Source organism: Giraffa tippelskirchi, chromosome 7, assembly GCF_054371585.1.
Source record: "Giraffa tippelskirchi isolate mGirTip1 chromosome 7, T2T-mGirTip1v1.2.pri, whole genome shotgun sequence".
Classification (NCBI taxonomy): Eukaryota; Metazoa; Chordata; class Mammalia; order Artiodactyla; family Giraffidae; genus Giraffa; species Giraffa tippelskirchi.
The window spans coordinates 1,401,932-1,546,110 of NC_137281.1; the positions used below are offsets into that span (position 1 = coordinate 1,401,932).

General features: G+C 47.6%; 3 protein-coding genes, 1 long non-coding RNA gene and 1 pseudogene across 4 annotated transcripts; 3 read left to right on the forward strand and 2 right to left on the reverse strand.

Moving 5' to 3' along the window:
• Positions 1-9,456: 9,456 nt before the first annotated feature.
• Positions 9,457-14,286, forward strand: DUXA (double homeobox A). The gene is made up of 4 exons (XM_081512318.1): positions 9,457-9,606; positions 12,222-12,324; positions 12,901-13,046; positions 14,188-14,286. Exons 1-4 carry the CDS (start codon positions 9,457-9,459, stop codon positions 14,284-14,286), a joined length of 498 nt encoding a protein of 165 aa, XP_081368444.1.
• A 5,150-nt stretch (positions 14,287-19,436) lies between these two features.
• Positions 19,437-37,153, forward strand: ZIM3 (zinc finger imprinted 3). Its single transcript, XM_081512244.1, has 5 exons — positions 19,437-19,900; positions 28,826-28,882; positions 32,437-32,563; positions 33,102-33,203; positions 35,692-37,153. Exons 1-5 carry the CDS (start codon positions 19,721-19,723, stop codon positions 36,954-36,956), a joined length of 1,731 nt encoding a protein of 576 aa, XP_081368370.1. The 5' UTR covers positions 19,437-19,720; the 3' UTR covers positions 36,957-37,153.
• Positions 37,154-44,009: 6,856 nt separating this feature from the next.
• On the reverse strand, positions 44,010-46,046 carry USP29 (ubiquitin specific peptidase 29). The gene is given in 7 exon segments (XM_081506159.1): positions 44,010-44,272; positions 44,275-44,503; positions 44,506-44,649; positions 44,651-45,151; positions 45,153-45,487; positions 45,490-45,741; positions 46,022-46,046. Coding segments are annotated over 7 exon segments (1,749 nt in total).
• A 43-nt stretch (positions 46,047-46,089) lies between these two features.
• LOC145514477 (uncharacterized) lies at positions 46,090-79,205 on the reverse strand. The gene is made up of 3 exons (XR_014060173.1): positions 79,058-79,205; positions 49,878-50,017; positions 46,090-46,643 (listed from the first exon to the last, which is right to left on the reverse strand). It is a non-coding gene; the product is annotated as an uncharacterized LOC145514477 (long non-coding RNA).
• Positions 79,206-94,059: 14,854 nt separating this feature from the next.
• LOC145515939 (U6 spliceosomal RNA) lies at positions 94,060-94,157 on the forward strand (annotated as a pseudogene).
• Positions 94,158-144,179: the final 50,022 nt, after the last annotated feature.

Below are 144,179 nucleotides of genomic sequence, written 5' to 3' on the forward strand. Positions count from 1 at the left end.
GTTGAGCACATCAACAAAATACCTTCACAGCAACACCTAGATTAGTATTGGATCCAATAACTGAGTAGTATAACCCTGTCCAGTTTACATATAAAACAAGCAATCATATCCCACCCCTTCTCAATTTGGCGCTCATACATATTACCTAAGACCATACTTAAATCCCCAAATTTAAATCCACAAAGAAAACAAACTTCTGCCTAATGAGATCAAATCTGGTATTGATTCATTGTTTGATAGGTGATATTACATATGATAGATAGCGTCACTGACTCAATGAACATGAATTTGAGGAAACTCTGGGAGATGGTGGGAGAAGGGGAGCCCAGGTGCTGCAGTCCGTGGGGCCACAAAGAGTCAGACACTACTTAGCGACTGAACAGCATCAACAGCAACATGCATACGATGGATTATATACGACGAACGTAACATGAGCCATATGTGTCTATTGACTTAATGTTAAATTCCCTGATATTGGAAATTTCCCTCTGGCTGTGGGAGATAATGTTTTCCCCATCAAAAAAATGCAAACAAATATTTAAGAAGAAAGAGACAGTAAGTGTAATGTTCTCGAATGGTTTAGGCAAATATAAATTGATGGATAATGGGAAGAAAGGAGAAGGAGAATGCTACAGCAAATGTGACAGAATGTTTGTGGATAAATCTATGTTAACGCTCTATGGAGTTTCTCTGTGCTATTCTTACAAATGTCCTGGACTTCACTGATAGTTCAATGGTTAAGAATCTGCCTGCCAACTCGGGGACATGGGTTCGACCCCTTGTCCGGGAAGATCCTACACGCTGTGGGTCAACTAAGCCCGTGCCCCACAACTACTGAGCCTGTGCGTCTGGAGCCTGTGCTCCGTAAGAAGAGAAGCCCACGTACTGCAATGCAGGCTAGACCCCGCTCACCACAACAGGAGAAAACCACACACGGGAACGAAGACCCAGGGTGGTCACAAATAAAATTAAAAAAAGTTTTTTAATTTCCTGTAATTTTTAAATCATTACACACACAAATATATCTATATAGACATAGATGTAGATGTATGTATGTATATAACCAATGTGGGCCTCAAAATCCTTGCCTCTTGGTGTCCTAGCCTTTGTACGACCTCTCTCCTCAATTTGGAGTTTCATCTGTAACTTGCTTCTAGACATACAGAATACACCAAAGGTGGTGGGATATATGTGATTATGTGTACAGGGTTACACCTATCTTTCTGGATTCTCTCTCTCCTTTGCAGGCTTGATGAAGCAAGTGACCGTGTTGGCAGGCTCACAAGATAAGAAACCGCAGGCAGTTTGTAGAAGCTGAGGGTGACTTTCGCCAACAGACAACAAGAAGCTAAAGCCTTCAGTCCTACAACCACAAGAAAATAAATCCTAGCCATAACCCGAATGAGTTTTGAAGTGTCTTATTTCTCAATCCAGTCTCCATTGAGACTTTGGTGCTCACTGACCACTTGAGCCTCGTCTTGTAAGACCTTGAAGCAGACAACTCAGCTAAGCCGTGACCCAACTCCTGATCCACTACAAGTGTGAAATAATTGGTGTGCATTGTTTTAAGCCACACATGTATGAAAACATTTACACAGCAACAGAAAAGTGATACACAATGGAAGTAATATACAACATAAGAGAATGCCTTCTCTACAAAAAATCTGACTGCACTGGCCCCATCGTCTCAAAGTCCTCATAGTCTTTTACTGCTTTCTGCTTTATTCCACCTCAGTTTCCTGCTCCGTGCAATGGCTGGATTCACACTTGCTTTAAATCCTATGCCAAGGGGACTGCCAATGCAGGGGAAGCAGGTTCCGTCACTGCTGGGGGATTGAGGAGCCCATATACCGCAGGGCAGCTAAGACCTCACGCCGCAGCTAGAGGAGCCCACAAGGCAACAAAGAGCCCGCACGGCCTAAAAAACAGGAAAGAAAGAAAAAAATTCAGACACTTCTTAGATCACACGAACCTGCAATTCATTCTAGCCAGTTTCTTTCACATTTAAAAAATATTTCATTTTAAGCATTGACCTTCTAAGTCAATTAAATAGAGCTCTTCTCTAAATTTAATTTTGATAACCTTATCTAGAGGTAGAGACATTTATCAAAGGTATAATGTGTACACAGACATATAAACAGGCAAAACTAGAGATCTCATGGCTTTGACACTTGGGTGTGAATCAGGTATTACAATGTAAACTTACTAGTTTATAAAGAACAGTTGGAATAAGTTAAATCTGCTTGCTCAGATGACTAAAGCTTTCTTATTTGTGGGAAAGACTTTAAAAATTTGTATTTATCCTTGACAAACCCTTAAAGAGGCTTAACAAGGCGATGGGGGCTTCATTGATGGATCAGTTCAGCTCCGTTCAGTTCAGTCGCTCAGTCGTGTCCGACTCTCTGCGACCCCATGAATTGCAGCACGCCAGGCCTCTCTGTCCATCACCAACTCCCGGAGTCTACCCAAACCCATGTTCATCGAGTCGGTGATGCCATCCAACCATCTCATCCTCTGTCGTCCCCTTCTCCTCCCGCCCCCAGTCCTACCCAGCATTAGGGTCTTTTCCAATGAGTCAACACTTCGCATGAGGTGGCCAAAGTATTGGAGCTTCAGCTTCAACATCAGACCTTCCAATGAACACCCAGGATTGATCTCTTTTAGGATGGATTGATTGGATCTCCTTGCAGTCCAAGAAACTCTCAAGAGTCTTCTCCAACACCACAGTTCAAAAGCATCAATTCTGCGGTGCTCAGCTTTCTTCACCGTCCAACTCTCACATCCATACATGACCACTGGAAAAACCATAGCCTTGACTAGACGGACTTTTGTTGGCAAAGTAATGTCTCTGCTTTTAAACATGCTATCTAGGTTGGCCATAACCTTCCTTCCAAGTAGTAAGCGTCTTTTAATTTCATGGCTGCAGTCACCATCAGCAGTGATTCTGGAACCCAAAAAAGTAAAGTCTGACACTGTTTCCACTGTTTCCCCATCTATTTCCCATGGAGTGATGGGACCAGATGCCATGATCTTAGTTTTCTGAATGTTGAGCTTTAAGCCAACTTTTTCACTCTCCTCCTTCACCTTCATCAAGAGGCTCTTTAGTTCTTCTTCACTTTCTGCCATAAGGGTGGTGTCATCTGCATATCTGAGGTTATTGATATTTCTCCCGGCAATCTTGATTCCAGCTTGTGTTTCTTCCAGCCCAGCGTTTCTCATGATGTACTCTGCATATAAGTTAAATAAGCAGGGTGACAATATACAGCCTTGATGTACTCCTTTTCCTATTTGGAACCAGTCTGTTGTTCCATGTCCAGTTCTGACTGTTGCTTCCTGACCTGCATACAGGTTTCTCAATAGCAAGGAGAGATAAGAAAGCCTTCCTCAGCGATCAGTGCAAACAAATAGAGGAAAACAACAGATTGGGAAAGACTAGAGACCTCTTCAAGAAAATTAGAGATACCAAGGGAACATTTCACGCAAAGATAGGCTCGATAAAGGACAGAAATGGTATGGACCTAACAGAAGCAGAAGATATTAAGAAGAGGTGGCAAGAATACACAGAAGAACTGTACAAAAAAGATCTTCACGACACAGATAATCACGATGGTGTGATCACTCACCTAGAGCCAGACATCTTGGAATGTGAAGTCAAGTGGGCCTTAGAAAGCATCACTACGAACAAAGCTAGTGGAGGTGATGGAATTCCAGTTGAGCTATTTCAAATCCTCAAAGGTGATGCTGTGAAAGTGCTGCACTTGATATGCCAGCAAATTTGGAAAACTCAGCAGTGGCCACAGGACTGGAAGAGGTCAGTCTTCGTTCCAATCCCAAAGAAAGGCAATGCCAAAGAATGCTCAAACTACCGCACAATTGCACTCATCTCACATGCTAGTAAAGTAATGCTCAAAATTCTCCAAGCCAGGCTTCAGCAATACGTGAACCGTGAACCTCCAGATGTTCAAGCTGGTTTTAGAAAAGGCAGAGGAACCAGAGATCAAATTGCCAATATCCGCTGGATCATTGAAAAAGCAAGAGAGTTCCAGAAAAACATCTATCTCTGCTTTATTGACTATGCCAAAGCCTTTGACTGTGTGGATCACAATAAACTGTGGAAAACTGGTGGATCAGTGGTAAAGAATTCATCTGCCAATGCAGGAGACACAGGTTTGATCCCTGATCTGGGAAGATCCCACATGCTGCAGAGCTACTAAGCCCATGAGCCCAACTCCTGAGCCTGTGCTCTAGAGTCCACATGCCTCTCCACATGCTACTGAAGCCTGCATGCCTAGAGCCTGAGCTCTGTAAGAAGAGAAGCCTGAACACCCAGAGAGCAGCCCTGACTCATGGCACCTAGAGAAAAGCCCTCCCAGCAAGACCCGGTGCAGGCAAAAATAAAGAAATCAATAAAATTAGTGTTTTTTTAAAAAATGAGGCAATGAATTAGATTTTGGGCTAGGGAGACTTTCCAGCAAGTCTTCCCAGTCTCTCAATTTAGGGTAACCCAGGTACCTCTTCTTGAAACTAAGTTTCAAGGATAATCTACTCCTCCAGAGAGGAGTTTAGCACCACCCAACATAACTTAGGTTCATCAGCCAATAAGGGGAGATCTGAGAACCAGGAAAGAAGTCCTGGCTATTGTAAACAGTGCTGCTATGATCATTGGGGTGCATGTAATTTTTGAATTATGACTTTCTCTGCATATATGCCCAGGAATGGGATTGCTGGGTCATAAGGTAACTTAATCTCATGGTGACTGCAGCCATGAAATTAAAAGACTCTTGCACCTTGGAAGCCAGGCTATGACAAACCTAGACAGGATATTCAAAAGCAAAGACATCTCTTTGCTGACACAGGTCTGTATAGTCAAACAGTTTTTCCAGTAGTCACGCATGAATGTGAGAGGTAGACCATAAAGAAGGCTGAGCGCGGAAGAGAGCGCGGAAGAATTGATGCTTTCGAACTGTGTTGCTGGAGGAGACTCTTGGGAATCCCTTGGACTGAAAGGAGATCAAACCAGTCAATCCTGAAGGAAATCAACTGAATATTCATTGGAAGTACTGATGATAAAGCTGAAGTTCCAATATCGTGGCCACTCATTGGAAAAGACCTGAGGCTGGAAAGACGGAGAGCAGGAGGAGAAGGGGGGCGACAAAGGATGAGACGGCTGCATGGCATCACTGACTCAGTGGATACGAGTTTGAGCAAACTCCAGGAGATGGTGATGGACAGGGAAGCCTGGTGTGCTGCAGTCCATGGGGTTGCAAAGAGTCAGACACAACTCAGTGACCGTGCAACAGCAATGGTAACTCTGTCTTTAGTTTTCTTAAGTAACCTCCACACTGTTTTCCACAGTGGCTGTGCCAATGCACAGTCCCACCGACAGTGTAGGAGGGCTCCCAAAGGCGCTACTTTTAGCACTGGCCCTCCTCAGGGCCGTCACTGACACTTTGACTCCTCCTGAATCACACAAGCATATATGAGTAATAAAAACTTCTCTATTTTGCACTACTGTGGATGACAACTATAAAAAATTAAAAGAACTTGTCAGCTTCCCTCAGAACTGGCCAATGACCTTGAGAAGAAATTGCAAAGGAGAGCTCCTTTTATTCACAGCACATGTGCCCTCAGATGCATAACTCCTGACAGTACTGGATAGGATCCTGTTTTTATTTACAGGTTTTTTTTTGGCCACACCCAGTGGCATGTGGGATCTTAATTCCCTGATCAGGGCTGGAACCCATGCCCCCTGCAGTACAAGGTGAAGTCTTAACCACTTGACCTCCAGGGAATTCCTTATCTACAATTTTTACATTTTGAAAACATGGACTTTTTGCAATTACTTTTCATTTTTTAAGTACTGCATCCAAATATCATTTGTCTTGATCACAGAATTTTTAGCATCCCCCCCTTAAATATTGCTCCCTAGAAATGAGAACCTCATTTGCCTCACCCTAATCCTGCTGCTTGACTTCGCTAGTGGCTCAGAGGGTAAAGTGTCTGCCTACAATGTGGAGAGAGACCTGGGTTCGATCCCTGGGTCAGGAAGATCCCCTGGAGAAGGAAATAGCAACCCACTCCGGTACTCCTGCCTGCTACAGTCCATGGGGTCGCAAAGAGTCGGATACGACTTAGTGACTTCATTCCGCTTCAATCCTGCTGCTAGTTACAAATCAAATAAGAAAAGGCCACCACTTCAAAAGATAAGCGAAGAATATGAAAAAGCAGTTTCAAAAGAATAATATTGGGGGGAAAAAGATATGTAAGTGCAATACTACTCAAAAATGCACTTGTTCAGAAGTAGATATAAATCATTCAATCTCAGGGGACTTCCGTGGTGGTCCAGTGGTTAAAATTCCTTGCTTCAAATGCAGGGGACATGGGTCTGACTCCCAGTCAGGCAACTAAGATCCCACATGCCAAGGGGCACGGCCAAAAAATAAAAATAAGTAAATAAACAATTCATTCAAAGGAAGAAAAGATCCTATCTAGTCCTTGCTGGATTAGATGGGTTTATACTTAAGTAAGTGGGCGGGGCTAAACAGACTGCTCATATAAAAGCCAACACAGCCAGAGCTGTTTACCTGCCTTCCGCTGGAACCAGCTCTCTTGCAGATGGCTCAAGACCTTCCTTCAGGCAGTAAGTTCCTCACACTGCAGACTGTTGTGCTCGGTTCCTTGGTTAGTGTGTGTGGGGGGAGGGGAACTGGACTGAAAACATTCTGGGCTTGTTAGAAGGTATGCGAGTCCCATTTTTCCAGCGTTTAAATAACTGCGCTAGGTAAGAGAAAATTGATCCCTCATGTAATACGAAAACATGCTGTTTTCTCTGCATCTGAGCAGTGGGAATTTCAAAAAGATAGAGGCACGCAAGAACCAGACAATACAGGAGGAGGGTGAAAATAGAACTGAACGATACGAAGGGTTTCGAGAAGGGAGATGGAAGGGAAAAATTGATGGGAAGAAGGAAAAGCAATGACGTGCTGTGCTGCGCTAAGCTGCTCAGTTGTGTCCGACTTTGCGACCACTTGGACTGTAGCCCGCCAGGCTCCTCTGTCCATGGGATTCTCCAGGCAAGAATACTAGAGTGGGTTGCCATTTCCTTCTCCAGGGGATCTTCCTTACCCAGGGAAGGAACCCACATCTCTTATTGGCAACCGGGTTCTTTACCATTAGTGCCACCTGGGAAACCCAAAGAAACGATGGGGGTCATCAAAAAGTCCTGAGACCAGTAAGTTTTTGGAATTGAAGTAGCTTTCAGATTTCTCTCTCCAGACTGAACTTGTCTCCTGAACTTCAGTGCTGTGCATCTAACTGCCTACTCACCTGTAATAGGTATCTCAAACTCAACATGTCCCAAACAGAACTCCATATGTTCAGACCCAAATTCTTCCTCCTCCTGTTCTCCTTGCTCACCAAACATCAATTGTTTGTGCCCCAAACCTAAGCATCCTTGATCTTGTCTTTCTCTCATAGGGCTTCCCTGGTGGCTCAGATGGTAAGGAATCTGCCGGCAATTCAGGAGACCTGGGTTTGATCCCTGGGTAGGGAAGATCCCCTGGAGGAGGGAATGGCAACCCACTCCAGTGTTCTTGCCTGGGGAATTCATAAGCTACATCTAACCAGGCTGAGGATTCTGTTGGCTTTAATAAAACACTTAAAGATAAACCATCATCGCTGGATTATGGCAAGAATTGATCTCTCTGCTCCCATCCTGGCCCTGATTCAGTCTATTCTCAACTCTGTAGCCTGTGTGATCTTGTCAAACTGTCTGATCAGCTCTTCTCACTATCGGCCAGCCAAGATCGCTCAGTTGAGTCCCACTTTGTGACCCCGTGACTGTAGCCTGCCAGCCTCCTCTGTCCATGGGATTTCCCAGGCAAGAGTACTGGAGTGGGTTGCCACTCCTTTTTCCATCGGATCTTCCTGACCCAGGGATTGCACCTGAATCCACCTGGGAAGCCCCACCATACTAAGAGTCAAAGGCACGTGGTCTGAAGAGGTCCCATATAATCTGCCCACTTGGAGGTCTGAGACCTTAGCTGCTTCTGCTTCGTTTTCTCTTCTCCAGCCTTCCTGCTCTACCCATCTTATTTCTATGTCATTTTTTCCTCATTACTTTGGTTTTATGTGTAAAATTCCATTATGGGACTATACCAGGTTTTACTTATCCATTTGCCTAGCAATGGGTGTTCACTTACTTCAGCTATTACTACAAACAGCATTTTGAAAAATGTCATGGAGATGTAGGCAAGAAATGGATTTGGGGTTAAAATTACTTACTGTTGCTGTTTAGTCACTCAGTCATGTCTGACACTTTGCAACCCCATGGACTGTAGCCCACCAGGCTCCTCTGTCTGTGGAATTTTTCAGGCAAGAAATACTGGTGAGGGTTGCCATTTCCCTCTCCAGGGAATCTTCTCGACTCTGAGATTGAGCCCTTCTCTCTTGCGTCTCCTGCACTGGCAGGCAGGTTCTTTACCACTAGTGCCACCTGGGAGACCAGTGTGGAGCTTCCTTAAAAAACTAAAAATAGAATACCATATGACCCAGCATGTGTTTTTTCTGTGAGGTGTCAACCAAAGCAACTCAGAATCTCAAAGTCTCCTCTTTGTATGAGTGCAACTCCAAGCAAAACTCTAGCATTCACAGTAACTTTTCTTCTCATCTTATTTAGTTTATCAAGCCTAATTCATTCATGTTCCAAAATGAATACCCAGGGTTTCCAGATTTGGCAATTTTAAGGAGTTGAATCACATCTAAAATCATGCAACATGGCCTGTATTCCCTATTTCAAGATTCTACTGAATGTATGGATTGTATTCTCTCCATAGTGTTTTAAAAAATATTTGTAGAGGATTTCCCCGGTGGTCCAGGAGGTAAGAATCAGTGCTTCCATTGCAGGGGTGCTGGTTCAAGCACTGGTCGGGGAACTAAGATCCTGGATTATGCAGTGAGGCCAAAAAAAAAAAATTGGAAACTGACCCTATTTACTGAGGGCAATGAACTTCATAATGAGTCAGTTTGTACCTAGGAATTCTAACCGGAAAACCTGAAAGGAGCTCAACAATACCTGTTAACAGGTGCTCTTTATGAGTTCAAATGTCCATCATTGTCATGACATCCCCTGCATCTTCCTGACTCATATTGTTCTTGATCCATAGGGTCGGGACACATCAGTTTTTCATGTTTTTTTTTTCTTTTTTCTTTTTTTTTTAAACGGAAGACATTGTGTCCCTGGTCATGGCCTTCAGGTCAACTAAGGAAGCTTCAAGAATCACCACCCTTGTGTGCTTAAGGGCTTTATAATCGAGGATTCTTTCCATCTGGGTTCTGGTGGATTCAAAATGAAAAGAGGAAACGAGAGACAAGCTCCACGCTGAAGCGTGAATACATACAATGGCCGATTGAATGCTTCTCTCCTCCAATTTATTGGTCTCTCTCTCCCCAGAGACCATGGCGACACACTGCAGGCGCAGCCGTACCTCGTTCACAGAGCAGCAGTTGAAGATCCTCGCCCAGGCGTTCAGCCAAAACCCTTACCCCGGCTACGCTGCCAAACAGAGACTCGCTGTGGAAGTCAACATCGAAGAGTCTAGGATCCAGGTACGTTCCAAGTTCCAGATCTCCAGGACGAGAAGCAGGAACTCGGGGTGGGAATGGGGGGGTGGACTTGTGGCCCAGTAGCTAAGACCCCGAGCTAGATGTAGCGAGACATAGCTACAGGTGTTTGCGTCGACTTAAAAAACAGTCACAACCTAAAAGTTGAGAGTTAGCTTTTTACTCAGTGGAAATTTTTAGGACTTCAAGCCTGGGAGGCAGGTCTCAAGTAACCCTGAGAGAACTGCTCCAAGGAGGCGATGGGGGAAGAGGGAGGAGCCGGGTTATATGTGTGCTCAGTCACCTCCGACTCTGTGAGAACACTGGCGTGAGTTGCCATTTCCTTCTCCAGGGGATCTTCCCAACCCAGGGATTGAACCCACAGCTCTTGTGTCTCCTGCATGGGCCAGCGGATTCGTTACCAGTAGCACCACCTAGGAAGCCCCCTGTTATAAAGCAGTCGCAACAAAGGGCGAGTAGTCTGAACATCCAAAGGATTTTTGTAATTTACAGAAAACCAGATATCCCAAGTGAAGGAATTTAGTGCTTTTCTGTGTATGAGAAGGCGCAAGAGTCTGGGCTCACTGAAATCACTCCTTTCATATGCACCTCAGCTGTGTGACCAGTATCCTGTCTTTTGTCATATCCTGAGCTCCCTCGGGGCTCGTCCCAAGGAGTGGCTGCAATCTGATGGCTGTTACATTCCAGGTATTTGTCTCCTTTCTGAGTGCCCTGGAGGGCAGGAATCGCTGATGAATGTGACATCCTTGTTTACTGTTATGGCAGGAGATACTCCATTTGCATAATTTTTTGAGAATGCACACTTCAAAATTCCAGGAGGGTGAAAATCTTTTCCCCCCTCCCCAAATTTTAGTAATTGGGAAAGTTATTAACTGAAATTGGTACAATGTTTCTGGAGGACAATCTGTCAGTATGCATTAAACCTGAATGTTCATGACATTTGACAGCATATCATTTTAAGGATTTTTTTTTTTTTTTGCCAAGGAGATAACTTAGGATGTTTGTAATAATGTAGCTGCGAGAATATTCATAGCATTGTGTGCTGCTTTTTCTTTTTTAATTGTTTTGGCCGTGCTGCCGGGCATGCGGGAGCTTGGTTCCTCAACCAGGGATCGGACCTGGGCCCCCTGCAGTGGAAGATCCGCTTCTTCACCGCTGGGTCAACAGGAAGTCGTAGCATTTTGTGCTTCTAATAGAGAGCTGTTGGAGAGAAACCTCTACTCAAGAATAAGAGGAGGGACTTCCCTGGTGATCCAGTGGGTAGGAATCCACGTTCCCAATGCAGGGGCCCTGGGTTTGATCCCCGGTCAGGGAACTAGATTCCACGTGCCACAACTAAAACCTGACACAGTCAAGTAAATAAAAAATAAAATATAAAAAAGGAAAGAGGGTTGGGAACCATTCACTGAGCACGTGTCATGTGCCCGTGTGATACGGGCGTTGAGTGGAGTGCTTTGCTTGACCCTCGGAATGAACTCCCAAGAATGTCACTCAAAACCTCCCTTCACAAATGTGGACACTTGAGAGTGAAGGCGCTTCCAGGAGCAGGAAAGAAATGTGCAGATACACCTTCAGAAAAGAGGCATGGTGTGGTGGCTGGAAGACACACTTATTCCAGGGTGTAAAGGCCAAGGAGGTCATCATATGTGATGTGGTCACAGATATTGGCAAGTGTCTGATGACACGGTAAGATGCCAGAGGAATGATGGATGATGTGATGGTTGACCTTGTCCTTTCAGTGAATTCCAGGAGACCAGGGAATGGCAGCCTGGTGTATGTGTGCTCAGTTGTGTCCCACTGTTTGCAACCCCATGGGCTGTAGCCCTCCAGGCTCCTCTCTCTATGGGATTTCTCAGGCAAGAATACTGGAGTGGGTTGCCATTCCCTTCTCTAGGGGATCTTCCCAACCTATGGACTGAACCCATGTCTCCTGGACTGGCAGGTAGATTCTTTACCCCTGTACCACCTGGGAAGCCCGGGTGTGCAGTTGCAGATTCAGGCTTGACAGAGATCTTACAAGCAGAATAATTACAGCATCCATTTATTAACTTAAAAAGAGTATTACAGGGGACTTCCCTGGTGGTGCAGTGGTTAAGACATTGCCTTCCAATGAACGAGGCGCAGGTTTAACCCCTCATTGGGGAGCTAGGGTCCCACATGCCTCATGGCCAAAAAACCAAAAGGTAAACAACATATGCAATATTGTAACAAGTTCAATAAAGACTTTAAAAATGGTCCATATAAAAAATCTTTTAAAAAAAGAGATTATTATAGCAAATTGTGTTGGGACCAGATCATGAAGATGCTGAATGCCAATCCTTGATCTAAGGCTTAGTTGAATGTGACCAGGATCAGTGATAATCCTGAGTTTAGGGTTCAGAAGAATCACTGCCCACCCCACTTTTGGGAGACATGTCATGGCACATGGGATTTTAGTTCCCCGACCAGGGATTGAACTCATGCCACCTGCAGTGGAAGCGGACGCTCCTAACCACTGGACTGCCAGGGCAGTCCCAGAATCACTCCTTTGGAGAAGAGCAGCAGCGAGGCCAAGACGACATGAACATGTTTCATTCTCTCGTTTTCTTTTCCTCTCTTAGATATGGTTTCAGAATCGAAGAGCGAGGCATGGATTCCTGAAGAGACCCAAGGAGAACACAGACCCAAGCAAAGACCACGCCTCCCCCAAAGAGAAGATTCAGGGTAAACAGCCTGCTGCAGCCCTGCTCCCCACCAGAGCCTCCTGGGACGCAAGTGCCCCTTGAGAGTTGTGCCACCTAAAAAACCATCTCTTCCTTTCTGTCTTTGTAAGAGGAGAGTAGGAGAGGAATGTTTCCTCCTTCAGGGTTTCCTGGTCAAGGCATCCCAGGAGCAAAGGGTTCTGCGAGGCCCCTGGAAAGTCTCCCTACAAGGTGTAGATATTCTGAGTCTTAGCTTATATGCACTGGAGTCTAGCAATTCAGCCAAATACTACTGCTTCTCACAAGAGATGTGGGTTGGATCCCTGGGTCGGGATGATCCCCTGGAGGAGGAAATGGCAACCCACTCCAGTATTCCTGCCTGGGAAATCCCACAGACAGAAGAGCCTGGCGGGCTACAGTCCATGCAGATTAGGACATGACTGAGCACACACTCTTCTAGAACCTTCCACCTTGAATCGCCTTCTCAAGCAGTGGCAACAGATTCCAAGTTAGGTGGTGAGACATGTTTGGGTTCCTCATCTGAAGATGTAAGCTGATGCCAAATGTTTTTCTACCTTCAATCCTACCCCTGCTCCAGATGTAAGAGACAGACGGTGTCGTACCAGCTACACTTCCTCTCAGCTGCAAACTCTCAAGAATGCGTTCACAGAAAACCCTTATCCTGGGATTGACTCCAGAGAGCAACTTGCTGAAGAAATTGGGGTTCCAGAGTCAAGAGTCCAGGTAAGCGAGAAGGGATTTGATATTGGTAGGTGTGTACATAATGAGACATTTCTGAATGATTTCTCCCCCAGGGACTTATTCTCATAGATATCATAAGCAGGACAGATGGAGACTTCCCGGGTGGTTCAGTGGCTGAGACTCCATACTCCCAATACCTGGGGTGCGGTTCAATCCTGGTCAGGGAACTAGTTCCCACATGCCACAGGCAAGAATTTGCATGCTGCAGCTATAAAGATCTCAACCAAGTGCTACAACTAAGATATGGTGCAGCCAAATAAATAAATATTAAGAAAAACAAACAAATAGCATAATATGTTGTAAATGAAAAAAAGATGAGCAGAACAGATGAAAAATGGGATTTCTGGCTTGACTAGTTCTTCCCCAATGGCTCAATAGGTAAAGAATCTGCCTGCAATGCAGGAGACACAGGAGACTCATGTTCGATCCCTGGGTGGGGAAGATACCCCGGAGGAGGAAATGGCAACCCACTCCAGTATTCTTGCCTGGATAATCCCATGGACAAAGGAGCCTAGTTGGCTACAGTCCGTGAGGGTCCCGAAGAGTTGGACATGACTGAGCACGCATGTACCCATGGGATAACAATGTTTTCCTAGAAGACGTTACCCTATCCTGGGTCACAGAGTTAAAACAGGCATTTTTGAGAGGAAGGAGAGAAGTGGGAAGAGAATTCCAGGCAGAGGGAAAAGTTGAGATACAGGATGGCCCTTTAGGGAAAGACTAATACCTAAAATGAGGGAATTGTGGGGACTTTCAGTATATGAAACCTATCAGCAGATCATAAAGGAATTTCACAAGACTCAGAATTTTGAGGGACATCCCTGGTGGTCCAGTAGTTAGGACTCCATGCTTCCACTGCAGGGGCACGGGTTTGATCCCTGGTTGGGGAACTAAGATCCCTGTAAGCCACAGACACAACAACAACAACAACAAAATTTAGAATTTTGAACTTTATCTTGAGATGTGATAGACTTTCCCAGATGTCTTATGGAATGTCAGTGGTTTGAGAATTAGACCTAAAAGAAACCATCTCTTCCTCTCCTTTGGCTTATAAGATGAGCAATGGTGAGACTTGGATGACGTCAATTTTTTTTCATTAAATCTCTTTGTTTTACCTATTTAGATTTGGTTCCAAAACCGAAGATCTAGACTCCATATCCAGAGAAAAAGAGGCCTTGAAGAAGCTTCAGACCAAAGACAGAACCAGGGACAGGATCTCTGACATGGGAGAGTTCAAGGTACTAGCCTGTTGTTCCCAATGTGGCTCACAGTCAGAGTCTCGCCAGTTGTTCCGCACTGTGGAGTCAACTCCAGCTTCCTCTGGGGCAGTGCATGATGTTTCCACTCCGTGGGGTCGGGGGTGGTCACAGTCCCCAAGGCTCTTCCCAAGGCTGTGGTCCTCCCGAGGAATTCCACTGCCCACTTCTCAAGCTCTGAACTGGAACCCAGAAACCCTGTTAGTATGTGAGCTTTGTTCACTAATATTTTCCCTGTTCCTGGCACATGGTAAACAATCAGCTTTCGTGGAAGGTGTGACTGAGTTACTGGCAGAATGAATCCTCAGGTGTGTTCTGCCGGGGGCTGGCTAATGCACAGCTTTCCCAAGGGATAGGAGGTTCCATATTTGACTGGAAAGTTGGAAAGAGTTGACCTCCATTTTTGTATGCATAAACTGGTTTCTTTAATTTTTCTTTTCCCTTTCTGCTGTAGGTATACAGAATGGCACTTCAAAGTGACTGTTTTGTTTCTCTGGAGGCAGAACAAGGTGAACAGGGAGACAGATTCGGTATATTTGATGTCATGTCATCAGCCTGGACTCCACATTAATTATCTTCCTGGGAACATACACCCCTAAACATACCTTCAGCTTCAGTTTCTGGAGATGGTAAAGAGGACTTCAGGAGGCAGAGACAGATGGTACAAAAAACCATGCAGCCCTAGTGACCAAATGCAGATTCAGAGTTCAACAGATCTTGAGGACAATGAAATAATTATAAATAATATCATTTTTTGATCATCAGAATATGACTGATTCAAGCAAAAATCATCAAAATGTGTGGTATCATGATTTTAATCAAACTAGTAAACCCCTAAAAGGATGGGGTTCAGAGCAAACATGTGGAGGACGGGAGAGTGATGCACGGAGGAGGACATGGAAGCTCCGAGCCCTTTGTCACGTACCTCACCAACGCTCTGTAGCCATCTGGCTGTTGACTTACATCCTTTAATATCCATTGTAATAAATCTGCAATCTAGTGACTTTCCTGAGTTCTGTGAGCCACTGTAGCAAATGAATCAAACCCAAGGAGAGGGGTTCGTGGGAATCTCTGATTTATAGCCTATTGGTCAGAAGTACAGGTAACCATGTGAACTTGAGATTGGTTGGAGGCATTTATAGTCAAAGAATAGATTTAATCAGAGAAATGAGAAAAATGCAGAAACAAAGGAAAACAGTCAAACAAGATGAAATTTTGTTTGGGAAGGTCATGTACACACTGCTGTATTTAAAATGGATAAAAACAAGGCAAAGAATGGATACACGTATATGTAGGGCTGAGTCCCTTCCCTGTTCACCTGAAACTGCCACCACATTGTTAATCGGCTGTACCCCAATACAAAATAAAAGGTTTGAATTTTGAAAAAGAAAAGATGAAATACTTCAGCCATTAAAGTCAAGGATCTCTAGTTCCTTCACAAGGGCTATCTTGGCCTTCGCAGGAGGCACTAGTGGTAAAGAAACTGCCTGTGAATGCAAGAGTCTTAAGAGACTAGGGTTTGATCCCTGGGGGAGGGCATGGCAACCCACTCCTGTATTCTTGCCTGGAGAATCCCTTGGTCAGAGGAGCCTGGCGGGTTATAGTTCATGAGTCCAACATGACTGAAGCAACTTAGCACGCCAGGGCTATAGGTCATTTTCTGAGCCATGATTACATCATGACCAGACTATAGGCACAACATAAGCTGCTCCATCTTACGCAATTCTGAGAGTTCATCTCAAGGACATAGGAACAAATTGACCCTGGAACTGAAGATTAACTGTACTGGAAACAAACAAAATGACACTGGTCAGACCACCCACGAACAACTTCAAGATGACTGTCAGAGATGACTGTACTCCTCTGCACGTAGCCACCCCTCTCCACCTGTGTATTCTTGAAATTCCCCTTTAAAATCTCTTGCCCTCTTATCATTAACGGGGATTTGGTTCTTTGGAACTTGTGTCCAGCTTCTCCCCAGGATTGTCAGCTTTCCCAATAAAGCTATCTTTGCTTTTACCTAACATGTGTCTCCCAGTAATGGATTCTTGAGCAATAAGCAGCTGAACCTGAGTTTGGTCTTCGGACTGAGACCCTAACCCATGGAATACGCCTCTCCAAGTTGATGGTCAGAATTGGGTTGAATCGTAGGATACCTGCTGGTGTCCCCAGCACTGGTTGGTTGGAATTGGGTCCAGAACCCAAATGTATGTCCAATATAGTAGCCACACTGCTGCTGCTAAGTCGCTTCAGTCGTGTCCGACTCTGTGCGACCCCATAGACGGCAGCCCACCAGGCTCTGCCGTCCCTGGGATTCTCCAGGCAAGAATACTGGAGTGGGTTGCCATTTCCTTCTCCAGTGCATGGAAGGGTAAAGTGAAAGTGAAGTCGCTCAGTCGTGTCCGACTCTTAGCGACCCCATGGGTCTGCAGCCTACCAGGCTCCTCTGTCCATGGGACTTTCCAGGCAAGAGTACTGGAGTGGGATGCCATTGCCTTCTCCGAGTAGCCACACATACATACACAAAAAACAATATAGTAGTCACACACAAAACACCCCAAAACAATATAGAAGCCTCCACAACACACACCAAGAAAAACCCCAAACAATCTAGTAGCCACAAGTCACAGTGGACCACTGGGTTCCAGAAACGACGAGTGTGACAGGACGTGAGTAACTATTTCATTCAACAGCACATGAACAGGGGATTCCCTGGTGGTCCAGTGGTTGAGTGAAGTGCTTTCGCTGCAGGGAGCACAGGGTTTGATCCCTGGTCAGGGAACAAGATCCTGCACACCATGAAGTGTGAACAAAAAAAAGTAACATTGTCTTTGTGATTTAATAAGTGTGCACTTCAAACACTGATACCTACTTATGTGATGGCATTAATAGGCTTGAAAGTATAATTTAAATTTATATCTTAATCACAACAGAACCGAAACTATAAGGATATATTTCAACAGAATATACATACATGGCGCAAAAGAAAAATCTTAAAACTACTGTACTAAAGCACTTAACACGGGTCACCCCTGCTGGCTCAGGGGTGAAGACTCCATCTGCCAATGCAGGAGACATGGGTTCGATCCCGGGTCCAGAAGGATCCTACATGCCAAGGTGCAACTAAGCTCGTAAGCCACAGCTATTGAGACTGTGCTCGGCAGTCCAGGAGCTGCATCTACTGAGCCTGCGTGCTGCAATCACCGAAGCCAGCACGCCCTAGAGCCCATGCTCTGCAACAAGAGAAGCCACCACAATGAGAAGCCCGCACACTGCAACAAAGAGTGGCCCCTGCTTGCCTCAACTAAAGAAAGCCCGTGTGCAGCAATGAAGACCCAGCATAACCAAAAATTTAAAAAATATTTTAAGCACTTAATATGAATATTAATAAGTCCTCAGGTAAGAAAGAAACAAAATATTCATGTACCAGAAGAAAGACTGTCTGATCTGATGTTTGGGAGAAAGTTAACTCTAAGTAAGGGGTGGCCAAAGAGGCAGCCCCTTATAGGAATTTGAGATCTAACAGAAAGGGAAAGCGTTGAGCTGTTCAAGGATTTATAATCTGCTTTAGTTCCAGAAAAACATCTACTTCTGCTTTATTGACTATGCCAAAGCCTTTGACTGTGTGCATCACAAAACCTGTGGAAAATTCTGAAAGAGATGGGAATACCAGGCCACCTGACCTGCCTCCTGAGAAATCTGTATGCAGGTCAGGAAGCTACAGAACTGGACATGAAACAACAGACTGGTTCGAAATTGGGAAAGGAGTCCGTCAAGGCTGTATATTGTTACCCTGCTTATTTAACTTCTATGCAGAGTACATCATGAGAAACGCTGGACTGGATGAAGCACAAGCTGGAATTAAGATTGCTGGGAGAAATATCAATAACCTCAGATATGCAGATGACACCACCCGTATGGCAGAAAGCAAAGAGGAACAAAAGAGCCTCTTGATGAAAGTGACAGAGGAAAGTGAAAAAGTTGGCTTAAAACTCAACATTCAGAAAACTAAGATCATGGCATCTGGTCCCATCACTTCATGGGAAATAGATGGGGAAACAGTGGAAACAGTGACAGACTTTATTTTTTGGGGCTCCAAAATCACTGCAGATGGTGACTGCAGCCATGAAACTAAAAGATGCTTGCTCCTTGGAAGAAAAGTTATGACCAACCTAGACAATATAGTAAAAAGCAGAGACATTACTTTGTCAACAAAGGTCCGTCTAGTCAAAGCTATGGTTTTTCCAGTGGTCATGTATGGATGTGAGAGTTGGACTATAAAGAAAGCTGAGCACCGAAGAACTGATGCTTTTGAACTGTGGTGTTGGAGAAGACTCTTGAGAGTCCCTTGAACTACAAGGAGATCCACCCAGTCCATCCTAAAGGAGATCAGTCCTGAACATTCACTGGAAGGACTGATGGTGAGGCTGAAACTCCAATACTCTGGCCACCTGATGTGAAGAACTGACTCATTCGAAAAGACCCTGATGCTGGGAGAGATTGAGGGCAGGAAGAGAAGGGGACGACAGAGGGTGAGATGGTTGGATGGCATCACCGACTCAATGGACATGAGTTTGAGCAAGCTCGGGGAGTTGGCGATGGTCAGGGAGGCCTGGCGTGCTGCGAATGAACTGAACTGAACTGAACTTATGCTTAAAAGGGCATCCATTTGGGGAATAAAGAGGGCAAGTAAGAGTTAAGAGGCCAGTGGAAGAGAAGCTGCACCTGTGAGTTAGAACGTAACATCAGTCAGGGTTAAGCTGAATGTGAAATGTCCTGTCCACCCAGTTTGCTGGTTGTTGTTGAGTGGCTCAGTGGTGTCCGACTCTTTGTGACCTCATGGTTTGCTGCGAAACCCCTGAATCTGTCTGAGGAATGGCAACTCTCAAGGTAAAGATATTAATAATAATGAACACACACAATTAACTTTGTGCTGGGCATCCTTCTGAGTTCTTATGTACATGTATTACATCGTGTAATGCTCACAGCCTCTCCACCCTCATCATGTTGTTACTGATGAGGTAACTGAGGTCTGGAGTAAGGAAGTCTTTTGCTGATGGAACAATGGCTGTGACAAGCGGAGCTGGAGTGTGCCTTGTTTAACCACTAACTCCCCAGTCTCTCCCAGCCATGGGGACATTGTCAGAGGACACGGCTTCAGTTCAGAGGAGGGTCAGTGTTGGAGGAATATCAATTTGAGAGCCATAAGCTTCCACTGATGCTTTTGAACTGTGGTGCTGGAGAAGACTCTTGAGAGTCCCTTGGAATACAAGGAGATCAAACCAGTCAATCCTAAAGGAAATCAACCCTGAATATTCATTAGAAGGACTGATGCTGAAACTGAAGTTCCAATACTTTGGCCACCTGATGTGAAGTGCCAACTCACTGGAAAAGACCCTGATGCTGGGAAAGACTGAAGACAGGAGGAGAAGGGGGCGGCAGAGGATGACTCCTCCAGGAGTCAGGGCACCTGTCATTTGTCCTTGCTCCCTGTGTTGCAGTGAGAGTCCCAGAAAAACCTTGCCTGAATTTCTTATCTTGCCTCTGATCGGTTTCTGTTCAAGAAATCTGAGGATCTGGGTTAGTAACTAAACAAGCTTTCTTTGGGAAAGGGATTAAATATATATATATCACCATTATATTCAGCTTATAGGTCATCAAAAATTAAGTTGTCAAAAAATAATAAAACAGTATTTGTAACAGTGACATGACATGCGTGCGCTCAGCCCTCTCTGACTCTTTGCAACCTCAGGGACTGTAGCCCGCCAGGCTCCTTCGTCCATGGGACTTCCCAGGCAAGAAACACTGGAGTGAGTTGCCGTTTCCTTCTCCAAAAAAATCTTTAAAAAATTTTTTTACATTTTTGTATTGGTAAAGCCAGTTAATAGTATTGTGATAATTTCAGGTGAAGAGCGGGGGGACTCAGCCCTACATACACATGTATCCGTTCTCCCCCAGACTCCCCTCCCATCCAGGCTGCCACGTAACCCTGAGCAGAGTCCCCTGCGCTCACAGCAGGTCCTTGCTGGTTCTCATTTTGAATACAGCCGTGTGTGCATGTCCGTCCCAAGCTCCCTATCTTAGCTCCCCTCTTTCCCCACCTAACCCGCAACCATAAGTTCATTCTCTAAGCCTGTGAGTCAAAACCATCTTAAGAAACCCTCTCCATTAACACTAACAATAAATCTGAGTCCTAACACTTTTGAAGGATAATAAAGCAACTTTCTCATAGAAATTCTGGCCTTTGCCACTGTTAGAAAAAAAAAAAAGAGTGATGTAAAACATTTCTCTCCTTTTTTCCCTGAATTTTGGGCTTCGCTGATGGTTCAGATGGTAAAGAAGCTGCCTGCAATTCAGGGGACCCGGGTTTGGTCCCTGGGTTGGGAAGATTCCCTGGAGAAGGGAATGGCAACCCACTCCAGTATTCTTGCCTGGAGGACTACACAGAGGGCCCTGGCAGCCACCACCCACGGGTTGCAAAGAGTTGGACACAACGGAGCCACTATCACTTTTGGCCTTGCCAGGCAGATGGCAGGATCTTAGTTCCCCAACCAGGGTTGAACTAGCCCCCACAGTGAAATCACTGAGTCTGAATCACTGGGCCACCAGGAATTTCCCCCAAGTCCCTTTCATTTTACTACCCTCCCCCAGCAGGGGCTGACTGGTAGAATCAGGTCATTTTCCCAAAAGACTCTTTTTATAGAAAGGTTTTAGGTTCACAATAGAATTGAGAGGAAGGTACCAAGTTCTCATATGTCCCCTTTCCCCCTACACACACACCCTTCCCCTCTTATCCACATCCCCCAGCAGAGAAGCACATTTGCTATTAATACAATTGCGCTGAAAATCCTTTGTATTTTGCATTTTCATCCCTCCCCTTTCCAGTCAGGTCATTTAAAAAATGGTTTCCCAGGTGGCATTAGTGGTAAAGAGCCTGCCTGCCAATCCAGGAGACGCAGGAGATACGGGTTCGATCCAAGAATCGGGAAGATCTGCTGGAGGAGGGCATGGCAATCCTCTCCCTGGGAGGAGGGAGGAGGGACCCTCTCCCTGGTGGGTAGAGGGTCTTTTGTTTCTTGCCTGGGAAATCCCAATGTCAGAGGAGCCTGGCTGGCTACAGTCCATGGGGCCACACAGAGTTGGACATGACGGAGCACACACGTATTTTAAAAAATATCCATCTTCAGATATGTTTGGGAGGAGACCAAGTCTCTTGCACCCTACCTCATGGAGTCTGCAGTAATCTTTCAGAATTCATTTGGCCCTTTCGTTTTGGAAAGTCGCTGTGTCTAGGCAGGGGGTCATGAAACAAGATGATCAAATGAGACAAATTCAAGACCCAGACGAGGGTGGGACCCACCTGGCACACTGGTCTCATTTTGGCAGTGTCAGGACGGCTGAAGAGCCCTTGCTGTTGGAGCACCCGGGGCTTCCCAGGTGGCTCAGGGGTAAAGAATCCACCTGCCCAGTGCAGGAGAGGCAAGTTCGATCCTGAGTCGGGGAAGATCCCCTGCAGGAGGAAATGACCACCCCGTCCAGTATTTTGGCCTGCAGAATCCCATGGACAGAGGAGCCTGGCGGGTTACACTCACGGGATCCCAAAAGATGAGAACGCACACAGGCACCGGAGCATAGCCCTTAAGGCGGAGGGATTTCTTCCTCTCTGAGCCCAATTCCATATCAGTGTAGTCAGCTGATGAAAGCAATTGAAGTAAACCGTTTTCAGTTTGCTAGCTGTTTGCAACCAGAAACAAATTTATGAAGATAAAAAGGCATTTTTAACTTTTATTTTTACATCGAAGTTTCTGATAGTTTAATCCAAAAATATTCAACTTTTTTTTTTTTAAACATGGAAAACTAATGTTGGGGAGCTCAAAGAATAAACTAAAAAGTAAAATCTTCTTGTTTGATTTATTTCATGCAGCTTTCAGTCGTTTGGATAAAGATTGATGTTTTTCTTTATCTTTTCAATTTAGGATGAAAGATTTCACTTGCATGGGATTTTTAAAATTTCCATTGGAAATACACTGGCCTGTTTTAAAAAAAAGTTTTGTTGTTCAGTCGCTAAGTCATGTTCGACCCCTTTCGACCCCGTGGACTGCAGCCCACCAGCCTTCCCTGTCCTTCACTATCTCCCGGAGCTTGCTCAGACTCAAGTCCACTGAGTCGGTGATGCCATCCAGCCACTTCATCCTCTGTCATCCCCTTCTTCTCCTGCCTTTCACAACCTTTATTCATGAGGTTTTATGGAAATTGTAGCTGAAGATGTCTGATAGGATTAGAATAGGTGGGGCTTGCTGTTTCTGACCAGATAGTCTTTGTTTCCTGACTAGATTAGGATCTAGAGATGAGAGGGGTGGGGCTGATAACGTTTATTTGACGGTTCATTTAGCTTTTAGATACACACATCTTTTCATTTCCAGTCCACCCAAGGAGAAGAAGCAACCACAGGCGCTGGGAATCAACCCAGAGAGTTCATACCAGGCTTCGCTGGAGGTAGGCTGTTCTTTCCCCTTCCTTGAAAGTCAAACGTTTTACATTTGTACGTTGGAGTTCTGAATTTTCGTGTCAGAAAGCGGTGCTCCCAGGACGTCTCCAGTACTTTCAATGGCCTTGAATCCTCAGCACCACGGCCCATGGTTAGGCTCTGACTTCATTGTTTTCTGTGCTCAGCTTGCTTGTCTGTTCTCTAGCAGAGCCCATCTTGGCCCCGTGGTCTTGGCACGGGCTCATTGCAAAAGTGCAGCTGAACTTCTGTTCCTTTTTTTTTCTCAGTTTAGCTCTGTTTTATATGCCAATGTCATACTGTACCCATTACCTTCATCTTGTTGTTTAGTTGCTCAGTCGTGTCCGACTCTTTTGGACCCCATGGACTGTAGCCCACCAGGCTCCTCTGTCCCTGGGACCCTCTAGGCAAGAACACTGGAGTGGGTTGTCATTTCCTCCTCCAGGGGATCCTCCCAACCCAGGGGTCAAACCTGTGTCTCCCGCGTTGGCAGGCAGATTCTTTACCACTCAGCCACCAGCAAAGCCCCCAAGATTGTTTTTGATAATTTTGTTTTTAAATTTCTGGGGAGTAGAGGGTGTTTCGTTTCTTTTTATTTTTTTGGTCTGGCTGCTTGTGGGATCTCAGTGCCCAGACCAGACTGAATCCTCACCCCCTGCATTGGGAGTATGGAGTCTTAGCCCCTGAACTGCCAGGGAGCCCTTGATGTTTTTTTAAGATAATTTTTTTTTTCTTTGGCTAGGGGGCATGCGGGATCTTAGTGCTCCAAAATGAAAGAAAGTGAAGTTGCTGAGTCGTGTCCGACTCTTTGTGACCCCATGGACTGTAGCCCACCATCCAAGGAATTTTCTAGGCAAGAGGACTAGAGTGGATTGCCATTTCCTTCTCCAGGGGATCTTCCCAACCCAGGGATCAAACCCGGGTCTCCCACACTGCAGGCAGACGCTTCACCCTGTGAGCCACCAGGGAAACAGTCCTCCAACCAGGGATTAAGCCTGCACTCCTGCAGCGGAAGCAGAGACTTCTAACCATTGAACCACCAGGGGATTCCCAATGATTTAACTTTTTTAGAGCAGTTTTAGTTTTATAATACAATTGAGAGGAAAGTACAGAAATTTCCCATATGCTTCCTACCTTACCCATGTATAGTCCCTCCCCCATCAACATATATTAACCAACGATTATCAACAAAGTCCGTGGTTTTCCTAAGGGTTCCCTCTTAGGGTTTGAATGCACATGTAACGACATAAAACCATTAACATGGTTTCCACTGCCCTGAAGACCCTTCATTCCCTCCTGCTCTGCCTGCTTATCTCTCCCTTCACCCAACCCCCTGGCAACTAGTCTTTATTTATTTGGCTGAGCCAGGTCTTAGTTGGTGCTGAATCTTTAATTAAGGCACAAGAGAACTCTTAGTTGCAGCATATGAGATCTTAGTTCCCTGATCAGGGATTGAACCCAGGTTCCCAACATTGGGAGTGTGAATCACTGGACCACCAGGGAAGTCCCGAAACTAATCTTTTTACAGACGTCATCATTTCCCTTTTTCCAGAATATCATACAGTTGGAATCATGCAGTATGTAGCTTTTTCAGATTGGTTTCTATTACTTAGTAATATGCATTTAATTTTCTTCCACGTGTCTTTTTATGATGATAGTTTATTTCTTTTTTGCACTGAATAAATGCCATTGTCTGGATATATCAGTTTATTTACTGAAGGACATCTTGGTTGCTTCCAGAGTTTTTCACTTATGAATAAAACTGCTATAAACATCTGGTCCAAATGGCAATGGTGCTGAGGTTGAGAAATCCTTGTTTACACGAATAGGTGACATCTACTCTCTGTATCCCCAAATTATGAATTTGTCTCCTTTTTTGTTTCTGTTTAAAAAATGAATGAATGAGAATGTAGGGTTTTATTTCTTTATATGTTTTGAAATAACATATTCACAGCTACTTTAGAACAGTCTTTCAGCAAAAAAAAAAAATCTTTTTTTAATATCTTGCATGACTTTTGTCCACTATGAAAGAATTTTTAAAAACACATACACTAGGGATCTTATACATTGTTTAGTTTTAAAAAGAGGAACATGTCAGTGTTAATTTTGAAACTGCAAATTGTATAGAAACTATATTCTTAAAAAATATCTTTTTCCTCTTACTTGTTTCTCTAATCCTTATAACCAATATACTATTTCTACTAATTGTCCTTCAAGAGAGCAAAGTTACCTAAAAAGGGAGCAATAATGAAACGCAAGCGTTAGAAAAACTGAAAAAGAGGTCAGAAGGCAATTATTACTTGTGATAAAAAATATCCATTGAGCAGAAATTGAACAAATGACTCCAAAATCTGTGAAAGTAGGAAAATGTTCACTGGTAGCCACTCAGAAAAGATGGATAAACCAGTAACTCTTAAGAAAAAGTGAAGTTACAAAAAAGCCTTTGAACCATACTTTAGAGGTATTAAAATTTTTTAAAAAATAAACCTGGGAGGGAATTCCCTGGTGGCCCAGTGGTTAGGACGCTGCACTTTCACCGCCGTGGACCCAGGTTCAACCCCTCGGCGAGAAATCCCTGTAATGTAACAGTTTCTCTTTAAAATGCAGAGAAAAATGAAAGATGAAACTAAGGCGTCTTCATAAAGAAAAACAAATACTGGACAATATCACTTCTATGTGGAATCTAAAAAACACAACAAACCAGTGAATGAGATGAGAAAGAAGCCGACTCAGATACGGAGAATACACTAGTGATTAACGGTGGGGAGAGGGAAGCAAGGAGGGGCGAGATGAAGAGGGACAAACTATTGGGTATGGAACAGTTATACTATCCTGTACAACACGGAGAATATAGCCAATATTTATAATAACTACAAATGGAGTATAACCTTGACTCATTATATTGTACACGTATGGCTTCCCAGGCGGCACTAGTGCCAATGCAGGAGACGTAAGAGCCTTGGGTTCGATCCCCGGGTGGGGAAGGTCCCCTGGAGGAGGGCACAGCTACCCACTCCCGTGTTCCTGCCTGGAGAATCCCACGGACGGAGGAGCCTGGCGGGCCACAGTCCACGGGGTCGCAGAGTCAGACACGACTGAGTGACGAAGCACACACATATTATATCCCGTAACTTATGTAATACTGTACAACTATACTTCAGGTAAAAAAAAAACGAAAATAAAGGACTTTCCTGGTGGTTCAGTGGTTAGGACTCCATGCTTCCACTGAAAGGGGCACAGGTTGGATCCTGGGTTGGGGAACTAAGATCCCACAAGCCACCTGGGGCAGCAAAAAAAAGAAGAAAGAAAACTAGCTGTTTATTATTTTTAAAATTAATATGTATATTTTATTGAAGCATAGTTGACTTATCATGTCTCAGGTACACTGCTGCTGCTGCTGCTGCTAAGTCGCTTCAGTCGTGTCCAACTCTGTGCGACCCCATAGATGGCAGCCCACCGGGCTCCCCCATCCCTGGGATTCTCCAGGCAAGAATACTGGAGTGGGTTGCCATTTCCTTCTCCAGGGCATGAAAGTGAAAAGTGAAAGTGAAGTCGCTCAGTCGTGTCCGACTCTTAGCGACCCCATGGAATGCAGCCTACCAGGCTCCTCCGTCCATGGGATTCTCCAGGCAAGAGTACTGGAGTGGGGTGCCATTGCCTTCAGCAAGGTGATTCAATTATAAATACACATATATATTATTTTTCAGATTATTTTCCACTATAGGTTATTATAAGATAATGACTATCATTCCCTGTGGTACACAGTAAACCTGTGTTGCTTGCTGTGTATCTATGTTTTTAAAATTAGAAGTCTAGCTTTCTATTCATACTAAGTCAAACAAGTGGAATCAAAATGTCCTAAATGTTTTAGCTAGGCAAATATGCCTAGGTTTTCTAAAATATATATATTATAGTTTACGTACTATTTATATACATATATACGAAAGCCTTTCTACTACACTTGATAAAAGCTTGAGAAAGAACATCAAATAAAAGAAAGGAAGAAAAACTAGCTATTATTAGGAAGAGAAAAGAGAAGATGTCTTCAGAAATTGAAACTGCTAAGTCCAACCAGTCCATTCTAAAGGAAATCAGTCCTGGGTGTTCATTGGAAGGACTGATGTTGAAGCTGAAACTCCAATACTTTGGCCACCTCATGCGAAGAGCTGACTCATTTGAAAAGACCCTGATGCTGGGAAAGATTGGGGGCAGGAGAAGGGGATGACAGAGGATGAGATGGTTGGATGGCATCACCGATTCAATGGACACGAGTTTGAGCAAACTCCGGGAGTTGGTGATGGACAGGGAGGCCTGGCGTGCTGCAGTCCATGGGGTCGCAAAGAGTCAGACACGACTGAGTGACTGAACTGAACTGAACTGAACTGAGGGCAAAGGGCGAGTACTGCTCTCCCCAGGCTTCTCCTGCCTGGGTTCTGCCACCCTGGTGAAGGGACCCTCTTGCAGGTAACATGGCCTGTTTCCTGCCTTGCTTCCCCATGAGAGGGAAGAGTGTGCTTTGGAAGACTTCAGAGCAGTTAAGGAAATAGAGGGACCCTGCCTTCTCTGACGAGGCAGAAAATCCAGAAAGACGGCCTCTCAGGACCTTTTCTTGTTTTGTTCTGAGTCTCAGGCTGGATTCTGAGAAAGGTGGCTGTCCTTCCTGTACCCACTTGGCAAGTTTATGCGCGTGCTTAGCCGCTTACTTGTGTCCTAGTCTTGCGACCCCGGGGACTGTAGCCCTCCAGGCTCCTTTGTCCGTGGGATTCTCCAGGCAAAGATACTGGGGCGGGCTGCCATTTCCTCCTCCAGGGGATCTTCCCCACCCAGGGATTGAACTCAAGTCTCCTGCACTGGCAGGTGGGTTCCTTACCCCTGAGCCGTCTGGCAAGTTTTCGGACCACTACGAATCAGGCTGAACTGACTCGCAGACAACGGTGCCTTTGACAACTCTGACGGGTGAGAGGCATGATAGGCGATTCCTGGAGGGTCTGCAGGCGGCTGACCTGACGACTCCCCTTGGACCCACTAGAGCCTGCACCGTCAGATCCTTAAGAAAACTTTGATTGTAGCACCTGGGCTTGCCTGATGGCTTAGTGGTAAAGAATCCATCCGCCAATGCAGGAGACGTGGGTTCGATCCCTGTGCGGATCCCCCATGCCGAGGAGCAACTAAGCTCCACACCTCCCTCCCTCCAACTAAGCACCACAACTGCTGAGCCTGGGGTCAAGCGCCCGAGAGCTGCAACTACTGAAGTCCTCAAGCCCTAGAGCCCCGGCTCCGCAAGAAGAGAAGCCTCCGCAATGAGAAGCTCGCTCTCAACAACCAGAGAGCAGCTCCTGCTCACTGCAACTAGAGAAAAAGCAACGAAGACCCGGCATAGCCAAAAATACATACATCAATACAATTACTGTTTTTTAATTATTAAAAAAAGAAAGCTTTGATTGCTGTACCCATAAGTTGCTTCCACTCATTTGATGAGAAAAATAAGCCAATAGTGAGATGTCTCGTCTTTGATCCTTTTTTTGCAGTCTCATAGTTATTTGTGCCATACTAAGTCTCCTCTGTTGTATCCGACTCTGCGACCCCATGCCCGCGAGGCACCTTTGTTCAGGGGGTTATTCAGGCAAGAATACTGGAGTGGGTTGCCATTCCCTCCTCCAGGGTATCTTCCTGACCCAGGGATCAAAAATGCATCTCTTGCAAGACCTGCATTGTAGGCAGATTCTTTTCCGCTGAGTGACTGGGAAAGCCCTCATAGCTATTTACTTGAAGGCAAAGGATTACTAGTAGAATCACAGGATCCAGGAGATGTGTAAATTGTGAGATGTCAAGGGAATTCTATGGGTTTATGCCCCCCAGAGGGGTCGGCCCCTGTCCCAACAGGGACCCTCCGGGGACAAGCGAGGGCTTTTCTGAAGGGTCCAGGCAGTATCTGCACTGCAGGACCCAGCAGCTGCGGACATTCTGCTTTTTCATGGCTCCTTTCTGTTCTCCCTCAGCTATTCCTTCCCAAGACTGTCATGGCTCAAAAACAACAGGAAATGAACAATATCCAGGTGAGTTTTTTTTTTTAAATCCAAATCATCATCTCAAACAAGCAAACATGGTCATCTATATTTCCATTCCTCAGAATTAACCTCTGCTAACCTCTTTGGCAGTTTTTCCTTCCCTCCTCCATCCCCTCTCCCTCTCTCCTTCTTTGATAGGCTCCAAAGTTATCTGGGGCCAGCATCCTGTGTTTTCACATCCTGAATTCCCTCAGGTCTCACCAACTTCCCTTAACCGCTGATGACTGTGACATCCTTTGTTACTGATCTGAGAGACAATATCTTATTTCTCACATGTGGAAAGGAGGGGTGCCCTTTCCCCCTAGTAGCTCAGTTGGTAAAGAATCTGCCTGCAATGCAGAAGACCCCGGTTTGATTCCTGGGTTGGGAAGATCCGCTGGAGAATCTATAGACTACCCACTCCAGGTTTCTTGGACTTCCCTGGTGGCTCAGCTGGTAAAGAATCCGCTTGCAATACAGCAGACATGGGTTCGATCCCTGGGTTGGGAAGATGCCCTGGAGAAGGAAAAGGCTACCCACACCAGTATTCTGGCCTGGAGAATTTCATGGACTCTATAGTTCATGGGGTCACAAAGAGTCGGACATGACTGAGCAACTTTCACTTTTTGCCCTTTCCCCAAACCAAGGAAAGCCGCTAAACTGGGGCATGTCACAATCCAATTTCCACGCCCTGTGAAAAACAGATTGGAAGGCATCAGTTTAGAACCAGTGAAAGAGTTAGGATGTTGTTGTTTAGTCACCAAGTCATGTCTGATCTTTGCGACCCCATGGACTATAGCACGCCAGGCTTCTCTGTTCTTCACTGTCTCCTGGAATTTACTCAAACTCATGTCTATGACTCAGTGATGTCATCCAACTGTTTTATCCTCCGTCGTCCCCTTTTCCTCCTAGAGTTAGGATGCTAGTGCCTTGTTCTAAATAAAGGAATGGATTTGAGTCGGTTCTAGTGAGGTGGATGAGCCTCAGTTCAGTTCAATTCAGTTCAGTCGCTCAGTCATGTCCGACTCTTTGCAACCCCATGAATCGCAGCACACCAGGCCTCCCTGTCCATCACCAACTCCCGGAGTCTACCCAAACTCATGTCCATCGAGTCAGTGATGCCATCCAACCATCTCATCCTCTGTCGTCCCCTTCTCCTCCTGCCCTCAATCCTTCCCAGCATCACGGTCTTTTCCAGTGAGTCAGCTCTTCCCATGAGGCGGCCAAAATATTGGAGTTTCAGCTTCAACATCAGTCCTTCCAATGAACACCCAGGACTGATCTCCTTGCAGTCCAAGGGACTCTCAAGAGTCTTCTTCAACACCACAGTTCAAAGCATTGATTCTTCGGTGCTCAGCTTTCTTCACCGTCCAACTCTCACATCCATACATGACTATTGGAAAAACCATAGCCTTGACTAGACGGACCTTGGTTGGCAAAGTAATGTCTCTGCTTTTTAATATGCTATCTAGGTTGGTCATAACTTTCCTTCCAAGGAGTAAGCGTCTTTTAATTTCATGGCTGCAATCACCATCTGCAGTGATTTTGGAGCCCCCAGAAATAAAGTCTGACACTGTTTCCACTGTTTCCCCATCTATTTCCCATGAAGTGATGGGACCAGATGCCATGATCTTAGTTTTATGAATGTTGAGCTTTAAGCCAACTTTTTCACTCTCCTCTTTCACTTTCATCAAGAGGCTCTTTAGTTCCTCTTCACTTTCTGCCATAAGGGTGGTATCATCTGCATATCTGAGGCAATCTTGATTCCAGCTTGTGCTTCTTCCAGCCCAGCGTTTCTCATGATGTACTCTGCATATAAGTTAAATAAGCAGGGTGACAATATACAGCCTTGATGTACTCCTTTTCCTATTTGGAACCAGTCTGTTGTTCCATGTCCAGTTCTAACTGTTGCTTCCTGACCTGCATACAGGTTTCTCAAGAGGCAGGTCAGGTGGTCTGGTATTCCCATCTCTTTCAGAATTTTCCACAGTTTATTGTGATCCACACAGTCAAAGGCTTTGGCATAGCCAATAAAGCAGAAATAGATGTTTTTCTGGAATTCTCTTGCTTTTTCGATGACCGAGTGGATGTTGGCAATTGATCTCTGGTTCCTCTGTCTTTTCTAAAACCAGCTTGAACATCTGGAAGTTCAGGGTTCACGTATTGCTGAAGCCTGTCTTGGAGAATTTTGAGCATTACTTTACTAGCGTGTGAGATGAGTGCAATTGTGCGGTAGTTCGAGCATTCTTTGGCATTGCCTTTCTTTGGGATTGGAATGAAAAATGACCTTTACCAGTTCTGTGGCCACTGCTGAGTTTTCCAAATTTGCTGGCATATTGAGTGCAGCACTTTCACAGCATCATTTTTCAGGATTTCCTAGAGCCTGTTATACAGAGTGAAGTGAGTCAGAAAGAGGAGAACAAATATAAACGCACATACATGGAATCTAGAAAGCTGGTACTGATGAGCCTATTTGCAGAGCAGGAATGGAGATGCAAACACGGAGAAGAGACTTGTGGGCACAGCAGGAGAGGAGGGGGCGGGATGAACTGAGAGGGCAGCATTGAAGTATATTCCCACTTTACCACAGGTAAACAGAGAGCCGGTGGGAATCTGCTCTGTGACCACCTAGAGGGGTGGGATGGGGGGAGGTTCAAGAGGGAGGGTCCACCTATGGCTGAATACCCATGGCTGGTATATGCTGATGTATGGCAGAAACTTACAACGTTGTAAAACAATTGTCCTCCAATTTAAAAAATTAAGAATGGCTAAAAAAAAAAAAGATCATAGGTAGTTCTCTGGTGGCCCAGTGGTTAAGACTCCAAGCTTCTGCTGCAGAGGGCACAGGTTCTATCTCTGTGAACCTGTGAGCTAAGGTTGGTGAATTAAGATCCTATATGCCTTGTGGCACAGCCAAAGAAACTGCAAAGAGCTTAGCATATAATAAATCACAATTATCTTAAAAAAAAAAAAAAGATATTGTGGATCAGTGAACAGTGGGGAAAATGGAGACCACCAAATAGATGTGAGCGAGGTTTAGAAAGTAAAATCGATGGAACTGGATTAGGGTTGGTAGAAAGGTACCGAAAGATGACTGTGTCATGCCTCACCCTGCGGCTACGGCTTGTTGGCAAGATATTTCAGGTACAGTTAATTTTCTCCCAGGCCCAGCAGTCAGAGAGAGGCTTCCCAGGTGGCTCTGTGGTAAAGAATCCATCTGTTAATATAGGAGCCATGGGTTCGATCCCTGGGTTCAGAAGATCCTGTGGAGAAAGAAATGGCAACCCATTCCAGCATTTTTTTTTAGCCTATTTTTTTATTGAGGGATAATTGCTTTACAACACTCCAGCATTCTTGCCTCGGAAACCCTATGCACAGAGGAGCCTAGCAGGCTACAGTCCATGGGGTCGCAAAGAGTTAAAGACAGCTTAGCAACTGAGCGCAGATAACACTCAGCGAATCACATGCACCATTCAATCTGGGCTCAGTGGCAACAGATGCCTGTTTACCGGGCCTCCGGATCTGGGGGCATTTTTCTGCAGGTCAGGAACTTGTTGTTACAGGGAGGTGTGACCTTTGAGGATGTCGCCGTGGACTTCACACAGGAGGAGTGGCAGCGGCTGGGTCCCGAGCAGAGGGACCTGTACAGGGACGTGACCTTGGAGAACTACAGGAACCTGGTCTCCCTGGGTGAGCATGGCTCCTTGGGGAGCGTCACTCCAAACCTGGAGCCTGAACCTCACGGCACTCACCCCGAGTAGCTTACCAGTTTTGGCTGTTAGATGCTATGTGCCTTGGATATGTTCATGCAGGACAGGGATTAGGGCATGTGAGGTGCATGTGGGCGAAATTTAAGGAACCCTCCGTCTCAGGTTGTGTAAGCACGGAGAGGGTGGGGGCCTTTTTCAGTTTTGTGGGTGGGGGCCTCTCCTTCCACCGCAGTTCTGGCCCTGGTTTTTGGGATTACTTCATCCTCCCAAGAAAAAAAAGCATTTAAAAATTGAATTTGGATTGACAGCCCCCGGGGTACTCCTAGCTGAATCTTCCCCATGGTTCTCTCAACCGAAGGTTGACACACAACACCCACACTCACACCAGCACACTCACACATACACATTCCAACACAGATGAACACCCTCAGACACACGGCACTCACACAGACACACACCACGTTCCCACAAACGCTTAGACACTCACCCACTTCGAACTCTGTATCTTCCGTGAACAGGAGGAGAGGACGCCGCCAAACCGGAAGTGATCTTGCGGTTGGAAACCGGTGAGGGGCCGTGGACGGTGGCAACGCAGGTGCTGGGGAGCTGCGGTCCAGCAGGTGCGGAACCAGGAGAGGGAGGGCGAAGGTCACGTGATGGGAGGCATCCCGTTTTTTTGGCCGCACCGCGCCGCTTGTGGGATCTTAGTTCCCTGATCAGGGATGGAACCCGTTCTCCCTGCACAGATTCCTAACCACAGGACGGCCAGGGAATTCCCCCTACCCCGCCCCACCTTTTAGAAAAATCACTAAGTCCTTTAGCCTGAGTGGATCAAAGTCACGTGGAAGCTACTGACTTTTTTTGTAATGAGAGAATCTCCAGGTATTTCTCTCTGCACAGCCATGTTTCTTAATTTTAACCTGAATTTTCCTTTTCGAGTAAACTCTGTTCCTCCTTCTCTGGGCTCTCCTCTGCCCCCTGTGCGACCAGCTGTGAAGCTCCCTGCACTCAAGTGTTTTCTTTAACACGAGGGCAGGGTCACAGGGCAGGGGCAGGGTCGCAGGGCAGGGGCAGGGTCGCAGGGCAGGGGCAGGGTCGCAGGGCAGGGTCACAGGGCAGGGTCAGGGTTACAGGGTAGGGACAGGGTCACAGGACAGGGTCACAGGGCAGGGGCAGGGTCGCAGGGCAGGGGCAGGGTCACAGGGCAGGGTCACAGGGCAGGGTCGCAGGGCAGGGTCGCAGGGCAGGGTCACAGGGCAGGGGCAGGGTCGCAGGGCAGGGTCACAGGGCAGGGGCACAGGGCAGGGGCACAGGGCAGGGGCAGGGGCACAGGGCAGGGTCGCAGGGCAGGGGCAGGGGCACAGGGCAGGGGCGCAGGGCAGGGTCGCAGGCAGGGCTGACATTGGTGCTCAGCACTGAGTGTAACGCTAGTATTCGTCTATAAGCATCATTAAATTTCACAAATTTTCCCAATAATGTGCTTCGTGGCAAAAGAATTGAAAAAGGTCGGATCCAAAATTCTGCTGCTTAACTTATATGAGGAAAGAATCTAGATAAGAATCCGTATATATATACAGATGGACTTCCCTGGTGGTTCAGATGGTAAAGAATCTGCCTGCAATGCCGAGAACCCAGGTTTGATCCCTGGGTTGGGAAGACCTGCTGGAGAAGGAAACGGCTCCCCACTCCAGTGTTCCTGCCTGGAGAATCCCGTGGACAGGAGAGCCTGGCAGGCTGCAGTCCATGGGGTCACAAAGAGTCGGACACAACTGAACAACTAACACTTTTAACTTTCATATGTACAGATTGTATATATGTATATATATATATATACACACACACATATATGTGTATCTACTTTTGTATATATATTCAGATATATTTTGAATATGTTCAGAGTATATTTCAGACATATGCAGAATCTGAAAAAGAATTGCTTTGTTGTACACCTGAAACTAACACAACACTGAAAATCAAGTATACTTCAATTTAAAAAATTAATTAATAAAAGCGAACAACAAAAAGAACAAGATACAAGACTTCCCTGGTGGTGCAGTGGTTGAGACTTTGACTTCCAACACAGGGCACGCAGTTTTATACCTGGTCAGGGAACTAAGATCCCGTGTGTTGTGGGGCGGTGAGGCCCACCTGCCACCACTGGAAAAGCCCACACCCCGCAGCCAAGACCAAATGCAGCTCAAAATGAGAGAACATGATACAATTATATGCACACAGCAATTCATAAGTATTGGATTATCTAAGTTTATTTTAAAGCTTCCTGGTAGTTCATGCTGGCAACGCAGGAGACCTGGGTTTGATTCCTGGGTTGGGAAGATCCCTTGGAGAAGGGCATGGGAACCCACTCCAGTATTCTTGCCTGGAGACTCCCCATGGACAGAGGAGCCTGGCAGGCCACAGTCCATGGGGTCGCAGAGAGTCAGACACGACTGAGCGGCTAAGCACACACACGTTTATTTAGGAAAAAACTAACCAGAATGCACGCACTGCAGGTAACTTTGAGTATAAATCTGTCATGGATCTTAAGCTCTATTTATCTGAAACTAAAGCTGCGGTTGTTGCGCAGCACGTTACCTTCAGTAAGCAGTCAGCAGGTGTTCAGCTGGGGTCAATCGTCATAGTAAGTCCTGTTTTTGATCATCCTTGATCAGTATCACCTGAGGTTATATCCACTCCTTCAGTGTTCCTCCATAAAGTTTCAATTAAGTTAGTTTCCCACAGACTTTACACCTGAAACCCGAATGATCTCTTCAGTAGAGAATTTACAGTATCTCATGTCAATCATGTGACCGAGGAGATTCGCACAGAGCATTTCTTTGTATTCTTTTTTTTTTAATTATATTTATTCATTTATTTTTGGCTGTGCTGGGTCTTCGTAGCTGCACAGGCTTCTCTCTAGTTGCTGCGCTCGGGCTTCTCGTCGAGGTGGCTTCTCTTGTTTCAGCGGTCGTGCACACCCACGGGCTTAGCTGCCCTGTGGCCTGTGGACTCTTCCCGAACCAGGAATCAAACATGAGTTCCCTGCATTGGCTGGAGTATTCTCGTCCACTGTACCACCAGGCAAGTCCATTTCTTTGTATTCTGTTTTAGAAAAAGCCTGGGGCATTGAAGAGCAGAGATGGAGATTCCAGGACACAGAGCAGAGCCTCCAGACTAAAGGTGCGTCTGTCAACCAGGAGACAGTGACTGTGCACAGAGACCCTGACCGTGACAAACCTAAAGAAATCTTCCTGCTGAGCACAGACCGTGTTCCGTCAAGGGTCAGACTCCTTGAAGGCGACTCATGCGGAAAACATTTGAAACACAGTTTAGATACGAAAAACTATGTAAAAAATAATACACATAATATATACAAAAGAAGAATTGGCAATGATCCATCTAAACCTAAAGAAAACCAATTTTTGTGGAATACTCATCGAAAGTCACTCCGTTCAAAATCATACCTTTGGAGTCCCTTAAGGACACAAGCCGTTGAGGAATCCTTCGGATATAATACACGCAGACGGGCGTTCAGCGAGAAGAGTAGGATTGATGAACATCAGACCACTGATGCAGGGCAAAAATCCTATGAATGTGATGAATGTGGGAAAGTCTACAAGCAAAAGCCCAACCTTGTCCAACACCAGAAAACTCATACTGAAGGGAAACCCTTTGCATGTCAAACATGTGGGAAAGGTTTTTCCTGGAAATCCTCCTGCATTAATCATAAGAAAATTCACAATGAAGAAAAAGCCTATGAATGTGATAAATGTGGGAAGTCGTTTAAACAGGGATCAGCCCTCCTTCAACATAAAAAAATTCACACGGGACAAAAACCCTACAGCTGTAATGACTGTGCAAAAGCATTCGTCTACAAGTCAGATCTTGTCAAGCACCAGAGAACACACACAGGAGAGAAGCCTTATAAATGCAACGTATGCGGAAAGGCTTTTGCCCAGAAATCCAATGCCACTGACCATGAGAAAATCCACTCTAAGGAGAGAGCCTACACCTGTGAGCTATGTGGCAATACCTTCATCCAGCAGAAAAATCTCATTCAACACAGAAAAATCCATACTGGAGAAAAATGCTATGAATGTGACAGATGTGGGAAAGCATTCTTCCAGAAGTCAAATCTTCACAGCCATCAGAGAATTCATAGCGGAGAGAAGTCCTACCAATGTCAGGAATGCGGAAAATTCTTTAGCCGGAAGTTAGGCCTCCGCCTGCACAGAAAAATCCATACTGGACAGAAATCTCATGAGTGTTCTGAATGTGGCAAAGTCTTCCTCGACAAGTCGTATCTTATCAAACACCAGAGAAGAATTCACAATACACACCTCCTGCACATTAAAATACGGGAATGCTCCCCTTAGAGGCTAGCCTAGAATAATCCTCCAGGAGTTCTTACTGAATGATTGGTAAGAACACTCTATCGGAGGGCAGCCTGGGGGTGCAGTGTATCCTTTGGAGATTGATTTTGTTTATGTGTTCAGCAAATATTAAGTACCCTTCGTATACCAGGGATTCTTTTAAACATTGACGTTGTAGCAATAAACCAAATTGACAAAAATGCTCATGGAGTTTTGTTCTAGTGAATACAATCTGTGGTATCCATTTTTAAATTTTATTTATTATTATTATTTTTAATACATCTCTTTATTCTTTTTTAAAAAAGATCTTTTTTATAAAAGATGTATTTATTTATTTTTGGCTGTGGCGGGTCTTTGCTGCTGTACTTGGGCTTTCTCTGGTTGCGGTAAGCAGGGGCTACTGATTGCAGTCGCTTCTCTGGTTTTGGAGCTCAGGATCTAGGTGTGCAGGCTCAGTATTGTGGTGCCCAGGCTTAGCCGCCCTGAGGCATGTAGGATCTCCCCAAACCTGGGATCGAACCGATGTCCCTTGCTTTGCAAGGTGGATTCTTAACCACCAGGGAAGCCCTAAAGATTTTTCAGTGTGGACCATTTTTTAAAACATTTATTGAATTTGTTACAATATTGTTTCTATTTTATGTTTTGGTTTTTTTGGCCAATAGGCATGGGGGAATCTTAGCTCCCTGACTGGGGATCGAACCCACACACCCTGCATTGGAAGGTGAAGTCTTTTTTAAATTTAATTTAATTTTTAATTTTATTTATTTTGGCTGCCCTGTGGGGCACATGGGATCTTAGTTCCCCCACCAGGGATCAAACCCACGCCGCCTATATTGGGAGTGCGAAGTCTTAACCACTGGACTTCCAGGGAAGTCCCATCTATTTTTTTGAAATATAAGTACTATCACTAACTGGGAACAATAAACATAAAATGGAACAACATAGTTGCATCACTAAAATGCCCAGGATGGATTATATTAGTGTTAGCATTTATTTATTTGCATTATTATATACTAGTATTTATTTATTTGGGGCTTTTTGTTTGGGAACATGATCGGTTAAGTCAATACATTAGCAACCCAGGAGAAATATACTGAAAGCACCTGGTAAGTCTTCAAAGTTGGGAAAGAAAGAGGGACAAGTAGACGTTTCACACCATGAAAGTCTCTGCCCTCCTCCCCACTTCACTTGGTTTTCCAAGAGAAAGAGGAGATAATTCATCTCTCTTGGTGAGCGGGAGGAAAAACCCCAGAATGGTTGACTCTACCCATTGTGAGCACCGAGTCTCCTGTGTCGACTACAAACTGGTTCTCGGTGAGGGATTTGCCATCTGCTTCTGCAGACACTGGATTCTGTGCTCGAATGGAGGTCAGGGTGGAGAGGGAGGCACTTTGTGTGCCAGAGGAACTCATGGTACCGGTCTTTAGATAGTTAGATATTTTCAGGAACTGATTTCATGATCCCAGTCCTTGCATCTCCTTGTACCTAGGAAATCACTAAATGCCTTCATGGTGACATCATGAGTAGCAGAAAATGTTTTGTAAAGTAAGCGCTTGATTGCGTTGAACTCCCCCTTCAACAAAATCTCACACATTGACCGTCCCCCACTGCCTCTTTGGAGCAGTCTCTCAGAGCTATCTGAGGGGCTGTCTCCCAGGCCATAGTCCTCATTTTGCCTCCAGTAAAATTTAACTCATAGCTTTTACCTTGTACGTCTTTTTTAGTCGATACCTGGAACCAGTCTGTCCATGGGTTGCATGCATTCTTTTAGTCTTTGTTTGAGGCTTGGCTGCGGCATGCGGGATCTAGCTCCCTGCACTGGGAGTGTGGAGTCTTTGCCTCTGAACCACCAGGGAAGTCCGCGTGCATTTCTGCTGCTCACTGCCGTGCAGTATCTCACTCCAAGCCTCGCGTGTGTCTGCTTAGCAAAAGCCAGGGAGCCTGGAAAAGAACACTTTTAGGAACCAGCCCCTGCCACACAGGAAGGTAAGCTAGAAGGGGACTAAAACGGGTATTAGTTAGATTCACTCTCTGCCGTGGACAGTCCACCCATGGAGATGGAGGTCTTCAGAAAGTTGAATTCCACACGACAGAAGAAACATCTTCCTGCTTCAGATAACACAACCGTCCCTCATCTAAATGAGAAGGCACTCACCCTCTCTCCCTTTAAGTCTTCTGAGTCATTCCTTTCCTCCCTAAATGATTCCAGGTTCAGCCACTACCTTATCTTTATAGCTTGTAACCTGGAAAGGAACATTTAAACACTGACAGAACACAGATGTCACAGTAGGGGGAAGAGATAAGAATAAGGTGGAATTTGCATTAGACAATAAATGGAGTGAGAAAATATCATCTAGGGATGGTAATTGGAGTGCTCTTGGGGCAGGAGATCACCCCAGGCTAGGCATTTACAACCGGCCTCCTGCTCACACCTCCTGGGGCCTTCATCAGCAGCCCCCTGTTGACATTTCCTGAAGCAAGATACCAACAGGCTCCAGGACTACAGATTCATGACTGGACTCCTGTCTCTGTTTCGAGATCTACACCTCGGTATAAAAACCAGCAGTGGGAATAGGGTAAATCACCAGACACTGGGCATGTTTATGGCGGGGACAGACTTGGACTAAACACTGTATAAAGATTAAGAGATCACTCACCTCCCATCCTTGGGGCAAGGGAGACAGTGTTGTTTAGTTGCTAAGTTGTATCTGACTCTTTGCAAGCCCATGGGCTGCAGCATACCAGGCTCCCCGTCCCCCCTGAATTTGCTCAAATTCATGTCCATGGAGTCGGTGATGCCATCCAACCACCTCATCCTCTGCCGCCCCTTCTCCTTGGGCCTTCAGTCTTTCCCAGCATCAGAGTGTTTTCTAACGAGTTGGCTCATCAGGTGGCCAAAGTGTTGGAGCTTCAGCTTTAGCCCTTCCAATGATTTCCTTTAGGACTGAATGGCTGGATCTCCTTGTTGTCCAAGGGACGCTCAAGTGTCTTCTCCAGCCCACAAGTGCACAAAAACCTTCATGGGGTCAAAAAATCAGAGGATAATGCCAGGCTGTAATGAGCCTTAGGCCACCCGGGGTGAAGAACCAGCTCTGGAAAAGACCCTGATGCTGGGAAAGATTGAGGGCAGGAGGAGAAGGGGCAGCAGAGGATGAGACGGTTGGACGGCATCACTGACTTGATGCACATTAGTTTGAACAAACTCTGGGAGACCGTGAAGGACAGGGAGGCCTGGCGCGCTGCAGCCCATGGGGTCCCAAAGACTCAGGACTTAGTGGCTGAACACACACAATATTGAATAATGGGTCTTGCTTCTCCCAGAAGCCTTCACTTCGAGATTCATCTCAGCTGAGGGGTGAATGTGTATCCAGGGGAGGGTCCTGGGGTAGGTCAAGTGTGGAAAAATAATCAGATCATTGGCTAAAGGTAAACAAACAGAAGACCCATCCTGTATAAACGACTTAACTGCCTCTCACTGCACTCCTCCTCTCTGGAAGACCACATCCTCGCTCCCTGGCTGTCGTCTCTGCCTTGGTTCTGCCTTAACTGCACAAAATGTCTCACTGTCCTCTCCCACTGGTTGCTGTGCTGCGTCTCTGATAATAAACTGTGCACCTGCATTTACAGTTCTTGCCTTGGGCACTTCCCTGGTGGTCCAGCTTCCACAGCAGGGGGCACAAGTTCGATCCCTGGTTGGGGAACTAATATCCTACCTGCCACAAAGTGTCCCCTCCAAAAAAAAAAAAAATCTACAAATAAGAAACACTGAAAAGAGTGTGGAGAAAAGGAAAGCCTCCTACGCTGTTGGTGGGAATGTTAAGTTGGTAAGAGCCACTATAGAAAACAGTATGGAGATTCTTCAAAAAATTAAACAGAGAGCTGCTATGTGATCCAGCAATCCTACTCCTGGACATCTAGTCAGAAAAAACTATAATTTGAAAAGATGCGTGTACCGCTATGTTCACAACAGCACTATTTACAACAGCCAAGACGTGGAAGCAACTGAAACGTCCATCACCAAATAAATGGATAAAGATGTGGTACATATACACTATGGAATATTCAGCTCAGTTCAGTCGCTCAGCCGTGTCCGACTCTTTGCAACCCCATGGACTGCAGCACGCCAGGCTTCCCTGTCCATTGCCAACTCCTGGAGTTTACTCAGCCATAAAAAAGAGTGAAATAATGCCATTTGCAGAGATCCGGATAGACCTAGAGATTATCACACAAAGTGAAATGAGTCAGACAGAAAGAAAATATCATGTATCACTTACTTGTGTAATCTAAAATATGACACAAACGAACATATCTATGAAACAAAAGCAGACCCACAGACATAGAGAACAGATTTGTGGTTGCTGTGGGGGGTGAGGGGTGGGAGAGGGGCAGACTGGGAGTTTCAGATTAGCAAATGCAAATGATTATATACAGGATGGATAAACAGCAAGGTCCTACTGTAGCGCACAGGAAACTATACTCAATATCCTGGGATAAACCATGATGGAGAAGCATATGAAAAAGACTGCATATATGTATAACTGAATCACTTCACTCTAAAGCAGAAATGAACCCAACATTGTAAATCAAATCAAATAAATAAAAGATGATTGCTTACCACAACTTTCTTTTTTGGATATTAAGCTTTCTTTACACTTGACAGTGCCCTGGGGAAGAAGAAAAGAAATGCACAAGGAGGCAAAGGAACAGATGGTGTGGATGTGGAGGGAAGATCTGGGAGGGAAGCTAGGAGACCTCGTGAAGTCATGGATGAGGACATGAGGAGAGGAAATGACATTACATATAATAAATGAAAATCAAGTGTCCAGGGAATCATCGGATGTTGTAGATCTCTGGTATCCACAAAGCCCAGTCGTTTTCTTTAAACTCACTGCCGTCAAGGTTGGTTTATGCTGATTTATCAGCATGTGTGACCCCACCTTTGGCTTCACCAGTCAGTGGTGCTATCATGGTGTGAAGGAGACTTTGACCTTGGAATTGATGGCCTGCCTTCTCATGGCATCTGTAAATGCAATGGGTTTTAGAGTTACTGCTTTTGTTTTTTCATTTTAATTCATCTGTACTTGTTACAACTTTGAAAGCAGAATGTGACTTGAGCCCTACATTTCCATTCACAAAACTTGCTATTACTTTTCAAAGGACTTTATAACATGCCTGGGTAGGCCTATAATTTTGCTATAGACTTTATTGCATTTATTACTTTCTCTGCCCTTCAGTGATACCCAAGAAGATCAAACACACATATGAGACGGAGAGAGAGCAAAGGAGGTGAGGTCACACACTGACAAGCATATTATTTTGGACATTAAACTATGTGTAAACAAATTGATATTTCATAGTTATGTATGTAAGATTGGAAGAGAACACCAAAATACTAATAGTGGAATTGTTGACATGTTTCTGTCTTTTTTAAAAATTCCTTTGTTTATGTTTAATTCCTTTTTTAAAATAAAAAATTTTGTTTTTTTTAATACAGTACTTTCTGTCTTTTGCCCTTAAATGCTAAAAATAATACTTTATAAAACCTTGTACACACAGTTCTGCTTGCTCCCCCTCCTCCTCTTTCTTGCATCTAACTGTGCAAACTTGTCTCATGTTTCATATATCACCAGGATTTTTTTCCTTTTTTTGTTTTTGTGTTAGTTCCCCAACCAGGGATTGAACCTGGGCCCCTGGCAGTTAAAGCCCCAGGTCCTGACCACTGGAACCCCAGCGAATTTCCCGCCAGGATTTGTTATTTTTTTCCTCACCCGGACTTTATCTCTTTGTACCCACAAAGTCCTCTCAACTTTCACACCCTCACTCCTATGACCTACTGACACTCAGTAGTGTAAGTCTGTTTAAGCTTGGCTACTAGGTTATGTTATACATTTATGAATATTTATAGTCTTATCCATGTTAATAACTTCAGAAACATTTTAAGATGCTTTTGAATTTTCAAACTCAACCTCATATAATTTTTTAATATATTCAATTTCCCATTCATTATTTCCCTCCAATTCCTGGAAGAAAGTAAAAATACAGTTGATTGCATTGTACGATAGCAAATTTTACCAGTAATCAGTCACAAAACTCTGTGAAGGCCAGTCAGTGGTACATGTATTGGTGGGAGTTTTATTTTAACATTTTTACAACAGAAAGGTATGCATGCATTTGAGGAACTTGAAAACACACAATTAAAATCCTTTACATAAAACAAACAACTCATCTATATAGTAGTGAAAGACACCAAGATGCTCTTGACAATAAAGCAGCGGCTCTTCCGTCCTCTGGAGCACCAGATCTCCGACAATCACCGAGTCGCACCCCCGGTTTCCGGTTCAGTTGGTCCGAAATGGGATCCAGGATGGTTCGTTTCTAACCAGCCTCTGGCTCCTGCTGCCACTGCAGGACCAACGTTTTGAAAACCACCCCATTAGCACAAAAGGCGATTTCCCAGTCTTCCAGGCTAGGACGACCCATCTCCGTTTGAGTGGCGGGGTCTGCCGCAGAATTAGCGCGGTTATTTCCCGTAAGAAGAGTTTCTGTTTGACCTTGGCTGTCGAGCTCTTTGCCTTCTCATCTCTGGGTAGAGTTCAGAATCTTCAGAATCTTCCTTCCGCGGAGGAAGAGGGACTGCGTGAAGCAGGCAAGCAGATTTGTGCAAGAGTCATCTCTTTCTTTCCTATTTTTTTTTAAAGTTAAACCTTCTTTCTTTTTTAAATTTTTGTTTATTTTTACTTTTCGGTTGCTCTGGGTCTTCGTTGCGGTGAGCAGAGGCCCCTCTCCGGCTGCAGAGCGCAGGCTTCTCATCGCGGTGCCTCCTCTAGCTGTGGAGCACGGCCACTCGATGCTTGAGCGTCAGCAGTTGCAGCTCGCAGGCTCTAAAGCATAGGCTCAATAGTCGTGGCCCACGGGCACAGTTGCTTTGCAGCACGTGGGATCTTCTGGACCAGGAATCAAACTTGTGTTCCCTGCATTGGCAGGCAGGTTCTTACGCACTGAGCCACCAGGGAAGTCCAGAGTCATCTTTTTCTTATTCCTCCTGAGGGATGTCCCCTATCTCCACTTTGAGTGAGAATTCCTTGCCCTTCTCAACAGCGCCTGAAAGATCTCATCGTGCATATAAAAGAAGATATACCCAGTGTGAGGCCTAGCCGCCTGCGCCACGGACTCTTGGATTTCTGATGCTAGTAGGTCATTGTACGTGAACCAGGCCTGCTTCTGAAAGTCGTAAACATCGCTGATGTAATGGCCTGAATCTGGGGGGCTCCCGAGATGGCTGATGACACAGATGAGCCGGTAGGCGTTTCCTTTCTCCCTTTGGCTTCAGTTCCTGGGTCCTCCCTGTCTAAAATTCCAGGGTTCGTATCATAACCGAAAGCACCGAGGGAGTCCCTGTTATCTTTCTGACGATTCTGGAAGTCGTTTTCTGTGTATTTCTGGGCACCCAGCTCCCTGATGCCTGGAGGTGATTCCCTTCGGGGAAATTCCTTGACGATCCTTTTCTGACAGCGCTTCTGCAGTTGTTCAGCCACGCCTTGAGATCTTTCTCAAGAATCCTGTTTTCATGAGCCTTATAAAAGCCTTCAGTGGACTCAGTGACACTGCCAACACCTAACTCTATGAATGCATTACTCGTCTCGGATTTCTTAAGGTCCGTATCTTCAGGCATCTCTTGGAGCTGAGCCTCTCCAAGACTTGGTGTGGGGGCTGCTGGTAAGTTCACTTGCATCTTCACAGATCATAAGACATGTATGTTCTTGATCCATCCCTGAGTCAGCTGCTGGCAGCTCCTTTTCTGCCATTTCCGAAGCTGTTATATTCCGTTTAGGACCATTTTCCAGGTCTCTCTGCTGCTGTTCTTGGCTTGACCCTTCAACGACCTTCTGGAACATTAGTGGTTCAGCATTCTTTGCCAAGGAATCGCTGGATTCTGAGATCAACTTCTTTGAAGGTGCCGATGGGGTGAGGATCTCAGAAACCATCTCTGGAGAGACTTCTAGCATTTTAGAGTCCCCGGGAGGGGTGTTACTGGCAGTAGGAAAAGGCAACTTGGTTAAAAATTTAGGAATAGCAACTGGTTGGTTATCCTTCATCAGCAATCAAACATTGTTAAAGCTATAGTGTTTCAGATGGACGGTGAGCACTCTGGGAAGCTTCCTGAATCTGTGCATTGCCACAGATGTCTCGTGGCAATTCGTTACAGCTGTACTCGAGGTCTTCTGCCCTAAAGAAAAGATCAAAAGAATTCTGAACAGGGTTTGTTTCTTGGGGAAGGTGGATAGAAAGATAATGATTTGGCTCTGTCTTGAGAACGACCTGTCCACAGGCTTTGCAGATAATGGAGCGCTGCAATTCAAACCCAAAGTTAGCCACAGGGGGACAAACAGATGTCTGGCAGGCAGCGTTCTCCGCACATCTGTGAAGGTCAGTTTCCACCCCTTGTTTCCTCTGAGTCTTCAAAGTGGGGTTTACTTTTTCCATGTCTCCTTTCAGCTGCTGTAAACAGTATCCTAAAAATTCGTAAGCATCGTAGGCACGTTGCTGGAGAAGGTCTCTGCAACAGCTGAAATAGCAATTTTAATATTGACAAGTAGCTCTTTCTTGCCTTCCAGGTTACAAATATCTTTCAAAGCAAGTAGCTGGGTCAGGCACCTAATAAAAGCATCAAAGGGAATTTTCTCCCACCGTATGCCCTTCATGAGTACGTCGTCAGCAAACGAGGGAATCATGAACAGTGACTGTAAAATCGCCTTCATGTGACAGGTGTTCCCCAGGTTGGGGAACCCTTGTCAGAATCATTCTGGGCGAGTGTCAAGGAGCACCTGGGTTCATCATGGCTATATATTTGTTCTGATGGAAACTCCAAACCTGTTTTGCAAGAGAGAACCTGAATTGAAAAAACAGTCTCAGCTAGATTAGAGTTTTCAGTAGAGATGGTCCTTCATGTAGATCCACATGTTGAATTTCTAAGTTTTTCTTGAACTTCTGAATGCATCGGTTCATCCTTGTTACTTTCTGTATACTCAGAGGAATCGATCTTCAATTTCTGTTTAGTTCAGGGTTACTTTCTTTCAGGGACCCTTCATTCATCTCTCAACCAGGTGATACTATTTTTTTCCTCTTTTTTCCTTGATTTTCTAAGAGTCCTGTTCTGGCCAGTGTTGGTAACTTGAACAAAGTCATTTTCGGAGGGGAGAGAGTTTCATTTGCTTTTTCTGTATTAAAGGGTCCATCATGGGGCTTGTCATGGGCTTGGTGAGATGGAGTTTGGTCTGTTTCCTTCTGTGTGTTCCTCCCACCAAAAACACCCCAATCACAATTGTGTTTCATGGGTGGCAGGGATTTGTTTTGACAGACTGCATCCAGGAAGGCCTTCAACTGTTCAGCATCCCTGTAGGATAATTTGGCAATGAACAAGCAGCTGTTGTTTTGCAGAGTTAAATGCAGACAGCTTTGTTTCTTTCCACAGTGTGTAAGGACCACACTTGTAATGCTGTTCCTGAGCTGCAACACCCGGATAAATCCTTCAGAGTGGAAGATGACTGCCTGGCTGATTTCCTTCTCTCCTTCCACTCTTTCCACAAGAGCTTCTCTCTCTTTAGTCAGCCCAGTCTTGCTCCAAAGGCGAACAAAGCCGTGTATCTTTAGAGGACTCATCCTTTTCTTTGCAAGGAAAACTTATGTAACCTGAAGAAAAAAGTACACACATACACTTTAATCTAGAATGTATGATCAGTAGTGGAAAAGCCTATGTAATAATATTCATTCCTTCTTCTCCTTAGGCTTAGGCAAAAGACACTTCTGGGAGACTACTTATACGCTAAAGCTATGGCAGTGCTCAGGCTTCCCCGATGGCTCAGTGCCTGCAATGCAAGGGCTGCAGGAGATGTGGGTTCGATCCCTGGGTCGGGAATATCCCCTGGAGGAGGGCACGGCAGCCCACTCCAGTATTGCCTGGGAAATCCCAAGGACAGAGGAGCCACAATGGGTGGGATGTGACTGAGCGAGTTAGCATGGAAGCGTGGCAGTTCTCCAGAAGATGTAGACTCAGAATACAGTTTTGGATTTTCCTGGTGGTGCAGTGGATAAGAATCCACTTATTGGACACAGGTTCGATCCCCTCTCTTGGGAGATCTCACATGCTGTGGAGCAACTGGGTCTGTGCTCTAGAGGCCACCACAGTGAGAAGCCCGCACCCTGCAATGAAGGCCCAGTGCGGGCAAAAATCAGTAAACAAAAAAAAAAAGAAGAAAGAATGTTAAAAAGAAAAGAATATAAGTTCTTTCAGGGGGCTGTTAGGAGAGGTGGGTAATGAAGGATGGCTTAAAAGATGGATAACTAATGTTACCCAGTCATGCTGCTGAATTTAGGTAAGCCAAGGGGAATTTCCATATCTGGTTCTGAGCTTTTTTTCTGTGGCATTTAATTCTATTTATCATATCATGATCATGCAGAATGAAGTCAACTAACCAATTAAACCTGAGTTTTATGGCCAGGGAGAAGAGGAGGCTTAGAATCAGGTCTCTAAACACGTCTTTAGAGCGGTTATTTGCAGATCTATACGACTCGCCATTTGTAAGAGGCAGTTCTGTACTCTTACTGGAACAAAAATCTAGCCTCTTCGTCCAATGACTTCACAATCCTGTCCCAACCTGACTTTTCTCTTTTACGTGCCAACGTTTTCTTCTTACCTTAATGATGTCTTTGTTCTAAGCACCACTGACTATCGGGCAAATTGGTTTACCAGCATTCTCCCATCTGGGTTTTTATCTATTCTTCATATGAGGTGGAGGAGGACCCTATGGTTCTTGCCTCCCATGTCCTCAGCCTGCTTTTAGGCTGTGGAAAAATTTTAGCCAAGGAATAAGTTTAATCAGAGAAGTGAGAAAATGCAGGAGCAAAGGAAAACAGTCAAAAGAGATCAAATAGTAATAGTTTAGCCAATAAGCAAAGTCAAGGACCTTTAGTTCCTTCTCAAGGGCTATAGACAATACTCTGAGCCATCTCCTGTGAGCTGTCCTGTAGATACTGAAGCCCCCAGCAGGCAGAAGAAATTAACTACATGATGACCAGACGGTAGCCACGACATAAGCTGCCACAATTCTGAGAACTGGCCTCAAAGAGGTGGGGACAGACCATGGAAGTGAAGATGAATTGTACCTAAAGCTATGAAGATGACACTGGTCAGACCACCAATGCCCAGTTTCAAGGTGACTGTCAGAGCTGACTGTGCTGTTTCTGCAGAGTCTGACTCTTTCCGCTGTTTCTCCCTCTGTCTGTAAGTGCCCTTGGCCCCTGATTGTCAGGGGTTGGGGCGGGCAGAGGGAGGTCAACTCCCCCGCCAGTTGCCAGCATCCAAAATAAAGCAAACTTTCCATCAACCTGGCCTCTTTACTGGCCTTTGAGTTTTGAGCAGCCGGACCCCACTTTCAGCTGCAGATACAGTGATATGATATTTATCCAGTTACTACCTGATATTTCACTGTATCAAGAGCTGGTCAATCCTAAAACAATTATCATTACCCTGCAACTGGGGATAAATTAGCATTCATTGTAATAGGAGGACCGGAGGGCAGAAGGGTTGTTACAAGGAAAACTGGGACAACTTTATTAGGAAGAATGGCTTCCCTGATAGCTCAGTTGGTAAAGAATCCGCCTGCAATGCAGGAGCTGCTGCTGCTGCTAAGTTGCTTCAGTCGTGTCCGACTCTGTGCGACCCCATAGACGGCAGCCCACCAGGCTCCGCCGTCCCTGGGATTCTCCAGGCGAGAACACTGGAGTGGGGTGCCATGTCCTTCTCCAATGCATGAAAGTGAAAAGTGAAAGTGAAGTTGCTCAGTCATGTCCGACTCTCCATGACTCCATGGACTGCAGCCCACCAGGCTCCTCTGTCCATGGGATTTTCCAGGCAAGAGTACTGGAGTGGGGTGCCATTGCCTTCTCCAGCAATGCGGGAGACGCTGGTTCAATTTCTGGGTCAGGAAGATCCCCTGGAGAAGGGAAAAGCTACCCACTCCAGTATTCTCGCCTGGAGAATTCCATGGACTAGTCCCTGGGGTCACAAAGAGTCGACATGACCGAGTGATAAATGCTATGGGAAGAATTGGTTGGGAGAAGAATAAATGCTGGGTATGCAACCGGCCATGTCAAATATACACAGAAGAGGGGGATGGGGAAGATGATGAGCTGGTGTACGAGATAATTAGCAAAATTCAGAGAGAGAGAGAGACAGAGAGACAAAACAGAGAGAACCATACATCTCAAAACAGAAACAGCGAATGCTTCCCTGGTGGTTCAGTGCTAAAGAATCCACCTGGCAATACAGGGGACCCCGGTTCGATCTTCCCTAGTGAACCAGTGGTTAAGAATCTTCCTGCTGATGCAGGGGACACGGGTTCGATCCCTGATCCAGGAAGTTCCCACATGCTGCAGAGCAACTAAGCCCACACACCACGACTACTGAGTCTGGGCTCTGGGGCCCACGCTCCACGCTGGAGAAGCCCCCGCAGTGAGCGGCCTGTGGGCCATGACTAGAGGAAAAAATGCCCATGCGGCCAGGAAGATCCAGCACAGCCAAAAAATTGAAATAACCGGCAGGAAGACTGAGCTCCAAAAATGTTAGATTAACGGGCTTTTCTGAGTCACCCACCAAAGGCATTAGGGATGCACCGTTGGAAATGGCCGTGGGCAGTGAGTGACCCCTTCTTCATTGTCCAGCACTAACAGCTGCCCAGCCAAGGGGGAAAGAGAAGATCTTCCATCATGATAATGAACGCATCTTCTATTCCCCGAGCGGTCCTGATACAAGGTCTGGGGGGTGAAGACAGGGCACAGGCAGGTGCCCTGCCTCCCCGCCCCCCCCATGCCCTTGGTCACTTTGCTGCCGGGCCATGACTTCAGTGCCCCTTCAGAGGAACCTACCTTCACTGGACCTTAAATTCCCTAAAGGAGGAGTCATCAGGATTCAAGTTAACCGGTTGTTCCCTGAGGAGCGGTCAAGTGGCAGGTAGTTGTCATTATTTCAGCTTTGGATGCGTGATCCCTTCTGAAAATGCCAATATCTAAGGTCACAGAGAATGGAAAAAATCATTCCCAAATCAAAACGTTGAATCAGGCTTTCTTAATCTACAACTCGGCTTCCCTGATGGCTCAGTGGTAAAGAATCTGCCTGCCAATGCAGGAGATGTGGGTTCAATCCCTTGGTCGGGAAGATTTCTCCTGGAGAAGGAAATAGTAACCCACTCCAGTATTCTTGCCTGGAGAATTCTGTGACCAGAAGAGTCTGGCGGGCTACAGTCCAGGGGGTTGCAAAGACTTGGACAGGACTGAGCGACTTCAATTTCACTTTCACCAATTTACATCACCTTGACAGTACTTGAGTATGGATCTAGGCCTCCCTCATAGCTCAGTTGGTAAAGAATCTGCCTGGGATGTAGGAGACCCCGGTTTGATTCCTGGGTTGGGAAGATCCCCTGGAGAATGGATAGGCTAGCTACTCCAGTACTCTTGGGCTTTCCTTGTGGCTCAGCTGGTAGAGAATCCTCCAGAAATGTGGGAGACCTGGGTTCGATCCCTGGGTTGGGAAGATCCTGGGTTGGGAGAAGGGAAAGGCTACCTACTCCAGTGTTCTGGCCTGGAGAATTCCATGGGCTACAGTCCATGGGGTCGAAAAGAGTCGGACACGACTGAGCGACTTTCACTTTTTCCATCACTGATGTGTTACAATCATTTAATTTTTGTCAGTAGGTTAGCAGAAATGTATCTCATTTGTAGTACAAGTGTTTGTACATCTTTCTCTATTTTTTGATTATATATGTTTTCCCTTTGGCTAGTTACTAATGCTTTTACTTATGCATGTCTTAAGTTAAAGGTGAATTAACTTTTCCCCCATTAATTTATAAAAATTATTTACAAATGAAGGTTATCAGTTATTCTTATGGACACAATACAGTTTTCACCACCTGACATTTGTAATTTAAGGTTACGGTATAATGTTTAGATGGTTGATTAAGTTTTCACTGATACTGTGATGTAGTTTTACAAGATATTTTTAAACTTGCTTCTGTCAGTTTACAAGAAAGGTACTGATATACAAGATATATTTTTGAGTGAAAAACATAAAATATTACATGCAAAATCTACTTTCCATAAATTTCACATACACATACAATATATATTTATTAGAAAGGAAGATGTAAGAATAGACGTCAATCTAGTGATAATGCCAACAATCACCAAATAGTGTGGTTGACATTTTTCTTCTGGCTTTAACATAGTGTCGACTTTTGTCTCTAATTAGTATTTACTACTTATGCATTCTTTGTAGGAACTCTGCTTTGCAATGATTTTCACTTTTAGATTGTGGCAGGTTCAGTTTTTGAGCTTTTATTTTAAAATAATCGTATTTGTCATCCTGTGAAAAATTGGCTTTACACATTCTTCCATAGTATCTCTCTTTCACAGACACGCACTACGCACACTTTTTGAAGTTCTCTCTGTGTTTCTTGTCTGTTTTCTTCGGCCGGTGTGTGTGCCCCATTAAAGAGGCTGTCTCGCTCACCACAGTAGACAGTCAATAAGGATTGGATGAACAGGTGAACGTGGTCATACTTACACACACACAGATACACACTCCATTTTTTAATACAGTTTGTGTATATACATACACACGCATACCTAGATAGAGCTCCTATTTTTTCAGCGTGTGTAACTTGTATGATACATGTGAACAGGTCCAAAAAGACCATTTTAGAGTTCCTGTGTTCCAGGGTGTACTACTTTTGACCAATTTAATTTAATGTTTTTATATATCAATTCCCCACAATCACCAACCCATTATATTCCATCATAAGTAACACGATATTTTATTTTATTTTAATTTTTTTTATTTTTATTTTTTTTTTACGATATTTTTTAAATACTTTTTTCTAAAACCAAAAATCATTTTCAGTGAGAAAAGTTGCATTGTTTTACAGTTTTGCAGTCTGTTTGTTGTCTGAGTTGATAGAAGACAGCTGAAAGCTTATACCTGATTCTTCATTCAATCTGTTGTGATGTCACTTGTTACATGGCTGCTAGAAAAATGCCATTGTACAATTATGAGAGAATGAACGTTGAAAAGGCATAAAATATCCTAGTGTTATTATTCAAATAATTTTGGTCTTACACATGTGAATTCTGTCAGAGAAGATAGTGGATAGCAACTCTGGTTTAAATGCTTATTCTGTTTGTTTGTTTGTTTTTTTTACTGCTTATTCTGACTAGAGATTTTTAAGTTGTATATGATAAATGTTATTTATAAAAATTAAACTTAAAGGACTTCCCTGGTGGTCCAGTGGTTAAGATCCCAATGCCCTAACCGTATAAAAATAAAAAAATACAATTAATATGAATAGACATGTATATAAATACATTGCATATAATCCCATCACCTTTACATTTTAAAGTACGTCCTCCAAGTAAATTTTCTATGAACTCCGGCTTTCACCCAACCCATCTTAGCAAGAAACTTTCATTCGTCCGTTGGAAACACAGCTCTTGGGTGCTCACCACACACCAGGCACTGTTCCAGGTGTTGCAGATATCTCGGTGATGAGACAGCAAATTCCTCTGCCTCAGTGAAAGTCGCTCAGTCGTGTTTGACTCTTTGGGACCCCATGGACTCTAGTCCATAGAATTCTCCAGGCCAGAATACTGGAGTGCGTAGCCTTTCCATTCTCCAGGGGATCTTCCCAACCCAGGGATTGAACTCAGGTCTCCCACGTTTCTGGAGGATTCTTTATCAGCTGAGCCACAAGGGAAGGCCAAGAATACTGGGGTGGGTAGACTATCCTTTCTCCAGAGGATCTTCTGGACCCATGAATTGAACCAGGAGGTCACATTTTGTGGAAGAGGCACATCATAGCCTAGTAATCAGGAAACTAAACATTTCATACAAGTTCACATTCAGTAAGAAGAAGTGTGTACAAGCTTTCAAAGTGTGCTAGAGAAGATTCTTGAGAGTCCCTTGGACTGCAAGGAGATCAAACCAGTCCATCCTAAAGAAAATCAACACTGAATATTCATTGGAAGGGCTGATGCTGATGCTGAAGCTCCAATACTTTGGCCACCTGATGCGAAGAACTGACTCATTGGAAAAAGACCGTGATGCTGGGAAAGATTGAGGGCAGGAGGAGAAGGGGACGACAGAGGATGAGATGGTTGGATGGCATCACCGACTCGATGGACATGAGTCTGAACAAGCTCTGGGAGTTGGTGATGGACAGGGAGGCCTGGCGAGTCGTAGGCCATGGGGTCGCAAAGAGTCGGCTATGACTGAGCGACTAAACAACAACAGAAACTAACACAAGGTCATAAAGCAGCTTCACACCAATAAAACTAATTAAAAAAAGGAAACGAGTCCTTCCCCTCAGACACCCCCTTTTCTTCCCCTTCCCTTAGTCATCATATCTTGCAGATTCATTAGTTTCTTTCCCCTCCTTAACCACTGACTTCAGTCTCATAGCTCCTTGCATCCACCAAAAAGTCCATTTGAAAGTTTTCTTTCTCCTGGCTAAGTTCTTCTTGACTTTATCAAACCCAGGGCTCACTTTTTATAACAGGTATGTTATTTTATACGTCTCCGTGGACCGTACTGAGATGAGACTCCTAGCTCATGCTGCCTTTCTGGGGAATTGCCCCCTGGTCTGGCGGTTAGGACTCAGCACTTTCACTGCTGGGGCCCGGGCTCAGTCCCCAGTCAGGAAACTGAGGTCCCACAAGCCAGGGGTCATCGCAAAAAAACCCCCAAAAAACACAAAAAACAACCCCTCTCAACCCTGCCTTTCTAGATGCATAATATTAAAACAGCAACATAATGGCTTGACTATAATATGATGGAAAAACAAAAGCAAAGTTATTTATAATAAAAAAAATAACATGTATTTTACTGTGTAAGTGTTCTGGCATGATTTTGCTTGAAGTCAAACACAAGCTCCAATGCTTTGGCCACCTGATGCGAAGAGCCAACTCACTGGAAAAGACTCTGATGCTGGGAAAGACTGAGGGCAGGAGAAGGGGGCAAGAGGTTGAGATGGTTGGATGGCGTCACTGAGTCAATGGACATAAGTCTGAACAAACCAGGGAGTCAGTGGAGAACAGAGGAGCCTGGCGTGCTGCCGTCCACGGGGTCGCAAAGTGTCGGACACGACTTAGCAACTGGACAACAGCAATAAAACACAAGTAGCCAAATTATCTGCACACCTGTTGATTCACCTTAACACAACAACCAACTTGGTATATGTACTGACAACTCAGATGGCCTGAATGGCATTGCTTGGGGTGCTATGATTTTTGAAATGATGCCCCGCACTTGGCAAAATCTCAACTAAAACACTATTTCCCTACATTCTGGTCATCATGTTGCTTAGGAGCTTCAGCATAAATTAAAACAGGCAACAAGGAGCAGTGCTTAGTGTCTATATGTAAAATTCATGTTCAGGCTCAGTTAATTATCAACAAGATTTTCACCCGTCATGTTTACCTACATGAATGTCCAACAGAACTTCCGAAGTTGATGTGTCCTTCCTTCATTTTCTCTTCACCCGCATCTTTATCCCATCACGCTCTTTCTCCACAGCTTTTTTTTTTTCTTTTCCTTTTTTGGGTCACATTTTGCAGCTTGTGAGATCTTCGTTCCCTGACCGGGGACTGCGCTCATCCTGGGTGCTGGGAGAGCACAGTCTTGACCTCTGAACTGTTGGAGAGTTCCCTCCTCTCCCTTTTGTAGTTCTTTTGAGAACTCTATTTATATTCATTGTCGAGCCTTCCATTGGAGTATTTAGGGTTCTTTTATGAAAAGACAAATGAGAACTCTTTAAGAAGTAATGACAAAAATCAATAGTCACGAGAATTGAGAGAAAGATAGTTACTCAGTTGCCTTTGATTCTTGGTGACCCCAGAGACTGTTGCCCGCCAGCCTCCTCTGTCCATGGAATTCTCCAGGCAGGAGTGCTGGGGTGGGTGTCCTTCCCCCCTCCAGGGCATCTATCCTGATCCAGGGATCGAACTTTGGTCTCCCGAGTTGCAGGCAGGTTCTCTACCGTCTGAGGCACCAAGGAAGAACTGGGAGAGGAGCATGAAATGTATACGTTCTCATACGTGAACCAGATACTAGTGGGAAGTTGTTATGCAGCCCTGGGGGCTCAACCTGCTGCTCGCTGAGGACCGAGAGGGCGGGATAGGGGGTGGGAGGCAGAGAGATTCAAGAGCGAGGGGATATATGTATACATATGACTGATTCACCTCGTTGTACCGCAGAAACTACACGGCAAAGCAATTATCCTCCAATTAAAAATAAATTGAAAAAATCAAGAGTCACAGATGTGAGTAAATGCTGTGGACTCAACTGTGTCTTTCCCGTTCCTCCTAAATGTTGAAACTCCAGTCGCCAGCGTGACTGTATTTAGAGCTGAGGCCTTGACGGAGGGAATTAGGCGTAAAGGAGATTACAAGGGTGAGGCTCTGATAGGATTAGTGTTCTAACTAGAGACTCCTCCCCTCCACGTTTTTTCTCTCTGTTTTTCTCTTTTGCTGTTATCTTGTATTTTTCACAGCTGCTGCAGTTTTCTATTGAAGTACTTCTAAAAATTTGTTTTTAAGGCAACTAGAGGTGATCATACCAAGTCAGAAAGAGGACAAACACCACGTAAGATCACTTATATGCGGGATCTAGAACATGACACAGATGAACCTACCTACGAAACGGAATCACGTACACAGAAAACAGACTTGTGGTTGCCAAGGGGGAAGGGGTTGGGGGGAGAAGTGAGTGGGAATTTGGGGTTAGCAGGTGTGAGCTTTTACGTCTAGAATGGATTAACAAGATCCTGCGGTAAAGCACAGCTTTTGTTCAAAGTCCTGTGATTAAACCATAATGGAAAAGAATATTTTTAAAAAGACTATATATGTGTGTATATTGCAATCCCTTTGCTATACAGCAGAAATTAACACAACGTTGTAACAAATCAACTATAATTAAAATAAGATAAGAAAATGAATAAAGTGTGTCTATTTCAAGAAAAACTGTTAAGAGTCGGATAAATGGAAAACCGTGACGGTGATGCTGAAGTGCCTCACTTGTGCGGCTTCTCAACTTAACCGGGCTAACAACAGACACCTGTAAGGAGAGAGTATCCTTCTGGAAGACAAACCTAAAGGCTTTGTTTCTTATCTTCTAGCACCACCTCGTGGTAAAATAGAGAGTAGCGGTCTTGCTGGAGACGCCGCAAAAGGCTTTATTTCTTGCCGTCGAGCACCATCTAGTGGTAATATATAGCAACTGCCACAGAAATTCGCGGACATAATCACACGTATAAAGACAAAATAAAATAATAAATTAAAATAAAACAAATAATCCAAGGAGGCATTTGTGCGCTCAGAAATACAGTCATTGTTCTCTCACAAACTGCATGAACATTCAAGGCTTGGCAATATGCAAACGTCTCATTCTTTTTTTTCCGCGATCGTCCCACTCGACTAGCTACATGTTTTCATGATTTAAATAACTTCCGTGGACTATGAAGCTTCCCTGGTGGCTCGGCTGGTAAAGAAGCCGCCTGCGATGCAAGAGGCCGCTGGTTCGATTCCTGGGTCAGGAAGTTCCCCAGGAGCCAGGGCTAGACTACCCACCCCTGTGTTCTTGGGCTTCCCTGGTGGCTCAGATGGTTAAAAAAAAAAAAAAAATCCGCCTGCAACGTGGGAGGCCTGGGTTCGATCCCTGGGGTGGGAAGATCCTTTGGAGGCATGCAGGGCAAGCCATTCCAGTGTTCTTGCCTGGAAAATTCCACGGACAGAGGAGCCAGGGGGTCAGAAAGAGTCAGACAGAACCGAGTGACTAAGCACTCAATGAAAGGGATTTTTTTAAATGAAATTTTTTTCTTAAGAAAAAGAAATTTAGATGGTTTAGAGCAGAACCTCCCAAGGTAGCGCTCCTAGACCCTGTAAACCAGGAGCTCTGATCTGGGGGCTCGCCCTGTGTTTGCCGTGGGCTCTGCTGGAAGCACTGTCCTCAACCAGCGGCGATTCCGCCTCCCAGCGGACGCTCGCGGGAGGTCTGGGGACATTCCGGTTTTCACAAGGGGCAGGAGACTGGGGGGTGGAGGCCAGGTCACAGTTCTCCTGGGACTAAGAATTAGTCCCAGATTAGCATGAGACTCCAAACGCCAGTAGTGCCCGGGTGAGAGAAGCACCCTACGTACAGAGTTTCCCCCACGCGCCACCCGCCGCCTCAGCCTCCTCTCTGCCAGCGTCACACATCCGCCCGAGAGGCCTCGTGCTGGCCCTGATGGGCAAGGAAGCCATTCCGAACACCTGCCTCCTGGTCGAGCATTAACCCGCCCTCGTGGCCCCCGGCGAGCTGCTCGAGCCCCGGCTGCCCTGTGCTTTGCATCCGCTCAAGAGTCCCGCCTGCGGGCGTTTTCCTTTTCAACCTTTGCTTAATGGTAGGCATGTCTCAGATTTATAATTTAAGAGAACCGAGGTCACACCGCAACCGCAGTTGAGGGAACACAGGTAAATGATGGGGAAGAAGCCAAGACGAAGACAAGAGAAATGTTCACATATTGAAGTGTGGGGGAGCCCTTCTGGCTTATCCGTGATTCCATGTACCACCAGCCAGTTCTCAAAACGGCAGCTGCAAACCGCTGCCAGCTGCAGCCTCACGGGCTCAAGGCCTCCCCTCGTAACTAAGCAACCATTTCAGACCCCAACCAATCCTCGCTGCACAAGCACACGTTCTTGCCATATTCAATGATAATTCTTGACAAACAATTTGTTACCTGTGGTTTTTGCCTTTATGAGGCTCTTGCATTTTGTAATCCAGTGGAAATAAAACTCTCTTCTATTCCTACCATAGGTTTTTGGGGGTTTTTTTTGTCCACACCATGTGGGCATGCGGGATCTTAGTTCCCTGATCAGGGATTGAACCCGTGTGTCTCTACAGTGGAAGCTTAGAGTCTTAACCACTGGACCAGCAGGAAAGTTTGTTTGTTTGTTTGTTTTTATATAGATCGTTTATTGATGGTTTCCACTGACAATGCCAACATCTACACCTGTGCACACTCGGCATCGACCCTTACATTGACTCTGCATTGGGTGTTCATTCAGGGCTTCTTGGAGGAGGTGACATTTGAGCTGTGGCTTGAGGAATGAAAGGGAGTTAGGGTGCCCTCCCCACCCCCGGCAGGGACTGGAGAAGATGCCTCTGTTTCCCTTACCTGTCGAATGCCAATGATGGTGATATCTACCTGCTAGAAATAAAAAATGAGCAAGGTGATTCACAACTGTGATAAATGTCCTGAAGCATAGACTCGTGGTCCCCAAGCTTTGGCACCAGGGACCAGTTTTGTGGAAGACAATTTTTCCACGGATGGGGAGGCGGGGAGATGGCTTCAGGATGATTCAAGCCCATTGCATCTATTGTGCACTTTGTTTCCAATCCAATGCCGCCGCTGATCTGACAGGAGGTACCATTCTGAGGCCTGAAGGTTGGGAACTCCTGGGACAGACAATAATTTGGTGAGAGAGAGTGCACACCTAGCAAGTTTACTCTGCATAGGGTGTTCATGGAGGGCTTCTCGGAGGAGGTGACATTTGAGCTGCAGCTTCAATGGTGAAAGAGAGCCAAGTGCATTTCCTGGCAGTTCAGTGGTTAAGACTCGAGCTTCCACAGCATGCGGCACGGGTTTGATCCCCGGTCTGGAAACTAAGATCTCATATGCCAGGTGGCATGGCCAAAAAAAAGATAAAGAAAGCGGGGGTGGGGGGCAGGGAGGGGGGCGGGGCAGGTTCGTGAGAACCTGGGGTAAGAACCCGAGTCATGAAAGAGCGACCCCAGCCCTCGTTAAGGGAGTATATTCTGACGGGTCTCACTCTCTCTGGGAGGCCCCGATCTCCTCGCTAACGGCTGGATTGGGCGGTTACCGCAACCCAGATCTGGCCAACGGGACGGGGGACTGAGTCTGCTGAGACGTTTTGAGAGTGATCCCACTCCTGAGATGGCTTCTTTCAGCCTGCGGTGTTCCTGTAGCGGGGGAGGGTTCCCGCAGCCGCGGCGGCCCCCGTGCCGCCAGCCCGAGCCTGGGGCTCTGAGGGCCCCGGGGCGCCCGCGGTTCCCGGGAAAGACCGCGCTTTGCTCTGACCTCTGCCGCCTGGGGTCCGGCTAGAAAGAGCGGGGCTGAGACGGAGAGAGGGGAGACGGGCGGGGAGAGACGACGTAAACGCGGAGAGAAAGAAGCGCTGCTTTCTTTGTTTTTGGTCCTATTTTCCCCTTAAAACTGGGGGAGTGTGGAGGGAAGCAAATAAACCAGAGGGAAGAGGGAAATAATGTGAAGAAAAGGAAAGGGCAGAGCAGGGCAGGTGACACTGAAGCGCTTTTAAATATTGTGACCCCTCCCCTCCTCACACTCTCACACTCACACTCACACACAGTCACGCACTCACTCACACACACTCACACACACTCACACTCACACAGTCACGCACTCACTCACACACACTCACACACACTCACACTCATACACACACACCACACTCTCACACACACTCACACACTCTCACACACTCACTCACACTCACTCAGACACTCACACACACTCACACACTCACACTCACACACACACTCTCACACTCACACTCACACACATACTCTCGCACTCACTCACACACACTCACAATCATACACACTCAGACACACACACTCTCACACACTCACTCACACACACTCACACTCACACACACTCACACACTCACACTCTCACACACACTCACACTCATACACACTCACACACTCTCACACATACTCTCACACTCACACTCACACACTCACACACAGTCACACTCATACACACACACCACACTCTCACACACACTCACACACTCTCTCACACTCAGACACTCACACACTCACACTCACACTCTCACACTCACACTCTCACACTCTCACACACAGTCACGCACTCACTCACACTCACTCACACACTCACACACTCACACTCAGACACTCACACACACTCACACACACACTCTCACACTCACACTCACACTCTCACACTCACACACAGTCACGCACTCACTCACACTCACTCACACACACTCACACTCTCACACACTCACACAGTCACGCACTCACTCACACACACTCACACACACTCACACTCATACACACACACCACACTCTCACACACACTCACACACTCTCACACACTCAGACACTCACACACTCACACTCACACTCTCACACACACACACAGTCACGCACTCACTCACACACACTCACACACACTCACACTCATACACACACACCACACTCTCACACACACTCACACACTCTCTCACACTCAGACACTCACACACTCACACTCACACTCTCACACACTCACACACTCACACACACACTCACACTCACACACTCACACACACACTCACTCACACTCACTCACTCACACTCTCACACTCTCACACAGTCACGCACTCACTCACACACACTCACACACACTCACACTCATACACACACACCACACTCTCACACACTCTCACACACTCACTCACACTCACTCACACTCACTCAGACACTCACACACACTCACACACTCACACTCACACTCTCACACACTCACACACTCACACACACACTCACACTCACTCACTCACACTCATAGACACTTACGCATACACACTCACACACACTCTCACACACACATTCACACACACACACACTCACACTCACTCACACTCATAGACACTCACACGCATACACACTCACACACACTCTCACACACATTCACACACTCACACTCACACTCACACACTCACACCCACCCACACACTCACTCACACTCATAGACACTCACACGCATACACACTCACACACACTCTCTCACACACACACAGATTCACACACTCACACACTCACACATTCACACACATGCACTCACACACTCTCACACACACACTCTCTCACACACATACTCTCACATGCACTCACACACACACTCTCACACACTCTCACACACATACATACTCTCACACACACTCTCACACACACACACTCATACTCACACACACTCTCACACAGACACTCTCATACACACACTCTCACACACACACTCTCACACACTCTTACACTCACACAGACTTTCACACATATACATATACACTCTCATACACTCATACACACACTCTCACACTCACACCCCGCTCATGCATTGAGGCATCTCACCCCATTTCTGTCTCCCATAAAAGATGAACAAGTGTATATCACAGTGCATCGATTTTACTTGTGCATATGTAGGGCCACAACCAGCAGTTCCACCGGAAGAACCAAAAGGCCTTTCCACAGCCCAGCCCACCCCTCAGGAACGCAGTGCCTTTGCTCGTTTGCATGTACTTACCCATTTATTTCATAAATATTCATTTTATCTTAAAAATTGATGCCCAGTTGCTTTTATCTGAGTACTTTTGTGTGTCTCTGTTGAGAATGAAGGCTTAAGAGCAACTCTCTTAGCAAATGTCAAGTATATGACACAGTACTGTTATCTGCAGTTGCCGTGCTGACCTTAGAGCTCAGCATTTGTCTTATAACTGAAAGCTTGGCCACTCCCACCAGCAGCCCCCATGTCCCCACCCTCACCCCAGCCCCTGGAAGCCACTGTTCCACTCTTCCTAGGAATTTGATTTTTTTTTTTTAAGTTTCCACATACATATAAGTGAGATCGCACTGTATTTGTCTTTTCTGCCTGGCTAATTTCACTCAGCATAATGCCCGGAGATTTAATCTATGTTGTCACAAATCACAGCTTTATTTATTTTTATTTATTTATTTTAGCTTTATTTTTAATTATTTAAATAACTATGCTTTGAGCTACTGGCACTTTCAGCCACTGCTGACTAGAACCTGGGGTTTCTTTAGTGTCTGCAAAAGACTACAAAACCGCTTAACTTTTAACTGTATGGCTTGCAGGATCCTAGTTCCCTGAACGTGGATTGAACCCGGGCCCTGGGCAGTGAAAGCAGAGAACCCTAGCCATTGGGCCACCAGGGAGTCTCCATTTCGTTTTTAATCCTTTTGTAAAGAATGTAAGTTTTCATTTTAATAGGGACAAAAGCAGGCCTGACACACGTCCTGGGGGCAGCCCTTCCTTTTCCAGCCACGCGGCTAAGGACGGAATGTTTGTGTCCCACAAATTCGTATGTCGGATCCTCACCACCGGTGAGTTGGTATCAGAAGGCGGGCCCTTCGGGGATTGATCAGGCCTCGAGGCTGGAGAGGAACACTCCCAGAAAAGGGGCCCCAAGAGCTCCCTCTGGTGGACATAGCTGGACGTTGCCCTTCAGAGGGCTTCCCTGGTGGCTCAGATGGTTAAAAAAAAACCCAAAAATCCGCCTGTCAGTGCAGGAGAGCCGGGTTCGCTCCCTGCGTCGGGAAGATCCCCCTGGAGAAGGGAAAGGCTACTCGCTCCAGTACTCTTGCCTGGAGAGTCCCATGGACAGAGGAGCCTGGCGCGCTACAGTCTGTGGGGCCGCAAAGAGTCCGACACGACTGAGCCACTGACATTTTCACTTTTCGCAAGTGGGGTCCTCACCAGGCGCTTCATCTGCTGGCCCCTGGGTCTTGGCCTTCCGGCCCAGAACTGTTAAGAGAGAAACGTCTGTCGTTCATAACCCACCCGGTCTGGGGGGATTCTGTTATAACAGCCCCGAGGGACGGAGACAACCCCTCTACCCTCTTTAAGTCATAGAAATTCCCTCCCACCTGGTGTGAAGACAGAGGCTGTTGCCACGGAAACCAAGGTGGGATGGGGGCCCAGAAGGAGAGGCTGGGGAGAGGGCCGAAGGAGCCTCCGGGCTTGAGATTTCGTGGGCTTTGCCCACCACGTGGGACTCAAGTCCCCGCCTATCCACACAGGGGACGCACCCATGGCATGAAGGCGAAATGGAGACACTCAGGAAGTGGGGCTTCCTTGCTGGCCCAGTGGTTGAGCATCCGCCTGACAGTGCAGGGGACACGGGCTCGATCCCTGGTCTGGGAAGATCCCACATGCCGCGGGGCAACTAAGCCCGTGTGCCACAACTCCTGAGCTGCGTGCCCTCGGCTCACTGCTTCGCAACGAGAAGCCACTGTGGTGAGAAGCCCACGCCGCAACAGAGAGCAGCCCAGCTCCCCGCAACTAGAAGCAACGGAGATGCAGCCGAGCCCAAAAGAAAGGAGGAAACTCAACAAGTGGCTATGGCTCTCGAAGCCCCAGGTTCCTCTTTCTGAACACAAGCTACAAGTATTCCATGATCACGAGGTTGCTGTGAGCATAAAGCAAATGCAACTTACAAAGTGCTCAGCAGCAGATCTGACGCCCTTTGTTGCAGAAGCCAGCAGGGCTGGAGAACTCAGGTTTATCAGGCCGGCAGGCCCAGAGGAGTTAACCCTCCAAGCTCTGAGCCCTGACCAAAGGGGTTACAGAGTTTTTATACACGGACAGGCATGATCAAGCGGGTTTGCAGGTTTGCAGGGGCTGGGCGGTAGGGTGAGTGAGATAAACCGGTTCCTAGTAATGTGAGTCCCCACTTTCTGAGACTATGTGACCCAGACTTTGCAAGGAGCAAGCTGAGTTACAGAGGCAGAAAGAGCAGGAGGTTATGTGAAAATATTAACTTTTCCTTTTCACCTTTAGCCCAAGTTTCTCAGAGCGGAGCCAGAGACCGCGTGCCTCGGGGCACTTGGGCAGGGGGGGCCGTTGTTGAAAATGGAGAATCCTGGGGTCCCCGAAACTAAACAGGAGGCAAAAGCTCTCCTCTTCGTAGTCTCTCTCTTAAATACCACCCTGCTGGACTTCCTTGGCAGTCCAGTGGTTAGGACTGCGTGCTTCCAACGCATGGGGCTCGGATTCAATCCCTGGTCAGGAACTAAGATCCTCCTTGCTGTGTGGTGCGGCAAAAAGTTAAACAAATAGATGAGGGAGGCTTTGAGAAACAAGTAGAAGTTCAATGGATGGAAAACTTGGGAGAAGGCAACAAAATTGCTGAGACATGCACACACTATAAAGACTATTCACATTGACCTGATGGGCAGGCCAACAGAAGCCTGGAAGGTACACCGTGTCTGTGGTCACAAGGCTAGGAATTGGCAAAAAGGGCATTGAAGCCCACATCTCTCCACTTCTCGTCAGATTTTCTCCAGTATTGTCTTTCTCTCTGGCATTAAAAATTAAGCTCCCTTTGTGGCCCCTGGGAAAATAAATAAGTGAGGGATTTCCGTGGTGGTTGAGTGGTTAAGAATCCTCCTGCCAAAGCAGGGGACGCGGGTTTCATCCCTGGTCCGGGAAGATCCCCCATGCCACTGGGCAACTAAGTCTGTGCACGCAACTGCTGAGCCTGAGCTCCGCAACAAGAGAGTAGCCCTTCCCTCGCCGCAAGTAGAGAAAGCCTGCACACAGCAAGGAAGACCCAGCATAATACATAAATAAACAAAATTTTAAAAATAAATGAATAAATATATAAACTATCACCCTGCCTCCTTTTCTTCGCAGCACATGTCCATATCCAAAATGGGTTTTGAAACTTGGTTCATCTGTTAAGGGTCTGTCTTCCGGTGTGAACTCCGCGCAGCGTACAGCCTGTCTCGCTCTCGAGGGCACCCCTCCCGCAAGCCTCCCACCTAGAGTGGGTCTTACAGGTTAACTAACCTTGAATGTATTCTTATCTTTTTCCAATGTCCATAAATAAAGTTTTACTGGAACACAGCCACACTAATTAATTTCCATATTGCCTGTGGCTGCTTTCCTATTACAACAGGGAGAGAACTATGTGCTACAAAGTCTAAAAGATTTACAAGCTGGGTCATTCCCTGGCGGTCCAATGGTTAGGACTTGGCGCTTCCACTGCCAAGGGCTCAGGTTGGATCCCTGGTGCAGAAACTAAGATCCCACAAGCTGTGCCATGAGGCCCAAAAACAAAACAAGACAAACAACCTGGCCTTTTACAGAAAGTGTTTGCTGATTCATAGCTCAGACGGTAAAGCATCTGTCTGCAATGCAGGAGACCTGGGTTCAATCCCTGGGTGGGGAACATCCCCTGGAGAAGGAAATGGCAACCCACTCCAGGATTCTTGCCTGGAGAATCCCGTGGATTCTCCCGTGGATGGTAGCCCACCAGGCGGCTCTGTCCGCTGGCTGCTACAGCCCATGGGGTCGCAGAGTCGGACACGACTGAGTGACTAAACACACCCAAAATAAAGACTAAGGGAGGCATACATGCTTTACGGGGGTAATCTGGGAGGCCTTCTCAGTGGAGGTGATACTGAAGAACTGAAGAATCCTGAGGCATTTGGGAAAATCTGAATACAGTTGAATCGATCAAACCAATGTTAAATGTCCTGAGTGTGAGTTTGACTTCCCCGGAAACCGCATGTAAGTGAAGTCACACAGTACTTGTCCTTTTGTGACTGGTTTATTCCACGTAACATAACAACCTCAAGGTTAGGCACGTTGAACAGATGCCAAAAATCTTCCTTTTTGAGGCTGGGTGGTATTCTATTATATGGACCCATCACATTTTGGTTGCCCATCTATTGTTCGGTGGACCCTTGGACCACTTTCACGGTTCAGCATTTGTGACTAACGGTTTTATGAACACAGGTGTACAAAACTTCAATGTAATCTTGGCGAAAGGAGGGAAATACCAGAGACTTACTCTGAAAGACAGCAAGTCGACAGGAACCTAAAGTCACAGGGAAGAGTCCCTGCCCAAGGTGGAGAGGCAGACGGACTGCGGAGCGGCCGGGTGGGCGTCAGGTGAGAGAAGGCCTCCACCCAAACCTGGACCAAGAACGGGAGGTGGGGAAGGGGTGGGCGGAGGTGCCCCCCCCGGTGGAATCACAAAGGTGCTCCCTGCTGCTTCTGACCTGAGAGATAGGGCTCCATCCCCAACAGGCCAGGACCCTCGTGGGAAGGCGGGAACGAAACCCCCACCCCCTCGCCCTTCCCTGCCCGCTCCCGCCCGTGGCCCGTGGTCCAGTGCTCGGTGCCAGACCTTCTCCACGGACTGAGGCCGGTTCTCAAAAGAGGGCGCTGCTAGAATGCCCCCCCACAACTCCCTCCGTTGGGAGAAGACGGACCTGCTCATCTTGAATATTGGGGCTCCTAGATTTATTTCAACCCAACTTTTTGGTCCTCAAAGAGGGAAATCAATCCCCAGAGGAAACACTGCAGGCAGAGAAGGCAGAGATGGGGCCGGGGAGAGTATTCCACCCGCTGCCCACGTGTCTGGGCAGCAGCAGCAGGGCTCAGGCCAAGGGCTCCCAAGCTGGGTTTGCAGCCCGGCTCCTCTGCAGAGGGCCAGACGCCCTGAGGCCTTTGAGTTTCCACTTCCTCCTGGAAGATCTCTTTAAAAAAATTCCTGGAGGACTTCCCTGGTGGTCCACTGGTTAAGAATCGGCCTGCCAATGCAGGGGACGTGGGTTTGATCCTGGCTCCGGGACGATCCCATGTGCTGAGGGGCAACTAAGCCTCTGGTCTAGAGCCTGGGGAGCTGGAGCTGCTGAAGCCCGTACACCCTAGAGGCTGTTCTCCGTTCTAAGAGAAGCTGCACCAGGAGAAGCTCGCACGCCACAATTGGGGAGCAGCCCCCGATCTCAGCAAAGCAGAGAGAAGCCTGCACAGCCACCAAGACCCAGCGCAACCAAAAGTAAATGAACATGCAAACAAACAAAAGCAAGACCATAACAGGAGTCAGGAGGGGCATCACGTAACAACAAAGGGGTCAACCCCAGAGGAAAATATAACAACAGCGGCAGTAACAGCAATTCGTGGAGGAACTTCCCTGGCGGTCGAGTGGCTAACACTCCGGCTCCCAATGCAGGGGACCGGGTTCAACCCCTGGTCAGGGAACTGGATCCCACATACAGCAACTGAGGGCTCCCATGCTGCAACTAAGACCCCCTTCGGCCAGATAAATAAATAAATAAAATAAAAGGTATTTTAAAAAAATTCGTGGAGCCCTAACTCTGCCAGTCACCGTCTCCAAAGGACTTATATTCTAATGAAGAGACAAACGGTAAACATGGTAAAATGAAATCCATAGGCTGTTAGTGTTGGTTGTTAAGGGGTTTTGATGCCCCAGGGCAAAGACCTCCTGGAAGACACCTGTGGTGAATACCTTGGTTATGGTTCAAATGAGGGAGAAACTGCAATAGGAAACTGTAAGATGATACTGAGAATACCGATTATATTGAATAGCGTTCGACGTAATGTGTTGAAATCCCTATTATAGGGTTGGGATTTGAGTCGGGGATTTTGAGGACAGCTTATGGAAGCTGGGTTACGTTCTGGATGAGCTACATCAGGAAGTGAGCTTCATTCTGTGACTGAGTTTCTTAGTAAATCTTATGGAGGAAAAGGGTCTTGATCAGAGGGCAAGGCTACAGTTGTAATTGCTTGAGAAGCAGCGTTAGGCAGGAGTGAGGACTGTTTGGTGACTTTCGTGAGAGGGTCGGTGTTCACGTCTTGTCTGTGTTCAGACACGATTACCAAGTGGCTGTGTTTTGTTTGGATCCATCACCATTGCTGAGTGGCCTTTTCTGAGGCTGATGTTCTGTAAGAACACACTTTCTGGTGGTGTTGTTTTAAGTGTAGTTGAATTAAAATATCATGTTGGTTTCAGGTGTATATGCAGTTCTGTATATATATTATACACACACGCCCACACGCAAGATGTTGAATATAGTCCCCTGTGCTATAGGGGCTTTCCAGGTGGCTCGGGGGTAAAGAGTCAATACAGGAGACACAGTTTCCATCCCTGGGTCGAGAAGACCCCCTGGAGCAGGGAGCGGCCACCCACTCCAGGGTTCTTGCCTGGAGAAGCCCACGGACAGAGGAGCCGGCGGCCCGCAGCCCTCGGGGTCGCAGAGTCCGACACGCCTGAGCGACTGGGCAGGCACACACCTCGTGCCTACAGTGAAGCGCGGCTGTTGACTTTACATATGGCCGAGTACCTGTTAATGCTCTACCCTGGTTTATGCCTCCGCTCTCCCCGCGGGTCACCATAAGTTTGTTTTCTATGTCTGTTTCTGTTTTGGAAAGAAGCCCATTTGCATGTGTGAACACTGCTGAGGGTTGATGTTTAACGAACCCGGAGCCCCCAGACCGGGTGCCGCTCTCCTCCTCCTGGAGGGAAAGGAGCACGAGGCGGGGAGGGGGCCGGGTGACAGGTCCGGGGGGCGCCCCCGGCGCGGTGTCCTTGAGAGGGCGAGCGCCGCCGTGCAGGCCGGAGCGGGGGAGCCGGCCACGCCGTCTCCCCGGTGGAGGCCGGCCGGTGGGGGGTGGGCCGCCGAGGTCAGCGCGGCTGCTGCGGGGCGCGGGGGTCGGAGGGGAGGCAGGAAGGCTGGAGAACAGACAGACAGGGCCGCGCCTGCGGCTTCTACCCCAGCAAGATGGGAGCTGGGGGAGGGTTTCCAAAAGGAGAGGAGGGCAATTCCCTGGCGGCTCAGTGGTCAGGACCCCACCCTTTCACTGCTGCGGGCCTGGGTTCGATCCCAGTGGGCGGACTGTGATCCCACAAGCTGTCTTATGCACGACTCCGTTGCAACCCCATGCACTGTAGCCCACCAGGCTTCTCCATCCACGGAATTTTCCAGGCAAGAATACTGGAGTGGGTTGCCATTTCCTACTGCAGGGGATCTTCCTGACCCAGGGATGGAACCCAGATCTCCTGCAAGCCCCCCACAAGCTATGCAGCAGCCAAAAACAAAGTAAAATACCAAACAACAAAAATTTAAAAAATAAAGAGGATTTTAGGATATTTACAATTATGCTGGGTGGAGAGTAGACCCAGGGGGCCAGTATGGAGGTTGGGAAAACAGACTGGGGGTGGTGTGTTTTTGAAATCATTCAGCCAAGAGCTGTGGGTGTCATGGACCAGGGCACTGACGATGGGCAAGCTGAGCTGCTGTTGAAGTTTTAGATATATTTTTGGATGAGTATGGGACCTGATTTTCTGATGGACTGGCTATGGGAGGTGAGAGAAGGAATTGAAGATGAATCTGAGCTTCCCAGGTGGCTCAGTGGTAAAGAATCTGTCTGCAAGTGCAGGAGACACAAGACATGCAGGTTGGATCCCTGGGTGGGGAAGATACCCCGGAGGAGGAAATGACAACCCACTCCAGTATTCTTGCCTGGAGAATCCCATGGAGAGAGGAGCCTGGCGGGCTACAGTCCATCAGGTCGCAAAGAGCTGGCCAGGACGTAGTGACTAAACAATTTAGCAACTAAACACCAGCAACGATTACCCAGGAGTGAGGACTGTTTGTTCACTTTTGTGACGTGGATGATGTTCGCGTCTTGTCTGTGTTCAGACATGATTACCGAGTGACTGTTTTGTTTCAATCCATTACGGTTGCTGAGTGGCCTTTTCTGAGGCTGATGCTCTGTGAGAACACACTGTTTTGTTTTGTTTTAAATTTAAGAGGAGTTGAATTAAAACATCGTGTTAGTTTCAGGTGTACAGCAAAGTGAATCGGTTATGTATAGATATAAAACGCACACACACGCACACACGCAAGATATTGAATATAGTCCCGTGTGCTATAGGGGCTTTCCAGGTGGCTCAGGGGTAAAGAGTCAATACAGGAGACACAGTTTCCATCCCTGGGTCGAGAAGACCCCCTGGAGCAGGGAGCGGCCACCCACTCCAGGGTTCTTGCCTGGAGAAGCCCACGGACAGAGGAGCCGGCGGCCCGCAGCCCTCGGGGTCGCAGAGTCCGACACGCCTGAGCGACTGGGCAGGCACACACCTCGTGCCTACAGTGAAGCGCGGCTGTTGACTTTACATATGGCCGAGTACCTGTTAATGCTCTACCCTGGTTTATGCCTCCGCTCTCCCCGCGGGTCACCATAAGTTTGTTTTCTATGTCTGTTTCTGTTTTGGAAAGAAGCCCATTTGCATGTGTGAACACTGCTGAGGGTTGATGTTTAACGAACCCGGAGCCCCCAGACCGGGCGCCGCTCTCCTCCTCCTGGAGGGAAAGGAGCACGAGGCGGGGAGGGGGCCGGGTGACAGGTCCGGGGGGCGCCCCCGGCGCGGTGTCCTTGAGAGGGCGAGCGCCGCCGTGCAGGCCGGGGCGGGGGAGCCGGCCACGCCGTCTCCCCGATGGAGGCCGGCCGGTGGGGGGTGGGCCGCCGAGGTCAGCGCGGCTGCTGCGGGGCGCGGGGGTCGGAGGGGAGGCAGGAAGGCTGGAGAACAGACAGACAGGGCCGTGCCTGCAGCTTCTACCCCAGCAAGATGGGAGCCGGGGGAGGGTTTCCAAAAGGAGAGGAGGGCAATTCCCTGGTGGCTCAGTGGTAAAGAATCCACCTACCAGAGCAGGAGTCACAGGTTTGCTCCCTGGCCGGGAGGACTCCCACGTGCTGCAGGGCCAGCTAAGCCCACAAGTCACGACTACTGAGTCTGTGCTTTGAGCCCGGGAGCTGCAGCTACAGAAGCCCGCACACCCCAGAGCCCCTGCTCTGCACCAAGAGAAGCCCCTGCAATGAGAAGCCTGCGCACTGCAGCTAGAGGGTCCCCCTTTTGTCACAACTAGAGCAAAGCCCACGCTGCTCGAAGACCCAGCATGTGAAAAAGGAAAGGCATCTAGGGAAAGTACCTGGTGATTCAGTGGTTAGGACTCCACACTCTCACTGCTGAGGGCCTGGATTCAATCCCTGGTCGGGGAACTAAGATCCCACAGGCTATGATGGCCTAAATAAATAAATAAAATTTAAAAAAATAAAGAGAATTTTAGGATAATTACAATTAGGCTGTGTTGAGAGGAGACTCAGGGGGCCAAGATGGAGGTTGGGAAAACAGGTCTGGGATGGTGTGTCTCTGAAATCATTCAGCCAAGAGCTGACGGCGTCAGGGACCAGGGCAGTGACAGTGGGCAGGGCGAGGAGTTGTTGAATTTTCGGGTGTATTTTTGGATGAGTATTGGAGCTGGCTTTCTTTTTGAAAACATCTGTATGCATTTATGTATTTTAGTTTTGGTCTCTCCGGGTCTCCGTTGCTCTGATGGGATTTTCTCTGGTTGCGGGGGGCAGGCTTCTCGCTGCAGTGGCTTCTCTGGTTGCAGAGCGTGGGCTCTACTCACACGGGCTTCAGTGGTTGCAGCTCTCGGGCTCCGGAGCACAGGCTTAGTGGTTGTGGCGCTTGGTGGCTCTGAGGCACGTGGGCTCCTCCCCCGCCAGGGATGGGATCCACGTCTCCTGCATTGGCAAGCGGATTCTTATCCACTGTGCCACCAGGGAAGTCCCAGGATCTGATTTTTCTGATGGACTGGCTATGGGATGTGAGATGCCACTACAGGAGCGATGCAGGCTGAGTGGGTGGCAGTAGACACCAGGGGCTTTCGTTTGGATTTGTTATGCTGAGATGCCTATGAGATGCCCGAGTGCAGATGTCAGAAAGGAAAATCATGGGGACTTCCCTGGGAGTCTGGTGGTTAAGAGCCCAAGCTTCCACTGCAGGGGCACGGGTTCCATTCCTGGGCAGGGAACTTCTGCACTCGGGGCAGTGAGGCCAAGGAGACCTTAGCTTAATACGAAAGGGATGTTCATATTTTCAAGGAGAGGGTGCAAATTAGGTAACACGGAATGTTTCACTGCATTGGATTACACTAGGGAAATTGATCCCAGAAGTGTTCCGCTGTGCATTTTATTGTGTGCCAGGACACCGTGATTAACACGTCCAAATAAATAAAGCCCTGCAGATGATAAAATTTAGCGTTGTCAGTTCCCAAGGTTTGGAAGGAAACTGGGTGGAGGGTTGAGAGCGAGGAAAATTCGCTGAAACAGGTGGGTATTGAGACAAAATGAATGATGGTAAACAGATGTCTCCAGGAAACTGTCCACAGTGTTTGGCGTCTTAGAGAAACCTTCCCCACTCTTAATTACACGGGGATGTATATCATTCATGGAACCCGGCCTGGCCTTTAGCTCAGTGGAAAATTCCGCTGACAATCTGCGAGCTGTCTCTCCTGGCCATGCAAGGACGGTAAACACCCTTGCTTTTCCTGCCAGAGCGCACGCTCTCTGTGCGGTTATTCTTTTCACGTCGTCCCCTAATGTCCCTCCAATTCCTGCCCCCTTTTCCAGTGCCCCCAGCCTACCCTCGCCGCCCACATGCATTTCCTGGGTAATGATCGCAGCCACCTCGGGCGCTCCCTCCGTGTCCCGGGCTGGCTCTGCGTCAGTGAACGCTGCCGGGAGGCGCCACGTTGCCCGAGCTGACATCCCAGAAGTCGTGCCTTATTTCCCCTCTTCTCTCGTAGCCCTGTACCCAGTCCATCTGCAGGTCCCACTAAGTCAGCTTCATCTTCTCCCATCGTGTACGGACATCTCGAAAATACCGGGTACGGAAAAAGAGATTAACCAGGGGGAAACACTGTGTACACGTTTCTCTCCTCCGGGCCACATCGCCACCAGTGAGGCCCGCCTGTGTGTCAGCCTGGGTTCTCTAGAGAAGCGGGACCATTAGGGAAGAGACGTTTATACTGTGCTGGGCTGTGCTAAGTCGCTGCAGTCGTGTCCGACTCTTTGCGCTCCCGTGGATGGTAGCCCACCAGGCGGCTCTGTCCGTGGGATTCTCCAGGCAAGGATACTGGAGTGGGTTGCCATGCCCTCCTCCAGGGGATCTTTGCAACCCAGGGATTGAACCCATGTCTCTTATGTTTATACTATAATAATGCAGATCTGTGGGAATTCCCTGGTGGTCCAGGACTTAGGACTCTGAGCTTTCACTGCCACGGCCTCGGTTCAATCCCGGCCTGGGGAACTAAGATCCCACAAGCCATGTGGCAAAAAAAAAATAAAAAAGCTAGACACATGACATTAAAGAATGCTTGAATCAAAAGGAGAAACAAATTTCCTTTTTAGTATGTTTAGGCCCATCACAGCATATAAAGGATAACGTCTTAGCTTGCTTCGAATGTCTTTGCTGTTCAGTTGCTAAGCCGTGTCCGACTCCGAAACCTCTGGACTGTAGCACCCAGGCCTCCCTGTCCATCACCAACTCCCGGAGTTTACTCAAACTCATGTCCATTGAGTCGGTGATGCCATCCAGCCCTCTCATCCTCTGTCCCCCGCCTTCTCCTCCTGCCCTCAATCTTTCCCAGCATCAGGGTCTTTTCCATTGAGTCCACACTTCACATCAGGTGGCTAAAGTACTGGAGCTTCAGCTTCAGCATTAGTCCTTCCAATGAATACTCAGGGTTGATTTCTTTTAGGATGGACTGGTTTGATCTCCTTGCAGTCCAAGGGACTCTCAAGAGTCCTCACACACCACCAGAATTTGAAAGTATCAACACTGAATGTCTTTAGCAAATATTATTCACCATCATCTCCTTTGAGCAAAACAAACAAAAGCAAGTCATTGGCTCAAAACCTTGGCTGGCCATTGCACCTAACTCATGTCAAGCAACATTATTTGTGTATGTTTTCCTTGTATGTTTATTTTCATCTTCCACGATGAGAGAAAATGGTGCTCCCATTCAGGGTCATGATTTAAAATTCCCTTTAAAGGTAGTTGATAGTTCATGTATAACAGAGAGCAATTTAAAAGGAAAAAAAAAAAGTATTGTGTCCAGTATTATCACAAAGACTCCAACGTGGCAAAATTCATCAATGTGGTACCTAAAGGATTGTATTTTTGTTTTTAAAACATCTTAATATTCACTGGTTTTGGCTGTTCTGGGTCTTCGCTGCCGTGCAGGAGCTGCTCTCTGTAGCGGCTTCCCGTGGGGAGCGAGGTCTCCAGGTGCACAGGTGTCAGGAGCTGCTGGAGGCGTGCTCAGCAGTTGTGGCACGCAGGCTCCAGAACACGCGGGCTTTAGCAGCCGGGGCTCAAGCACTTAGCTGCTTCAGGGCATGTGGAATCTTCCCAGACCAGGAATTGGCCCCTGCCTTAGCAGGTGGATTCTTAGCCAGACCACCAGGGAAGTCCTGAAGGGCTGTATTTTTTCAAGCTCTCTGCCCACCAGTCTGTTTTCCACACTCACATCTGAAGGGGCCTTTCTAGAATGCAGATCTAGTCACATCACTTCTCAGGATAAAATCTAATTTCCCCAGGGAACCCTCCTACACTTGTGGGGATGTAAATTGGTGCAGCTACTATGGAAACAGTATGGCGTTCCTCAAAAAACTAAAAATAGAGTTGCCATAGAATCCTGTACTCCCACTGCTGGGTGTATATCCAGATAAAACTCTAATCCAGAACTACACATGCATGCCTATGCTCACAGCAGCACTATTTACAATAGCTAAGACACGGAAGCAACCTAGACGTCCACCGACAAACGAATGGATAGAGAAGACGGGTACACACACACGATGGAATATTACTCAACCATAAAAAAGAATGAAATGATGCCACATGCAACATAGATGGACCAAGACATTATCATAGTAAGTGAAATAAGTCAGGGAGAGGAAGACAAATATCATTTGATATCACTTATATGAGAAACCTAACAACATGGTCCAAATGAATTTATCTACGAGGCAGAAACAGTCAGAGACACGGAGAGCAGACTGTGGTTGCCAAGGTGAGCGGGGAGATGGGGGAGGGTGGGGCAGGGGCTGAGATCAGCAGATATAAACTAGTGTGTACAGGATGGATAAGCAAGAAAGCCTCCTGTAGAGCATAGGGAACTCTAGTCAATATCCTGGGATAAACCGCAATGGAAAAGAACATGAAAAAGAATATATACATAGGAATGGCGACCCACTCCTTATTCTTGCCTGGAGAATTCCATGGTGGGCTGCAGGCCATGGGGTTGCAAAGAGTTGGACATGACTGAGCACAAAACAAATGAATATAACACACACACACACCCACACCCACACACACACGTTAGTCACTCAGTCTGTCCGTGGGCTCCTCTGTCCATGGCATTTCCCAGCAAGAACACTGGAGTGTGTAGCCATTCCCTTCTCCATGGAATTTTCCTGACCCAGGAATCAAACCTGGGTCTCCTGCATTGCAGCCAGATTCTTTACCATCTGAGCCACCAGGAAAGCCCCTATATGTATATATGACTCTGATATATATACACTTTGCTGTACAGCAGAAATTAATACAAGGTTGTAAATGAACTATACTTCAATAAAATAAAATAAAATAAAACCCTCTTTACCCAAACATGACTTGTAAAAGAGTAAACCAAGCGCTCGGATTCTGGTTTCCAAATGCCATTCTCCACTCAAGGGACCCAGCGCTGCCTGGAGAAATGGCTGACTCTGGAGCTGGGCAAGAAAAACAGAAGATAAGCCAGAATATTTTGTGCCTAAAAGTTACGGGAGGACTGAAAAAAAAAAAAAAAGTCAAAAGGACACAGATGCAAACTTGAAGGGAGTTTCACTGTCAAAGCTGGAACAGTTCCAGGAAAACAATAAACTCTGATGGTAACAAACGATATCCCACAAACTAAAGACAGAATTCATAAATCAAGACTGAGTCAATAAACCTGGGGGAAAGGAGAGCGCAGAGCTGGTGGGCGGGGAGGCCCACTTCCTGGTTCCCCGACGTCTGTCTTCCTGCTATAAACCCCTGTGGTGGGAGGGCTGGCCGAGCTCCCCGGGGCCTCTTTTATGAGGACCCTAAACCCATCATGAAGTCTCTGCTCCCAAGACCTACGCATTTCCAAGAGGCCCAACTCCTAACATGGTCCCACTGAGGATTAGGTCTCTCCTTTGCTTTTTTTCATTTTCACCAAGAACTTGACTTCAGTAAAGTTCACAACATACTCACCATTTTGTTTCACTACTTTCTGCCATTTTTCACTTGTTGTTGTTTAGCCACTGAGTCGTGTCTGACTCTCTGTGACCCCACAGACTATAGCCCACGAGGCTCCTCTGTCCATGGGATTTCCCAGGCAAGAATACTGGGGTGGGTTGCCATTTCCTCCTCCAGGGCGATTAGGGCTTCATATATGAATTTTGGGGAGACACAAATGTTCAGTCTACAGCATCAACCTAAGACATCAGCCCATCCACCAGGCACCCACTGATGTGAGAGAGGTTGCCCATGTGTATAGATATTATTTATGGCAGTGGTGGTGCTGGTGTAGTCGCTAAGTCGTGTCCGACTCTTGTGACCGCATGGACTGTAGGCTCCTGTCCATGGGGATTCTCCAGGCAAGAATACTGGAGTGGGTTGCCATTTTCTTCTCCAGATATTATTTATATATTTTGCATATTGTCTATTTTATAATTACTATCTAATGTAATATTAAGTTGGCCAAAATGTTTGAGTTTTTCCCGAAGAGTGTATGGAAAAATCTGAAGGAACTTTTTAGCCAGGTCAATATATTGTATTTATATATATTTATATATATGTTCCTTTCCTCCTTTTTACACAAATTGTAGCAGCCCTTCATAACATTACACATCTTGCTTTCATTTCACTGTATATTTTGCTTTTTGAATTCCTAAAGGACGTCTTTATGGCTTTGCCCAGCATCATTGAATTCCATCGAATGCAGTCATCAGAATTTATGTAGCCAGCCCTTCTCTTGAAGAATATTGAGCTTGCTTCGGGTTATGCTACAATAAGAGCTAGAGTTTGTGAAAACGTAAGTTTTCTATGATCAGGCCGAGGGATGAAGCAGGAATAATTCATACGGTTCGATTTCCCTGGCTGATTACAACTTGCCCACACTCTGGGTATTTCAGGTCATCTACCTGCGTGGGTGTTTGTCGTCATCTCTGAATTCTTTGTTGTTTGCCTGTTCTGTTTGGGATTCTGACATAAATTCTGGCTAAGAAGAAACGTTTCAAGTTTATTCCCCACCAAAACCTCTACTTGGCTCCAAAATCGTTGCAGACAGTGACTGCAGCCATGGAATTAAAAGATGCATGCTCGGGGAAAAAAGCCATGAAAAACCTAGACAGCATATTGAAAAGCAGAGACATCACTTTGCTGACAAAGGCCCATCTAGTCAAAGCTATGGCTTTTCCAGTAGTGATGTATGGATGTGAGAATTGGACCATAAGGAAGGCTGAGCGTGAAATGCTTTTGAACTGTGGTGTTGGAGAAGACTCTTGAGAGTCCTCTGGACTGCAAGGAGATCCAACCAGTCCATCCTAAAGGAGATCAACCCTGAATATTCACTGGAAGGATTGATGCTGAAGCTGAAGCTCCAATACTTTGGCCATGTGACATGAAGAACTGACTCATTGGAAAAGACCCTGATGCTGGGAAAGATTGAGGGCAGGAGAAGGGGACGACAGAGGATGAGACGGTTGGATGGCATCACCGACTCGATGGACATGAGTTTGCACAAGCTCCGGGAGATGGTGATGAACAGGGAGGCCTGGCATGTTGCAGTCCATGGGATCACAAAGAGTCGGACACGACTTAGCGACTGAACCACAACAAAACCTCTACACAAACTCTTCTCTCTAAACTGCCATCATCTTCTTAGGATCAAATTTTAGAGCCAGAATGACCGTGCTTCCTTTTTTTAAACCCATTCTGTGAAAAGGCCCATCGTCATTAGACGAGAACACTGACAGTTTATACAGTTTCACGGAAAAAACAAGAAACAAGCAAACATTTGCTCGAGCAGATGTTCAGCCTTTGTCCCTTACACCATCTGCCTTCCCTCCTGAAGCATGGAGTTTCTGAGTTCCCCAAGCCCTCCAGAGTCCCACGGGGAGGCACCTGTCCTCAGACCCTGAACTCTGATGAACCACGGCTGCGTCTCAACATCCACAAAGATCCTTTTCTGAAAGCGGGGACAAAGACCGCCTCCCCGCCACCCGCCCTCCGCCGCAGGCCCTACAAGCCACGTCGCTGGGTGGAGTTGCGGTGGAGTTTCTGGCGTCTTTCAAGCCCTGGTCAGCTTCGTGGGGCTACTTGGGTGCTAATGGGCACCAGAAAGCAGGTGTGGGGCGTCTTCTGAAAGAAGGCCGAGTGGAACCCTCGTGCTGAGGTTTGTCAGGGAGAGAGAGACACTCGAAGCTTTTGAAGCCCAATCTGCTTTCTGCATAGTCAGGGCTTGGCTCACAATTATTACACTGAAGTGCACACAATGTCCTGGGCACTCAATCACCGTGTGTCCGAGGAAGAATGGGACACGGCTGAATGGTCGGCAGAGATAAGACGTCTGTCGTCTGCACCTCCAGCAGCTGCTTAATGGTGGAAGCAGTTATTTCTTTAAGTCAGCAGCAGCTTGCACGGCCCATTTCATCTCTGCCCTTCTGCACAAACCCCACTCAAGGAGACACTGTTAACGGGTGCTAAAGGTGATGTGGGCGGGGGAGGGATCCCGGGACCTAGTCCTCCCCATACCCCCCATCACACCATCCCCAAGTCCAGGCTGTTGGGAGGCCGACTAGACTACTCCTTCCCCTCAAGGGTACTCGACTGACGGGAGCTGTGGAGACGGTTGCCATGGGGACCACCGCTGGAGTGGGAGATGCACAGGGGCGGGAGGCCGGGAGACTGGAATTTTCCAGCCCCTCACATCACATGACATATGGATGCCGAGCCAAGTCTAGACACAGGGCGGCCTGTCAATAAATATCTGTATTGATTATCTGCAAATGAGTCAATAAATATCTGTATCTATTATTTGAGAATTTGTATGAGATACAGATAAATATCGGTGGCGCTAGTGGTAAAGAATCCGCCTGCCAACGCAGGAGCCGTAGGAGACGGGGACAGAGGAGCCTGGAGGGCTACAGCCCATGGGGTCGCAAAGAGCCGGACACGACTGAACCAGAAAGAGAGAGAAGACACGAGATACAGATAAACATTGGTATCTGTTATTTGGGAAAACACAGGGTCTTTAGTGCTTGGCTTGGCCTCCCTGAAACCTCATGTTACTTTCCTCAAAAGCAAATATTCATCACTCCAGGCTAGTGGAGGATTCACTCAGTCTGGTTTTTCCCGGGGCCTTACTAGCCAGGTGAACCTTGAGGATCACCTGTGCAGGTAGGGGCTTGCTGAAAGGCAAACCCAGGGCTACTCTCTAGATTTTCTGAAGCCAAATATCTTGTCCAAGCCCTCACCCACCTTCCCAACTGTGATTCATTTCCTCTTACCCTGATAATTTTCTTCCCAGCAGTTTTTACATCTATGTTTTCCAACATGGCAGCTGCAAGCCTCTGTGGCTATGTGAGTGTCTGGAACGTGTCTAGTCCCTCCGAGACAGGCTGTAATTGTGAACTACACATTGGATTTTAAAAAACCTAGAAACAAAAAAAATTTAAAAATTTCATTGATCTTTTTTATTTTTTACCTCGGTGTTATTGGTTCAAATGGCAATACTTTGTATTGGGTTCAATAAAACCTACTGTTAAGATTACTTCTGCCTATGTCTCTTTATCTTTTTTTAAATGTGACTATTGGAAAATTGGACACTTGTGGCTTCTGTCGTGTTTCCACCACGCAGTTTTATTGTCTGAAATAACGTGCTGATTTATTTCTTACTCATTTGCTTTCTGCATCCTCGCCTGATGGTGAACATTCAGTGAAAGACCTTGCCTGTCTTGTTGATCCTGTATTAAATACACACATCTGGCCCTTAGGAGATATATTTTTAATGACTTGAAATCTCAAGGAGATATTTCAGAATAGGGAAGATCCTTGAATGTCAGAAAGCCACAGAGGAAAATTCTCTCTGTCATTAATCTTTTCAGCTAAACCTGGGCCTCATCTGATGTGTTAGCTTTGGGTGCTGGAGAAACTAGGAATTTTTAATATTAGGAGGGCTCTTGGGGGGCGGGTGTCCAAAATTTTCCCAGGAGAATAGTTTGGACTTGGGGTTTAGAGGAAAATGCATGCAAAGTCTATCAACTCACTGACAGAGATAACTGGCCTACCTTCTCTTGTAAATTCCCTGATCACTCCCCCCACCAAAGTCACCCCTGACGTCGCTCTCTGCCTTACTCCAATATTTTACTCTCCAGAGAACATAATGAAGGAATTCATGGGGCCTGGACTCCATCTTAGGCCTGTTCGGGCTGATCATAGTCGGCCACCTCTCTAATGGACTCTGAACTCTGTGCTGAGTGCCTGTGGAAATGACAATAGAAGGATAAGACCCCCTCCGGACAGGGGAATCTTGAAGATTGTATTCAGGTTACTCATCACCTAAGAGAAGACATACACTGATCCCCCTACCTCCGGACAGGTCATAGATTTTTTTCTGTAACCTCAGGCTTATTGATTATTGACTGTTTGGAATGTAACCTCGGGCTTATTGATTATTGACTGTTTGAGCACATAACACGTGAATGATGGGGTTATTGTGATTGTATTTACCTTTCCTTTGTTTATGTAAGTCACAAGGAAATTGGGTGGTGGGTTCAGACACGTACACATGGGGTATAAAAGATTTTCACAAATGCCGGTCGGGGTCCTTGGCTAAGAGGAGACCCTGCCTTGGGCCCGCCGGTGTAATAAACTGCACTTCACTATCTGCATCGTCCTTCTGAGTGAGCTTGTTTCCCGGAACGCGTGGCTATGACAATAATACTATCATAGATTTTAACATATTGTGAAATGAAAATGCCTCTTGCCATATTAATAAACAAGAAATGTCACAGCTATCAGAGACTTCTGGCCTCCAAATGTGAATGAGGGCTCCCCAAACTGACCCATCGGATCCTGCCACCCCCACGGCGATTGCTGAGGAGCTGGGGAAATGCAAGAAGCCCAGAGAACAAGGAAACAGGATTGGCCCCAGATAGCTGAGGTGCATAAGAAAAGAATGAATGCAGTGAGCCCAGAGCCTGGCATCTTCCCATCCATAGAATGCTAAATTCCTTAACTTGATACCTGATCTTTGATGTTCAGCTGCCTGCTCCCTTTGTTAAAACTTGCATATATTCTGACTTCCCCTCTTGCCTCCTTGGAGCAGTTTTCTCAGAGCTATTGAGATTCTGTCTCCGGGGCTTGGAGTCCTAAACACTCCCACCCAATAAAATGACTCTCTGCTTTCAGGCTGTGACTAGACTTTTTTAGTTGACTATATGCACATACGTGTGTCATGTATCTGTATATACTTACATATTATTTATATGTGCGTTTCACATGTGTGATGCATATGCATGCATGCTCATGCTCAGTTGAGTCCGACACTTTGCGACCGCATGGGCTGTAACCTGCTAGGCTCTTCCGTCCATGGAATTTTCCAGGCAATAATACTGGAGTTGGCTGCCATCTCCTCCTCCAGGAGACTTCCCGACTCAGGGATTGAACCCACGTCTCTTGTGTCTCTTGCATTGGCAGGTGGATTCTTTACCACTGCGCCACGTGGGAATCCCTATATTGTTTATATGTGCATATATTATTTATATATAAATATTATGTATAGAAAATACACAAATTTTATTTATGATAAATAATATATGTAATAATCATATAATACATGTATTATTTTATGTATTATTTGTATATTACATATATTATTTGTATATAAATAAAAGTGTGCTTATATTTACATATATATATATATTTGTATTTACTGTATCTTCAAATAGGAAGCCAACTGGCCTGAAAACGAAAACTCTGTTTTAGACGACCACCACCTAGAACAGCGTCCGGCAAACAGCAATCACTCTATAAACATTTGTCGAACGAATGAATCAGTCAAATAACTGATTATTGGCGAGAACAAAGGCTGTTTACGTCATTGGTGCCAGAGGCTGCAAGACACCTGTGACTTCCACGCGGGTCTTCAGGCTCCCCCACCCCTCCTGCAAAGACACCATTTAAGAGGTGCCCATTTAAAACTGTGATCTTATCAAAAGACAGAATCCCCAATCCCAGGCAGGGATTCAGAAAGCCGGGTGTCCTTCCCCCAGACCTCGCCCTTCTGCTCAACAGCTCTGGTATCCATTACTCTGCCCTGGTCCTTAAGAGCATTGGCGGGGTCTCAGGGAGGCAGGCAGGCTCTGTTGCCATGGAAACTGCAGCCGAGGCGATGGGGATGAGGCTGAGAGCCACTTAGTGGATGGAACTTTCCAGACTGCGTGGGGGTTACAGTTCCAGCCTACCATATGAACCGATTCCCAATAAATATTTGGCGGGGGGGAGAGTTTGAACAAAAATACAGGATCATGGGAAAGTGACGTCACCCTTCTGACGCAGTTTTCTCATCTGAAAGTGGGGAGATATATATATTTTTCTGGATCCTTGGAGTGTGGTGCAGATTATAATCGATGCTGTTTGTAAATCACTTGGCGCCTTGCCTGTCGCAGTGTAGCCAGGATTTTAGTTTAAAAAAAACTATGTTCCAGGATTCACCTGCGTCACAATGGGGACGCGAGGGAGAGAGAGGTAATTAAACACCCGGAGTCCTAGGCTGCCCTCAGACCAACGAAAGAAGAACTCAGCCCCCTGCTCCCTACCCTCCCCTACTCAGAATCCTGCTTTATTTTATGCGTATCATCTGAGGTTACCTTCACCTGAGATTACCTTCTTCATTTCTTTTCTTTCCACTAGTTTTATTGAGGTATAATTATGAGATGTTTTGATATCTGTATATGCTGGGAAATGACCACAATCAAGTTATGGACACACCCCTTACCTCACAGTTACAACTTTGTGTGTGTCTGTGGTGAGCACATTTAGGATCAACTCTCTTAGCACGTGTCAAGTACACAATCTGTACACTTTTATAATGACTCAGGTGGTAAAGAACCTGCCTGCGATGCGGGAGACCTGGGTTCAGTTCCTGGGCTGGGAAGATCGCAGATGGAGAAGGGACTGTCTGGAGAAGGGAGCGGTTACCCATACCAGTATTCTTGCTGGGAGAACCCCATGGACAGAGGAGCCTGGCAGGCCACAGTCCATGGGGTCACGAAGAGTTGGACATGGCTGAGTGACTAACACACACATAGTTGTATTAACCACAGTCACCAGGTTGTACATTAAATCTGCAGAACTTATTCTCCTGCATAACTGAAACTTCCGACCCTTTGACCCCCATCTCCCTATTTGCCTCAGTCAGCTCAGCCACTCAGTCATGTCCGACTCTTTGCGACCCCATGGACTGCAGCAGGCCAGGCCTCCCTGTCCATCACCAACTCCCGGAGCTTGCTCAAACTCACGTCCATGAGTCAGTGATGCCGTCCAGCCGTCTCACCCTCTGTCGTCCCCTTCTCTTCCCGCCTTCAGTCTTTCCCAGCATCAAGGTCTTTTTTTTAAATTTGCCCTAACCCTTTCCCTGTTTTATTGTCGCCCCCCACTCCCCACTACAGAGCAAGTTCCCTTCCGTGGGATGGAGACTGTCTTTCTTGGTCTCCTGGGGCACCCCTGGCCCACCCCAATGCCTGCACACAGCAGCTGCCTCACGTATCATGCTTGTAGGTGTGTGGAGGCATCAATGCATTGTTTGGTGGGAGGAGAGGCCTCTGAAAGGCAGAACGACTTAGGAAATGGAGAGCGAGACAGAGGACGCGTTTGTGGAGGGATAAACTGTTAAGGGAGGCGGGCTGGGGGGGAGGGCAGGGCTGGCCCTGGGATTCAGACAGGAGGGGACCTCGCTGTCTGACCCTGGGCCTGAGGGCGGGAGAGGTGAAGGGGGAGAGAGGCCTCGGGGCATCTCTTCCCAGGGAGAGGAGCCCACTCCCAAGCTCCCAGACACCTGGGAAACCCAAAGGTCCGCAGTTCAGATTCTCACGAGGGTGACACAGGAAGGGAAGGCGGTGGGCTGGGCCTGTGCAGGATGTACGGTTCAGAGTATTTTTCATTTCCATAAGGATATTAATACATCCTCTCCCTCTCCTTTATTTTAAATTAAGTATCTGAAATGATGCCGTTTGCAGCAACTGGATGCCCCTGGAGATGATCACACCAAGTGAAGGAAAGTCAGACAGAGAAAAGCAAATATCCTATGATATTACTTATATGTGGACTCTAAACAAATGATACACGTGAACTTATTTACAAAGCAGAAACACCCACAGACTTAATGAACTTATGGTTGTTTGGGGGGCAGTGAGGTGGGAGGAAGGGGTGGTTAGGGAGTCTAGGATGGACAAGTCATACTGCTACGTATTTAAGATGGGCAGCCAACACAGGGGGCTCTGCTCCGTGCCAGGTGACGATCTAAATGGGAAAAGAGTTTGAAAAAGAACAGAAGCACGTATTAGTATATGCATACCTGAAACTAACGCAGCACTGTAAATCAATTATACTCCGATATAAAATAAAAAATAAAATAAGTGATTATCACTACATACTCACTAGAAGGGTGAAAAATAAAGAGACTGGCAACACTGAACGTTGGGGAGACCTGTGGAGCCCCAGAAATATGTTGCTGATGGGAGTGGAACATGGCACAACCATTCTGGACAAAGCTCTGGCATTTTCTTAAAATGAGTGATTCCCTTCGGTCTGGCCTCCGTGCTCCCAAGGGCGCAGAGAGACACCTCCTGTGAGACGACCATCGCCTCAAGCACACAAACCGGACACCGCTACAGCGTCTGAACTTCTGGGGGTGGTGGGCCAGGGGGCCCAGCGGAGAAGGTGTGTCTTGTTAACTTGGGCAGCTGCTTCCGGACGCCATCCAACGGCTCGTATGTGTGACATCGAACCAGTGTTGCTAGATGCTCGGAATTTTCAAGAAAAATCGGAAAACCGTATTTTTATGTTGAAATGACATCTCCCACGATTTCACTGCTGCTTCAAGGCGTATCCATCGGTGGCGGGCTTGTAAACGGGCTCCATCTTTTCTGTTTTTCTCCCTTCTCTTGGAAGAACTTCTTTTTAATATATATATATTTTGCAAGGCAGGTCTGGGAATGTATTCCTTCCATTTTTATTTGTCTGAGAAAGATTTTTGTTTTTTCTTCATTTTAAAAAATTACTTTTTTATTTATTTGACTGCATCAGGTCTTTAAGTTGTGGCGTGCAAGCTTAGCTGCTCCGCAGCATGGGGGATCTTAGCTCCCTGACCAGGGATCGAACCTGTGTCCCCTGGATTGCAAGGTGAGTTCTTAACCACTGAGACACCAAGGAAGTCCCTCTCTTTCGTTTTTGAAGGATAGTTTTTCTGGAGATACAGTTATGTGCTGGTGGGCTTTTTCTTTGAACACTTATATAGTTAACAATTAAAAAAAATTTTTTTCTTTGGCTGCACTGAAAGGCATGTGGGATCCTGGTTTCCTGACTAGGATTTGAACCTGTGCCCCTTGCATTGGAAGCACTGGAAGTGAAGAGTCTTAACCACCGGGCCACCAGGGAATCCCCCAGGCGTGATTTTTATGGTGGGCGATCTGCATTAAAGACGCAAAATTAGAAGGCTTTTTTCCTTTGACCTGGCAGTTTTACTTCCAAGGATAGATCGCGCAGATGCACTTGTATTGATACGCACTTGTATTGATACGCATGTGTAACGGCAGGGCGAGCCAGAGCTGACTGCAGCCTTGTGAGTTACAAGAGGACTGCGCAGCCTCAGTGCGCAGGTTGAGCCCTCGCACAACAGCCGCACGGTGGGATGGTCTGGATCTTCATGAGGAACGGGCCATCCGCTGAAGTCCCGGCATAGACTGAGCGCCAGGATTTGTTTATTTCACTTGATGTGTATTCAGACCCTACAGGCACCCTCCTCCCAGCTGCTGTGCTTTCAACTCTCACCCCAACCCCCGTTTTGTTGGCGTTGAGTCGCTCAGTCGTGTCTGACTCTTTGCCATCTCGTGGACTGCCCCACGCCAGGCTCCCCTGTCCTTCACTGTCTCCCGGAGTTTGCTCAAATTCATGTTCATTGAGTCGGTGATATTTCAGAGCTGGGGGAATGGAGGCACCAAGAGAGGAAGCCCAGAGTCCCAGAGTAACAAGTGGACAGGCTGGGAGTCAAATTTAGACAGTAGGTTTAATCCCAGCTTTTAACCACCAAACTATGCTGTCTTCACATTAATTAGGAAATAGCAAGGTGCAGAAAAATGGGTGCAAAAATGACTATTCTGTTTTTAAAAGGAGGGGGCTGCCAATGTGATATGCTTATAATGACTCATCAAGGATGATGTTCCACATTCCTCAGAGGGTACAGGGTGACTTGGGACTGGCAGGAAGGTTGAATTTTCACTAGACAACATTTCTCATAAGATTATTATGTCCACAGGGTTGAGATGTAACCTTAAGAGTTAAGATAGTACATTTAAAATGTACTATCACTGAAGCAAGCTAAGTTTTCATCGACAAGTGAATGGATAAAGAAGATGTAGTATATATACACAGTGGAATATTACTCGGCCATAAAAAGAATAAGATAATGCCATTTGCAGCCATATGGGTGGACCTGGAAATTATCATACTGAGTGAAGTAAGTAAGAGAAAGACAAATATCATATGATATCGCTTATGTCGTTGTTTAGTTGCTAAGTCATGTCCGACTGCTTTGTGACTGGATGGACTGTAGCCCGCCAGATTTGTCCATCAGATTTTCCAGGCAACAATACTGGAGTGAGTTGCCATGCGTTTCACCGGGGGATATTCCTGCCCCAGGGACCAAACCTGTGTCTCCTATGTCTCCTGCGTTGGCAGGCAGATTCCTTACCACTGAGCTACCAGGAAAGCTCAGGATATTGCTTTATATGTGGAATCTAAAAACGTGATAAAAACAAACTTACTTATAAAACAGAAACAGATTCACAGACATAGAAAATAAATTTATGGTGACCAAGGGGGTAGGAGGGGTTGGTGGGAGGAGGGAATAAATTAGGAGTTTGGAATTAGCAGATACACACTTTTATATATAAAATAGATAACCAATAAAGATCTAGTGTATAGCCCTGGGAACTGTATTCAATGTCTTGTAATAACCTGGATTGAAAAAGAATCTGAAAAAGAATATATATATATATATGTACATATCCTCGTATCTATGTCTGAATCACTGTGCTGGACACCAGAAACTAACATAACATCGTGAACCAACCACGCTTCAGTGAAGATATTTTTTAATTAATTTTTTTGTTGGAGGATAATTGGTTTACAGAATTTTGGTTTTTTCTGCCAAACCTCAACACGAATCAGCCATAGGTATACAAAAAAATAATAAAATGAACTACTATTTAAAAGGAAAAACACTAAATTGAAAATGATACTGCTTGGTCTGTTATCCCAGAACTGAGCGCCTGCCATCATAACAACACACAGTGTCCGCGTCTGCGCCCTGGCCGCTGAGCCGCAGTCCCAGAGCATCCTCGAAGGAGGCTCTGCGGCTTTTTCTTCGTCCTCCTGGGTCGCTCCAGACAGAAGCCTGGAGCTTAAAATAGGCACAGAATTAATGTAGCAATTGAATGATCTGTGTTCATCATCTATTTAATCCATCAATATGTTTGGAATAAATAAGTGGTTTAAGGAATGAAGGAACACGCTGGCGAATAGGTGGGGTAGATGGTACCTGCGGCTCTTTTGGGCGACTTGGGATGTCTGCCGAAAACCGGCCTGGATTCCGCCCGCCCCCGCACAGACCCGTCTAAAGATGCCCTTTAATTGGATCCAAGTCGTGAGTGGCCTACTAATGGGGAGCCCTCGCTCCGGCCGCCCCCGCCCCCTCCCCCTCATCAGGCCACTCGGTCGTTTATCAGCCTGGAGAGCTGTCGGCGGGCGACATCCGTTGCTATGGAAACCGCAGCCGGGCCGGGGAGGCGGTGGGGCTGCGGCAGGAGCGGGCGAGGGGCAGCGGGGACCCCGGAGCCTGGAATTTTCCAGGCGCAGGACTTGGGCTGTGTGTGCGTGCGTGTTCGAACCCTTCCCTGGACTCTGGGGAGGGGAGGGTCCTTGGGGGGCGATGCTGAGAAGGGGGGCTCTGGCCTCTCCCCCACCCCCATTCTGAACCGCCCTTCCACAATGCAGAAAAGAGAGTTCATGGGGCTCTCTGCCCTGGAGAAAGGTAGAGATTTTCGATAAAGGTAAAGATTCTAGACTCTTCCAGAATCCCACCCCCATCATTTTCCTGTAGTGCATGCTGAGTCGTGTCCGACTCTTTGGGACCCCATGGATTGTATGTGGCTCGCCAGGCTCCTCTGTCCGTGAGATTCTCCAGGAGAAAATACTGGAGTGGGTTGCCATGCCCTCCTCCAGGGGCTCTTCCCCACCCGGGGGAGCCCAGGTCTCCTGCATCGGCAGGCCGAGTCTGTACCGTCTGAGCCACCAGGGAAGCTTCCTCCCGTTTTGCTTCCTCCACATGAGCTGTGTGTGTCTGCAGTGGTGTCCTGTCTTCTGCTGGGGTCAGGGGGTCTCTGAGAGTTGCGCTGCCCTAGTTACCTGGGGGCCCTGAAAGTGCTGGGTGGTGCCTGGCACATAGTAGGTCCGCAGGACAGCCTGACTCGGGGGAACGAATGTGTGAGTGAATCAGTGTTTTCTGTTCTACCACAGTCTCACAGGAGCAGACTGGAAGGGACGGAGTTTCTGGATTCTTTCAGCCTCCAAGGGAGGTAGAAGTTGTGACCCTGACACCCCCCTTCTCCACACCCCCTCCCCCCGGGAGGGCTCCTGTTCCAGGAAAGGTACGAGCGTACCACCGACGGATGGCCGAGCCTGGGCTTTATTGTTTCAGCTTTATTGACGTATAACCGACACGTTAAAATTGTATACATTTAAGTTGTACAGAATGGCCATTTGATGCAAGTATGCACTGTGAAATAACCATCACAATCATGTTAATATATCCATCATCTCCAAGTCACCGGTTTTTCCTTCTTTCCTGTCTTTCTCCTTCCTTCTTTCCCTCCTTCCTCCCCTCCCTCCATCTCCTCTTCCTCCTCTCCTTCCTCTTCAGGCATGCGTGTGCTGAGAATACTCAACGATTTCCTCTCTTAGCAAATGCCATGTTTGCACTACACTGCCGTAACTAGAGTCACATGGGGATCCCTGGTGCTTACGGGTCAGCCCTTGGCTGTGGGGCAGGCAGGCGCTCATCAGTGGTACGTCTGGATTTGAATCCAGGCCCGTGAGCTGTGCACCCCGGGGCCAGTCGCTAACCTCTCTGCACCTCCCTTTCTACATCTGCATGAAAGGGCGATAGTAACGCCCACCCCCTGGGGTCACTGTGGGCAGCGGGAGGGAAAATCCCGTAAGCACTGACCTCAGAGCTTGCACATGATGGGGGCTCAGGAAGGGTATGGGTAGGTGTCTTTTGTATATTTGTTTTCACTTCATAAATAGATGTATACCTTGCAGTACCTATAGTAAATAATTAATAATCAACACACAGTCGGCCCCTGAACAGCGCGGGGGGGAGGTTAGAGGTGCTGACTCCATGCAGTCAGAAATCTGCATATAACTTGCTGTCAGTCCGCTGTATGCCTGGTTTCTTGGTATCTGTAGGTCTAATCGTGTAGCGCTGCGGGAAGCACTATTGAGAAAAATTTGCAGATGGCTCTGTGAAGTTCAAACCTGCATCGTTCAAGGGCCAGCTGTACTTTACCCATTGTGTGTTCCCACGGAACGCAGCCCACCAGGCCTCCCTGTCCATCGCCAACTCCCAGAGTTTACTCAGACTCATGTCCATCCAGTTGGTGATGCCATCCAGCCATCTCATCCTCTGTCGTCCCCTTCTCCTCCTGCCCTCAATTCTTCCCAGCATCAGGGTCTTTTCAGTGAGTCAGCTCTTCACATCAGGTGGCCAGAGTATTGGAGTTTCAGCTTCAGCATCAGTCCTTCCAGTGAACACCCAGGACTGATCTCCTTTAGGATTGAATGGTTAGATCTCCTTGCAGTCCAAGGGACTCTCAAGAGTCTTCTCCAACACCACAGTTCAAAAGCATCAATTCTTCGGCGCTCAGCCTTCTTTATGGTCCAGCTCTCACATCCATATATATGTACATAAAATCAATAAATAAAATAGATTTATATATAAAATACATAATATATTTTATAAATTAAAAATACTTAGACTGAGCACACACACACATATAAATCAGTGGTTCTTAATTGAGGGTGATTTTGCCCCTCAGGGGACAATGTGTCAACGTCTGGAGGCATCTTTGTTGTCACAGCTGAGGGCGGATGCTGCTGGTATCCGAAGACCACTTCAGTACCCACAGCGCACTGGACGGCCCGTGCAGGAAAGAGGGACCTGGCCCCCAGCGCCAACAGTACCAAGGCTGACAGCCTGGTCCACACACATACAGTTATAATAGTCCAGACCAAAGGCATATAAAGAAATATAACATACGTAACAACATTTCCTAGTGTCCTCAGTAAAAGAATAGAAAAGGAGCCGGTGAAATCGATTTTAAGACCAGCTCTCATTTACCCCAATGCAGCCAACTTGTACGCCGATGTTTTCTCAAGAGGGAACGGGAGAGTACGACTTGTCTTGAGGACAGAGAGGAGCCCTGGGTACGGAGGGCTGATTGTAAGTTACTCAATCTTCAGCTGCTCGCAGGGTCAGCGCCCCAGCCCCTGTGCTGCTCAGGGGTCAACTGCGTATTCACGATCTCGCCGCACGTCATCCGGATCACGGTTGGGAAGTCCCTGGGGTCCGCTGGTTTGGGTCCTGCCCTCTCATGCCAAGGGGCCCGGCTTCCATCCCTGGTTGGGAACGAAGATCCCCAAAGTCGGGCGATGTGCTTAAGAACAAACAAAACAAAACCAGCACCGCCAACGAGCTACCTCGTGTCCTTCTTCTCCTACAGTCTCTGAAGTCCGGTGTGTGTCACACTTTACCGCACACGTCGGTTCACACCAGCCCGTTTCAAGGGCTCAGGACCTGCGAGCCTGGTGCCTTTCTGGCGGGGCGCATGGCTCAAGGGAAACGCTGGTCACAATGAACAGAACCGCCAGCAGAGGGCGTCAGAGAATGGCATGGATTTACCGAAATAAGGACAAGTACTGCATGATATCGCTCATATGTGGGATCTGAAATACAAAACAAACGCATGAACATAACAAAACAAAGAGAAAAGGCTCACAGACGTGGAGAACAAATCCGTGGTTACCAGCGGGGAGAGGCAGGGCAGGGGAGATGTTTAGTTGCTCAGTCGCATGCGACTCTCGGCGACCTGCAGCCCGCCAGGCTCCTCTGTGCATGGGATTCTCCAGGCAAGAATCGGGAGTGGGCTGCCATTTCCTTCTCCAGGGGATCTTCCTGACTCAGGGACCGAACCCAAGTCTCCTGCATTGGCAGGCGGGTTCTTTACCACTGAGGATTAAAACATACAAAGTTCTATGTATAAAATAGATAAACTATGCAGATATGCTGTAACTGCACAGCATGAGGAAGGCAGGCAGTATTTCACAGCGACTACAGACGGCAGATAGCCTTTAAAAATTGTGAATCAGTACTTTGTACACCTGAAGCTCATGTAATATTGTAAATCTACTGTATCTGAATTTAGAAAGAGGTGGTGGTGATAGGGAGGGCATGTTCTTGACTGTCTGATCCCCCGGGGAAGCCGGAAAGTGTTAGTCACGTCCAACTCTTGGTGACCCCATGGACTGTAGTCCACTAGGTTCCTCTGTCCATGGAGTTCTCCAGGCAGGAATACTGGAGTGGGTTGCCATTTCCTTCTCCTGGGGTTCTTCCTGACTCAGGGACCGAACCCAAGTCTCCTGCGTTGGCAGGAAAATTTTTTTTTTTTAATACCGCTGAGCCACCTAGGAAGCCAAAACCAGACAGAAACAAAGGGAAAAAAAAAGGGACTGAAAACAGATTCAGTGCCTGGTGTGGACTGTAAGCAGTTTTTCTTTGTTTATTTTAATCTCTATTTTCTAAAGTTTCTACAACAAAGATGATTTTTTCTTAGGTTAAAAAAAAAAGGAAAACATCACAGAGTTACTCTAAAACCTATCCAGCTGGAAAGAAATGCGTCCAACAGGCAGAGTCTGAGAAAGGAACAGGCTTGTGGCCACCAAAGGCCCCTTCTCCGTGGAGGAGACGGCAGGGCTGGGGGCTGACGGGCTGGGTCTCATCTCCTTATATGCTGTGTCCCCAGACCACACGTCAGAGCGTCCATCTTCTCAGTGGGGTCAGGACCCCCTCCGCCCCGTGGGGGGCTGAGCACAAGTCCTCTCCTAGCACGGGGCACGGCCACCCTGTGTCCTACCAGGCAGGACCCGGCAAGATGCCCGCCATCCTCAGAGCCCAGCTGGTACCACCGATCTCCTGCCCAGATGGGCACTGAGGAGAGCAGTGGTGGTGATGACTACCACGTGTTGAACACCCTCGCTGTCCACAGGCCCTGTCCACAGGCCCTGTCCAAACGAACCACGTTCCCCAACAACCGTGTGAGGCCTACTTTGATGATCCCCGATTTCAAGGTGCCTCGGGCTCGGAGAGGTTAAGGAACCGGCCCGAGGGCGCCCAGCCGGGTGGCGGGGCTGGGATGAGCTGAGACCCACGCACACTCGCTAGGTCACGTGGACCGGGGCAGTGTCGCTGCGCACACACGGGGGCCACGTGCGCACGCTCAGGCCTCAGACGAAGGGATAGCACGTGGAATCTGGGCCGGGGAGAGCCGTGGATCACAGCCCCGCAGCCCGGCGCTACTGCCGCTCTGCAGGCGACTGGTCTCCGGCCCCCGACGCCAGCATCCACCCCCCGCCCTTCCGACCCCTCGGGACGACCCGCAGTGTCTGAGGTATTGCCCAGCGTTGCCCGGGGGCGCAGTTGCCCGGCTGAGGGCCGCGGCGTGGCTTCATGGGACCCCTGTCTTCTGAGGCTTGGTTCACACCTGCCCCTTCCTCCTAGTCCGCGGGGGGTCGTGCGTGAGAAGGATGCGGGCGTCGCAGGAGGGCCAAGCCCTCGAGACCCCTGGCTTCTGCCCACGGCGTCCTCTGCACCGCGCGGAGGGGCTCCCGTGTAGGCACGGATCTGCCACCAGCCCCTGCCGGAGACCCGCCCGCGCTCAGCACACAGGGCGCTGTCGCCGCGCCTTGCCCGGCCCGCGTCCACGCCCCCACCCCTTCTGCCGCGCTCTCACCCGGCGGCTTTCCTGCTGCTCCCAGAACGGGCAGCTCGAGGTCCTACCCCAAGGCCTTTGCTCAGTCTAGTGAGTGCGTGCCAAGTCACTCAGTCATGTCCGACTCTGTGCGACCCCGTGGACTGCAGCCCGCAGGCTCCTCTGTCCATGGATTCTGCAGGCGAGGACACTGGAGTGGGTTGCCATGCCCTCCCCCAGGGGATCTTCCCGACCCAGGGATCGAACCTGCGTCTCTTATGTCTCCTGCATTGGCAGGTGAGCTCTTCACCACTAGCACCACCTGGGAAGCCCTCACAATCCAGAGGTCACAGCGGATCCGGTTAGAACACTCTCTCTCCGGTCATTTCCAAGGGTGAAGGGAAAATTACCTTTATTTGCAAAACTTTATTTTATTGGAGTGTAGTTGATTTAGTGTTGTGTTAGTTTCAGGTGTACGGCAGTGATTCAGTTATATACATACACACACACACGTTCTTTTTCAGATTCTTTTCCATGATGGTTTATCGCAGGATACTGAACTGAGTTTCCTGTGCTCCGCAGTAGGCCTTGTTGTTTATCCGTCCTATATATAATAGCTGACATCTGCTGACCCCAAAACTCCCGAGCCTTCCCGCCCCCACTCCTTGGCAATCACGAGTCTGTTCTCTACGTCTGAGTCTGTTTATGTTTCATAGATAAGTTCATTTCTGTCATATTTTAGATTCCACATATCACTGATATCCCAGGGTATTTGTTTTTTTCTTTCCGACTTACTTCACTTCATATGATCATCTCTAGGTCCGTCCATGTTGGTGCAAATGGCATTATTTCATTTCTTAAATGGCTGAATAGTAAACCTATCTTTATTTTTTATTACTGTTTTAAATTATTTTCCAGGTGTCTTGAGAAATAATGGGCATATGTCATTGTATAAAAATTATGGAGGGAGAGATAAATTAGGAGTTTGGGATTAACATATACACACACTGTGTATATAAAATAAACAACACAGATTTCCTGTACAGCACAGGGAACTATATTTAATATCTTGCAATAAACCATAATGGAAAAAATAAAAAAAGAATACAGATATATACATATATATGTATAACCGAATCACTTTGCTATACACCAGAAGCTAACACAATATTGTAAATCAACTAAAGTTCAATTTAAAAATTACTGTGCTCACTTTGGCAGCACATACAGTAAAACTGGAACGATCCAGATAAGATTAACATGGCCCCGGCTCAAGGAAATTCATGAAGCCTGCCATATTTTTAGAGTCTTTCAAAGAGCGGAAATTCTTGGCACTTCCCTGGTGGTACGGTGGTTAGCACTCAGCGCTTTCACTGCCGGGGGCCCAGGTTCAATCCCTGACTGGCGAACCAAGATCTCGCAAGCTTCGAGATGTGGCCCAGAAGAAAAATTAAAAAAAAAAAAGAAAACAGAAATTCTTAATTTTTATGAAGTTCAAATTATCTTTTTATTAATTTTTGAATTGTGGCTTTTGGAGTAATAGCAAAGAGATATTTGTATTAACTCACAGTTAGAAGGGCTTTCTGCTAAGCTTCCTTCTAGTAATTTTATATTTTAGATTCCTTGGATGGCTAATTAAAATTTTGAGCTAATATTGGTTTACTCTGTAAGTTATGAATTAAAGTTTCTTTTAACATACCAATAAAAGATAAATTTAAAATTGCCTTTAATGAGGCTATTTCACTTTTAAGAAGCAGGGCGTCCACTGAAATTTTTTTAAAACTGTTATGGCGGGAATCATATAGGCAATAATATTAATGGGGGGGAATATAGAAGCAGTTTTGAGAGGACTGGAATTTGGTGACTGTCATTCTGGCAGCACAGATAATCTTCCTAAAAGGCAGATCTGAGAAGGAGCCGCTGCTGTTTAGAATCCTGCCCTCCGGGGAGGAGGAACAGATTGCGCACAGTGCTGACATCCGATGCAAGTCTGAGCCCAGGTCCCCTCTGGAACCTTCTTCTTTTAAAATATTTATTTATATGTATTTATTTGGCTGCGCTGGGTCTTAGTTGCGCCGTGTGGGCTCTAGTTCCGCGACCAGGGATCGAACCCGGGCCCCCTGCTTTGGAAGCGCAGAGTCGTAGCCACTGGACCACCAGGGAAGCCCCGCCCCAAGCCTTCTTGCCCGTTCCCCACCCCCTCTCACTCCGTGACTGCACCAGACAGGGTGCCCACCGCTCACCGGTCCCCACCGGCCTCCCCACAACCTGTGGGGCCTGGGAGGACTGGCAGGTGATGCGTGTGATGGCTCTTTCACTCTTACCTTCGCTCTCATCCGGGGGAACGCGCCCCTGGACCCTCGTGGTCCCAGGCTGACGACACACCTGGGAGGGGAAGACGGAACACTCGTTAAGGGAGGGCGATTCTGGCTCCGCGGACCGGGCCAGAGCGGGGCTAAGCGGAAGTTCGGTGCCACTGGGCTCCTGCGGTGGGCTCCATCAACACGATGGAGAAGGTAGGGGCTGCTTGGGGAACAGGGCTGGGGTCTCCTGTTTTAGTTTATCTTCAAGGTTATTTATTTTCACTTAAAATCTAATTTTAATCATTTTTTGGAACAGGCAACACATTCAAAGGCTCAAGTAGACAGGCAGTGAAGAGACTCCTCTCTGGAAGGCGTGGAGAAAAAGGAACCCTCCTACACTGTGGGTGGGGATGTAAATGGGTGGGGGTAATCACCGTGGAAATAGGCCGGAGGGTCCTTGAAACACTAAGTATAGAGGTACCACATGATCCAGCAACCCCACTTCTTGGCAACGATGGGGAAAAGACAAATACCATAATTCGCCAAGATCCATGCACCCCTGTGTTCATAGCAGCACCATTCACAGCAGCCAAGACGTGGAAGCAACGTGAATGTCCATTGACAGATGAGTGGATGAAGGAAATGCGGGGCGTATATACAATGGACTATTACTCAGCCATAAAAAAGAATGAAATAATGCCATCTGCAGCAACATGGATGGACTCAGAGATTGTCATACTAAATGAAGTCAGGCAAAGACAGCTATCGTATGACATTGCTTATATGTGGTCTAAAAAGATACACAAATGAACTTATTTGCAAAACAAAAACAGACCCACAGACATAGAAAACAAACTTATGGTTGCCAAAGGGGATGGTGGGGAGGGGGATGGTGGGGAGGGGGATGGTGGGGAGGGGGTTGGGGGGATAAATTGTGAGTTTGGGATTGACAGGTATACACTACTATATATATTAATAAACAACAAGCTCCTACTGAAGAGCACAGGAAATGATACTGATATCTTGTAATAACTTATAATGGAAAAGAATCTGGAACAGAATATATGTGAATAACTGAATCAGTTTGCTGTATATTTGAAACTAACACAACGTTGTAAATTAACTACACTTCAGTTTAAAAATTTAAACACATTTTAAAAATGTGAAGTAAAAAGGACCTCTCCCCGTCCTATGGTACCCGGTTTCCTTCCTATGAAGCAACCAGTGATACAGGCAACGCTTTCTGTTTATTCATAGAGTTATGGATACACAAGTAGATACATGTATAAATTTCCCCATTTTTCCTGCAAAATGCAGTAATACTGAACTCACTGTTCTGTACCTTCTTTTTCTCCACCAAAATATATTTTGGAGATCATGCCATATTGGAATTTAAAACACTTCTGTGTTCCTTTTTTCCCCCATGTCCTTCAATTATTATTCTTTATTTTTTATCTTTAGTTTGATTAAAGCTAATTTTTTTGGTAGATCTTCATTTGCAAGAACCTTAGAATGATAGTTATCCTCACATATGAATGTAGCCCCTTTACATAAATCACACAGCATTTGGCCTGTGCTCCTTAACAGCTGTGTAGTATTCCATTTTATGAATTAAAACAGAAATAATACAAAAAAATGATGCTATTATGAATTATTATTATTCATGTGAGTGCATGCCTGTGTTGTGTCTAGTCTTTGATGAGTAAAAGTCTTTTTGTTTGTTTGTTTTTTGGTTGGGTTTTTTTTTGTCTTGCTGTAAGGCATGCAGAATCTTAGTTCCCTGACCAGGGGTTGAGCCTGGGCTGCAGCAGTGAACACGCCAAGTCCTAACAACTAGACAACAAGGGAATTCCCGACAAATAAAAAAACTTTCTTTAAAAAAAAAATAAAAGAAATAATTTTATTTTCTTTAACATTAATTTTTATTGGCATATAGTTGCTTTACAACCTTGTGTTAGTTTCTGTTGTAGAGAAAAGTATTGAAATGATGAATGCAATGGAATAAATGTTGCTATTTTGTCTACTTTTGTCTATTTTTAAACTTCTCAACAACACTATCCTCCACCCATCACTTCACGCACTGAAGACCAAAGCCATCTTTCTGCACTGTGCATCTGACCACATTCTCCTTTCTCTCTTTTTAAAAAATATTTTAAACATTTATTTTTATTTTTGGCTGTGCTGGGTGCAGACTTTCCCTAGTTGTGGGGAGCAGTGGCTTCTCTTGTTTGGACCGTGGGCTTTAGAGCGAGGGCTCAGCAGTGGTGGCACACGGACTTAACTGCCCGCAGCACGAGGCATCTTTCCAGATCAGGAATGGGACCCGTGTCCCTTACACTGGCACATGGATTCTTATCCACTGTACCGCCAGGGAAGTCCAGTCCTTTTATTTCAAACTCCACTGTCCCCTGGGGGAAAAAAGACTCAGAAAGAGGTGATCTTTAATTTTAAATAATAATCTTTCATCCTACTCTTGTTCAGTTCCTACCACAACCAGGGTGGCAGGCACCTCTCAGTTTCAGGAGAAGAAAGTGAAACGTTGGTAGACCTGTGGGTACATCTCTGGTCACTCTGGGTACAGGCTTTCTTTCGGGGGGAGCACAGTTCACAGACAATCGTTTTACTGCAAAGCACCCCTCCTTGGGATCATGAGTGAGAAACATAACATCTCAGAAATCATGGGTGACACACTCTGAGCAGCCCAAGGGGTCCCCAACCAAAGTCCTACACACCATGGGCGGCCTGCGCAGAGTCTGCACTGGGCCCTGTTTCTCTTGCTGTTATTCGCTCAGTCGTGTCCAACTCTGTGCGACCCCATGGGCTGTAGCCCCGCAGGCTCCTCTGTCCATGGGATTCCCCAGGCCAGAATTCTGGAGTGGGTTGCCGTTCCCTCCTCCAGGGGATCGTCCCGACCCAGGGATCAAACCCACGTCTCCTGCATTGCAGGCAGGTTCTTTACCATCGAGCCGCCTGGGAAGCCCGTCCTGTTTCTCCAGCCGCCTTGAAAGCAGTCCACAGCACGACTCCCCGACAAGGACCCAGGAGACAAACTAGTTTTCCGCTGTTGCCAGCCGACCGGTTTTCCATCAGGCAGATCTTGGAGCTTCAGCTTCCCAGGGGCGGACATACCTGACCCATTCGTCACGGGATCGCCTTTCCTTACAGCTAATCCCCCGACAGCTGCACGGCCCCGGTGCTCGCAGGCTGATTCTGACTGCGCGTGAAGGCCGCACAGGCCGCCGTCCCCGCCTTGATCACCCGGCAGCTGCTGCCAGACTGTCGATAAGGGGGCTGCTGTTCATCACCACGAGCTCCAAGGAACCTGTCAGAGAGGCGGGCGGGAGCCAGACACCCCCAGCCTGAAGATTCCGAAAGGCTCTCCAGAGGAAAGGTGGGAGGGTCTGAGACACCCCTGCTCGCCCTCCAGCCTGCCCTGCTTGTAGAAGCAAACCCTTCCACCCACCACGATGCTTTCACAACACGCACTCAGGTTTTTCAGACATCTGGGCCGTGTTCGGCTGGCTTTTTGGAAATGGAGAAACCTAGGACTCCGGAAGAGACGTCTAGTAGCAGCGGTGTTAGTTGCTCAGTCGTGTCCGAGTCTGTGTGACCCCATGGACCGAAGCCCACCGGGCCCCTCTGTCCGTGGGATTCTGCAGCCAATAACACTGGAGTGGGTTGCCATTCCCTTCCAGTATTCTTGCCTGGAGAATTCTACGGACAGAGGAGCCTGGTGGGCTACGGTCCATCACACGTGTCCTTTTTTGTGGAACAGACAGGGCAGAGCACAGGGACAGAGTGAGTTTTAACAAAACACAACAAAAAATCCCACAGAATTGAAAGTCCACAAGACTCTGGTATTGTGAGTGGCTCATGGGGCTCTACAAACAGAGGTGAAGGGGAGGGATAGACTGGGAGTTTTGGATTAGTATTAATATATATATTAATAGTACATGGGGCTTCCCTGGTGGCTCAGTGGTAAAGAGTTCATCTGCTAATGCAGGAAACGGGGGCTCCATCCCTGTGTTGGGAAGAATCCCGGAGGAGGAAATGGCAACCCACCCCAGTATTCTTGCCTGGGAAATCCCATGGACAGAGGAGTCTGGTGAGCTACAGTCCACGGGGTCGCAAAGAGTCGGACACAATTGAGCGACTAAACAGCAACAACATATATAGTATATATAGGATGCAAGCTAGTATATATAAGACGGATAAGCAACAAGGACCTACTGTATACCACAGGGAACTGTGTTCAATATCCTGGGATCAACCATAGTGGAAAGAATATTGAGAAGAACGCGCGCACACACACACACACATACAGCTACAACGGCTTCGCAGGTGGCACTAGTGGTAAAGAACCCACATGCCAGTGCAGGAGACATAAGAAATGTGGGTTCCACCTCTGGGTCAGACAGATCCCCTGGAGGAGGGCATGGCACCCCACCCCAGTGTCCTTGCCTGGAGAACCGCCATGGACAGAGGAGCCTGGTGGGCTTCAGCCCACGGGGTCACAAAGAGTCGGACACGACTGAAGCGACTTAGCAGGCACAACAACAGCAAATACATATATATGTATATAACTGAATCACTTTGCTGTATATCAGAAATTAACTGTAAATTAACTCTACTTCAATAAAAAATTTAAAAAAAAACCAGACTTCCGCCTCTTGCATGTTTTTCCGGCCCCTTCCTGATCCTCCTCCACAGTCACTGTTCACCTCAACACCTGGCCCACATCCAGACTGTTCTGTGCCACCTCGGAGACACGTGTGAGGAATCCACGTGCACAGATGCACACTCGCTGGCCCCCAGGATCCGCATGTCCCCACCCCAGACGGGATGAGATGGTCCCCAGCTCCCAGGGGTCAAGGAGGAACTCAGTATATGGTGGTTAGAGTAGCGTTGCGGGCATGCTAGTGCGTGGAGGAGAGAGAGAGAGAGAGAGAGAGAGAGAAAGTGTGTGTGTGTGTGTGTGTGTGTGTGTGTGTGTGTGTGTGAGGCTGCCAAGGGCTGGGAGGAGGGATGGACAGGTGGACCATAGAGGACGTTTAGGGCACCGAGATGCTCCATCTGAGGCTATAACAGTGGGTCCATGTGATTATACGTCTGTGCAAACCACATGATGTGCAGTGATACAGTGAATGGTGACATCAACTACAGACTCCGGGTGATAACAAGGTGTCAGGGAGGGCTGATCCGTCGTAACCAACGTCCCGTGTTGGTGGGGGTGTTGACGACAGGGGACTGGGCATGCATGGGGCAGGGGTGGGCATGCATGGGGCAGGGGTGGAGGGAACCCTCTGAACCTCTGCTCAATATTTTTTTTTAATCCATCAGGTTTCCTCAGTTTCCCCTCATGTCCTTTATCTTTGTCAGAATCCCAGCCAGGATACAATGTTACATTTAGTTGTCATGACTCCTTAGGTACCTCTTCACCCTGCCAGTTTCTCAGACTTTCCTTGTTTTTTAAAAATTTTTTGGCCTCGGAGTGGCGGGATCTTAGTTCCCTGACCAAGGATCAGACTCATGGCCTCTGTGTTGGAAACGCCGAGTCTTAAACACTGGATCCCTGGGGAAGTCTCCCTTTGCTCAATTTGGTTGTGAACCTAAGATTGCTCTAAAAAATCTATTTTTTATTTAAAATTTGAAAAAGTTTTATTGCACGTGAAAATATGTGGCTTATTTTCAAATATTTTTCGATATTGATTTCTAACATAAGTCCACAGTAGTAAGAGAACAGACTGTATGATTTCAACACCTTTAGATCATGAAATTTTTGCACCTTGTTTTATGTCCCTGGATGTGTCCCAGTGTCTCCTGGTTTATAGTCCATGTGAACTTGGAAGGAGTTTGTATCCTGCTGCTGTGTGACAACTGTATAAATCCTGATTATGTTGAATTGGTTCCTAGTCCTCTTCAGGTCTACCATATCCTTCTACTTCTATTCATTCTATTAATTTTTGAGACTTTGATATTGAAACTCCAACTAAAAATCTTACTTTGTCTACTTAAAAATAATTGCAATATATGTGAAACTATATGTAACTTTGGGGCTTCCCTGGTAGCCCAGCTAGTAAAGAGACTTGCCATGCAGGAGACCCCGGTTCAATTCCTGGGTCAGAAAGATCCCCTGGAGAAGGGATAGGCCACCCACTGCAGTATTCTCAGGCTTCTCTGGTGTCTGAGATGGTAAAGAATCTGCCTGCAATGCTGGAGACATGGGTTCGAACCCTGGGTCAGGAAGATCCCCTGGAGGAGGAAATGGCAACCCACTCCAGGATTCTTGCCTGGAGAAGCCCATGGGCAGAGGCGCCTGGCGGGCTGCTGTCCATGGGGTCCCAAAGAGTCGGCCATGATAAGCGCAGCACATAGGACATATCTAACTTTGTTCTGTATTTTCCAAGTTTCCTGTAAATGTGTTATCATATTTTCATAACTTAAAAATAAAACATACATAAAATTTATTATTTTTTTAAAAAGGAAATACACTGAAAACAAAACAGTGTGAAAAGTGTGGCTGAACCAATGGTTCTCAATCAGGGGTGACGGTGCCCACCAGGGACCACCTGGGAATGCCTGGAGATGTCTGTGGTTGTCCCAGAACGAGGGGGACACAGGACTGGCATCCGCTGGATAGAGACCCGGGATGCTGCTGTGCACCCTACGGTGCGCGGAGACAGCTCGCTCCAGCAGACCGTCCGCCAGCCCCAGCGGTCTGCAGCGCCAGCTCGGGGAGTCCCGGCCGGACAGCTGCTTGCCAAGAACCTGAGTGAAGCTGCCCTTTAATTTTATTTTTTTAAAATGTGTTTTTCTGCAGTTAATCTGTCTTTGTTTCTAATATTTATTTACTTATTTGGCTGCGCTGGGGCTTAGTTGTGGCACGTGGGACCTAGTTCCCTGACTGGGGATTGAACCCCCGGCCCCTGCATTGGGAGGGTGGGGTCTGAGCCCCTGGACCGCCAGGGAAGCCCCTCGTTTTTTTTTTGTAAAATTGTATTGATGTACAGTTGATTTACAGCGCTGAGCTAACTTCTGCTGTACAGCAAAGTGACTCAGTTATACAGCATATATATGTTATTTTTCATGTTCTTTTCCATTATGCTTTATCCTAGGATATTGAATATAGTTCCCGCTGCCATACACAGTAGGATCAAGGCAATTTTTTTTCGAGGTAAAATTTTGATGGGATATATATTTTTTAAACCTTTATTGAATTTGTTACACTGTTGCTTCTGTTTCATGTTTTGGTTTTTTGGCTGCGAGGCACTTGGGATTTTAGCTCCTCAACCAGGAATCGAACCCGCACCCCCCGCATTGGAAGGGGAAGTCTTAACCGCTCGACCGCCAGGGACGTCCCTGATGCAATATTTGGAAAAATAAAAAATAATGCCAGAAATCCAGGATGCAAGCAACACCAACATTTATACTCCGGACGGGATCGACTCTGAATTCTGCAGGATTTATCCATTCATTATCCAGCCCAACACACCCGACTCTCCACTCTGTGAGATCCTCTTTAGTTAAAATGCAGATATTTTCTTCATCATGGAATTTTTCCCCCCATGCATTTGGAAATGTTAAGGAAACGTTGCATTCAAATATCTTCTCCCTTGATGTCTGCAGCCCCATCACCCCACCCTTAAATCTCACACCCGAGCAGAGCGCCGCTGGCTTCACCCTGGAACGGCCCCGGGGGCCGCGGACGGATGGGGAGGGGCAGTTCGAATTCCCCCACGTGGCCCAGTGGCCAGGACGGCCCCTCTGCTGCTGCTGCTGCTAAGTCGCTTCAGTCGTGTCCGATTCTGTGCGACCCATAGACGGCAGCCCACCAGGCTCCCCCATCCCTGGGATTCTCCAGGCAAGAACACTGGAGTGGGCTGCCATTTTCGGCTCTCCAGAGTTCCACGGAGTCTGCAGTGAGCTCTGGGCCAAGCAGGATGCAACCCCGTGTCACTGAGGACGGGAACCGCTCTCTGGGACCCAGCCCGGTGCAGCCGGCGTGCTGGAGACAGTCCTTTCCAAAACGCGGAAGGGAACCTTAACACTAACCATCTGTTTGGCAAGTCGTTATCACCACATTCTGTTCCTAAGCAGTTTTCCCTCTGCAGTTTGAGAATTGGTCATTTCGCAACTCTGTTTTGCAAAGGAAGTTGTTTTCTGCCCCACAGACCCTTCTCTCCGGGGTCTTGGAGCCAGTGGGTGTCCATTAAATGCTTACTGGACAAATTCCACGGAGATGTGAATTAAAACGAGGGGGGTTTCCCTTTGGGAGTCTTGCTGTGCGTGTGTCTGTGACACTTAATACGCTGTGTGTGCCCTTATATACACGTCCAGCCTTCGAATCGTGGTGCTGGAGAAGACTCCTGGGAGTCCCTTGGGCTGCAAGGAGATCGAACAAGTCCATCCTAAAGGAAATCAACCCTGAATATTCATTGGAAGGGCTGATGCTGAAGCTGAAACTCCAATCCTTTGGCCAGCTGATGCGAAGAGCTGACTCATTGGAAAAGACCCCGATGCTGGGAGAGATTGGGGGCAGGAGGAGAAGGGGACGGCAGAGGATGAGGTGGAGGAGAAGGGGACGGCAGAGGATGAGGTGGCTGGATGGCATCACCGACTCGATGGACATGAGTTTGAGCAAACTCCGGGAGATAGTGAAGGACAGGGAGGCCTGGCGTGCTGCAGTCCATGGGGTCGCAAAGAGTCAGACACGACTGAGCAACTAAACAACAACAACAAAAAAGCGACAACAACACGTGCAGCAGGTCCGGATGCGGAGACCTCAGGCGACACGTCTGTGGCCTGTACACAGGGCTGTGGCGGTGGATCAAGTCATTTAATTCCAAGAATTCGTAGGGAAAGCACTGAATTTACCCCTCGCTTTAGGAAGGCACAGCTTGAGGTCAGAGAGCCCTGACGCTGGCTGACGGGCAGAGCTAGGCCGTGGACCCGGGCTGTGTGGCCCCGGCGGGACCCCAGAACTGACTACTCTGCTCAGTGGCCCCCGAGTGTTCCTTCTCACACACGGGCCAGAGCCTGTCCTGGGGGTCTGGGTGCGGGGCACCGTGGTCTCCCCCCGGCGTGTGGTCCTCCGGAGCGGCACGTGGCGGCAGCGGGAGCGCTTGTGGAACGCCCAGTGGAGCGTGCGATCGTCCCCTGCGCTGTGTCACAGGCCACCGCGAGCTCACCCTCTGGTCAGGGATCCGGGTGAAGGTCGGCGGGGTCTTCTCGGAGGGCCCCTCCAGGGTGAGAGCAAGGCATCCCTCAGGGTGCAGTCTTATCTGGGGCTCAGGGCCCTCTTCCCAGCAGGCACATGCAGACAGGCACACACAGACACACAAAGGCACACGTATAGACACACAGAGACACAGAGACACAGACACAGGCACACACAGGCACAGACAGGCACACCTATAGACACAGACACACAGACACACACAGACACACACAGAGACACACAGAGACACAGAGACACAGAGACACAGACACAGACACAGACACGCACACACAGACACACACAGAGACACAGACACACACAGAGACACAGAGACACACAGAGACACAGACACACACACACAGACACACACACACAGACACACACAGAGACACAGAGACACACACAGACACACACAGACACACACAGGCTCACACAGGCACTCAGAGACACACACAGGCACACACAGACACACACACAGACACACACAAGCACACACAGACACACACAGACACACACAGACACACAGACACACACAGACACACAGACACACAGACACACACAGACACACACAGACACAGAGACACATACAGAGACACACAGAGACACACAGACACACACAGACACACAGACACACACAGACACACAGACACACAGACACACAGACACACACAGACACGCACACACAGACACACACAGAGACACAGAGACACACAGAGACACAGAGACACAGACACAGACACACACACACAGACACACACAGAGATACACAGGCACTCACAGAGACACAGAGACACACACAGACACACACAGACACACAGACACACACAGACACACAGACACACAGACACACAGACACACACAGACACACACAGACACACAGACACACACAGACACAGAGACACACACAGACACACAGACACACAGACATACCGACACATATAGAGACACACATAGGCACACACACTGACACACACACAGAGACATACAGCGACACAGAGATACACAAAGCCACATAGACATAGACACCTACACACACATACTGACAAACACAGGCACACACAGACAGAAAGAGACACACATAGAAACACACACAGACACACGCAGACACACAGACACACAAAGACACACCCAGAGACACACACCTACACACGGGCACGCGACACAGGGAGACGGGCTGTAGGCAGAACCACGTCTGCAGCCCCACGGCCGGGACCCCTGCCCCTCCTCTGGGTGTCGGCGGTGGGTGGGGTTCAGCTCCCAGTCCCGGGCCTCCTGCAGGGAACCCCACCACGGCAGGAGCTCCCCGCTCTTCCCAGCAGGAGCGTGTCTGTCTGGTTCCTCTGTGACCGGGTGACCAGCCCGAGGAAAGGCCACGCTTGGAAAGGGCTCACCTCGTTAGGCCAGGCCCACCCAGGGTCCCCTCCCTCCTGCCGTGCAACAGAAGCCCATCCATCAGGGTACCGGAGTTAGTGTACCCACGGATCCCACCTCCACTCAGGGGACCCCATGGGAGACGGGAGTGGCTGCCACACTGTCAGTTTCACTGCAAAAGGGACTTCCCCGGCGGTCCAGCGGTTAAGACTGTGCTTCCACTGCAGTGGGCACAGGTTCGATCCCGCCTGCGGTGAGGCCAAAAAAAAAAAAAACCATTTCACAAGACCATGGGCAGCAGCCGGCCAGGGACGCGGGACCAGCTCCTGCCCCTTGCCTCATTGCTAGGGTCTGCAGGAACACTCCTCACTAACCTAACGGTACACAGGGAATTTCTCCTGGAACCGGAGACGGATCAGAACTCGAGCAAAAACAGCATGTGTTTTCTCGGGAGAAGACAATTTCCATGATTCTAATCTGGTGGTTGCCAACTCGTTAAAAACAGTTCATTCCCAGATTTCGTGTTTGCTATTTTTGTTACTTCATTCAACAAGTATGTGTCTTTTGTCGCTTCTACTGGGTTGTATCTGGAGAGAATGCGGGGCTATATTTTTGTTGTTTTTAAAAATTTTTGGCCACACTGCGCAGCACACGGGATCTTAGTTCCCCGAGCAGGGATTGAGCCTGTGCCCCCTGCAGCGGTAGTTCGGAGTCTTAACGGCTGGACCGCCAGGGAAGTCCCAAGAATGTGGGACGTTTGAAGAAGTAAAAATGTTTGGGGCACAGAAAGTATTGGTGAGAGATGGGGTGGAAATGTGACCCAGCGCAGACAAGCCACCCTGCCTCGTGGAACTCAAACTCTCCCGGAAGGAGGAGACAGTCAGAAAATTAACAAACCCACACTGTGGTTTCAGGGAGCAACTCTGGAAATGGCCCCCCAAGGTGACGATGTGGCGGCTGAGTCCTGAAGGATGAGACGCAGGATGTCTGGGGAAGGACTTCCCCGGCTGAGGGCACGGAAGCAGGTGCAAAGGCCCTCAGGCGGGTAGGAGTCAGGTCCCTCAGACAGAGGTCCTCGAACAATCCCGGGACGGGACACCCTCTGGAGCTGCTTCTCAGAACATAGAATGACTGCGTGTTTGTAAAAGTCAGTCCAGAGGGTTGAGGGCTTTCTGCTTCCTTTCCCCCAATGAGGAGGCCTGGCTTCCTGCTTTCTGGTTCTTGCAGTGGTCAGCTGTGCATTCTCGGGCCAGTCATTTAACCTCTCTGTGCTTCCATTTCCTTCCTCATAAAATCAGTTAGGGGATAGGAACTAAAACCTCTCCAGGTAAGGACAGATGACCCCATTGGAAAACAGGCAAAAGACCTGAACAGCCTATGTCTTCTAAGACAGCTGAATGGATAAAGAAATTGAGGGAAAGAGATGTGACGGAATATGACTCGGCCTTGAGAAAGGAAAGTGATCCTTCCATCTGGAACAGCACGGGTGAACCCGGAGGATGTTATGCTAGGGGACACAAGCCAGGCACACAAAGAAAAAAATGCACACTCTCACGTGTGTGCAACCTGAAAAAGTCGAATCGTAGAAGCAGAGAGTGGAATGATGGTTACCAGAGTGGGGATGTGGGGAAATGGGTGATGGTCGAGGGGGACAAAGTTTCAGTTGTGAGGGATGAGGAAGTCTGGAGGCCTAGTGTGGAGCACCGCAGTGTCCATCGACAGAGGAATGGATAAAGACGCGGTAAATATATACAATGGAATATTACCCAGCTGTTAAAAAGAATGAAATCATCCCACTTACAACAACATGGATGGACCCAGAGATGACCATACTAAGTGAAGTAAGTCAGACAGAGAAGGACAATATCATAGGACACTACTTGTATGTGGAATCTAAAAAAATTATACAAATGAACTTATTTATAAAACAAGCCCACAGACATAGAAAATAAACTATGATTACCAAAGGGGAAATATGGGGGGGGGTGGATAAATTAGGAGTTTAGGATTAGCAGGTATAAACCACTACATACAAAATATACAACAAGGACCTACTGTATAGCATAGGGAACTGTATTCAACATTTTGCAATAAACTATATGGGAAAAGAATCCGAAAAAAAGTGGCTTCCCTGGTGGTTCAATGGTAAGGAATCCGCCTGCCAATGCAGGAGACGTGGGTTCAATCCCTGGGTGGGGAAGATACCCTGGAGAAGGAAATGGCAACCCATCTAGTATTCTTGCCTGGGAAATCCCATGGGCGAGGAGCCTGGTGGGCTACAGTCCATGGGGTCGCAAAAGAGTTGGATAAGACTTAGCAACTAAACAACAAATAAACATATATACATAACTGAACCACTTTGCTGTACACCTGGAACGAACACGACATTGTAAACCCACTTCAATAAAAATAAACAAAGCAGGTAAACAACCAGAAAATACTATGCTGCACACTGGACATTCGCCGAGAGAGTAGATTTTAGGGGCTCTCATCATACAAATAATGTCAACTATGTGAGAAGCTATGTTATTTCGCTTGACTGCAATAATCATTTCACTATATATGTGTGTAGCAAATCATGTTGTTGGCCTTAAATATATATAATTTTTATTTAAAAAAAATAAAATGTTACAAAGGAGACTTGTCAGACCCCAGAAAGCCTGTTCCTTTCTGTAGAAAAAGGAATCTTTACAAGGTTTTCTAGACCACTTTCCATGAACCAGTGACTACTCAAAGGAGACCTAAATTTGAAGCCTGTACAAAAGCCTGTCTCTATAACACCTGCCACACAATACAAACTTCCACTTCTGTCAGTCCTTAACATTGCTTCTCTGAATTTTCATGAATTTCTATTTCACGAGGGTAATTATTTTATATTCACTGGCAGAGGCTACAATGAAGTTCTTAGTATTTTAAAAAAACGAGAGAAAGAGAGACTTGAACAGATAGTTCACCAAGGAGATGTAGGGAAACGCTTGAATGGGTTCAAATCACAGCCCCCAGAAGGACTGAAATTAAATGCGCTGAACACCCTGCAGCCACAGGAAGATGAACCGCGGACCATACCGAGGGCTCTGCGACTCACCACCGCTGGTGGGGCGGGGGCGCTCATCACCGCTGGGGCGGGGTGGGGGGGTGAGACACAGAATGCAACAGCCTCTAGGAAAACGATTTGTCCATGTCTTTTATAATTAAACACACACTCACCCTTCCATCCAGCTTTCTCAGTCCGAGTTATTTGACCTACAGCAAGAGGACCTACACTGAGAAAAACGTGAATGCCAAGGTTTAGAGCAGCCCTACGCTCATGTTCGCCAAAAGCTGGGTGGGACTCCAGGGTCTTTCATGTACAACAAGTGACCCATCCCACCGCGACATGGCCCATCCACACCAGGAGATGGAGCTTGGTAACAAACACGATGGGAGTTTTACATTCGGTTCATTTTAACGAGCGTAACTTCAATTCTGAAAACCAAGACTCGGTTCCGTTATGGGAACGTTTCAAGGTGTGCTTGGACAACGCGGCTGCTAGAAGCCTCTCCTGCGACCACAGATCGTGTGGAATCTTGATACATGTCAAGTTTATCTGGTCAGATTTATCTTTTAAACGGAGAAGGGCCATAACCATGAAACATGCGTGAGATAAATGCCAAACAGATCGTAGAACATATTCTTTATCGTTGTGATGTGGGTTACGTTTTGAAGGGGTCATGTTTGGATGCCTTGGGTTAAATGCAAAGGTTGGAAGACTTTTTATAAGAGAGAAAATAGTTTGGGGTTGTCATGGAGGCAGAGTGATGAAGCTGGGGGCCGCTATGCTCATCAGATGGAGGGGTGGTGGTCCCACCACCGGAAAAGATGGATTCCAGGAGCACTGCAGCCCGGGGGCCTCCCTACAGCTCTGGGATGGTGCTGAAGGGCTGGTGTCGGCCTCTGCTGTCCAGCCCCGTTGGTGGAAGGACTGAGGAGGGGAGGGTCAGAGACGCTCGGAGATCGGAGACACTCGGGCACCTGAGGCTATCAGGTGACCTTGTCCGTCAACAGAAGCAGGTTTCAAAGTGCGACCTGAGTGTGAGTCCTGAGGGGCTGTGTGTCCAGCAGAAGGTTACTCAACCTCTCTGTGCTTCGGTTCCTTCCTGCGTCAAAGACGGAAGAAACATAGTTCCTCTGTCAAGGTAATGGTGTGTGTGCGCTCAGTCGTGTCCGGCTCTGCGGCCCACCAGGCTCCTCTGTCCGTGGGACTCTCCAGGCGAGAAGACTGCGGTGGGGTGCCATTTCCTCCTCCAGGGGACCTTCCCCACCCGGGGACTGAACCTGCGTCTCCTACATTGCAGATGGGTTCTTTGCCACTGTGTCACCTGGGAAGCCAGGGTAAGGGGGCAGCACCTGAAACACTGACCAGCTCCGGCTGCTTTTCTCCCTGAAAACACGCTGTCGATTGGGACTTTCCCGGTAGTCCAGACGATAAAGAATCTGCCTGCAGTGCAGGAGGCCTGGGTTCCATCCCTGGGTGGGGAAGATCCCCTGGAGAAGGGAATGGCTCCCCACTCCAGTGTTCTTGCGTGGAGAATCCCATGGACAGAGGAGCCTGGTGGGCTGCAGTCCACAGGGTTGTAAAGGGTCAGACACGACTGAGCGACTAACGCTTCCACTCTGGTGGTGCAGTGGCTAAGACTCTGCGCTTCCAGTGTAGGGGGCCCAGGTCTGATCTCTGGTCAGGGAACTGTATCTTACTGTATATCTTATCCTAAAATAGGAAGATAAGTAAGAACTATATCTTAGCTGCAACTAAGAGTTTGCATAGCCCAACTAAAAAAGACCCGACCCTCATGCCTCAACAAAGACCGGAGATCCCAGTGCCACAGCTGAGACCCGGGACAGACATCCAAATCAAAACCAGCACAAACCAAAACCAACAACAGGCACTGATGGATCAAACCTGGACTGATTTTACAAACAGCCTGGGAACCCGTGTCCTCAGGAGGACCGAAAATCTGCAATCTAGGGAACTTGAAATGTTGCCACCAGAGCCTTTTATGGAGCAAGAAGTCCCTCAGTGAGGAAAATCTGAGTGCCAGCAACTTGAGCAGCTTATGTGGACTGATTTGAGAGCAAACCCAAGTTTAAAATTCCCCAGACCCCTTACATTTCAGCCGCGAAACCTGGATCAGGGAGACAGATGGGATCCTTGCCAGGGGGTCTTTTCTTTCCTCCCAGGCTGGTGCCAGAGGACTGGTTCCTTGCGGGGAGCGCTGGGGCAGGGCCGCCACTGGACCGTGGAGTAATGTGGCGTGGGTGTGCATCTTGGCTCCCCCATTGCCCAGCTGGGTTCTTGTGCAATTTTCTAAACAAAGGTTTCCAACCCTGTGTATTGAGGATAAAAACAGTTCCTCTCCCGTAGGCGTCATTGGAGGATTCGAAGAACTGTGTGGAAGGGAACCAGGAGGGTGTGTTTCTCTTTCTGGCCCAATGCTCCTGCCCCAGTTTTCACACTCTAGCCCAGGGATCAGAAAACCCAGCCCTCAGAACCGTCCTGTAAATATACATTGGTGTAGCCACCACAGAGAACAGTGCCTTGAAAACTGAAAATAGAGTTACCATATGATCCAGCAATCCCACTCCTGGGCACATATCCAGACAAAATTCTAATTCGATAAGATAGTTGCCCCCCAGGTGTTCACGGCAGCGCTATTCACAACAGCCAAGAGAAGGAAGTAACTTATGCATCCACTGACAGATGAACAGATCCGGAAGGTGTGGTACATAAACACGATGGAATATTACTCAACTGTGAAAAAGAATGCCATAGTGGCATTTGTGGCAACACGGATGCACCGAGACATTATCATACTAGGGGAAGTAAGTCAGAAAAAGAACGTCATCAAATGATACTACTTATATGTGGGATCTAAGATATGACACAATCAAACTTATTTACAGAACACAGACTCACAGACACAGAGAACAGACTAGTGGTTTCCAAGGGGAAGGGGAGGATTGGGAGTTTGGGATCAGCTAGCCAAAGCAAAGTATTATTTATGTGTATAACTGAATCACTGTGCTGTATGCAAGAAACTAACACCACGTTGTCCATCAACTAAACTTCAATAAAATACATAAAAAGGGAAAACCACCCTCCATCTGCTCACACTTGGTGCCACCTATGTTTGTAAATAAAGCTTTATTGGAACACAGTCATTTCCATTCCTTACAATTGTCTGTGGCTGCTTTTGCCATCCCAAAGGCAGAGTTGAGTACTTCCCCTTTAGAGAAAATGCTTACCAACACTTGCTCTTGAGACAAACCCTGCTGCCAGTTCGTAGGTCTCCCTGCAGAGTGTTGCATACATAAATCGGCGGCAACGTGTACCTGATGTTCACGCCCTTCCGCAGTTGGTGATGCCATCCAACCATCTCATCCTCTGCCGTCCCCTTCTCCTCCTGCCTTCAATCTTTCCCAGCATCAGGGTCTTTTCCAATGAATTGGCTCTTCCCATTAGGTGATCAAAGTGTTGGAGCCTCAGCTTCAGCATCAGTCCTTCTGATGAACCTTCAGGGTGGATTCTCTTTAGGATGGACTGGTTTGATCTCCCTGCAGGCACAAAGATGTTCTGCACAAAGATTCTTAACGGCTATGGAGTGTTCGATGCGTGGATTTGCTGTAATTTCACAGGCTGACTTACTGACGCATTTCTGTTGTGTTTCTGCTACAAAAATAAAGACGATAATGCCCCAGCACAGTGAACGATCTATGACTGCACAGATGTTATTTCACCCGAATTCTGCTCTGACTCTTGGATGAACTCAGGGAGCCGTTGCAGATTCAAGGTTGCGTGCACTTGTGGTTTAGATTAAGTATTGATCAATGGCCTGCGGGCCAGAGGGAAAATGTGCCTGTGAATTTTGTAGATGCTTGCAAATTCCTCCTCCAGGATGTTGTCCGGGTGAGGACGTGGGATTTCATTCTATATCCCCTGAAAAGTCCACTGCAAAGATGCATGCTCAGGTGGCAGAGGGGGGAAGCCAGCTGGTCTGCGTGAGGACTTAAACACTTGCTCCAGCTCCTCTGGGAGTGTGGAACGCCCAGGGCATGCAGAGGGTAGGGGGGAGGGCGGGCAGTGAACAGGGAATGATGCTGCCATTTTCCACCACTCATCATTGACCACTACCCACACTCTCGGGGGACAACCAGATGGGACTCCCGCTAAATACTGGGAACCACAGACCCAGTTTGCAGATCGGCATTTCTGCCGGAATTCACACACGGGTCTCCAAAGTCCAGGTTGTTTGAGTCCTGCAGATTTTTGTTTAAAGAGTTTCTGATATAAGTTTTTTCATCTTTTATTTGTTTTTATTGAAGTATTGTTGGTTTACAATGTTTTAGGTGATGGTAAATTGATTCAGTTATACATATGTATCCACGTTGTTGTTTAATCCCTAAGCTGTGTCTGACTCTGTGATTCCATGGACTGCAGTCCGCCAGGTTCCTTTGTCCATGGGATTGTCCAGGCAAGAATACTGGAATGGGTTGCTATTTCCTTCTCCAGGGCATCTTCCCAGTCCAGGAAGGGAACCTTCATCTCCTGCATTGCTGGCAGATTCTTTACCACTGCGCCACCTGGGAAACATTTTATATATATCCTATATATTTTATAATTTCCTATAATATATAATTTTTTCCCTTATAGATTATTACAAGATATTGAGTAGAGTTCCCTGTGCTATAAAGTGGGACCTTGTTGATTATATATTTATATATAATAGAGTGTATCTGTTAATCTCAAACTTCTAATTTATCCCTCCCCTCTTTACCCTTTGGTAACCATAAGTTTGTTTTCCATGCCTGTGAATCATATTTCTGTTTTGTAAGCTCATTTGTATCTTTTAAGATTCCACATATAAATGATCTCATATGATATTTGTCTTCCTCTGGCTTGCTTCACTTGTGACAGTGTGATAATCTATGGGTCCATCCAAGCTGCTGCCAATGGCAGTACTCACTCTTTTTCATGGATGCGTAATATTCCAGCGTGTATATGCACCATGTCTTCTTGCCCGTTCCTCCGTGGATGGACGTTTGGCTGCTACTGTAAGCAGTGTTGCAGACAACCTTGGAGTGCACATATCCTTTCAAACCACGTTTGTCTCCAGATTTACGCCCAGGAGTGGGATTGCAGGGTCATATGTTCACTCTATTTTTAGGTTTTTCAGGAACCTCTGTACTGTTCTCCATAGAGGCTGTACCAATTTACATTCCCACCAAAAGTGTAGGAGGGTTCCCTTCTCTCCCCACACTCTCTAGCATTTATTATTAATATTTGTAGACTTTACGGTGGTTCTAAGATGTTAAGTGATTGTTTTCCAATCAATTATATGCACATGTTTTCAGACTATTTCTTGCTTTTTGAACACAACATTCAAAAAAAAAAGGTTGACTGTGTTATGTTGCTAGGGCTGTTAACAAGGTATCACAGATGGGGGCTGGGGGGTGGGCCTTCCAACAGAAATTGGTTTTCTCCTTATTCTGGCAGCTCAAGGTTGAGGTAACAGCAGCCTCGGTTTCTTCTGAAGATTCTCTACTTGTAAACGGCCATGGTCTTCTCTCGGTGTATCTATGTTCTAATCTCCTCTCCTTTTAAAAAAAATTGCTTATTTTTAACTGAACGATAATTATAATACTGTGTTGGTTTCTGTCACACATTAACCGGGGTCAGCCATAGGCATACATACGTCCCCTCCCTCTTGATAATCTCTTTTCATAGGAACGCCAGAGAGCGCTGAAGAATTGATGCTTTCAAACTGTGGTGTTGGAGAAGACTCTTGACAGTTCCTTTGACAGCAAGGAGATCCAAGCAGTCCACCCTAAAGGAAATCAGTCCTGAATATTCATTGGAAGGACTGATGCTGAAGCTGAAGCTCCAATCCTTTGGCCACCTGATGCAAAGAACTGACTCATTTGAAAAGATCCTGATGCTGGGAAAGATTGAAGGCGGGAGGAGAAGGGGACGACAGAGGATGAGATGGTTGGATGGCATCACCGACTCAATGGACATGAGTTTGGGTGGGCTCCAGGAGTTGGTGATGGACAGTGAGGCCTGGCGTGCTGCAGCTCATGGGGTTGCAAAGAGTCGGACACGACTGAGGGACTGAACAACAACAGATGGGATTAAAAGCCATCCTAACGACCCTGTTCTAACTTAATCACCTCTTTAAAAGCCCTGTCTCCAGACACAGTCACATTCTGAGGGACTAGGGGCTAGGACTTCAAAATCTGAGTCTTGGGAGACCCCATTCAAGTCAGAACTGTGGTTTTCCACGAATTACAGGAAGGAAGCAGATGGAAAGACCTTTGTTTTCACAGGACACACAGGAGTAGCTGGGAGATGACAGTCAACGAAGAATAATTTAAAAAGATAATTCAGCCAGTATTGAACAGCAAACAAATCACATGTATTCATACAGAGAGATGGATAGAGAGACGGACAGACAGAAGGCTAAGAGAGATTCCCGCTACACCTCCAGAAGAAGTCCAGTTCTCTAACCAAGAGAGTTACTTCCTTGGACTGAGTAAGCCTCAAGAGTTTGCAGTTTTATCAAGTCCACCCCTCCACCCCCCGCAAGAACAGGTGATTCTCTTGCAGTGTCTCTGTCTGTCACCATGGAAACCCCAGAAATGCACCATATGCTTTATAAACATCATATGATATTTGCAAGGACACAATGAGCTAGAGAAGATTATTCCCCTGAGCTGAACTGCTAACCGCGGACCCTGCATTTCATTCTTCACTCTATAAACACCCCTGGGGACACCCAGCTCCAGCTGTGACCCCTCCCCTCCCCTCCCCCACTTCCGAGTCTCGCCTGGAGTCCACTGGGTCTCTCTCCGCCCCCTTCCCAGCCCCGCCTTCCCCCTCGAGCTGCGGTTCCCATGGCAACTGCGGAGCCTTCCCGGTCCAGCCCACCCCTACCAGTTAATGAGGCTTAACAAAAATAGTTACTACATCTGCATATATATTACCTACTTATCTCATTAACAGGTCTCTTGATTATCCTGCCTGTATTGGCCTGTTACCTACAGGTTGCCATATTAGTAAACATACACCTAAAACACAGAAAACTGAATTTAAAATTGAATTTATTTATCTTATATACAGCAGTTCAGTTCAGTTCAGTCGCTCAGTCGTGTCCGACTCTTTGCGACCCCATGAATTGCAGCACGCCAGGCCTCTCTGTCCATCACCAACTCCCGGAGTCCACCCAAACCCATGTTCATCGAGTCGGTGATGCCATCCAACCATCTCATCCTCTGTCGTCCCCTTCTCCTCCCGCCTCCAATCCTATCCAGCATTAGGGTATATACAGCAGCATGTATCTGTTAATCCCAAACTCCTAATTTATCCCTCACCCTTGCCCCCTTTTCCACTATGGTAACCGTAAATTTGTTTTCTATATCTGTGGGTGTATTTCCATTTTGTTTTTTGTATTTTTATTTTTTTTATATTTCTGTTTTGTAAATGCGTTCATTTATATAATATTTTAGGTTCCACATATAAATGATATCATGTAATATTTGTCTTTCACTGTCTGACTTATTTCACTTAGTATGATCATCTCTAGGTCCATCTATGGTGATGCAAACGGCATTATTTCATTCTTTTTTACGGCTGAGTAATATTCCTTTCTTCTTTTTGCATTTCCCTGTATGATTCACTTGTTAATTATTGCAGTTTATTATTCACTTGAGATAGTAACTTTCTTCTTTATTGACAATTTTATTCTTTTTGCTTATTTATTTTTTAATTGGAGGAAAATTGCTTTACAACATTGTGTTGGTTTCTGCCATACAACAGCCGGAGCAGCCATAATACTATGTGTATCACCTCCCTCGGGAGCCTCCCTCCCTTCCCTCAGTTCTTTATACATTAAGACAGTTCATCGTTTGTTCCAACACGGCGTATAGAAATACGGATATTTCTATTAGGTTTACTAAAGTTGCTCCCGGATGTATTTTTCCCAAGGAGAAGCACTTTGCTGTTGCTTTTGTTGTTGTTTGTTACTTCATTTTAGTAATCATATCATATAATGAAGTGATTGAAGTAATTTTGGTGCAAGCTGAAAGACTGGACTCAGAACTTTATATCAGTGGCTGTGATTTTCTAGACACTCTTGCTCGAGTTATTTTTAATTTTAGGAAAGGTGATTGTTTGCAGGAGAACAGCAGAGAAAGATCAAGTAGAAACAAACATGCCTCCCACACCTTCCCTTTTTCCTCTTCTCTCTCTCCCCACCCTTCCCAGCGAACCATTTTCCTGTGTGTCCTTCTATATTCTTTGAGAGTGTGCGTTTATTTCTAACCTTAACTCTTCTTTTTTTTTTAAACAACAAATAATGGCACTTTTGCTCGGAGTCGTTCAGACCTGGCTTTTACACTTAATTTCAGAAATCATGCACCAGCTCAGGAGAGCATTGGTTTCCATGGCAACTATCGGAACCTGCTTCCATCACCCAGGGGTTTGAGGAGGGAATGTGGACGCTGGAATAGGGGACCTTGAAACTGGCCTGGCTAGGGGGTCCAGAGAGGAAGCATGGGCTTGAGACTTCAGTCAGTGGGGCAAGGGCTGTGTATCATGCGTGTTAAATAAATTGTGTCTTTGGGGACTTCCCTGGCCCTCAGGAATGCCCAGAGAGCAGTGTGCTGGGAAGGACTGAAAGCAGGAGGAGAAGGGGACGACAGAGGATGAGATGGTTGGATGGCATCACCGACTCGATGGCCACGAAAGTGAAAAAGTGAAAGTGAAATTTGCTCAATCGTGTCCAATTCTTTGCGACCCAGGCCAGAATACTGCAGTGAGTAGCCTTTCCCTTCTCCAGGGGATCTTCCCAACCCAGGGATCGAACCTAGGTCTCCCGCGTTGCAGGCAGATTCTTTACCAGCTGAGCCACAAGAGAAGCCCAAGGATACTGGAGTGGGTAGCCTCTCCCTTCTCTAGCAGATCTTCCCGACCCGGGACGTGAGTTTGGACTCCAGGAGACAGTGAAGGACAGGGAAGCCTGGTGTGCTACAGTCCAAGGGGCACAAAGAGTTGGACACAAACTGGGCAACTGAACAACTGGCAGTCCAGTGGTTAGGATTCTGGGCTTCCAACACAGGGGGTGAGGGTTCAATTCCTGGTTGGGGAACTAAGACCTCATGTACCATATAGTACAGCCAAAAAAAAAAAAAGAATGAAAAAAATCGTGTCTTTGGAGAACAGCTTTATCATAGAAGGAGAAAACTGAGGCAAGAGACAGACGAGCCCCTGGCTGAGCAGCTGGAGTCTGTCCTGTGGACAGACTGCAGGATGGAGAGGAGGAAGAGAGGAGCCTGCCCAGAAAAGCGACCGCATAGTTCTCCTTCTTGAGGTCAAGGAGAGCTTCCTGACTACAGAGCTCCTTGGAGGTCAGAAAAGGAATGTTAACCTACCCATAGGCCTCGTCACCGGAATCCATCTTGGCTGAGAGGTGACCACACACATGGGGAGGGAACCTGAGATTAAACCAAATACAGACTCAGACCCAGGCAAAGCAAGATGACTGGCCAGAGGAAACCCAGAAGAAATGCCCCACAAAAGTGATTTTGTTGCAGGGAAAAGGAAAAAAGAGGAATGAGTTTTTCTTTCCTGAGAACAAAGGAGGCTGAGCACCAAGGAATTGATGCTTTTGAATTGTGGTGCTGGAGAAGACTCTTGAGAGTCCCTTAGACTGCAAGGAGATCCAACCAGTCCATCCTAAAGGAAATCAATGCTGAATATTCATTGGAAGGACTGATGCTGAAGCTTCAGCTTCAATACTTTGGCCACCTGATGCAAAGAACTGACTCATTGGAAAAGATCCTGATGCTGGGAAAGACTGAAGGCGGGAGGAGAAAGGGGGCGACAGAGGATGAGACGGCTGGATGGCATCACCGGCCCTATGGACGTGAGTTTGAGCAGGCTCCAGGAGATAGCAAAGGACAGGGAAGCCTGGCGTGCTGCAGTCCATGGGGTCCCAGAGAGCTGGACACGACTGAGCGGCTGAACAACAACAGTGAGCAGGCCTGATTACTCCTAGTTTTCACTCGAACTGTTCCTGGTCGGTCATCTGTAACTAACTTTGCTTTTCTGCCCCTAATCCTGTGGGAGCCATATTTTGCAGCTACTATCCTCTGACTCTGTGCTAATGACATCCTGTAGCTGGCACTCACCTTGACAGTCTTGTCTTTGCAGGCCACCTCTTGGAGTTTTTCTTTCTGCTTTATAGAAAGAAGGGCTACGGATAACCAGACTCAGTCACTGGGTTACCAGTGCCAGCCTACGACTGTTTTTGAAATAACGCAGAGAGGAAGAAGACAAGATCCTCATGCCTTTGTTCTCCGTCACTGACTCCTGCCTGCGAGCCCTCACCTTATATGAGCCCCTAGACTCTTCATGGAACCGGGGCCACAGTTCTTGCAGCGTGCGCTTACCGTGTTCCCCACCCCCGCGGCTGAGAATTAGAGTTACATTTCAGTTTCCTCCTAACTCTGTCTCCGTTTTTTGTGTTTTTTGTTTTTTTTTTAACTCAGCTTCGGTGGCAGAGAAGGCCAAGATTTTGGCCACAAGGATTCTAACCACCAGGAGGGTGCGAGTCCTTCGCCGAGTCCACCAGTGAGTCTATCCACACGTACTGAGGTCTTTTTTCTCCTAATAAACACTTGAGTTGTTTCACTAGTTTCCATTTCTTTGTGGGAATTTTCATGTTCTTCAAAGCCGTAGGGGCCAGGGCCTTGTCACTGACCACGGGTCTACTGGTTAGGGTTCAGCTCTCACTGCCCGGGCCTGCCTTCAGTCAGGGAAATCAAAACACTGGGAATCAAAACGCTGCTTCAAGCCGCTGCAGGCAGAGGCGAGCTCAAAACCAGCGCATTTGGCCTCTGAGGGGCAGAAAGCACAGCTTTCTATCAGCTGGACAAGCGCCCGAGGCGTGACAATCGGCTCTTCTCACCGTTCACTAATTTACTCCTTCCTTCTGTCGCTCGTTATACAAATATCAATTAGTATCTTTAAAGAGGAGGCGAGACAGCTGGCTTAAAACTCAATGTTAGAAAGACTAACATCATGGCTTCTGGTCTCATCACTTCATAGCAAATAGAAGGGGAAAAATGGAAACAGTGACAGATTTTCTTTTCTTAGGCTCCAAAATCACTGTGGATAGTGACTGCAGCCATGAAATTAAAAGACACTTGCTCCTTGGAAGGAAAGCTATGACAAACCTAGATAGCGAATTAAAAAGCAGAGACATCACTTTGCTGACAAAGGTCCGTCTAGTCAAAGCTATGGTTTTTCCAGTAGTCATGTACAGTTGGGTGAGCTCGACCATAAAGAAGGCTGAATGCTGAAGAATTGATGATTTTGAACTGTGGTGTTGGAGAAGACTCTTGAGAGCCCCTGGGACTGTAAGGAGACACAACCAGTCAATTCTAAAGGAAACGAGTCCTGAATATTCATTGGAAGGACTGATGCTCAAGCTGAATCTCCAGGACTTTGGCCACGTGATGCAAAGAACTGACTCTTTGGAAAAGACCCCCATGCTAGGAAAGATTGAAGGCAGGAGGAGAAGGGAACGACAGAGGATGAGATGGCTGGATGGCATCACCAACTCAATGGACATGAGTTTGAACAAACTCAGGAGATAGTGAAGGACAGGGAGGCCCGGCGTGCTGCAGTCCATGGGGTTGCAAGGAGTTGGACACAACTGAGCGACTGAACAAGAACAGGAGAGTCAAATTCATACAAACGGAAAATAGGGTGATGACTCCCAGGGGCTGGCAGAGGGGAAACGGGGACAGACTTTCAGCTGGGGAAGCTGAGGAGCTGTGGAGGTGAAAGGCGGGGAAACGCCAGGCAACATGAGTGCACTGAACGCACGCTGAAAATAGTGGGGGCAAATTCTCCGTCCTGTGTGTCTGACCACAGTGAAGGTTTTCAGAAAGAGGGAGCCACTTGAATCCCAGCGATGATGGAGCAAAAACAAAACCGTTTCATTTGCCTTACCCGGGAGAGAAGAGGCAGGTGTGGAGGAGCTGGGGAGAAAAGAAGGAAAGAAACAGAACAAAGCAAGGATTAGCAACCTTTTAACAAATGAAAAGGTTGTTGTTTTACAAACAAAAGTCAACAGTGGTTTCCCCGGGCGGGTGAAACCAAGAAGAACAGCCAGGGGACTATTACCCTAAAAGCTGGGATGGTGTTTATCTCTGGAGGAGGGGTGGTGATGCTGGTGGTGTGTTTTTTCTGGGGAGCCCTGGTTCCCTTATTACCTGGGAAATAGTGTTAAGCTGTACAAATGGGCTCTAGGCACATTTCCCCCCCTTTATTTTATATCTCCCAGTGAGAAGCATTATGGAAACTTTTAAAAATGTGTGAACAATCCTTTGCTGTAAGAAAATATAATCCCATGACACTCGAGAAGGGGGAAAAAAGGTGAATATTTGCCTTACTTAAAAGCTGGAAAGAGCTGCTTCGTGGCACCTTTCAAGGCTTGTGCCCTGCAGACAATCACGACTCAGGAACGGTGAGTCATTTTCCAAATTATATGAATAATGCAAGCCCGCGGAGATGGGCTCAGGTTGGAAATTTGCAAGTGAAAAGGGCTCTTAACAGTTCTGTAGAAATGTCTTTTTGTGCTGGGTTTCGAGACGTGACATTTATCGCTTAAATGTCAACCTCTTAGCCCGGAATGGAGCAGTTAAAACAGCCATTAGTGGGATGGAAAATTCGTGCCTCCTCTGCGGCCCAGCAAAGAGGCTGATGGAAGAGCGAAGTGTTTTCAACGTCTGCTTTGTCAAATATTATATTTTTCTTCTCAGTATACTGAATAAGCTCTCATTTATTTTTTAATTTGATTTTTATCTTATATTGGATTGTGGTTAATTTACAAAGTCGCCTTAGCTTCAGGTGTACAGCAAAGTGATCCAGTTATACATGCGTTCTGTGCTAAGGCCCTTCAGTCGTGTCCGACTCTTTGCGACCCCATGGACTGTAGCCCACTAGGCTCCTCTGTCCACGGAGATTCTCCAGGCAGGAATATTGGAGTGGGTTGCCATTTCCTTCTCCGGGGGATCTTCCCGATCCAAGGATCGAACCCTCGTCTCTTACGTCTCCTGCATTGGCAGGCAGGTTCTTTACCACTGGCACCACCTGGGAAGCCTATATGTATATTATTCTTTTTCAGATTCTTTTGCCATATAGGTCATTACAGAGTATTGAATATAGTTCCCTGTGCTACACAGTAGGTCCTTGTTGGTTATCCATTTTATATATAGTAGTGTGTGTATGTTAATTGGAAACTCCTAATTTATCCCTCCTCACCCTTCCGCCTTTGGTAACCATAAGTTTGTTTTCAAAGTCTGTGAGTCTGTTTCTCTTTTGCAAATAAATTCATTTGTATCATATTTTTAGATTCCACATATAAGTGATACCATACGGTATTTGTCTTTGTCTGACGTCACTTAGTATGATCGTCTCCAAGTCCATCCATGTTGCTGCAAATGGCATTTATGGTTCCTTTTCACGGCTGAGTACCATCCCACTATATATATATATATATATATATATACACCATATCTTCTTCATCCATTCATCTGCTGATGGACATTTAGGTTGCTTCCATCTCATTTAAAAATTTTTTTTGAGTTTATTTTTGAAAACAGTTCAAAATCAAGGTGATATGGATCATATTATTATTAAGTGTATGGAGATGAGCTCTAAGCAGGAAGCAATGATCCAGACACATTCAGGAATTTCTGAGATGACCCAGGCTGAGGCTGTCAAGTGCAGAGAGAGTGGGGGGGTCTGCAATGTCCAGGTACATGGAGACCTGGATGCCTCACACTAGCATCTCTCTTCACAGCCCTAGACTTGTCCCCAACAACTTATTCATGTCAACAGAATTTGTAATAAGAGAATGGACACGCTCTAAATGTCTACTCACACTTTAGCATATTAGCTGTGTAATACTATGCAACCATGAAAAAGGACAGCATGCCACTTTGCAACTGTTATGGACCAATCACTAAGAAACATCACTGTGCAAAAAAAAAAACTAAAACACAAAACTTTACAGAGCATCATGCCTTGTGTTAATGTGGGGAAAATAGGAAACACACTTGTCCTGCACATGTAGAATCTCTGCGTAAGGGGAAGTGTCAGTTGCTCAGTCATGTCCCATGTCAGTCATCTCTGCGACCCCGTGGACTGGAGCTGCCGGGCTCCTCTGCCCATGGGATTCCCCAGGCAGGAACACTGGAGTGGGTTGCCATTCCCTTCTCCAGGGGATCTTTCCCACCCAGGGACTGAACCCAAGTCTCCTGCATTGAAGGCAGATTCTTTACCAGCTGAGCCACTACGGTGAAGCCCAGAATCTGTGAGCATATAGAAAAAATCTGATAACCTCAGTTGCCTCACAAGAGGAGAATTCAGTAGTTGGAGGATGGAGGATGGAAGGGAATTTTGCAATAATTATCCTTCTACAGCATTTGTGCTTTCTATTTTGTGAATGTATTTAACAAAGACTTGAAATCAGATAATTTAAATCCCCTGACTTTGTTTTGTTTTTCTTAAGGATTTTTTTTCAATTCTAGATCCTTTGTAATTCCATATAAAATTTATTGATTTATTTTTAGTTGAAGTATAGGAGACTTGGGTTCAATCTGTGGGTTGGGAAGATCTCCTGGAGGAGGAAATGGCAACTCACTCCAGTATTCTTGCCTGGAGAATCCCATGGACAGAGGAGCCTGGCAGGCTGTAGTCCATGGAGTCACAAAGAATCAGACATAACTTAGTGACTAAGCAACAACAACAAATAGTAAATTTACAATGTTGTGTTAGTTTCAGGTGTATAGCAAAGTGATTCAGATTTACATGTAAATGCATATGTGTGTGCACATATATATTTATATATATTTTTTCAGATCCTTTTCCATTATAGCTATTGCAATATATAGAATATGTCAATAGTTCCCTGTGCTATATGGTAGGTACTTGGTTTTTTTTTAATCTATTTTCTATATGGTAGTGTATATCTATTAATCCCAAGCTCTTTATTTATTCCTCCCCTCCTGTAATTTCAGATAAACTTTAGAATCAATGTGTTGATTCTAAAAAAAAATGGCACGGGGATTGTTAGACTAACCTTGAGGAAACAGTCATCCCAACATTACCAAGAGTTCTAGATCTTTTACTTTTATCTAGTTTGTTTCACTTTTTCTATTGCCTGTTCAGTGCTCCCATTTCATTTAGTTTATGTTTTCCAATTTCTTCATCTTCCTTTTTTTTTGACGTTCTTTCTCAAGCCTTTATCAAGCATAGTAGAAAAGCTTTTGTATACATATTACATAAATAGCATGTATAATGTACCTATCTTAGAAAACTTATAAATTTTTGCCTAACTAAAAAAATTTTATGACATTTTGACCCCACTTGTTTGACTTAGTATGAATAGAATAATGGATTTCAAATTAAAACAACAGAAAAGCAACAAGCAGCAGAGACTTACTGCACAGCTCAGGGAGGTGTAGTCAATGTCCTGTAATCACCTATGACGGGGAATCATCCGAAAGATGACACATGTGTGTGTAACTGAATCACCTTGCTGTGTGCCTGAAACGCTGTAAGTCAACTGTGCTTCAGTAAAATATACAAATTCTGAAATTTTAAAAAGAGTTCTAATATCTGAGCCTCATGTATCTCTTCATTTGTTTGGGTCTTATTTAACCTCTCAGCAATGTTTTGTGATCTCTTGGACTATCTTCTGATTCTTCTGTTAGATTTACACTAGCCATTGCATATTTTTGGATCTTAATGTACTCCTTATTTTAAAATTCTGGTCTTCCAACTGTCCCTTGATCGCCTTCTAAATCCCATTTACCTTTTCCTCATGACTTAAAGCTTTAATTTTTATCCTGTGCATTCATCTTTTTCTTTCTCTCTGGCCCCTGAGACAACAGTTTGGAAAGTCTCAGCACACACATCACAGAAACCTTAGCCTCTCGCCCACCTCCCAAGATGGAGCTTTCAGTTAACATCATGCAAATCGCTGTCTCCCCTTCAGCTCGCTTCTTGAATGATTCATTTTGAAGAGAGCACAAAAGCACTCATCAGACAGAACGAAAAGAAATCTGTCTCCTGCCCTCACTGCTTCTTCTTTCACCTCTTGCTTCCCCGGGTGGCGGCAGCTTCCAGAATACCAGCCTCTCCTGTGTTACCCAGTGCTGAGCTTCACATCCACATTTCTCAGGGAATTATGCACACGTAACTGTGCACAATTACACCCTCACATGCGGTTACGAGTACGTGTATCTGCACATCATGCAACAGGACAGTGTAGACTCTCTGACACATGTCCTCCGTGTGACAGTTTGTGGTGGGCATGGCTCCCTGTCAGTACTAAGCGCTTCTCTGCTTGCTTTGGAGTGCAGCAGAATCCTTCACGGTGTGAAGACACCGGGATTGATTTCAGCGTTTCTCCACCCACGGACTGGCGGGCTGTTTCAGTTCTTTTCCCTGGCTCCCGAAAATTCACAGAAAAGCACCGTATCTGTATTGAATTTGGCGGAGGTTCAGGTTTGCTTGCAGGATATAGTCTACAAGTCAGTTTGCTGGGCCAAAGGACACGTGCATATTTGAGATAACCTTTGACACATCCTACATTCACTCAAAACATGTATGCCGAGCACAGCAAAAATCTGGCGTCTTTCGGGTCCTGGGAACGCAGAGGTGAATCAGATAGGCAAGTGTTTCAGGACTCAGAGGGTAGGGGGGCCCGATTCTGTCACCAGGTCACTGACAATAAACCAGCAAGCAAATGAATAAACCAGATGAGTTCAGTCACTGATGACTGCCACAAAAAACAACAGAATACGGCAAAAGGAACTGGAGGGGGTAGGCGTGGAAGGCTGCTTGAGACGGAGACCTTGCTTCCCAGGGTGTCCTGCATTTTGAACCAGCCCCGGATGCGGGTGGTCTCCAGGAAAGTGACTGAAAATAATCCTTTTTTCCCCCCTTCAAACTTTTATGGGAGTACAGTTGATTTACAGTGTTGTGTTTGTGTCTTCTGCACAGCAAAATGAATCAATTATACATACACATAAATCCACTCTTTTTAATCTTTCCCCATAAAGGTCATTATAGAGGAGAGTTTCCTGTGCTGTACAGTAGGTCCTGATTAGTTGTCTATTCTATTTATAGCAGTGTGTATATGTCAATCCCAAACTCCTAATTTATTACCCCTCCCACCCCCCGATAACCACAACTTTCCCCTTTGGTAATCGTCAGTTTGTTTCCCACATCTGTGACTCTGTTTATGTTCTGTAAGTAGGTTCATTTGTACCATTAAAAATTTCACATATAAGCAATATCACGTATTTGTCTTTCTCTGTTTGACTAACTTCACCCAGTGTGACAATCTCCAAGTCCATCTGTGTTTGAAAACAGTCTCTCCAGTATTGGCTGCCCCTGTGCCGTGATGAAAGATTTTTCCGTCTCCCCTTGTTTGCTCCAGAGACACACAGATCAATGTTATTTGTTCAAAACTCAAACAGTGTGTGTGAGTTCATTTTCCGATGAAAATTGAGGGGAAGAATTAAAAGGGGATGAGATGGCTCTCTACAGGTACGGATCATTAGGGTAAAGAGGGAAGGAAAGCCCCAATTTCAGGACAGGGAAGGACTCAAGAGACAAGATATTCAATAGAATAACCAAGAAGTAAGATCAATTCAGCAAACCAGGGAAGAAAATCAATAGCTTTCTGAACCCAGACGCAGCAGGAATCTGACAGGTTGTACACTGATTGATTTAAAGCTCAAACTTGCGCAAATGCGCAAACGCTGTGGAAAGTTCGGGGCAGGGGGTCAGGGTGGAGGGAAGTTATTTTTAACAGAAAAACATCACGCTGAGGTTACAACACAGCTGAAGCAAGATTCCTACTGTCCCTCAAAGGTGTTTATCTCCTAAGAGGATCGATTCCCTCAGAGGCAAACTGCGGTAGAGAAAACCGTGTGTCTCTGAGTCATCTCGTGACGCCGCTGTCCTTAGCTGAACACGCCAGGCGAGGGCAGAGTTTCCAGGAGGGAGACCAGGCGGGGATGGCGTAAAGGCTTCTCAGTTAGCGGGAGAGGGTGGGCCGCGCCAGGGGTCCACGGAGGGAGATGCTGCGGGCACCTGGAAGCCGAGGGCAGACGGTGCACCTGAGGCTAATGGGGGTTGCCATGGAGACAGAGAGCCTCCGCTGCAGACATGCTGTCCACAAGTTAGGGATGCTCTGAGCTGATCAAACGCCCCAAACAAGATCCGACTTTGGAAGGGGGGGGGTTTGAAATTCCTGCCCTGAGTAGAGGCGACACCAGGTGTGTATACAAGGGACCTGGGCCCAAGCTGTGACATTAAAAACTCCCCAAATTCATGCTGAGGGCCTAGCGGGCCCCCAGTCCGTGTGTATGTATGCAACTTGCCATTTAATGAATAGCAAAAGGAGATGGGTCTCTCAGAAACAACACAATATGCTCATTATTCAAGAGATGGCCTTTTCAAAATGGTGGGGGGAAAAAAGGCGTTTGAGTCCATTAAGATTGTTTTGCTGATTGTTTCCATGGATACCACCGGCTGTAATTATTCCCGGATATTTCAAAGGCTGAAAATCTGTTCTTTCATTTTCTAATGTAATGGCTTTGAGTCCCCGATGGAGATGGCAATGCCTGGCACATAATTAGTGATCCATAAATGCCCTCCACTCTGATTTCCGGAAAAATATCCCCGAGTTAAATGAAAAGTATAAAACAATGTGTGTATGTGGGGGTCTTATTTTCCTCACATTGAAACTTCATGTAGAAATATAGACACACAGTAATAATATTAGGTTTTCTTTCCTTTTTTTTTTTTTTTTTGGCCATGCATCAGGGCTTCTGGGACCTTCCTTTCCTGATCAGGGATTGAACCTGGGCCTCAGCAGTGAAAGTGCTGAGTCCTAACTACTGGGCCACCAGGGATGTCCTTCTGTTTTCACTTCCTTTTTAAATATTTTATTTAAAATATCTTTAAATATTCGAATAAAATATCTTTAAATATTTAAATAAAGTATCTTTATTTTTTTCAAAATATCTTTAATTAAAAGAATTTTTTTCTTGATGTGGACCATTCTTAAAGTCTTTATTGAATTTCTAATAACGTTGCTTCTGTTTTATGTTTTGGTTTTTTTGGCCATGAGGCGTGTGGGATCTTGGCTCCCCAACCAGGGATCAAACCCACACCCCCTGCATTGGAAGGCGAAGCCTTCACCGTCGGACCCCCAGGGAGGTCTCTGTTTCCTTTTCTTGCAAGAATGAGGCATTAGAGTCAAGAAGGTAAAGCAAATGAAGTTTCAAGATACATTCCTAACTTCCTACCTCTTGCAAAACATTGCCTCCTCCAAGCTCCCCTGAAGAGGAAATTCTGTGGCCCTCACTGCCCACAAGACAGCGCCTGCCCCTTTGCCCTGTGAACTTCAGATCACCTAGGGCTGTGGGCTGGGTCCTGTTGCTGTCAGGTGGCCCTTGAGAGACTCATCACCCACCTTGTTTACGGCGGGTTCCTCTCTCCCGTGGGCCCGCCAGGGACTTACATCTTCAAACTGTGGCACATTCATGAATTTACATGTTTATGCTGATGGTTTGGGGTCATGTTCAACTAGGTCTCTTGCACTCTGATTATAAAGACACCCTGTGTTCCTGGGGGGAAAACATGGGAGGGGTCTCATTTTTCTTACTTTGCAACTTCATGTAGAAATACACACTCACACGTATAACAGTCCATGGGGTCTTGAAGAGTCAGACACGACTCAGTGACTGAACAACAACATACAGTAATAATATTATTTGTTTTCTTTTTTTCGGGGGGAGGTGGTGGTGGTGGTGAGTGCATTAGTTTTCAGTTGTGTTACAATAACCTCAAACTTAGTGCCTGAAAAATGACCATTTCTGTGGGTCAGGAATGCAGGTGTGGCTGAACTGGGTCCTCTGCTCAGCGTCTCAGCAGGGCGTGGTCCAGGTGGCAGCTGAGCTGTTTCCACCTGGAGGCTCCGACGGGGGAGGAGGTGATTCCAAGCTCACTCAGGTGGTCGGCAGAACCTGTCTCCTTGGGATACAGGACTGAGGAGGGCTTCCCTGTGTTGGCCCCCAATGTGGGAGACCCGGGTTCGATCCCTGGGTGGGGAAGATGCCCTAGAGGAGGAAATGGCAACCCACTGTAGGATTCTTGCCTGGAGAATCCCATGGACAGAGGAGCCTGGCGGGCTGCCGTCCATGGGGTCCCAGAGAGTCGGACACGACTGAGCGACTTCACTTTCACTTCCGTAGGACTGAGGGCCAGCTTCTCGCTGGCTGCCCACTGGGGACCACCCGTGGCTCCTTGGCCATTTGAGTTCTGCCGACACGGCCAGTTTATGGGAAGCGGAGAGAAACTAGGGCCAGTCTGCTGGCAGGACAGAAGCTTAAGGGATGAGACACAATCATGGAAATGACATCGAAGGGTCTTGGCCGTGTTCCACGGGCCAGAGCCAAGTCCTGAGTCCCCCTGACACTCACTGGGGAGGATGTGCCCACCGGGAGGTGGAGACCTTGGGGGTCCCTGGAACCTATCCAGGAAATGAAGCCAGGGCCCCCTCTCCCACCAAACACTCATCCACACACACAGCTCCCAGGTCTGGGGACCAGGGGTTCATCCAGTGCCGAATGGGAAAGCAGACTCAGGGAAGAAACATCCTGAGCCCAGCCCGTGGGGCCCGAGGGGTGAAGCTCAAATGTCACGTCGCCCATCAGTCCATGCAGCTGAGTGCAGAAACAGACAACTGAAAGATAAGACCTAACAGACATTCCTCCAAAGAAGACACGCAGATGACCAACAGGCACGTGAAGAACGCCCAGAGCCAGTGATCACTCTGTGTGCACGTGTGCGCGGGAAGGCGACTCAGGCGGCCCCGTGGGCTGCAGCCCGCCAGGCCCCTCTGTCCATGTGATTCTCCAGACAGGAATGCTGCAGTGGGTTGCCACGCCCTCCTCCAGGGGATCTTCCCCACCCAGGGACTGAACCTGCATCTCTTGTGTCTCCTGCATCGGCAGGTGGGTTGTTTACCACCAGTGCCACCTGGGAAGCCCTTCTAGTTACTAGAGAAATGCAGATCAAAGCTACAGTGAGGTATCACCTCACACCAGTCAGAATGGCCATCCTCAAAGTCTACAAATAAAAAATGCTGAGGCGGGGGTAGAGAAAAGGGAACCCTCTGACACTTGGTGGGAAAGGAAATGGGTGCAGTCAGTATGGAGAACAGTGTGGATGTTCCTTAAAAAAACTAAAACTGGAGCTACCGTATGATCCTGCAATCCCACTCCTGGATATATATCTGGACAAAACTATAAATTGAAAGTATGCATGCACCCCTATGTTCACAGCAGCACTATTCACAATAGTCAAGACAAGGAAGCAATTTAAATGTCCACTGGCAGAGGAATGGATAAAAAAGATGTCGTACATATATACAACGGAATACTACTCAGCCATAAAAAAGAAAAAAATACTGCCATGTGCAGCAACATGGACGCACCTGGAGATGATCACACTGAGTGACAGTAAGTCAGACAGAGAAACATAGATATCATACGATATCACTCACACACGGAATCTAAAAAACGACACCAATAAACTTATTTACAAAACAGAAACAGACTCACAGACGTAGAAAACAAACTTACGGTGACCAAAGGGGAAAGAGATTGGGGGGAGAGGGATAAATTAAGAGTTTGGGATTAATATACACACACTACTAGGCTGAGGGCAGGAGGAGAAGGGGACAGCAGAGGATGAGATGGTTGGATGGCATCACTGACTCAGTGGACATGACTGAGCAAACTCTGGGAGATAGGGAAGGGCAGGGAAGCCTGGCGTGCTGCAGTCCATGGGGTTGCAAAGAGTCGGACACGACTAAACAGCAACAATATATAAAATAGCCAACAAGGACCTACTGTATAGAACAGGGAAGTGTAGTCAACATATTGTCATAACCTATAATGGAAAAAAATGTGAAAAACTATAAATATATGTGTGTGTGTGTGTGTGTGTGTGTCTAACTGAATCTCTTTGCTGTACACCTGAAACTAACACAGCATTGAAAATCAACTATACTTCAATTGAAAAGAGAAAATAGTCCTGTCACCAGGCAAAAGCTGCACCTGACCACCTGGCATGGAAATTCCCCCAGCCTGACGGGCAAGGTCCCGGGAACAAGTGGCTTCTTGGGACCCACCTGATGTGGCCGGGTCTGCCTGTCCTCAAGCCACACAAACACTGAAGCTGCGGCTGTTTGCAGATGTGTCCCTAGATGCGGGAGGAGAAGGGGACGACAGAGGATGAGATGGCTGGATGGCATCACTGACTCCATGGACATGAGTTTGAGCAAACTCCGGGAGTTGGTGATGGACAGGGAGGCCTGGTGTGCTGCAGTCCATGGGGTCACAAAGAGTCAGACAGGACTGAGCGACTGGACTAAACTGAACTGGACTGTCCCTAGATGCTATCGATGGCTGGCATGTCCTGACTTCCCGGAGCGGGCCGTCTCTCTCTTCCCCTCACGGTGGTCGCGGGTCCCCCAGGGCCGCCTCCCCCCGCCCCCGACACCCCCAGGCACAGCCAGCTCTCCTGCGATCACATCTCGCATTTTGAGGCCGGGATGCAAACCGGTGTCCGGACATGCCTGCGGAAGGAGAGTCCACGCCAGAGCGTGGGTTTGCTCAAGCGGGGCAAACGGACGCCTTGAAGTGTCCGGGGGGCTCAGGATGTGGTCCAGTCTCCCCGATAACCGCCCCCTCCCTCAACACCTTGGACACCTGGAGGCGACCGCACGCCCTCCTCCCTGCTGTGACAAGTGAGACGGTCTCCAGACTCTGCCCGGCGTTCCCTGGGGAAAAACATCCCCCCACCCCACCCCAGGGCTGGGAGCCGGGTGACTGTTCATGCAACCAGCAGTGACGCACATTTCACTTTTATTGGCTTCTAATCTCGACCCGATAAGAGAGGGGGTCCCTGGCCCCAGGGGATCGGGCGCCGCCGGCTGAGCTCCTCCGGGGCAGTGGGGAGACAGTTGGCCAGAACATGGGGTGGGGAGGGCTGGTCCAAGAGGGAACACTTCGAGAAGAATGCTCACAAGAATGTATGGGAATGTGTAACTGAATCACTGGGCTGTACGCCTGAAACTAACACGACACTGAAAACCAACTCTGCCCCAATCAAAAAAAAAGACCAAGGACTTGTTTTGGTGTTCGGTTCTCTGAGTTTTAACCCAGCCACAGGCTTGTGTGACCCCCAGCAGAGACGGGACACAGAACCGTCCTTTCTCGTCCTGGAAGCCCCTTGCGTGCTGAGTTGCTCAGTCATGTCTGACTCTCTGTGACCCCATGGACTGGAGCCCGCCAGGCTCCTCTGTCCGTGGGCTTCTGCAGGCAAGAATCTTGGAGTGGGTTGCCATGCCCTCCTCCAGAGGATCGTCCCGACCCAGGGGTGGAACCTGCGTCTCTTCTGTCTCCTGTGTTGGCAGGCCGGCTCTTGGCCACTAGCACCGCCTGGGAGGCCCATTTGAAGCCCCTTGGGGCTCCCTTTTTAGTCTCAGGTCTCCCACACCCCTCCTGTCTGTTCCCCGTCCCTGTGGTTTTGCTTTCTCAAGAATTTGTGTAAATGGAATCAGACAGCAGGTCGCCCACTGAGTCTGGCTCCTTCCACGCACCCTAACACCCTGGAAATCATTCCAATTGTTGAATTATGCCAACAGTCTGCTCCTTTCTATCGCCAAGTAGTATCCCCCTGTGTCGATGCCCTAGAGTTTATTGATTCATCGGACTGTTGAAAGGGCATTTGTATTGTTTCCAGGTTGGGGCTATTATAAATAGAGCTGCTGTGAATATTCACGGTGGGGTTTAAAAATTTTTATAAAATGGATACCTAATAACAAGCTGCTGTACAGCACAGGGAACTCTGCTCAGTCCTCTGTGGTGACCCAAATGGGAAGGAAACTAAAAAAGAGGAGGTATGTGTAAATGTAGAGCTAATACATGGGCTTCCTTGGTGGCTCAAATGGTAAAGAATCCGCCTGCAGTGAAGAAGACCACGGTTCAGTCCCTGGGTTGGGAAGGTCCCCTGCAGAAGGGCCTGGCAACCCGCTCCAGCATCCTTGCCTGGAGAACTCCATGGGCAGAGGAGACTGGTGGGCTACAGTCCATGGCGTCACAGAGAGCTGGACACGACTGAGCAACTCAGCACACACACACACACACACACACACACAGCTGACTCACTTGGCTGTACTAACGCAACACTGTGATCAACTCCACTCCAATAAAAATTAATTCAATGCAAAAACTTTGTTAAAAGTAAATATTTATCCTGAATAACTATTATTTAATAATATAAATATTAAAAACCCATTGTTTCAATCTCTACTCAACATCTATCTGAGACTGTGAATGCCATAGTCCATGCCGTTCCCTAACATTACACATTTCCCTACTGAGATAAATGCACACACAGGAGACGGTCTGAACCACGTTTGAGAGCCCGAGGCAGCGCGTCAGGACGCTCACCAGGTCGCGCGGCCTTCACTGTGACCCAGTGTCCGATTCCCCTGCGTCCCTCCCAGAAGCAGAGTCCCTTTCTCCCACCCTCCTCCTGGGAACCACCATTCCACGCTTCGTCCCTACACATCTGCCAGTGCTGGAGACCCCACGAGAGCGCAGTCCTGTGTGCCCAGCTCCAGCCAGTCAGCCAGTGCTGGCCGCTCCGTCGTGTCTGACCCTCTGTGACCCCGTGGGCTGTAGCCCCCCAGGCTCGTCCGTCCACGGGAGTCTCCAGGCAGGAACACTGGAGCGGGCTGCCATGCCCTCCTCCAGGGGGTCTTCCCGACCCGGGGGTGGAACCGCCCCTACAGCCCACTGCATGGACGGGCCCTGTTTTGTTTACCTCTGCAGCTGCTGCTGGACTCTTGGGTTCTTCCACCTTCAGATGCTGTGGAAAACGCTGCTCTGAACGTGGATGAACACACACCCAGGAGCGCGCTGCTGGGTACACGTGGTGGATTTATGTGTAACGACCGCTGGGTACACGTGGTGGATCTATGTGTAATGACCGCTGGTACACGTGGTGGATTTATGTGTAACGTTCTGAGGAATCACCAAAGCATTTTCCACAGAGTCCACCATGGTACATTCTTTTCAGCAATAAGGGAGGGTTCCAGTTCCTCTTCATTCTTATCAACACTTGATATTTTTCTTTCAAAAATAAAAAGACAAAACATGGCCTCCCCAGTGGGCGTGAACTGGTATCTCATAGTAGTTTTGATTTTCATGCCCCGTTTTTCAGGTTAATGCCTGTTTCCAATTTTTTGTTAGGGTCAACACCTACTCATATAGGAACGTGAGTTGGAGCCTAAACAAAGCTGAGCAAAGAAGAATGGATGCTTTCAAATTGTGGTGCCAGAGAAGACTCTTGAGAGTCCCTTGGACTCCAAGGAGACCTAGCCAGTCCATCCTACAGGAAATCAGTCCTGGATATTCATCGGAAGGACTGATGCTGAAGCTGAAACTCCAATACTTTGGCCACCTGATGTGAAGAGCCAACTCACAGGAGAAAACCCTGACGCTGGGAAAGATTGAGGGCAGGAGGAGAAGGGGACGACAGAGGATGAGATGGCTGGATGGCATCACCGACTCAACGGATACGAGTTTCAGCAAGCTCTGGGAGATGGTGATGGGCAGGGAGGCCTGGCGTGCTGCAGTCCATGGGGTTGCAAAGAGTCGGACACGACTGAGTGACTGGACAACAACAACCCAAAGATGAGAAATAACAGTGGTTGGGGGAGCAAGGGAGCTAAGTGAGCAGCAAGACAGAAATTCCCAGCAGGGACCGCTGATTCTCGACTAGAAGTCACTGAGGAGTTAACACGGCTTGGGGTCCAGAGGAAAACAGGTCAACAACCCAGCCTGGAATGTCCCCGGGAGTCATGCACTAAATGCCAGACTTGATGCAAAGCTGTCTGTTGTGTACATTTCCATCTCATTAAAGAAGCAGACACTTTTCTCAGAATCCACGAGAAACATCCAGAGGTCAGCAGACTCCCACCTCTAAGTCACACACGTGTCTTAAGTGCACGTCAACTTCTTGGAAGTTCATATCTTGTTCTGGATCTTGTTTTCCTCCACTTTTTCTTATTTTCTAGGCTGAAGGTAACTCAAGTATATTTTCTTGTGTGTGAGGGTCTTGACTGGGATAACTGCCAAGGGCATGGCACAGAGTCAGTGTGAAAAAGCTGTATGTTCCGCTTATGTTCGTTGAGGGGAAGGATGGGGGAAAGGGATGGTCAGGGAGTGTGGGATGGACTTGTGCACACGGCTGTGTTCAAAATGGAGAACAACAAGGACCTGCTGTAGAGCTCAGGGAACTCTGCTCCCTGTTATGAGGCAGCCTGGATGCAAGGGGGGTTGGGGGAGAACGGATACACGTGTATGTAGGGCTGAGTCTCTTTGCTGTCCACCTGAAACCATCACAACATTATTAATCAGCTATAGCCCCATGCAAAATGAAACACTGAAAAAAGCTCTGCGTTCAGTTTATCAGCAGCTCCTCATGAGAGGTGATACCTAGGAGGTTACATTGTCTTAAATGGTTTTCTAACTCCTTATATTAAAATCAGAGCAGCAAGAGTAGATAAAGGGATTATGTGTTCATACATATTTAAGATGTCACAATATGTAATCATCTAAAAACAATTTATAGATGTTTTACTCTTCATTTTTATTTGCTGAAAGGAAGTATTATTAAAACAAAAAGGAAAAACATCCCTCTGAACATGATATTAGCCCCGTGGTTCTTGGTCTCATGCAAATATTTTACCTACTCATCATATCTATATACAACTTTTTTTTAACTAAAATTTTTTTTTAAATAAAAATTTTGGATTGAGGTATAGCTGATTAACAATGCTGTTAATAGTTTCAGGTGGAGAACGAACGGACTCAGTCGCACATATACACGCAAACCCCCCTCCTGTCCCGGCCGCCACCTAACGCTGAGCCAAGCCCCCTGTGCTCGCAGTAGGACCCTGTCGGTCGCTATTTTAAGTACAGCCGTGTGTGCACGTTCATGCCGGACCCCCTGACTATCCCTTCCCCACTGGCAACCACAAGTTCGTTCTCTGAAGTCTGTGAGTCTCTTTCTGTTTGGTAAGTTCCTTTGTGTCATTTCTTTTTCGATTCCACATATGAGGGATGCCATGTGATATTTCTCCTCCTCTGTCTGACTTACTTCACTCATGACAATCTCTAGGCCCATCCATGTTGCTGCAAATGGCATAATTTCATTCTTTTTAATGGCTAATACTCCATTGTAGTGTGTGCAGCTTTTATTGTATGTGTCTCTTTCACACTTTATGTAATTTACCATGTTGTCTCTTTAAAATTAGTATCCCTAAGATCTAAGAAATGCCGAAATCCATAGAAAAGCTGAATGTTCAAGTGAATTGTAGAACACATCCCCCTCGGTCTAGTTCAGGACTCCTGAACCTCAGAGCGTTGTTCACTGGGGCCTGGATGACTGGGGAGCTGGCCTGGGCATCGCAGGCTGTTGGAAACAGCGTCTCCCGCCTCTACCCACTAATCCCCCGTCCTGAAACTGTGATAAAATGCTGCCAGGCACCCTCCGGGGACAGAGAACCACTCCCAGCTGAGAATCAGTGGCCAGAGCGATGTGAAGAATGTGTTTTTGAACAGTGTGATCTTCTAGTGCATCTCTTTGAACGTTTATGAGTCCGGGCACATACGCAAACACGCACCACATCTGAAGGGCCGTGAGCCTAGGGATCGAGAATGTGGAGTGGCCGATAAACATCACCCTGACCTCCGGGGAGGAGATGGAGGCACAGGAGATGGAATTCAATCATGTGGCAAATGATTCAATCAACCAAGCCTGCATAATGGAACACTAACAAAGACCCGGGACCCCCATAATGGAACACTAACAAAGACCCGAGACCCCCATAATGAAACACTAACAAAGACCCGGGACCCTCAGTGCTTGAATGAGCCTCCCTGGAGACGCTCCTGGATATGCAGGAAGGAGGTGCCCCGGGGACCCCGGAGCTCCGTGCATCTCTGCACTGGAGCATCGCAGCAACGTCCCTGGGGGTCCCGGGACGGGGCCTCCCCGCTCCCAGGGCAGGGGGCCCGGGTTCCATTCCTGGTCAGGGAACTAGATCCCATATGCTGCCACTGAGAGTTTGCCTGCTGCCACTTAGACCGGGCGCAGCCAAATGAATACAGATAGCTATTAATGTACATATTCATATATATAATATTACACCGTGAGCACGGCGCTTTCCTGAATTCTGTGAGCCCCTCTAGTGAATAGCAGAACTCGAGGGGTTGATGATAGGAATTGAGGAGTCCTGAATTTGCAGCCACTGGGTCAGCCTGGGGTTCCCAGTCGGTCGGCCTGGGAACCCGCAGACTACTTGGCTGGTGTGTAAAGAGACGGCAGCCATGCCCCCTGCCCCTCAGGTGTGTGCGGACTCCTGGTGCTCAGCACAGCCCTGCACGGCAGCCCCTGCTCCCCAGCCCGCAGAAGTGAGGGGCCCCGGGCCCCCCGCCCCTCCCCAGTCTCACAGAGGCAGAGACCCGCAAGGCCTGGCTCCGTCAGGACCAAGATGAACCCTTCCTCTGAGAACACCGCACCCCCATCTAGAGCAGGGCCCCAGATCTCCCTCTCTCTGTCTCTCCATTCATCCTTCAGTGCAGGCTGCGGCTGGCTCCCCCATGCCCACATCACTGTGGGGACTCTCGCCCGGGTGGGCACGTCCCTCCGCAGGCAGGGCGGGGGCGCTTGATAAATACATTTTCCTTCTTGAAACGGATGCTCATGTGAGCTCCTGAGGAATGTCCGCCTGACTGTCTCAACAACCCAGGGGCCCCGGAGGCAGAGACTTCTTCCTGGAGTAACTCAGCGCCCAGCACTGTGCCTGGCGCCTGGTAGGTGCTCAGGCACACGCTTGTTGACAAGAGCCAGGAAATGCCTCCGCAAAGACAGCACTTTGGCACGTGAAATGTCCCGAGCTGAGGGCATCTGAGTTCTCGGAATCCCTTATCTGCCCCAAAGCAGAGCCTCCAGTGTCATTAATCCCCTCCCAGGAGCAACTCCCTGTCCTGGGAGATGTGGAGTTGAAACCACTCCAGAGAGACACCCAGACACTTCACCCACACCCTGCCTCCCATCCATTCCCCAAAGGGGGGGGTCCATGTATCTTCCCAGAGTCATCAGCTTTCCTACCAGAAAGCTAATGCCCCGTCTCTCACGCCCTCCCGCACTAAGTTAGGTACACGCATGGATGCTCCCTTGCTTCAGTCGTGTCCGACTCTTTGCGGCCCCATGGACTGTAGCCTGCCAGGCTCCTCTGTCCATGGGATTCTCCAGGCCAGAATACTGGAGTGGGTTGCCATGCCCTCCTCCAGGAGAGCTTCCCCACCCAGGGATCGCACCCCCGTCTCCTGCATCTCTTGCATTGGCAGGCGGGTTCTTCTGGGAAGTCCGCATATTCATATGCTTGTTCTATTCTTTTTCAAATTCTTTTCCCATTTGGGTTGCTACACACTATTGATCGGGAACTCTGTTCATTTCCTTTTGGTGGCAAGAACATTTACAATCCAGTCTCTTTTGGTCTCAGAAATGCCGTTTTGATACCTGGCAAAAAGGTGGCAAACATGAGTTCATTTTTCCCACACTCGGACACACCAAACACAGATTCCCAGGAGGCTGGTGAAAGGGGTCACTTCCCGGACTCCCCAGGGAGAGGAGACGGCAGGTCCGGCAGGATGGAGACCTTCGAGCACGTGACCCCAGGCGCTCATCTCCCCCTCACGCCTCATTACTCCCGAAAGCAGAGCAACATCATTTCCGAAGGCCCTCGGGGATCTCCCCAGTCATGACTTCACATTCATCTCAGGAGGCTGTGCCTCTGGGTGACTTTAAACCCTGAACTGAGTACCGCTGTGAACCGGATGGCATTTCTGAAGCCAGAAGTCCATGTTTATTATTTTAAAAATACACACTTGGCAGCTGACGCCTGACGTAGGTTTTGCACCCCCTCTGCGCCCCCCACCACCCTGTTTTCTGCCCCTCAGGGGGTTCAGCTCAAGGATTCAGGGTCCCGCTGTGGGTGACTGCACCTGGAAAATCTCCAGCAGGAGTTAGAAACCAGCCTGAGTTCCTTCACCTGGACCCCTCTCCCTCCTCTTGCCCCTTCCCGGCTTGGGAACAGAAACAGCGGGCACTGCAGCCACCACCACCCGGGGAGGTGTCAGCGCAGCCGTTCTTTCTTTGATAAATGTTTCCAAAAATGAAAAATTCTTACTGACTGCTTGTAACTTGCTTATAATATATAATATTTTATATTAAGAGCCTTTCATAAAGCATTTAAAATTTGGGGGGGAAATGATGTAATCTTTTTCAAGGACAGAAGAGGAGATGTTTGGATGGCATCACTCTCTCAATGGAGACGAGTTTGAGCAAACTCCGGGAGACAGTGGAGGACGGGGAGGCCTGGCGTGCTGCAGCCGGTGTGGTCGCAGAGTCAGACGCGACTGGGCGACTGAACGACAGCAACAACAATCTCTTTCAAGTATATAAGACAGTACTCTTTCCTCTCGCCACTACGCTGTGCCTTAGACCCCAGAACTTCCTCATCTTCTAGCTGGAGGGTTGCGCCCTCTGATGGGGTCTCCCAGTTCCCGCTGAAGCCGGGACTGACTGGGCATCCCCAGGGATGAGCGTGGGGAGGAGGGTGAGACAGCTGATCAGAAATCTAAGGTGACCGGACACGCGGGGTGGGAGTTTCTGACTGTGTGCCGAGTCGACTCTCTGCGACCCCATGGACTGCAGCCCGCCAGGCTCCTCTGTCCATGGGATTCACCAGGTAAGGATATCGGAGTGGGTTGCCCTGCCCTCCTCCAGGGGATCTTCCCCACCCAGGGATCGAACCTACATCTCCTGTGTCTCCTGAATTGGCAGGTGAGCTCTTCATCACTGCATCATGTGGGATGCCCAGACCACAGCTTACTCATTAGCAGATGGCTTAAAGCTCAACGTTCAGAAAACTAAGATCATGGCATCCGGTCCCATCGCTTCATGGCAGATAGATGGGGAAACAGTGGAAACAGTGTCAGGCTTTATTTTTTGGGCTCCAAAATCACTGCAGATGGTGATTGCAGCCATGAAATTAAAAGATGCTTACTCCTCGGAAGGAAAGTTATGGCCAACCTAGATGGCATATTTAAAAGCAGAGACATTACTTTGCCAACAAAGGTCCGTCTAGTCAAGGTTATGGTTTTTTCCAGTGGTCATGTATGGATGTGAGAGCTGGACTATAAAGAAAGCTGAGCGCCGCAGAATTGATGCTTTTGAACTGTGGTGTTGGAGAAGACTCTTGAGAGTCCCTTGGACTGCAAGGAGATCTAACCAGTCCATCCTAAAGGAGATCAGTCCTGGGTGTTCACTGGAAGGACTGATGTTGAAGCTGAACTCCAATACTTTGGCCACCTCATGTGAAGAGCTGACTCATTGGAAAAGACCCTGATGCTGGGAAGGATTGAGGGCAGGAGGAGAAGGGGACGACAGAGGATGAGATGGATGGATGGCATCACCGACTCGATGGACATGGGTTTGGGTAAACTCCGGGAGTTGGTGTTGGACAGGGAGGCCTGGCATGCTTCAGTTCATGGGGTCGCAAAGAGTCGGACACGACTGAGCGACTTAACTGAACTGAATTGAAGGTTGTTTAGGGGATTCCATGGTGGCTCACATGGTAAAGAATCTGCCTGCAGTGTGGAGACCCGGGTTCAATCCATGGGTGGGGAAGATCCTCTAGAGGAGGGCATGGCAACCCACTCCAGTATTCTTCTCTGGGGAATCCCATGGACAGAGCCTGGTGGGCTATATAGTCCACGGGGTCTCAGAGTCAGACATGACTGAAGTGACTTGGCACGCAACTACGCTCTGAACCCTGACTTTAAGCCCCCTACCTGGACTGATGTCACTGCTGTCCCCCTTCTCTCCGCCTCACCCCAATTCAGCCTTCCCCATCCCCCACTCAGGCACAGTTTCCATGGCAACGCAGTGGCCTTCCTAGGGGGAAGGGGCTGAGGGACAGACAGACAGTTATATCAGCCTGGCTGGTGAGAGTGAGGGTCCACCCATCCCGGCACAGTCTGGGTGTCTGGGGTTCATACAGCATTTTGTGCACAGACCAAGCCTCTGCAGCCGGGAAACCGCAGTCTCTGCAGACAGAGGTGGATAGAATCCTGAGTCTCCTCTGAGCACCAGCATTCCCCCTTGCAGCCCATCAGAAACATCCACGGGGCCCATCCTGGAGCCAGAATAAAATGATGGCTCGGGATGGCCTGGTACGTGTCCGTCTGGAGCGCGGGGGCTGCCAGCGGAGACACCTTCACTCCAAATTCATTCACATCCACACTGTGGAAAATTACTCACCACTAACCACAATGAGCTATCAAACCATGAAAAGACATGGCAGAAACTTAGGCGCACGTTACTCAGCGATAGAAACCAATCTGAGCAAGCTGTGGGCTGTGTGATTCCAGCTACATGGCATTCTGGAAAAGGCAAAGCTATGGAGGGAAAGAAAAGAAGGATCAGAGGTTGCCGGGGTGGGGAGGAAGGAGACGTGAACGTCGGGGTTGCACGGAGGAGTTTCAGGGCCGTGAAAATACTCTGCATGGCGCCACGGGATGGATGTGCGTGCGTGCGTGCTCAGTAGCTTCAGTCGTGTCTGACTCTGTGCGACCCCGTGGGCTGTGGCCCACCAGGCTCGTCTGTCCGTGGGAGGCCCACCAGGCCCGCCAGGCTCCTCTGTCCGTGGGGTTCTCCAGGCCCACCAGGCCCGCCAGGCTCCTCTGTCCATGGGATTCTCCAGGCCCACCAGGCCCACCAGGCTCCTCTGTCCGTGGGAGGCCCACCAGGCCCACCAGGCTCCTCTGTCCGTGGGAGGCCCACCAGGCTTGTCTGTCCGTGGGGTTCTCCAGGCCCACCAGGCTCCTCTGTCCGTGGGTTCTCCAGGCTCCTCTGTCCGTGGGAGGCCCACCAGGCCCGCCAGGCTCCTCTGTCCGTGGGAGGCCCACCAGGCCCACCAGGCTCCTCTGTCCGTGGGGTTCTCCAGGCCCACCAGGCCCGCCAGGCTCCTCTGTCCGTGGGAGGCCCACCAGGCCCGCCAGGCTCGTCTGTCCCTGGGGTTCTCCAGGCAAGAACACTGGGGTGGGTTGCCATGCCCTCCTTCAGTGAATTTTCCAGACCTGGGGATTTAACCCAAGTCTCCTGCATTGGCAGGTGGATTCTTTACCAACTGAGCCACCTGGGAAGCCCATAGGATGGACACATGCAATTGTATTAATACATTTGTCCAAACCCTCAGACAGTACACTCTCAGAAGTGAGCCCACAGCCGCACAGACTGCGGGTGCTGCAAACATAACCGCAGTTAGGAGGTGGGCCTCTCCAGCTCTCTGAGCAGCTGGTGGTTGCAGCAAGACCCACCCACTTCCCTGGTGAGAGGGGTTCACCCCGGGGGGTGGGGCGGGGAGGGTTGCTTGCTGCCTGGGGCAGGCGGGCTCAGGAGGTCACGAGGTCAAGGTCAGACGCCACATCTGCTTTCCTTCAGGCAGCAGGAGATGCGGCCAGGCCAGCCCCCTCTGTGCCTGCTGGACCGTTTCCTCCCTGACTCGTCTCCGAGTCCGCGGCTCGCCCTCCACCCCCGGCCCCCGGCCCTTCCCCAGCCCCCACGTCCTCCTATCCGTCCATTCCTACCCCACCCCATGCCTTGTTTCCCCTTGACAGCAAACAGATATTTCAAACGGCACCAGCCCCCTGTGAACGTGAGGACTCCCGCCGTTAAACACTCTCCCCTCGCACGGCCCCCACAGGGTCCAGGCCATCTGGCCACGGGGCTGACCCATCCGCCCAGGACTCGCTGCGTAATTTGCAGGGTGAAGTACAGAAGGAAAACGCAGGCCTCTGGTTCAAAGGAGCCGGAAGAGGCTCTCTGCTTTCTTCCGCAGTCTCACCCTCAACCTGTGAGTGGTGGTTTACGTTTGCTACTCAGGGTTAGGCTCCCTCGGGCTTGGGGCGGGGTGGGAGGAGGTCACTGATGGGTGAATGTGGACCCTCAGAGGTGCCGGGGCCCCATCGGACCCTAATCCTCCCCAGGCCTGTGCCCATCGCCTCCTCTCTGGGGGGCAGAGGGCAGCAAGGTCTCCTGGGGGAGAGGGAGGTTTTGAACTGCCCCAAACCTGCCCCGAGGCTTCCCTGGTAGCTCAGTCCGCAGAGTCTGCCTGCAAAGTCGGAGATCTGCGGTTGATCCCTGGGTCAGGAAGGTCCCCTGGAGAAGGAACTGGCAACCCTCTCCAGTATGCTTGCCTGAGAAATTCCACGGACAGAGGAGTCTGGTGGGCTACAGTCCACGGGGTCATGAAGAGTCAGACACGACTTAGCAACTGAACCACCACCAACAAACCTGCCCCAGGGAGGCGGAACTAAGTAGGGGTGCACAGCCCCCTACCCTGTTGGATCTCACTTCCAAAACACCACTTCAGAGCTAATATTAAGGCCTGCACGGCGGTTGAAATGTTTTCCCCTTGTTTTACACCGCTGGATATGTTCCAGTGTCTCCTGGTTTACAGTCTATGGGAACTTGAATAGAATTCGGACCCTGCTGTTGTGTGAAAATTGTGTAAATCTTAATTATGTTGAATTGGTTCATAGTGCTTTCCAGGTCTCTATAGCCTTCTACTTCTGCGTATATTCATTCTATTAATTTTTGAGAGTTTGATATTGAAACTCCAACTAAAAATCTTCATCTATCTACTTAAAAAGATGATTGTAATATATAGCGGGACTCTATGTAACTCTGTGCTGTATTTTCCAAGTCTCTTCTCAATGTGTTATCATACTTTCGTAATTAAAAAGGAAAAAGAATTTCAGAAGGGTGTCCTCAGAGCGTTAACCCTCCAGCACAGGGACCCCTAAGGCGGGCCGGCTGCGGGGTCTTCAGCCCCCTGCCCACCCGTGCCCCCACACACCCTGGCCTCTCTCTGATCTTACGGGCGGGGGCGGGGGAAGGGGGGGCCTGCTCCGCTCCGCACTGGCTGTTCCCTCTGCCTGGAACAGCCTCACCCGGGGGTCCTCGCTGACTGGGTCCCCCACTGCCGCGGAGCCCAGCCGCCTGGGCCCGACTCCCTGGGCTGGGGTCCCTCCTCAGCCACCCCGAGGGGTGGGTAAGAGCCCCTTGTCCCCGCCGCGCGGCGGAGGGCCTGCGGGG

Coding starts and splice junctions, on each gene's coding strand:
- DUXA (XM_081512318.1), top strand. CDS start 9,457: ATGGCGACACACTGCAGGCGCAGCCGTACCTCGTTCACAGAGCAGCAG. Junction 12,325..12,900: donor CCCCAAAGAGAAGATTCAGG/GTAAACAGCCTG, acceptor CCCCTGCTCCAG/ATGTAAGAGACAGACGGTGT. Junction 13,047..14,187: donor TTCCAGAGTCAAGAGTCCAG/GTAAGCGAGAAG, acceptor TTACCTATTTAG/ATTTGGTTCCAAAACCGAAG.
- ZIM3 (XM_081512244.1), top strand. CDS start 19,721: ATGCTGGGAAAGACTGAAGACAGGAGGAGAAGGGGGCGGCAGAGGATG. Junction 32,564..33,101: donor CAGGAACCTGGTCTCCCTGG/GTGAGCATGGCT, acceptor TTCCGTGAACAG/GAGGAGAGGACGCCGCCAAA. Junction 33,204..35,691: donor GGGGAGCTGCGGTCCAGCAG/GTGCGGAACCAG, acceptor ATTCTGTTTTAG/AAAAAGCCTGGGGCATTGAA.